Below are 144,179 nucleotides of genomic sequence, written 5' to 3'. Positions count from 1 at the left end.
TTATCATAGGTGTTTGCAGCAGAACAAGTACAGACAAAAGGTTGCTGCTTATTTAAGCCAGCAATAGCTCTTCGTGTTCTCATAACTGAAGCACTTCTGTCACTTCCCCCAAAACAATCTGATACAAAGAGAGCAAGGACCGATGCCCTTTGCAAGTTGTCAACCCCATCCTCCTCACTTACAGCAGTTAAACTTGACCATTTTAAACTAGACATTAGTACTTGTGCAGAAAAAGCAATGGCATCCAGCTCTTCATCTTTCTCCCTAAAAAAACAGAATAAGTCAGTCCCTGGATATTTCCATGTTGATCAAAATTTCAAAAAATATGATACAACTAGTCATTATAAAGTGCAATCAAAGTTTGCCACAAAGCATAGAGTCACCTGTCCAAAAGAATAACTTCACGTGAATCTAGGCACAGGCTCTGTTCATAATCTTGTAGTGACATGAAGGGCCGATCACGTCCTGCATCATAGAATCCATCTGGTAGATGGTCATCGATGCTGCAAAATGATTCGGTGCTATACTTGCAGGATAGATTTGAGCATTCATCAACTGGCCTGCGAAATTTGCTTGGTTTAGGATTATCGAGATCCTTATCAGAGTGCCTTTTTGATTTTAAAATGAATTTAGATGCCTCCGACGAGGAGTATTCATCAGGCACATTTAGATCAGTAAGAGGATAGACTGGAGAAACATTATCCTCTCTCTCATTTTCAAGATCACAATCCTTATTCAAGCCAGAAGACTCAGATGTAATGCATGAGTTGTTATCTCCATTATCTCTCTTATGCAATCCAACTTTTTCATTGTCAGCACAGTCATGTAAAATCAGAAAAGCACCATCTTTGGCAAGGCCACATCCATCACCGTCAGCAGTGCTTGATATATCTTCTGTTATAGCACCTGATTTTGCAGAACCATCTAACAATTTCTCTTCATCTACAGCAATATGCAACTCGGAGTGTCTATTTTCCATACATGAATCATTTTCTTCAGCCATCTTCTCTGTCATATTATCATTTTGATCTTCGCTTTTCCACTTTCTGCTGTAGTTCAAACGCTCCTGGCGAGCTCTTTGCTGCAGATAGTCACGACGCTTCCATCCCTTTTTCATCCTTTGTGTTGCATGACATTTATAACCTGATGAGGCCTCAGGATGTAAACATGAGGATGTAGAACAACCTGACTTAAGAAGAAGAAGCAAATCAACCCCACTAGCATGCACATGATCAAGAGAAGGGAAAAAGTGAAGGACATCAAGCATTACCGTTACATGAACGTTTACAATGGCTCCTATGGACTGCCACATCTTGTACATCCACCTCAGCTAAAGATTTAGTCATCTCATCCTTAGCAATGCCTTCCCCATTCCCCTTGAAATTGTAGCATATCCATGATGGAATTTGACAATCACTGGGGAGCTTATTGTACTTCGAAGAGAGAAAGAAAGAAAAAATGGAAGTTAAGGCAAAAGAACATATCAGGTCTCCATAATCAACAAATATAAAGGAAACTAGCTAGAAACTAACTATCCTCTTAGCACCAAGAGACACTTTTAATTCCAAAAAAATATACACAAGCCATGAGTGAAAGATAAGACAGCTAGAAAGCAGTTTATCCTTTATACAATGGTAGAAGTAATACGGAAACCAAATAATACAGATTAGTTTTTCTTGCACAAGATGTCTGCTTGTATTAATAAGACCAGAAACCAGAACTACTACGTCCAATAAACAAGATAGAAAAGAGTAGGCATGACTCGCTTATATCAAATTTATAAGGTGAAATCTCACTCCAAATTTATAAATGTTAAATTCTAAATGGATTAGCCAATAAATTTTTCACAATAGAATAAATCAAGGAAAGTAACTCATTTCTTCCATTAGAATCTCATGCGAAATTTGTAAAGTGAAATCCTAAATGAACTGCTAACAGATTTTTCCCAAGAAAATAAACAAGAAGTAAACTCATTCTACCATAAAAAGAAATAAAAAAGGGATTCAACAAATGATAACTGCAACATTCTCAAACAAATGAAGTCTAAATCAGTCTTTCGACTGCATAGGATTTTTAGTTCAGCCAAGAAAAAGGTAAAGAACACCAAAAAAATATAGAAATCTACTTTTTATTGATCTCGCTCTCCTATGCCCATCTACCTCATCCTTTTGTTTAAACTTATTAGTTTCTACTATTTTCTGCTCCTGTCGCTCATATAAATAAACAAAATGCATATATACAGAAGAGAATACATTACATCAAGATATCAAGGCTAGCTCAGAATTTTTAAATGAGAAATTAAAGTTGTGACCTTTTCTCAATTTTGCATAGGTACAACCACAACTAATGGAAAATTGACATAGACTACTTCCAATTAAATGATTAAAAGTTCAAAAGGCTTTGTAGCACAGAAATATGTGGATTTCAATCATTTCAAGTGATGTTTACTGAAAATGATGACTACCAAAATACACAGGAATAACCAAGTAACGAAGATAACAAGTACGATCTGAATGATGAGTAGTAGTATTATATAATACCTGAAGATTCAAATACTGGAGCGTAAGCATAGATGCTAGTTTAAGTGACGTCAATGAAGTCAGCCTATTATTTGACAAGTCCAAATTTTCAAGACTCCTCAAAGAAGATATTCCCAATGGAAGGTCCACCAACTTATTATTAGCAACTTTTAATGATCTAAGAGCACTCAACTCAGCAATATCATTAGGCAAGTTCTTCAGCTTATTGAATGAAAGATCAAGCTCCTCGAGTTTTTTAAGGCAGCCAATTTCAGGAGGAAGGTATCTGCAGATGGTAAAAATAGCATCATATTAAAGAAAGCCTTTCTTTGCTTCTGTATTGTATATTTCTTTAGCATATCGTTCTTTAGCACAAGTCAAAGAATGATTCCAGATATAGTATCTTGACAGGTTGCTCAATCACAATAACAAAATAGTATAGTTCAACTAGGAAAACTTGAACTTTGAGGGGAAATAAATTCAAAAGATTCAGCAAAAGTTTGATAGTACTAAATAAATAACTAAATTACAAAACAAATGAAAATATAGGAGCATTGTATAACTGAATATTGGTTTGTGCTGAAAAACAATCATGGACAACAAAACAACATATATTAACATGAATGATAACACCAATAACAATTAACATTACAAAAATGAGTTCTTGAATATTTTATGAACAGGACATGAACGATTCATGAACAATTTGTAGATTTTACAAACGACAATAATCCATAAATGATACATTCATTCCGGATTAGTTCAGAGAAATCATTTGGCCAGTTAAAATTGCAGGAACAGTTTGAAAACTTTCCAGCTGCTCTGAAAATAGTGTGACTATACCAAGGAATAGGACTACTGCTGTCATACAGCCAACTGCAAAGGTCTAGCATTGTTTGCTGTCAACATCCCAAGTGACAGCGTCTAAACATTTAAGGCTCAATGATGCTTAAGAAAGTGGAATTTATGCCTAGGCAAGTGGACTCTATGTGGTAACTTTAAAGAAAGGTGGGCACCATGGAAATTAAAGGACCAGAAACATGTCGTTTGGCTAACAGAACCATGTGACAAAATGCCTAAGCAAGATAAATTACTGTAGTCAATTTAAAAGGTGGGCACCATGGAAACAGGAAACTAAAGGACCATTAACATGTAGTTAGGCTAACAAAACTATGTTACAGAACAAGCAACTTTAGTATTTAGGTAAAAAAAAAATTCTAGAAGTGATAGGTTAGTATCATGATCAAATGCAACCAACTTTCATGGAGTTAGGCTGTGGTGCTGGCAGAGTTGCACAAAAAAATTAAGTTGGAATTAGACAATTGAAACACTTGAATTTGCATCTTCACTAAAATGAGCATGCATGCTATAATGATTGTTTAAGTAAAAAGAACTATTGGCAATATTTATTTATTCATATTTAACTTTTATAAATATTTTGAAGCATTTCTTAGTATTTTTAAAAAATTAGTCATGAAGCTTGAGACCTGGCTCGAAGCTCAACACCCGAGTAAGGGCCAAGCTTGGACCAAGAAGTTAGGCCATAAGGCCGAGCTAAGTCGGCCTTGAGCCTCAGTAAATTGTGTTGACCTTTGGTAAAAAAAGTTGGTCTGGCACATGAATAGGTCTACTATAGAGTCAGTTATAACAACTCATTATGATCCAAGTGGCCCAAACCGAAGATCATTGCAGCACCCTAACTAATATCAACCATCTGTTCTTGTGTTTCTCACTAGGTTCAAAATCACTATCAAATCTTCCACCATAATGCATGTGTCTAGCTAGTCTAAGAACTCAACATGATTTACAAGAACACAATGACCCCTACATAAGGATCCTCAAGCACCTTAACAAACCTCTTGCCAGAGTTGGCATAGGTTGAAACCTTATCCTTCTTTATGCACACATCAAAATTCTCCTAGAAACTAGCATAAAGTAAATCAAGCTAACCACTGGTAATAACCAAAGTAACTTATACAACCTTTTAGCAGTACTCTGTTGATCCGCCCTTACCGTTACTTCAGACAAAAAATATTTTGTTTGAATGTAAAACATGAAGATCACATAGCAAAGGCTTTATGGATTAGTTCCAAATTGACCAATATAGTGACCTAATTTCTACTTGCACAAGGCCTAAACTAGACGCCAAAAGATATAATTAAATCTATGGTCTACTATGCCGGTATTGGGCTCCGGACCAGTTGCCCAGCAGCATGGATCGGTACGGGCCCGTGTCGTGTCGTGCCGAGTCTGTACTGACATAGTAGAAGAGGTAGGAGAGAGAGCGGACGAGAAAGAGAGAAAAAGAGAGAGAGAAGAGGGAGAAGGAGGGAGAGAGAAGAAGGGTGGCAGAGGCCAACGACCCGGACAGGAGGCAGAGGAAGGCTCCGTTGCCGGGGGGTCTGGCCCTTTTTTAATTTTGCGATTTTTAAATGAAGTCGACAAGTCGATTTGTCGACTTCACTTAATAATCGCAAAATTAAAAAGGGGTTGGACCCCTATTTCGAACAAAACAGAAAACCCGGCCTGTTTTTCGGCCGTGGAGCCCGGAGAAGCGTCCTCCACGTGGCTCGCAGGCCGGTGCCGGCCCTCTGCCGGCTAGCCTCGACCTCCCTCTCTCTTCCTCTCTCACTCTCTCCCTCCCCCACTCGCTCTCTTTTCCTCTCTTTCCTTTCCCTTCTCCCTCTTCGACAATGGATTTCTTTTTCATTGCCAGAACCGTCCCGGTCCGCCGCCTGGACCGCTCCATACAACCGGAACCGCCCGATTCGGGAACGTTCCGGCAACCTTGATTAAATCAGAAACTTAAACTTCAAATTCTTGGTCTATGTTACTCCAATATCTGCAGTCTTTTATCATGATATTTTGTTTTCAATTGAACCAATCAACATCAAAATCATAAGCAGAATCTAAACCAATGAACCAGACACCAAACAATTTCAATGACATTAATCTAATATAGAAAAAGTAATTTTCTTTTTAAGACTATATCAGGACTAAGGAATACCTGATAGAAAAGTGGCATATGGAGAGCTTTGTTAGGCACTGGAGCGCAGAAACCTCGGACAGTATAGAAAACGCCGACGACCTCGGCGGCGCCTTACAGAGCTCGAGCTCCTTCAAAGACCTGAGCTTTCCGAACGGGATACCCGAAATCCCCGGCAACGTGACCTTCACCTGCAAACGCTCGAGTTCCACCAAATCCCCAGCCTCCGGCGGCAGCACCTCGATGTCATTCGCGAAGAACTTGAGCGTCTTGAGCCTCCCCAGCTGCCCTATCGCCCGCGGGACCAGGTGAAAAGTATTCCGGTACACGTACAGCCCCTCGGGGGCCCCGTCCGACGGCGGCCTCTCGAACAACGAAACCTCCCACGTCTGCCCGGAGACGTCAACCACCGGCTCCTCCCGGCCATCCGATGGGGCCTTATTCTCGGCGGTTTCCTTCTCTCCGAGCGTATCCTCGCCGACGGAGGCAGTATCCGGCGTTCCGGAGGAGTCCATAGGCCGCCGGGAGGGCAATGATCATGCGCAGAAGACCGCGATTGGATCTTGGACGGGGAAAGCTCGGTTCTTGGAGGCAGGAGGAGATTCGCGAGAGGGTTTTGGAGCCCAATTAGGGTTAGCGTTTCGGAGAAGGAGAAACCCTAGATGGGAATCGGTCAGAAGATAAAGTGAGACAAGGGAAGCGTCTTCCGGATATAAAAGCACAATTTTAGCCCCGAACTTTTAAATTTTACCAAAGCTACTTTCTGACCGTTGTAGGAGGGCATCTTGGTAATTTGGTAGAAGAAGCCAGTCAAACGGCGGAAGTACGACAGGTGGCAGGATGGAAAGGGGAGATGGATTTACGAATTTGCCATTATCTTTTTATTTTTAGATTTTGGATTAGATGAGGGGGTGTTTGAACAGCCGGGTAGCGGACAGTGCGGCGCACTGAGTCGCCTCTTGCGCAGCACACTACACAGGCATCCTCACATGGGGAGCATTGAAGCATGTACCATTGACACTATAGCGTATTTTGCACTGTGACTATTCAGGGCGTGCTTACAACCTTATGTAGTAAAACATATGGATTATGTATATCGTAATAGGATTATGGTTGTTAGTTTTTTTATTTAGTGCAATGGCATATATTTAATTTGGTGGATTCTATTTGTAATGTTTAGCTTTTAACTAAAAATTGTGAGGTTAGTAGAGTTACTAGGATCCCTTAAAGAAACTGTGTGATAATATCGAGGACTAGGGCTTTATTCTTTGAAGACTCGGCAGCAAGCATTTTAAACTTGCTGCCAGAGTAAAACTTGCTGATTGTGGGCTCAGGTGCTCAGGTTGTGGCTGCAAAATACTGATTTAATGGACGATGGGTCCATCACAATAGGCCGCAAAAAAACTTCTTCTGCTTCACATGTGTGTGCAATATAAATTCATTTGGGTTCTTGGAGATGGATCTCAGGCGAACCTATTTCGATACTTGGCCTACTTTTCTAAACATAGACTTTGAACTTAATGGAGATGCAGGTGTGGCTGAATTTAATTTTCAGCCAACCGGCCTTGGAACCTTGACGAATTGGCCACAGTCTTTCCGGCTGAAATGATGACCCAAATTGCTGCTATTTCTGTGGCACAGGGAGCATGGGCTGATCATTGTGTTGGGGCACTGCTCGGCTTGCTCGGGTTTCGGCTAACTTAGGTCTCAGCTAGGGATGTCCATCACCCATTGACTCAAGTCACTCTTTCTGGTGCACCACCTTCATTTGCATGTAGTCGGAAGCTTGATGTGCCTAAAAAGGTGAAATCTTTCTACTGGAAAGATCAACTTCGATGAGCCTGTATGTGGTGGTGATAAGTCTGCAGCTAGCTTTGTGACATGAGATGAGGAGGGGCATTATTATGGGCTGTTGGAAAGAGGTTGATGGCTTATGCCATGCCGTATACGGAGTTGGTGGCTGCTTGGGTAGGCCTCAGCACTGCAATCCTCCACTTCAAGGCGCAGCAGTTTTGGATTGAGGGGGCAATCTTCCACAGTGATAACTTGGATTCATTCCCCTTCTACATGCAGGAATCCTTTGTTTGATGGACATCATCCATGGGAAGCGGGCCATACTTGTGTTCTAGGCCATACTCGTGTTCTAGGCTATACATATATATCGCGAGGAAAATCGAGCTGCAGACTGAGTCGCTGGTCAAGTATTGGAAAGGGAATCGATTCCACCCATCCTAGGGTGGATTTTGGCTGTTGGTAGATGCATTCGGTGTATGCTTCCAGTGGGCTTAACTTATTCTCAGCATTGCCTCCTTTATGTACCAAAAAAAAAAAAGAGTGATAAGTAGATGCAATCATTTCTTTGTAGTCGTAGGATTGTGTATTTATTTTAAGAAAATTATTAAGAAAAATTGGAGGATTGTATGCTTAATTTGAGTTAGTATGCACTGATATTTGATCCATTTTCAACCCTAGATATAGCAATAAGATATCATTACAAAATCCGATCCCATGTTCTCATTGGCTGCATGATCAATTTGGGACCCAATTTGATTAGGCACAACCAAATATCAACTATTAGATCCATGAGCCAGAGCTAGGTTTGCCCATTCAACAAGTTGGGTCAATTCGAGATACGGGTAGAAATAGCATGGACTAAGGTTATTTTGAACCCAGCCCAGACCATTGGCTAATCAAGACAAATTAGGCTAGTTCGATGGAAAAATTCAGACCAAAAACCATTGAATCTAGGACTCCGCTCCAGCTAAAGGACCACATTGAGGCAGGTTTACAATTCCAATCAAGTATTCAACAATTCTTTTATAACTAAAATATTATAATTGATAATCAAATATAAAATTAATAAAATTTTCAAATAATATTGAAGAAATACCAACTTAAACATAAAATTTCATTCAAAAAATATATTTATATTTCATCCAAGAAAATGATGATTCTTAATAGATAGTGTTGCTGGGGGTCCAAACCGAGAACGATTGGCACAGCGGTATGAACGGGGTTCCCTTGGAATTACTTCGATTGCGCTCCACCTTCCGCCGGGAAACCTGCAAGCAAGCCTCGCACCACCACCGGGGTAGTGGGGGCCCTCCGACGATCAAGTTAGGAGAGATCGAAGGAGAAGAAGAGGTAGCAGGTAAGATAATACTCTGGAAAATCTTGCTTACCCTCCCCTTCCCCCCCAGCCGCATATATATCAGGCTGGGGGGTTTTTCTGGGGATTGGTCATCGTGTGGCACGATGGGGTTGCCACTGACATGGTCGTTACAGGGCGTCGTGGGGCAGCGCTGGGTACGGCCATGGCAGGGCGTAGTGGAGCTCCGCTTTGTACGGCTGTTACAGGGGATCGTGGGGCAGCGCCGGATACGGCCGTTGCAGGGAGTAGTGGAGCAGGGGGCCGCGGCGTGCCTCAGGGGAACAGTTTGTTGCTGTCAAGAGATTGCCGACTTGGGGTCGGATTGCTGGATCAAGGGGCACCCGACTCGGGGTCGGGCTGCGGAGCCGAAGATATCCGACCCGAGGTCGGATTGCTGGATCAAGGGGCAGCCGACTCGGGGTCGGGTTGCGGAGCCGAAGATATCCGACCCGAGGTCGGATTGCTGGATCAAGGGGCAGCCGTAGTCTTCCTGGGCGCGCGTGCCGGTCACGTGGGGCGTGGTGGCTAAGTTCCCCCGTAACAGTAGCCCCCCACTTCCGAGCCTGGAACCAGGAGGGGAACGGGTGAAGGGAGTGACGCTTCGAGATTGCCGCCATCCCTCGGAAAGGCGCGCGCGCTCCGAGCTCCCCGCCTTCTTTATGGCGTATGGCGGTTGTCGCTGATCTGGCAGTCTGCGGATTTCGGCGGACATCCTTCCTTAATGGCGTCGATTCGCCTTCGGGGCGCGAACGATCCTTCGGCAGCCGGGCGTCCTCTGGCGTCACCGAGGCGTCACCCGCCTTTCCGCCTATTTGACCGGGGGCCCACCCCCGTCCGCCTTTCTCTTCACAGGCATCCTCGAGTTTCTCCCTTGTGCTGCTGCCGTTGCCGTCTTGAGGGGGTTGGTTGCCGAGGGCCGGCTCCCCCCGGTGGCTAGCCTTATTTCCGAGGATGCCTTGGTGAACGTCGGTCTGAGCTCGGTCCCCGCCGACCGTGAGCCCGCCACCACTTCTTCTTTTTTAGCCCTTTTCTTCTCTTTCGTTTCTTCTTTTTTTGTATGTTGGCGTTTTGCCATGTTGTATGGGTCTCGGCCCTGATGCAACGAAAGTTAATGCAAACAAAGTGTTTCTTCATTTCACTTTCGTCCTTCCTCTTTTTAACTCTTAGTAGCGTCTCGCCGACTCCTGACTCTTGAAGTTCCTCCGGCGCTAGGCCAGGCATCCGAGGGTTAGGCCTCAGGAAATTCTTCCGGCGCTAGGCCAGGCATCCGAGGGTTTGGCCTCAGGAAATTCTTCCGGCGCTAGGCCAGGCATCCGAGGGTTAGGCCTCAGGAAATTCTTCCGGCGCTAAGCCAGGCATCCGAGGGTTAGGCCTCAGGAAATTCTTCCGGCGCCAGGCCAGGCATCCGAGGGTTAGGCCTTAGGAAATTCTTCCGGCGCCAGGCCAGGCATCCGAGGGTTAGGCCTCAGGAAATTCTTCCGGCGCCAGGCCAGGCATCCGAGGGTTAGGCCTCAGGAAATTCTTCCGGCGCCAGGCCAGGCATCCGAGGGTTTGGCCTCAGGAAATTCTTCCGGCGCTAGGCCAGGCATCCGAGGGTTAGGCCTCAGGAAATTCTTCCGCTGGTCGGCCAAGGCTGGCGCAAGCCGAGGCGACCGGTCGGGGCTTCAGGCTAGTCTGCTCCCGGGATGATCATCGAGTTAGCCTGGCATCCGAGGGCCGAGCCTCGGGGAATTCCGCTCGTTGGTCGGCCAAGGCTGGCGCAAGCCGAGGCGACCGGTCGGGGCTTCAGGCTAGTCTGCTTCCGGGATGATCATCGGGTTAGCCTGGCATCTGAGGGCCGAGCCTCGGAGAATTCCGCTCGTTGGTCGACCAAGGCTGGCGCAAGCCGAGGCGACCGGTCGGGGCTTCAGGCTAGTCTGCTCCCGGGATGATCATCGGGTTAGCCTGGCATCCGAGGGCCGAGCCTCGGGGAATTCCGCTCGTTGGTCGGCTAAGGCTGGCGCAAGCCGAGGCGACCGGTCGGGGCTTCAGGCTAGTCTGCTCCCGGGATGATCATCGGGTTAGCCTGGCATCCGAGGGCCGAGCCTCGGGGAATTCCGCTCGTTGGTCGGCCAAGGCTGGCGCAAGCCGAGGCGACCGGTCGGGGCTTCAGGCTAGTCTGCTCCCGAGATGATCATCGGGTTAGCCTGGCATCCGAGGGCCGAGCCTCGGGGAATTCCGCTCGTTGGTCGGCCAAGGCTGGCGCAAGCCGAGGCGACCGGTCGGGGCTTCAGGCTAGTCTGCTCCCGGGATGATCATCGGGTTAGCCTGGCATCCGAGGGCCGAGCCTCGGAGAATTCCGCTCGTTGGTCGGCCAAGGCTGGCGCAAGCCGAGGCGACCGGTCGGGGCTTCAAGCTAGTCTGCTCCCGGGATGATCATCGGGTTAGCCTGGCATCCGAGGGCCGAGCCTCGGGGAATTCCGCTCGTTGGTCGGCCAAGGTTGGCGCAAGCCGAGGCGACCGGTCGGGGCTTCAGGCTAGTCTGCTCCCGGGATGATCATCGGGTTAGCCTGGCATCCGAGGGCCGAGCCTCGGGGAATTCCGCTCGTTGGTCGGCCAAGGCTGGCGCAAGCCGAGGCGACCGGTCGGGGCTTCAGGCTAGTCTGCTCCCGGGATGATCATCGGGTTAGCCTGGCATCCGAGGGCCGAGCCTCGGGGAATTCCGCTCGTTGGTCGGCCAAGGCTGGCGCAAGCCGAGGCGACCGGTCGGGGCTTCAGGCTAGTCTGCTCCCGGGATGATCATCGGGTTAGCCTGGCATCCGAGGGCCGAGCCTCGGAGAATTCCGCTCGTTGGTCGGCCAAGGCTGGCGCAAGCCGAGGCGACCGGTCGGGGCTTCAGGCTAGTCTGCTCCCGGGATGATCATCGGGTTAGCCTGGCATCCGAGGGCCGAGCCTCGGGGAATTCCGCTCGTTGGTCGGCCAAGGCTGGCGCAAGCCGAGGCGACCGGTCGGGGCTTCAGGCTAGTCTGCTCCCGGGATGATCATCGGGTTAGCCTGGCATCCGAGGGCCGAGCCTCGGGGAATTCCGCTCGTTGGTCGGCCAAGGCTGGCGCAAGCCGAGGCGACCGGTCGGGGCTTCAGGCTAGTCTGCTCCCGGGATGATCATCGGGTTAGCCTGGCATCCGAGGGCCGAGCCTCGGGGAATTCCGCTCGTTGGTCGGCCAAGGCTGGCGCAAGCCGAGGCGACCGGTCGGGGCTTCAGGCTAGTCTTCTCCCGGGATGATCATCGGGTTAGCCTGGCATCCGAGGGCCGAGCCTCGGGAAATTCCGCTCGTTGGTCGGCCAAGGCTGGCGCAAGCCGAGGCGACCGGTCGGGGCTTCAGGCTAGTCTGCTCCCGGGATGATCATCGGGTTAGCCTGGCATCCGAGGGCCGAGTCTCGAAGAATTCCGCTCGTTGGTCGCGCGCCTATCACTTGCCGCTCGACGGGGTTTCTCCGTGGCCAGCTGCGATCGAAACATTTCTCCTCCTCTCGAAGTGTCACCTGGGGAACACCAGAAGGCCATTAAATGCTAATTGAGGCGTTACCTGGGAAATCAGACCGGCCCGTTGCTGCTTGCGAGGAGTGCCAGTTAAGCGGCCGCGATACGCGCGTTCTTCGAGGCGGATGCGGCCTGGGCGCGTGCGGAGATACGTGGGCCGCGAGATACACGCCGCCCGGAGTGTCCTGCACGAAGAATGCAATTAAGGAGAACGACGCTTAGGGCTTCTGCGGGCTTCTTCCCTTTGAGGGTCGCTAGGAAACATTGCCGTGCGGTCGGTTGGTCACCTCGGACCTCCCCGATCCCGGCCGTCGTGGGGAACCGCATGAGCAAGTGGTACGTGGAGACCACCGCGCGAAGGGCATTCAGCCCGGGTCGTCCGAGGATAGCGTTGTAGGCCGAGGGAACACGGACGACCAAGAACCCGAGTCGCACCGTGGCTTCTGCGGGTGCGACGCCCGCAGTCACAGGCAGCTCAACGACACCTTCCACCGGGACAGCGTCACCGGTGAATCCTATGAGGGGGGTGGATATTTTGTGCAACAATTGTCTGGACAAGCCCAGCTTTTGGAAGGCCTCGTAAAACAAGATATCAGCTGAGCTTCCACTATCCACAAGAACACGCCTTACATCATAGTTTGCCATAGTGAGGGAGATCACCATGGCGTCATCATGGGGGGTCTGAACCCCCTTTACGTCCTCATCACAAAAGGTGATTACATTGCCGACCCTCTGCCTCTTTGCGACGGCCGCACCTGACGCCTCCGTCGAGCCCCCTGCGTTCCTCACGGGCCGGGGGCAGCCCCCAGTGATAGTGTGGATCACGCCCGCAACGGGTCGATTCTGCTCCCGAGGCTCCGGAGGAGCCGGGTCGGCCGGACGCGGGTCTGCGGGGGACGTCGGTCGCTCACATATCGACCGAGACGCCCCCGGCGGATGAGAGCCTCGATCTCGTCCCGAAGCTGGAAGCAGTCTTCTGTGTCGTGGCCGTGGTCTCGGTGGTACTCACAGTACGCCCGGGAGGGCCTCTTCCCAGGGATCTTCCGCATCTGTCTCGGGGCCGGGAGGTCCTCCCGCCCCTTGATCTCCATAAGGATCTGGGCCCGGGGAGTCAGGAGAGGGGTGTACCGGTTGAAACGTCGGGGCGGAGAACGAGGGCGTGGGGCGCCGTGGTTCTTCGCCGGCGACGGGCTTCTGCGCCGACGCTGGGGCGTCGGGCTCCTCCTCTGGCGTGTCTCTTTCCGCCTTTTCTTCCCAAGCTTTGGAGGGATCTCGGCGGCCTCCTTGCTCCGGTGGGCGGCCGCCTCCTCGGCGTCCGCATACTGGTTCGCCCGGGACAACAGCTCTGGAAAACTCCGCGGCAGGCGTTTGTCCAGGGAGAAGGTGAGTCTGCCCTTCCGGAAGCCACGCTTCAGGGCTGAAAGAGCTACCTCCTGACTCAGGTTCCGGACCTCCAGCGTAACCCTGTTGAATCGGGTAAGATAATCCCACAGGCTTTCTCCCTCGTTTTGCCGGACATCAAAGAGGGAGTCGGAGACCAGTCGCCGCCGGCTACTGACGGCGAAATGAGTGACGAAGAGGCGAGTGAACTGGTCGAAGGACCGGATTGAGTCAGCCTCCAGCCCGGCGAACCACGCCCTCGCCGGGCCACGGAGGGTTGCCGGGAAAGCCTTGCAGAGAAGGGGATCTGATGCTCCGTGGAGGAGCATAAGGGTCCTGAAACTCTCGACGTGATCCCGCGGGTCCGCCGCCCCGTCATAGGGCTCGATCGCCGGCATTTTGAACCCCGGCGGATTCGGGGTCCGCAGGATCCTCGAGGCAAGCGCCGGCTGGGAGGAGATCTCTAAGTCGGCGAAGGGATCTTTGGAATGGCCCTTCAGGACCTGGAGTTGTCGGTGGAGATCGTCCACCCGCCGGTCCAGGGAGCGCGACCGGTGGGTGGGAGACAAGGGGCGGCGAGAGGGGGACCGACTGGAGCGCGGGTTCCTCGAGGACTGGGGGGTCTGGGAACGCGCCCGGGCCCGCCTCTCGGACCCCGCGCAGCTCCGGCGGGAAGGTCCCGGCAAAATGGAGCGTGCTCGAGAATCCTCCTCGCGCCGGCGCTCCTCCCCATGGGAGAGGAAGGAGCGCGGGTTGAGGAGGACAGGCGAATGCTCAGGCAGCGGCGGCTCCTGAACCCGCTGCGGCGCCCGGGACATCGCATCCTGCAGATTCTGCACTGCCTCCGCGAGGGTGCGAACCTGCTGGGTTAGCTGGTCGAACTGGGCGGCTTCGACCGTCTGAACGAGCGGTGGGGAGGTGGAGTGTTGCTGAGAGTGTGTTGGAGATGCAGCGGCCCTCCGGCCAGAGGCGCGAGAGGCCCCGCGACCGGAAGCATTGGAAGCTCCACGACCACCTCGCCGTGCCATTACGATCGCTCTGAGATCCGGGCCCTTCCTCTAGCGCCAACTGTTGCTGGGGGTCCAAACCGAGAACGATTGGCACAGCGGTATGAACGGGGTTCCCTTGGAATTACTTCGGTTGCGCTCCACCTTCCGCCGGGAAATCTGCAAGCAAGCCTCGCACCACCACCGGGGTAGTGGGGGCCCTCCGACGATCAAGTTAGGGGAGATCGAAGGAGAAGAAGAGGTAGCAGGTAAGATAATACTCTGGAAAATCTTGCTTACCCTCCCCTTCCCCCCCAGCCGCATATATATCAGGCTGGGGGGTTTTTCTGGGGATTGGTCATCGTGTGGCACGATGGGGTTGCCACTGACATGGTCGTTACAGGGCGTCGTGGGGCAGCGCTGGGTACGGCCATGGCAGGGCGTAGTGGAGCTCCGCTTTGTACGGCTGTTACAGGAGATCGTGGGGCAGCGCCGGATACGGCCGTTGCAGGGAGTAGTGGAGCAGGGGGCCGCGGCGTGCCTCAGGGGAACAGTCTGTTGCTGTCAAGAGATTGCCGACTTGGGGTCGGATTGCTGGATCAAGGGGCACCCGACTCAGGGTCGGGCTGCGGAGCCGAAGATATCCGACCCGAGGTCGGATTGCTGGATCAAGGGGCAGCCGACTCGGGGTCGGGCTGCGGAGCCGAAGATATCCGACCCGAGGTCGGATTGCTGGATCAAGGGGCAGCCGTAGTCTTCCTGGGCGCGCGTGCCGGTCACGTGGGGCATGGTGGCTAAGTTCCCCCGTAACATATAGGTTTACAAACTATAATTTCAAAGAACAAATAAATCAATACACTTGAAAATATCATAAATAGAAATTGTGAAAAAATAATGAACATTTAAATATAATTGAGTGAGAGTAGGTGAGGATCCATAAGGTCAAAATATATTTGACTTGCCTTCTATAGAATATAGTGAGAGTAGGTGGCACGTGCCTCTCCAGGTTCCTATCTACTGTCAAGTCTTTCGGCAAGGAGTGTACTACTCTTTCGGGATAGCCAACTTGGCAAACCAAAGGTATATTTTTATGTAACAATATTAGTAGCAAAAATTATGCTAGTATATATTGTAATTAATATGGGCTAAATCTAATATGTCTCTCATAGGTCGACACACAGTAAGCATTTTGAAAAACTTTAAATTTGACAATTTTTGAATTCCTAATAGGATCCAAACAAAAAAAGAGATTACAGCATATTTGAATTTAGATAAAAAAAAGAAAGCTACGACAATCTCTTGAATTTTCACCTCCAAATCATAATGGATCCAAGCTCCCTCCTCTATATAAATAAGGCCAAGGGATTTCAAGAAAGAGGAGGAGAGGGAGGAATAGCTAGAGGCTCCCGAGCATAGATGGCAAGAAGCTCCCAAGGAGAGCCTCTCAAGCTCTTATGGCGTCTGTCGATGAGAGCCAGTTCACGCAACCTCAAAGACTAGAATGTGAGTCCTTGGAGACCAGGACACGTGACCTCCAACTATAGCCATGTCGAGCTCCAAATCCATGTATCCTCGAAGACTAAGACGTGAGTTCCTGAAAACTAGGATGCACAACTACTAACTAGAGCCTTACAGAACTCCCAAGTTGAGCTCCCAAACCGAGCTCTCAATCCACGCATCATTGAGGACCAAGACGTGGGTCCCTAGAGACTGGGACACAAATCCACCAACCAAAGCCATGCCAAGCTCCCACACTGTGCATCCTTGGAGACTAGGATGCATGTCTCTAAAGACCAAGACACGCTTCGGCTGACTAGAGCCATGCCAAGCTCCTAGGCCGAGGTTCCAGTCCATGCATCCTCGGAGGCTAGAACGCACGACTGCCGACCAGAGCCATACCGAGCTCCAAGTCCGCACTCCCAGTCAGCACATCCTTGGAGGCTAGGACACCGATCGCTGAAGATTGAGAAGCATAATCGTCAACTAGGGCCATGCCAAGCTCCTAATCAGTGCATCCTTGAAGACCAAGATACTGGTCCTTAAAGATCAGGACACACAACTTTCGACCAAAGCCATGCCGAGCTCTCAATCTACGCATTCTTGAAGACCAAGACACGAGTTCTTGAAGACTGAGATACACGACCGCCAACTAGAGCTATGCCAAGCTCTCAGTCCATGCATCATCGGAGATCAGGAAGCAAGTCCCTAGAGATCGGGACACGTGACCATCAACCAAAGCCATGCTAAGCTCCCAGGCCAAGCTCCCAAGCCGGGCTCCTAGTCCACTTATCCTCGAGGACTAGGATGCGAGTCCTTAAAGACCGAGATGCGTGACCGCTAACCAAAGCCATGCCGAGCTCCTAGTCTGCACATCCCTAGAGACCAGGATGTGAATCTTTAGAGACCGGGATGCGTGACCGCTGATTAGAGCCATGCCGAGCTCCTAGTCCATGATCCCAGTCTGCACTCTTAGTCCGCACATTCTCAGGGAGCAGAATGTAAGTCTCTAGAGATAAGGATGCATGGCCATCAACTAGAGCTAGGCCAAGCTCCCAATCTGCACTCCCAATCCACACATCCTCGGAGACTAGGATGTGAGTCCCTGGAGACCGAGATGTGCGTTCTCCAACCATAGCCATGCTGAGCTCCTAAGCTAAGCTCCCATGCAGAGCACTACAGGACGAGCTCCCATGTCGAGCACTTCAAGCAAAGCTTCCATGTCGAGCACTCTATGCTAGGCGCTCAAGGCCTCACGATTCAAAAAGATTACTCTACTTTGATGCTTCTTATTTTCTTGCTATTTCACTCTATTATTCCAAAGCACTGCCTGACTTAGTCATTGGAGAAGTTCTGGTTGGAGCCACCCCGATGGGCCTTTCTTCCTTTTGTGTACAAATCTGCAACTCTCCATGATAGTTGGCACTCTGTCTTCCACCATCATGGACTGAGCACGTTGATCTACGCCCTCCCCACTTCTGAATAATCATAACATAACCAGGCAAGATTTAGGCATCGACAATAATAGTGTAATAGTTGTCTACTTAATTTGTTAAAATATTACTTCTATAACATATATAGAAGAGAGAGGGAGAGAGAGATGAAAGGGATAGCACCTGTGAAATAATTCAATAGCTTTTTATTCTTCTCTTTGAAACTCACCCGGCCATGCAATATACATACATTATAATATTTATTTATATTTAAATATTATATATATATATGTACATGTACATACATACATACATACATACATCTATAATCTTATGTTCAAAGGCCCAATGCACAACTACAGCTGCAAGTATAGCAACTTAGGTCAGGAGGAGAGCAAAACCAATCCCAAATTGACTAGGAAAATTTTCAACATAGATCCAACTCCATTTTAATGGAAAACGCAGTCATCCTTGACTCAAAAACTTTCAAACTCAATAAAATTAAGCTCCCTGCACATGCACGTTTCTCTGTGCCTGATTGACCCTTGAACTCTAATCTTATCTTGTAAACAAGCAATCTGTATATGCTCATGTTCAGCTCAAATAAATTAGTTTGACTCAAGCTCTGCTAGTCTTGGAGCTTGATTTGCGTATATAACCTATTGTCAAGCATTTCTTTTTGATAGATAACATGGTTGAAAAGTCCACAAGGAACAAATAGGCATTTTCTCATCGCCTAGACGACAACGGCCGAGCTAGAGAACAAGCCCAAAGACCCACATACTGCCCATACCATCCAACCTAGACCACCATATAAAATGAGCCCACCTTAGCACTTAGGCCCTGTTTGATTGCTGCTGCCTGCTGGTAGTAGAGCTTTGATCAATTGAACTTTCGGAAATAGAACTTTTATATAGTAGAGCTTTGATGTTTATTGTTTGCTAACTACAATCCTAAAATATTATAGAACTTCAACACCTGTCTGCTAACCAAATTGTGAAAGTCATCAAATAACAATAAAGAGCATACCATGGTCCTTTCAATTTTTTAACTCTTTGTATTATCAAAAGCTGTTATTAAGATGTACTCGCGCTTATCACGATGGTCGACGTCCTTTAATGTTCGTGCTGGACCTTTAACCAGATCGCTGAGAGCTCGCAGAGAGCCAGGTCCATATTCATATATATGTTGATATATATGTGCTTCCCTCTTTGGATTATAGCAATCGTGATCATAGTTTTTTTGATGCTCCCTACGGCATGGTTTACTGCTCTGGATAATTTCTTCTGCTTATGTTGCCTCTGATGTCCTACTGCACTGAACTGTTCAGTTTTAATATTTAGTGGCATTTCTTGGTGCTTGCCATCTCTGACCGTCAAACATCTTACGTGTACGGCCCCATGTCATGATGCTTGTTTTATAGACTTCGTAGCACTTTAAGAGGCGATTGGTATGGGATCATCATCCTAAAATTAACGAGAATGTGAATGGAGATGATGAGATCATCATAATTAGTTGCATCATGATAATCCTATATGGCAGTAATTGAAAATCACCCGCACTCCTTAAATCACCGTAATGAGATGCCTGTCCTTAAGATCGAAAACTCAAGATCACCCGAGAGCAGTAATTTTGGATTAAAAGTTGAGACCAAAAATACCCTACAATATAGAAAAAAAAAAATTGACATATCAATATATCGTTAATATACTATGTCAATATATTGTATTATATTATATTATATTATATTATATACCTATATTATATTATATTATAATCTATTATTATTTATTATTCAATGATAATTTTAAATTATAGCAAAAATATATTCTTATATTTTATATTTATATAATGAAAGTATTTAATATATTACTTCTATTTGCCAAATTTTTAATCAAAATAATCAGTATTTAAAAAATAATATATTATAAATATATATAAAAATATTAATTCTATACTAGTAATTAATATATCTTTATAGAATTAATAATTTATAGAACTAATAAATATATTGTCATAAAATATATTTATTAAAAATATTAATATTTATTATAATATATTTTATATAATTAATCAATATATTTTTATGAAACATAAGGTATTATATGGTGAGTGACCTTTGATTTTTATGGAATATCAAATAGATTACTCATGGATACCCGAAAATCTGCGATCACTGGACCATAGTATACCAAATGCGATGATTTTAAACTATTGAAGATCAGATTATCCTGAAATAAAGATCAATGATGATCTAAAATCACCTCGATAATTCTATTCGGGTCCCGGACATGTATGAAAGAAAGAAGGGGAAATGGCTTACCAGCTAACAATTGGCCGCATCATCGCCTTTCACGTGAAGCAATAAAACCAGTTCTCATTCTCCGCCAGCCTCAGGCTGAGATGGAGTTGTGTCTGAGGAGTAGGTGGGCATGTTACCGTAAATAACAGAACTGGTTTGACCAGCCTTACTGCTGGATTTTTACCATAACAATTCCTCCTTACCTGCAATCATGCTTTGATGCATGGAAAAGTACAATTGCAAGACTATCTGATAATTTCTGAGTAACGATCACTGCATTCTAGGCTACCTGCTTACCTTGAGAAACACACCAAATGGAAACACTGAACTTACTGATACCAACACAAAGGACAGATTATGGCGGTAATGCTGGAATTTTATTTCCCACATGGATCTCTACATACGCTCAAAGGGGTCCAGAAGTCCATGACAGTTTTCATGCAATAAGAAGTCTCTCTGAGTTCAGCACAAGCAATTTATAAAGGATACAGGGTCGGCAAGTCGAGATAGGAGATGAATGTCTAAAAACATGGATCAATACACCAAGGGCTGAAAAACAAGAGAGAAGGGCCTCCTGAATGATGTTTGCGGAATTAATACTGAGAAGACCAATTCGCAGAACTGCCAACCCTGGGCATTCCAGTCTCCTTCTTAGCTTCAACATCAACCTTGTAGGTAGCCCCACAGATTTGACCTTCACTGTCAACCCTTGGCATTGCCTTGACCTCATTCAAAGGGTGCTCAAAACTCTGCAATCCCCCTGAAGTTGTAAAGAAGCAACCTGGCCAAGGCATCGGAAAAGAATGAGGATACACTGGAAAAGCCAAAAAGGATGTGTTCATCGTGTAAGAATTAAGAGGACTAAGATGCCATGCTTTGCGCATTGCCTTTAGGAAATGGTGCATATGATTTCCCACAGCCTTTCTTGACAATCTCCACATCATCAGAAAGTACAAGATGATCTTCGGAATCAGTTCCCCAGAAGAATGGAACACTCCCATCAGCATCCTGAAATGGGGAGAATTATGAGATACAGGATAATTTTTTACAGGAGGATGAGAGTTCATAAAACCATTGTTTAGATGTTAATATATCCGGTCAGGTTGATACGTGCACCTCATCTCAGTGCATGCAAATGAAATTTCTATTAATTTCAAAAGTGTCTTTCCTAACATTCAAAATCCCAAGTGGATTCAAGAATTTAATGATTGGATTGGAAATGTTTCTGATGTCTCAAACTGCAAATTCCTAGATAAAAATATCTATACTAAAGTATATGACCATTTTATCAACTTTGGCCATGTGTCATGCATGGTAAACAGATTTCCAAAATACAGTCATAGTGACAGGGATATACATAATAAAACTTACATGGATATGCATGTATAATTTGGAAAGACACATATGTATGTATGTATGTATGTAGAGAGAGACGGGTAAACTAGGATACATTCGAGTGAATGTATATATATATATAGAGAGAGAGAGAGGCCTCAGATCCAGCTAGGTCTAGATTGGATGATAGAGGCTCCACATCGATGATCAAAGCCGTTGGATCATACACTTGAACCGTTGCATTTTTTTGACTACTTGATGCATAGGCTAAGAGTCTTCAAATCACATGATTTTTTGTGAAAGCAATTTAGAGGCAGTAAATCGCATCCAATGGCTTATATCATCAATGTGGAACACAATAGTCCAATCTAGACTTGACTGGATTGAGTGGAAATCCAGATGAGTGTATCCAAGTCCAGCTACATATCTACACACACATATGTATTTGGGTATCCAACTAATACTATGAGTTTATTCAGTATAAACAAGTTCTTCATATCACATTAGAAGAACTTACACAAAATGACAGAATTCAATTGCAAGGATTTTTAAGTAAGAAAATGACAAGACAATCATTTGATAATAATCCAGGAATTACTGACTCATGGATAAGATCATTGAAAGAGGTGTTCACTGGTTCCATTCAGAACTTTAAAGAAGCCTTTTCACCTGCATTATCTCAATGACTTGACCAATTGTTCGGCACTTGGCATATTCATTTCTCATAACAATAATGAGACTGCTTACATACATGTACAAGCGTAAGTTCCTAAAATGAAACGAAGTCACACAAGTCACCATGACCTGGACACACTAGTCCATCAATTCATAGTTTCTATACCTAACCTAGCCCTAAATTGTGATTTAGGATAAACCAAATTGCATGCATATCTCTGCAACATGAGGAACTATATGCTTTGTATTGATAACTGATGCAAGATTGATGCTTGCTTGAAGCTTACACATCTACAATGGAGGTCAATGTAAGAGTGTGAACTTCAAATTTAAGAATAAACAAGATATAAATCATAGATGTAACAAGAATCTTCCCCCCATGTTTAAAGGTTCAAAATTATGAATTCTTTGCCATCTAGTATTAGTAAGGGAAAACTTTTATTGACAGAAGCTTTTTTCCAATCAACACTTAACTTATAAGAACAGATCAAAAAGTAGGAAATAACAGCAGTGTCAGAATAGCATTAGACCATAGTGTTTATATATTACCGTGGCATAAGGAAACTAAAAAAGCAGGCGGCCAAAAAAGCAAAGAAGACAAAAGCATACAACTAAATCATGTATAACCATGCTAGAGAAGTAAAAGCGTTCCGATGTCAAATGTTGAAGATCATGGAATGAGCGAACTGCATTAATGAAAAGGAAAACTTTCGCTTTTCATTTTTTTCTAAAAATTGGTGAAGAATCCCTGAAATAATTCATGAGTGGGGGAGGATCTACACTTCCATTTAGGGCCCTAAAAATTACAGATAAAATGGATGCCCATTGGCCAAGGATTATGAAAATGGAATGCAACCAACCTTGCACTTATTATGCCCTCTATTAGCCTCCCTCAAAATTCTATGCAGTTCTTTTGAACCTAATACTTTGATATTGCCATCCCATTCAGTTATTTTGAACCTAATACTTTGATATTGCTATCCCATTGCACCCCATTGTTAACTGTTTTCGGACTCTTATGGTTCTATGAGATAATGATAAAAGGAGAGAAAGCCAATTGGGATTACTCACAGCAGCTATGAAGGTACATTTTGATGAGATGTCAAACAGAACAAATGCAAATTTCCCATTCAGATCTCTCACAACCTGGCTTGCAGGGAAAGGTCCTCTGTCTCTTAATGTTCTGTATGCTTCTATTACGATGATTGCTTCATTGGCAGTCTTTCCCAGTCCATACTGTTGCTTCAAAAGAGCAATGTTCTCAATATGTCCTTGGAACAAGCAAAATATGTCATTCATGACAGTAAACAATCTGCAAACATGTATTAAGTAACGAAATAAGACATTGAAGAGATCACTAAATTGCAGTCAATGATAATGGCCAAAAGCAGGAAATATAAGTCTTTCATGATAGAAGAACCTTCATAAATCAAATAAAGAAAAGCAAAGTAATACTGAACTTAATTTTTTTAAAAAAGAAAAGAAAACAAATCTTAATGAAGGATGAAACAGCAGATGAATTTTGGCTTTCATCAACAAATGCACCATTATCTGCAAAGAAGAGAGGAACTACTGTGGACAGACAACTTTTACATTAATACAAACTAGTGTGTGACATGTGCTTTGCATGTGATTTAGATGAGATAAAGGATGAAAGACTTGTTTGGGAGCCATGCAATAGAATAGACAAAAAAAGTTCTGTAGTTGGTGAGCACCTAGACTTGCTGTACAGGTACCAGGTACTGTCTCAGTACCTTATGACACAATATGGCATGCCTAGCACAGTAAGGTACACCTCTCATATAAGCACAGGTTCAGGAGATCCATGTATCACACCTCATACGCCTCGGAACCGGCCACAGCCAACATTGTCACGCCCCGGACCCGGATTTGTGACACGGCCGTGCTATTGCCGACCATCACCCACAATAGCACGCAGCCTCATACATGGGTAACAGGGTAGTCAAACCAGTCAAACTTTCATATATTAAAGCATTTTTAGTGCACATGCTCAGTGGTACAAAATACAGAGCTTCTACATATTTTATGTATACAAAAGTATATTTGTTTCACCCCAAAAAGGAGAAGCCCTAATACAAAAGAAAAAGTCTCTGGCAGCTATCAGTGGTGAGGATCTGAAAGAAAATACCAATAAAATAGTATGAGCTACACGGCTTAGTAAGTAATCCTGCATAATCTTAACGGATCAATTAATATGTTGTCTATCAATTTATCATGACAAAATATTCGTACTGAATCAATAATCATATTATGTATGCTATCAAAAATCTTCATGTAAATATACACTGTAGGATTGTATGCCGGCATGCCGTGGTTTACGTCCTCTGATGCTACGGCAGAGTCATTATCAGCCACTGGCGGGGCGAGCTCAGTTATTATACAACCACTGGCGGGGCGAGCTCAATTACATTCAGCCGTAGCATCTAAGAGTCCATACATAGTATTTCTTGCAAGTGGTACACTTAGCTAGAGGCAATTCAATTCATCATCTTATACTATAATTACTATATTAAGTGAAATTATGGTAACGAAATTCCAATCAACATATATGCATATTATTTTAAAATCTATATAAGCATGATGTATGCATAACCATAATTTCTATAACTAAAACATACCACTTGTATACATGATCCATGATAAGATCAAGACAAGTTACATACATGACCCATAGAAGGTTGGGACAGGTTACTTACCGTAATTCGCTTTCCCACGTTTGATCAGTCCAGATGACGGATCCTTAATCACCTTGCACAACATCATAGGGATCACATTATTCTCCGTTTGTTTAATACATAATTTCTCAGTTAAAATTATGAGTTTACTTGTTTGGATCCCATCTAAGGATTTGGCCCAAGTCCAATTTATCCACGTTGGAGCCTTCTAATTTGGTCAATAGGCTTAATCCCAAGTTAAATTTTGGGTTTAGAGTTAATGTGGCCCATTTGGGCTTGTGCTAGGGTCAGCCTGTAGCCGATTAGGCCTCTGGTTAATTGAATTGGGCTTGAATTGAGTCTTAGTTGGGTCTGCTGGGACTAACCCAGCCTAATTGGGTTCGGACCCAGTTCAAATTGGGCTAGATTTGGTTCAATTTTATAGTTTGAGCTCGTCCAGACTTAGCCCAATCTGTTTGGGCTCGGGTTTAGTCAAATTTGGCTAAACCCATTTTTTTTTCTTTTTCCTTCTTTTCTTTTTCTTTCTTTTTTCTTTTCTTCTCTGTTTCTTTTCTTCTCCTTCCCGAAGCTTCCTCTCCTCCCTTCTTCTCTTTGATCCCGATCTCCCCTTCCTCTTCTCCTCTCCTCTCCTACGAAGGGAGGACGACAGTCTCCTCCTCACAGGCAGGAGATCGGACCGTGATCGGCGGCGCTCGCGGCCGAGCTCTCGGCTTCCCCGGCCGAGCCCGCGGCACCCTCGGCCGCACCTGAGGCCGATGCCCGTGCCGACGATGCTCGCGGCCGAAGCCGATAGCCGCCGCACGCGACGACGAACCGGTGAGCCCCCTCTTCCTCTTTTTCTCTTTCTTTCTTTCTTTCCTTCTTCTTATCTTCGGTCTCCCTTCTCAAACCTCCCATATTCCCTCTCGCTCCCAAGCCCTCTCTCTATTCTTCTCTCATGAAGGAAGAAAGGCGAGCTTGGGAGGGCCGGGCCACGGCCGGCAACGCCTGAGGCCAAGCCTGCTGCCTGCGGCCGAGCCGAGGCCGGCGGCTCCTGCGACGTCTGAGGACATTCCCCACAACGCCGGCGACCGCACACAGGTGAGCCCATCTTCCCTCTCTTCTTTCTTTCTTTTCTTTCCTCCCTTCTCTTCACCGAGACCCTCTACCCCGTAGAAGGTAAAGAGGGAAAACGGAACTCCGGCCCGACTGCCGCCCCCGCCCGAGAGCCGGTAACGGCTGTAGAGCCGTGGAGTCCCTTCTCTATTCTATTTTGAAAACAGGGGAGGTGAAAACAGGAAAATGATATGATCAAGGCTTATCGGACTCCGAGAATGAACGGCAACAATCCTTGCTCTGGCTTCGCTGGTTCAAAAACTCCCTCAAGAAGAAGGAGAAGTATGGTAAGGGCTAGAAGAGGTCCTTAAGCGGGGGTAACCACTGTAGCTGGGGTGAGGCGTCACCCCCAATTTCCCCCATAGAGGGTCTAACAGCAGGGCCCTCCTCTTATTTCCACCTGGCCCTAGTCACTTCCATGCACATGCATGAGGTGGCAGCCATCAAATGGGCTGCCAACAATGGGCTCTAGTTAGCCCATTAGGCGTCCTGGCCCAATGCTCAAGTACGGGCCTACAAAAAATCAGGCCCAACACCCCTGACTGGGCCTCAAAAGTATTGGGCCCAGTTGGTTTTGGGCCCGGACATTACATCCTCCCCCCTTAAATAAATTTCGTCCTCGAAATTAAATATACCCCAGGTGGACCGATGTAGCGAGGACTCATTTTGCCGTGTTGCCCGAATCAGGCAACACTCTTCGAAAAGGACATTTTTAGATAGACAAAGTTTCCCTCCAAAAATTCCAGTTCCCATAACTTAGCAAGAATCGCCCGGTAGGGGCCTTGAAGATGGGTCCCTCTCCTAAAATCAATGGTGAATTCGATTTCTCAACCAGGGGGTAATCCCGATAATTCATCAGGATAAATATCCGAGTTCCCTGAGTACTGGAATACTTACCAGTTTGATCTCCTTTTGTGTATCTGTTGCACAGGCCGGATAAGCCGTACACCCCTTCCTTAGCGCCTTGGCGGCTCTCAAGGCAGAAATAAAATGCAGTGTAATTGTCTAGAAAACTAACTAATATGAAGGAATGCGTAGAACCAAAATTAAACAGAGTAGAGGCATCACTCGAGTTGACTGGTAGTGTACCTGTCACCACTCTTTCGCTCGCACTGGCATTTTGACGAGTCAGCGCGAATACTCTGGGATTGTTCCTCGGTCCTTGGTCTTCAGGCGCAGAAAATCTGGGCTCCTTCCTCACTCGGTTCGGGCAGTCACGCGCCATGTGTCCCACCTGCCCACAGTTAAAACATGCCCCAATTTTCTTTAAACAAGGCCCACCATGGAATCTGCGACAGTTAGGGCATGGCCCGTTCTACCTCTTCTGGGCCTGAGGATTTTTTGACCTATCATTTTGGCTTTCAGCTGGCCCGGGTCTCTTCATATCGCCTTTTTCTCTTTCCGACCTATCCAACTCGGCTTCCACCTTTAAAGCTCGATCCAGAGCATCCCGGTAGTTTATAAAGAGGTGTGAGGATAATCGGGATCTGATTTTGCATTTCAGCCCCTGCTCAAACCGATTCGCTTTACTCGTCTCATCTTCTATAAACTGGGGGCAAAATCGGCCCAGCTCATTAAACTTGTTGGCGTACTCCAGGACAGTCATGTACTTGGACTGAGCCAGTGATAGGAACTCGTTTTGTTTTGCCTGCCCGACTGCATCCGGAAAGTATTGAGTATAAAATAATTTCTTAAATTCTCCCCAGGTCATCCTATTGATATCATAGTCTCTACGACAGTCCACCAAAACTCCGTGTTTCCCTTCAACATAGGGATGGCTAGTCCAACTTTTACTTCCTCAGAAAATTGGAGTGCTCGATACATCTTTTCCATCTTCCGAATCCAGGTCTCGGCTGCCACAGGGTCCGATCCACCGTCAAACTGTGGTGGGTTCAGCCTGCGGAACCTCTCATAATGAGATTCCATCAGTTGTACAGGCCTGACAGTCCACTGCATTTATTGTTGCTGAAGCAGTTGTGCAATTATCTGGTATAACCCTGCCAGGTCTGCTTGCGTTGCCACAGGGTCTGGGGTGTGTGCCCATGATTGTATACTAGGGTTTGGAGAAAGTGCTCCCATATCTCCTTCGTTCTCCATGTTCCTTATAGCTACCTAGCAGTCACAAGTTTAGGATGAGACTGAAATAAATTCCTTTCTTCGACTAATGTATTATGACACTCTTAATATATTATGATAATCTTAACTACCCATTACCCCTGATTTTTACGGTTATAGTCTTGTTAAACCTAAAGCTCTGATACCACCGCATGGCACGCTCCGGACCCGGATCCGTGACACGGCCGTGTTATTGCCGACCACCACCCACAATAGCACACAGCCTCATACATGGGTAAAAGGATAGTCAAACCAATCAAACTTTCATATATTAAAGCATTTTTAGTACACATGCTCAGTGGTACAAAATACAGAGCTTCTACATATTTTATGTATACAAAAGTATATTTGTTTCACCTCAAAAGGGAGAAGCTCCGATACAAAAGAAAAAGTCTCTAGCAGCTATCAGTGGTGAGGATCTGAAAGAAAATACCAATAAAATGGTATGGGCTACACCGCTCAGTAAGTAATCCTGCATAATCTTAACGAATCAATTAATATGCCGAACATGTTTAAATAGGGTTTGAGAAGCTGACATGTATGCTGTCTATCAATTTATCATGATAAAATATTCATACTGAATCAATAATCATGTTATGTATGTTATCAAAAATCTTCATGTAAATATACACTGTAGGATCGTATACCGGCATGCCGTGGTTTACGCCCTCTGATGCTACGGCAGAGTCATTATCGGCCACTGGCGGGGCGAGCTCAGTTATTATGCGGCCACTGGCAGGGCGAGCTCAGTTACATTCAGCCGTAGCATCTAAGAGTCCATATATAGTATTTCTTGCAAGTGGCACACTTAGCTAGAGGCAATTCAATTCATCATCTTATACTATAATTACTATATTAAGTGCAATTATGGTAACGAAATTCCAATCATCATATATGCATAATATTTTAAAATCTGTATAAGCATGATGTATGCATAACCATAATTTCTATAACTAAAACATACCACTTGTATACATGATCCATGATAAGATCAAGACAAGTTACATACATGACCCATAGAAGCTTGGGACAGGTTATTTACCGTAATCCGCTTTCCCACGTTTGACCAGTTCAGATGACGGATCCTTAATCACCTTGCACAACATCATAAGGATCACATTATTCTCCGTTTGTTTAATACATAATTTCTCAGTTAAAATTATGAGTTTACTTGTTTGGATCCCATCCAAGAATTTGGCCCAAGTCCAATTTACCCACGTTGGAGCCTTCTAATTTCGTCAATAGGCTTAATCCCAAGTTAAATTTTGGGTTTAGAGTTAATGTGGCCCATTTGGGCCTGTGCCAGGGTCAGCCTGTAGCCGATTAGGCCTCTGGTTAATTGAATTGGGCTTGAATTGAGTCTTAGTTGGGTCTGCTGGGACTAACCCAGCCTAATTGAGTTCGGACCCAGTTCAAATTGGGCTAGATTTGGTTCAATTTTATAGTTTGGGCTCGTCCAGACTTAGCTCAATCTGTTTGAGCTCGAGTTTAGTCAAATTTGGCTAAACCCATTTTTTTTTCTTTTTCCTTCTTTTCTTTTTCTTTCCTTTTTCTTTTCTTCTCTGTTTCTTTTCTTCTCCTTCCCGAAGCTTCCTCTCCTCCCTTCTTCTCTTTCATCCCGATCTCCCCTTCCTCTTCTCCTCTCCTCTCCAGCGAAGGGAGGACGACGGTCTCCTCCTCACGGGGAGGTCGGACCGCGATCGGCGGCGCTCGCGGCCGAGCTCTCGGCTTCCCCGGCCGAGCCCGCGGCACCCTCGGCCACGCCTGAGGCCGATGCCCGTGCCGGCGACGCTCACAGCCGAAGCCAATGGCCACCGCACGCGACGACGAATCGATGAGTCCCCTTTTCCTCTTTTTCTCTCTTTCTTTCTTTCTTTCCTTCCTTCTTCTTATCTTTGGTCTCCCTTCTCAAACCTCCCATATCCCCTCTCGCTCCCAAGCCCTCCCCTTTCCTCTCTCTATTCTTCTCTCGTGAAGGAAGAAAGGCGAGCTTGGGAGGGCCGGGCCACGGCCGGCGACACCTGAGGCCGAGCCTGCTGCCTGCGGCCGAGCCGAGGCCGGCGGCTCCTGCGACGCCTGTGGCCGTTCCCCACGACGCCGGCGACCGCACACAGGTGAGCCCATCTTCCCTCTCTTCTTTCTTTCTCTCTTTCTTTCTTTTCTTTCCTCCCTTCTTCTCTTCACCGAGACACTCTGCCCCATAGAAGGTAAAGAGGGGAAACGGGACTCCGGCCCGACTGCCGCCCCCGCCTGAGAGCCGGTAATGGCTGTGGAGCTGTGGAGTCCCTTCTCTATTCTATTTGAAAACAGGAGAGGTGAAAGCAGGAAAATGATATGATCAAGGCTTACCGAACTCCGGCAATGAACGGCAACAGTCCTTGCTCCGGCTTCTCTGGTTCAAAAACTCCCTCAAGAAGAAGGAGAAGTACGGTAAGGGCTAGAAGAGGTCCTTAAGCGGGGGTAACCACTGCAGCCGGGGTGAGGTGTCACCCCCAGCTTCCCCCGTGGAGGGTCTAACAGCAGGGCCCTTCTCTTATTTCCACCTGGCCCTAGTCACTTCCATGCACATAGCATGAGGTGGCAGCCATCAAATTGGCTGCCAACAATGGGCTCTAGTTGGCCCATTAGGCGTCCTGGCCCAATGCTCAAGTACGGGCCTACAAAAAATCTGGCCCAACACCCCTGACTGGGCCTCAAAAGTATTGGGCCCAGTTGGTTTTGGGCCCGGACATTACAAACATGGCAGATCAACCAATCAGAGCTTGACATGAAACCTCCGACCAACCAGTCAAAACCCGCCATGTGGCCAACCCTAGAGGCACATGGAGAGAAATTTAAATTTTAAACTCTCCTCCCAGCTGACGACGTTTCGGCCATGATTGTGAATGATTTCCATAATTGGGCGATGAATGAGTATGATGTGCGGACGAAACGCCTGCTTATGCCCTTCGGGACATGCAATCAATTACCAAATATGACCGATTCACACTCCCAAACTCTCCAATGACGAGCACCGACCCCAATCTATATAAACCATGCATGGAGGGAAAAATAAGTACACAACAATGATCTGCATCTGTTTAAAACTTCTCAGTTTTTTAAGAGGGCTTTCTCAATTAAGTTATGCTCTGCAATGGAGCCCATTTTGATGGGGAAAGGTTTGGGTGATGATAATGAACATGATTAGCTACTTTATCATCCTGCTCAAAGCAACATCTTCCTTAAAATTCATTATTAACTCAGTCCTAGAGATAAGAATGCTCATATGAATTTCTGTAAATCCTAGAGATGAGTTAAACAATGAACAAAGTTTTAGCATGTCTTAAAACTCCTTCTGTCATTCTTATTCTTCTAAAAATTTCTCATATATTGCCCATTTTGGGCGAAACCACAACTGTTTCGGTTTTCCAAACAAGTCTCAAAGAAAAAAAAAAAACCAGTTGGAACACATAAGCACACAAAAATATGCAAGAGGCTTGCTTGCAAAAATTCCAAAAAAAAAATCAAGATCTTCGCTGAGTTTTCCCAGAAGCAAAACTGTCAACATTTGATCCCGTCTCCTTAACTCGCAGAGTAAGCCTCAACTATTTCTAAGTCAGAACAATTAAGAAACAAGAATTATAAACTGTCAAAACAGAATATCAATAGAAAGAAATAATGAACTCAGAATAATCCTTAGACAACGCACGCAAAAAGTGGATCTCAGTGGGGAAACAAAAACTAAGACTAAACAAGAAAATTACGCACTAAATCTACAAAGAAGTTAAAAAGCGCTGAAGAAAAAGAAGAGTGATCGGATTTCGACCTCGGGAGGAAGGGGTTCTGCTTCTCATCGGAGAAGGCCAAAGCGCCGGCAGAGGAACCGAGGTGTATGGTCACCGCTCCCTCATGCGCCGCCGCGAAGTGCTCCAGTAAAGGGCGCACCCCTCCCCCACCACCATCCTCCGCCGCCGGGCTCCGCAGACCCTCCGGGCTCTTCGCCACCGACCGATCGAATACCGCCAGCATCTCCACCGTCCGATGCCTCTGTCTCCGACTTTCTCTCTCCGATGCCACGCTATTCTCACCGGGAGAGGGAGGGGAACGAGAAGTTGGATTTAATGACTTACAATTTTGAAAATACCCTCGGTCGGTGAGAAAATTACTGATTTGGTACACCAGCTAAGGCGCAATAATGAAGATGGTAGGGGTTACCTTTGGAAGGATGCGAGGGATCCGTGGGCTCCGTTCTGTGTCAACTGAGACTGCTTTTTCCACCAAATATTGAGACATGAACCCGTGGCAATTCAAAAGTCCAAGGTACTTAACTCATAGGATCGTTGTGGGTTCCAAAGTGGGTGTAATCATTTCCATTTCGAGGCCTCGGAGTAATAGGAGGGTAGTTTAGAAAATTTGGCAAAGAGTAAAAAGTCGGTGCCTGATTGCTGTTATCCAGGTATTTTATCCCGGCCTCGTCGCTGGTGCAAGGTGGTGGCATGAGCATGGTCAAGATTTTAGTGTTCATACCATGTACTAACTGCAATTATTTTTTTTCTTAGAGGGGAGATCATCATTAATTTTTTAATCCAATTGGTGGTCGAATGCATCACGTAATCATGATTGCTGTTGCCACTAGGAACTGGTTTGACTTAGGCACCTAGTTAGTGAGGGTCACCGGAGATCTAGGCTCATTTGTCGTCTGAATTAGATGGATCGAATGGAATCGATGCACACTTCCACGGTGATACTCTAGTTAGCTACTACACTCGATCAATGATGATTCCAACAGACTGTATATCTTGTCCATATATCTCTTCGTATTTTTGGGAAAAGAGATTTGCTCGGGTACTGTAGTCATTAGGAAACAATTCGCGATACAGCTATGTTATTGCCACATGTAGAAGAAAGTTTGAGATTTAGAGAGCTTTGTGCACGTCTTTTGAGTTGGCCACCTCGAAAGCTTTGAACCCACTAGGTGGCAAGCTTTTATTACTCGATTGACCTTATTAGCATAGGTAAGTTCATAGTTGTATCACTTGCCCCCCATTTTCGAGGTCGAGATGGCCTAGTCATCTCGGGTGAAGCAAGTAGCTTTTCTCAGGCGAAATCGATCAACCAAGATGAAATGTAATCAATTGGGGCTGTCTTGTCATCTACAAGAGCCTTCAGGAGACTGCATTTATCACTTGCCCCCCATTTTCGAGGTCAAGATGGCCTAGTCATCTTGGGTGAAGCAAGTAGCTTTTCTCAGGCGAAATCGATCAACCAAGATGAAATGTGATCAACTGGGGCTGCTTGTCATCTACAAGAGCCTTCAGGGGACTGCATTTATAATGGCATGCTAGAGTTTGCCTTTCTTGGAGCAACATCAAGAAATGCAGGTGTTCGTCCTTTCCTGTCTAACTAAAAATATGCTAAACAGATCGTTGTTAGAACCGACAAACAAAGTTTAAATTTAATTTTACTCTTACCTTTCCTACTCGAAGAATAGCGGTTGTAAGAGATCGATCCACAGGGAGGCGATTGGAGTTGCATAAAAATTAGAACGTTCACTCGGTTTTGAAATCGTTTTTTGAATAATAAAAGAAAAACATTACTTCGGGGATGTGGAATGATTCTCTAGTCTATTAGAGAATATTTTCTATTCGAAAAATAAACAAAGAAAAGAAAAAGAACTTGCAATTGAAATTTGATGCAGAGTAGGGGTCGATTTCTAAAGACAGAATATAAATTAAAATCGTGAATCGAACTGCAAGGATTAATTCCAAGATTATCTTAAAATTAAGAATTCTAGAATGCATATAATAAATTGTAGAATATTAAATTAAAACTTAGACATGTATTGCATAAAAGAAAAATTAAAAGATTTCATAAAGAAAACAGAAATTTAACTAAACCTAGAACAAAGTTTGCATGACAGGGAAATGATAGATTTGATAAAAAGAAAATTCATTACAAATAAAAGTGGAGATTGGAAACCTAATGTTTCTTTTCTTTTGCAAATAACATAAAAAAAATAAAACAAAGAGCTTCTCCCTCCCGTTAGAACATAAAGTATTTTTTTTATATTCTTTTTTCCCCAAAAACAGAGCTCCCCTGTTTTTCTTCTCAGCCCAAGCAGTCGAGCTCTCTCCTTTCTTCTTCTTCTTCCTTGGACCAGCCGGCTCCTACCACTCCGAGCTCCCCTCCTCCTCCTCCTTCTTCTCCTCTTATAGCCGCAGAGTTTCTTGAAATGGAATCACGGAAGGGGGATTTCGAATCCGGCTCGGGCGCTGGGATTTCGGGATGCTTCACGGCCGGCTGCGAGATCTCGGGAGGAGCCGATCTTGGCCTCGGTGGATGGTGGACCAGTCGCGGAAGGAAGGAAGCGCGTGGGATGAGCTGGGATGCGTGGATCCGGGATGATGGCCGCTGACATGGATGCGGTGGAGACGCGGTGAAGACGCGGTGCGGGATCGCCGGAGATTGGATTCAGACGCTGGGATTCCGGGCGTTGCTGGCACGGTGGCTGGCACGGATGCGGGACTTCCTTCTTTGGTTGCTGGTTTGGGAGCGGGATCGACGGGGAGGAGTCGATCGTGGAAGGGATCCAGTGTGGATCGGCTGTAACACGGGATCTCGGCTTGCTGGCATGGTGGCTGGCACGGATGCGGGACCGCCGGGATCATGGAAGAGCTGAGAGCGTGATCGTCGGGAGGAAGGAGACGCGCGGGCGGCTTGGATCACGGAAGCGAATCGGGAGCTGGGATTTTCCTTGCTGGGATGCTTGCTTCAAGGGATTCCGGGAGGTGGGGACGCGGGCTGGTGAATTCTTTCTTCTCCCCTTCTTTCGCACGGGATCTGGCACGCGGTTGGGATGCTGAGGATTTTGCCGGGATCACGGATGAGAGGCGCGCTTGGATCTCGGGAGAAAGGAAAGGGCGGTGATGCACTGCAGGCGGCTGGAGTGGAAGATGAATCGGGAGCTGGAAGACACCAAGGTCCGTCTAATTAGTCATATATAAAAAAATAGTATGATATGAAATTTGGCTTGTAGACGGGTCATCTATTCTGGCTCGAGGTCAAGTGCAATTCTTTCAAGTCATGGGTCACCCAGCACCTTATAGTTATGATATAGCCAATTTAGATTTGCCCAAAATTATTTTCCAAAAGCACAAAAGAAATGGACTCGATTCGGACCCAAACCCGACTCGGATCCGAACCCGACTCGGACCCGATTTGAAGTCAAATTTGTACTCAATGTGCATTTTATCTCTAATTTATACTAATCTATGTTAAACCCAAATATAATATTAATCCAGTGAATTTATCATTATCGGTTAACAATAACACTAATTTTAGTAACATGTAGGTCGCACTTTTGTGCTCTCATCACAACCCCCAACTAGCTTATTGCTAGTCTCTAGCAATTCAGTGCGAAAATGATAAAATGAGAGAGCAAAAGTGTTATTTATTATATAAATATCCTAAGATAAATACTCACTTTCGTAGAGCATTACGATTGCACTTAGCATGTGCAACAAGCCGTTAAACCCCTAGGTTACCCTAGTGGACGAGTGTTGTCTCGTGAGGGTTTGCAGTGAAGTTACCCACAAACTTCAATCCCAAAATAAAATTTGGTTTATGAAATGAAAGTCTTATTTCAAGTACATAACTGATAAGAATTTCAAAATCACACAAGGTTTTAATTACTAAGTAGCCCAATTTCTAGGTTAGTATGCAATTTAAGTTGAAGTTATTAAGTTTTCCGTTAGGAAGTTGTAAGACTTATTTATACTTGAGTGCTCAGTGAAGTTTGGACCATGCACAAGCTAAGGTTTTGGATCTCCAAAATATCGCAAATATTAGTAGTTTCCAAGAATTGGTCGGACAAGACCTATTTGCTGATTCAAAATCATCTTTTCTGCAGGATTTCGAGAGTTGTGGATGTTTACTTTAATACCTCATGGGCTTTATCTGTAATATTCCAGTTTACTCGAATTTTTACAACGACGGCTTTCACACTATTGTCTTTCTTAAGGTCAATATACATTTTTTTTTTCATTTTTACACTAATTTTTTTGATTTTTTTTTGCATTAAAGAGAAATGATAATGTATATATTGTGCACTTTTACTCTTGTGATGATTCCTCCATGTAGCGAGCAATTAGTCGACAATTCTCACACCAGTTGGCATGAGGTGTCGGGCATCAAGACTCCCCTACGGACCTATGCTCGGGTTCCTCATCACAAGCCCGCTGACCTTTGACAATAGGTAGGCCTTTTCGATGTACCTGACTAAATCCACCATCTTTTTTTTTTTTTTTGGATCAGAAAAAGATGGTTCATCAGGATTCGAGGTTGCTACCATATTCTCAACACAATGTCGAACCTATACCTTAGAAAATGCAGGCCAGATGTGTTGTGAAATTCAAAGCACTAATTAGCTTACAACTCACTAAAATGAACTTAATAAAAAGAACTCACTTTGCACTACTTCCAACTAGTCATTGGGCTCTTAGATTTTATATACCTTGTGTGTTGTATATATATATATATATATTATTTTTTTTCAAAAATTTTAACTAAAAACTTTTTTTTTAATAAAATTTCAAATTGAAATGCGTAAAAATACCCCCAAACCTAAATCTAACATTGTCCTCAATGTTAAAGAAAATTTAATGCAGTAAGAGGACAGAGGAGAGGTTACCTGATATGGGTGGGTAAATTGAAAATTGGGGCAAAATCCCCCAAACCTGCATGTTAGTATTTTTTTTTTATAGAAAATATTTATATGTTGGGTTGCCTCCCAAGAGCGCTAAGTTTTATGTCTTCAGCCAGACAATTCTAATTCATTCATGATAAACAGGGTCGGTCAGAAGTGTCTCCTCAACTTCTGGACTCAGATACTCAAGGTATGGTTTTAAACGATGTCCATTGACTTGAAAGGACCTACCATCCTTGGTATTGCATATTACTACTGCACCATGCGGGTGCACTTTCTCTACTGTGTATGGGCCAGTCCAGCGAGATTTAAGTTTTTCAGGGAATAGATGTAATCGAGAATCATATAGAAGGACTTTTTGTCCTTGGTGAAATTCCTTACGAATGATCATTTTATCATGCATGATCTTCATGCGATCTTTGTACTTTTTGGCACACTCGTAAGCATCGTTTCTAATTTCTTCAAGCTCATCGAGTTGAAGCTTCCTATGTTCTCCTGCTTTGTCAAGATCGAAATTTAAATGTTTAATAGCCCAATAGGCCTTGTGCTCTAACTCAACAGGTAAATGGCAGGCCTTGCCATAGACAGTTCTATATGGAGACATTCCAATTGGTGTTTTGTAAGCCGTCCGATATGCCCACAGTGCATCTGTTAGCCTAAGAGACCAATCCTTCCGAGATGTATGAACAGTTTTTTCAAGGATGGTCTTGATCTCCCGATTAGAAATTTCGACTTGTCCACTTGTTTGTGGATGATATGGTGTACTGACCTTGTAATTAATGTTGTACTTTCTCATAAGGGCTTTAAAGATTTTATTACAAAAATGTTTCCCCCCATTACTAATGATAGCACGATGGGTGCCAAAACGAGCAAAGATAGATTCTTTAAGGAACTTGATCACCACTTTGTGATCATTGGTCTTACACGCGATAGCCTCAATCCATTTCGATACATAGTCAACTGCCACAAGAATGTACTGATGCCCAAACGACATAGGAAAAGGACCCATAAAATCAATACCCCAAACATCGAAAATTTCTATAATTAAGATAGGGTTCAGGGGCATCTCATTCTTTCTCGAAAGTTTTCCTAATCGTTGACATCGATCGCAAGATTTACAATAGTCATGCGCATCTCGAAAAAGTGTGGGCCAATAAAATCCGCACTGCAAAACTTTTGCAGCAGTTTTCTTCCCACTAAAATGACCACCACAAGCATGGTCATGACAAAAGAAAAGGACATTCCTTTGATCGTGTTTAGGGATGCATCGTCTGATGATTTGATCAGGACAGTATTTGTACAAGTATAGTTCATCCCAAAAATACCATTTTACACGAGCTAGGAAGCGAAATTTCTCTTGTTTGGTCCATGAACGGGGCATTCGTTCAGTAACTAGATAGTTGACTACATCAGCATACCATGGAACATTGGTATGGGAAATCATCATTAATTGTTCATCAGGGAAGGTCTCGGACACAGGTAATGATTCTGCAGATGACTCAACAATTAGTCTGGACAAGTGGTCAGCTACTACATTTTCAGATCCTTTTTTGTCTCGAATTTCGAGATCAAATTCCTGGAGCAATAGGATCCAACGAATGAGCCTTGCCTTAGCATCCTTCTTTGTGAGAAGGTACTTAAGGGCGGCATGATCAGAATAAATAAGAACTTTAGATCCTATCAGGTAGAGGCGGAATTTATCTAGAGCAAAAACAACTGCCAACTATTCTTTTTCAGTGGTGGAATAGTTGAGTTGGGCGTCATTTAGAGTTTTGCTTGCATAATGAATAACATGGGGAAGCTTCTCTACTCGCTGACCTAAGACAACACCTATGGCATAATCGGACGCATCACACATGATTTCAAAAGGACGACTCCAATCAGGACTCCTTATGATGGGTGCTGAAGTTAGTTCAGACTTTAGTCTTTCGAAAGCAGTTATACAAATTGGCGAAAAATTAAAAGTAGCATCTTTCGCCAACAAATCGCATAAGGGTTTCGACAATTTACTGAAATCCTTGATAAAGCGGCGGTAAAAACCCGCATGCCCTAAAAAGGATCTGACTTTCCTAACAGTTTTGGGAGGTGGCAATTTAGCAATTAATTCTACTTTGGCCTTATCCACCTCAATTCCCCTTTGTGACACAATGTGTCCTAAAACAATACCTGATTCTACCATGAAATGACACTTCTCCCAGTTAAGAACTAAGTTTTTCTGTTTACAGCGTTCTACAACAAGTGTCAAGTGGTGTAGACATTCCTCAAAATTGGATCCAAATACAGAAAAATCATCCATGAAAACTTCTAAAAATTTCTCCACCATGTCGGAGAAAATACTCATCATACACCGTTGGAATGTAGCTGGTGCATTGCATAGCCCAAAAGGCATGCGACGATAGGCAAAAGTGCCATAAGGACAGGTGAATGTGGTTTTCTCTTGATCCTCACGTGCGATAGGGACTTGGTTATATCCAGAATAACCATCGAGGAAACAGTAATGGGAGTGGCCAGCTAGCCGTTCTAGCATTTGATCGATGAAGGGTAGAGGAAAGTGGTCTTTCCTAGTCATGGCATTAAGCTTCCTATAGTCGATGCATACTCGCCATCCCGTTTGGACTCGAGTAGGGACTAACTCATTGTGATCATTTTTCACCACAGTGATGCCAGACTTTTTAGGTACGACTTGAACTGGGCTTACCCATTGACTATCAGAAATAGGGTATATAATCCCTGCATCTAAAAGCTTGATGACCTCGGCTCGAACTACGTCCTTCATGATTGGATTAAGTCGCCTTTGTGGTTCTCTAGAAATTTTTGCATCTTCTTCTAGATGGATTTTATGTTGGACCACAGAAGGACTAATCCCCTTAATATCAGCTATAGACCAACCGATAGCTTCCTGATTCTTCCTAAGGATACTTAACAGCTTCTCTTCCTGTTCTTTAGTTAGATTCGATGCAATTATAACAGGTAAGGTCTTGTTTTCTCCAAGAAATGCATACTTCAAGTTTTCAGGAAGGTCTTTGAGTTCTAGTTGTGGAGGTTTGACATTGGATGACACTAGCTGAGATTCCAAAATAGGCAATGATTCAAACTTGGTGGCCCATGTGCTAGTATCCATCACAGGAATGGAATCTAACAATGCATTAACCTCTTGACTTAACTCGCAATCTTGACCAAAATTAGCCAAACATCTTTCTAATGGGTTAGAATAACTCGACTCTTCAAAAGAACTGCTAATTATATTCTCAATCATGTGAATTTCTTCCAAATCGTCCATCTCAGTTGACTGACTACTACTATGAAAAACATTGAGCTGGACAGTCATGTTCCCAAAGGCTAGAGTCATTATTCCATTTCGGCAACTAATCACAGCATTTGAAGTGGCCAAAAATGGTCTACCTAGGATCATCGGGATGTGACTTTCTGGATTTTTTACTGGTTCAGTTTCAAGGACTACAAAATCCACAGAGTAGTAGAATTCATTAACTTTTACAATCACATCCTCCACAATTCCTTTGGGATACTTCACAGTCCTATCTGCTAATGACAAGGTAATATTTGTGGACTTTAATTCCCCCAAACCTAGTTCGGTGTAGACAGAATAGGGTAATAGGTTCACACTTGCTCCTAAGTCTAATAGGGCTCTCCGAATGATGGTTTCTCCTATTTTAATTTCAACAGTGGGGCAACCAGGGTCCTTGTATTTTGGGGCAATCTGTTGTTGAATAAGAGATGAGGCTTGTGCCGCCATCACAACTTGCCTAGGAATACTGGTTTTCCTTTTCACCGTGGTTAGGTCTTTTAAGAATTTTGTATAGGAGGGGATCTGTCTGATGGCATCTAGAAATGGTAAATTTATTTGAACATTTTTAAAGACTTCCATGATTTCATCGTACTGAGATTTTTTCTTTGAGTCTTGTAGTCTACTAGGAAAGGGAGCCTTAGGTGTGTAAGTTTCTATTGGTTTCTCCTCTATTCCTTGTGTTCCCTGTTCTTGTGCCTTTTTCTGGGTGGGGTTTGGTTCATGCTTTTCTTCTTTTTCTTGCACAGAAAGTTGGACTTTGTTGTCCACGTGCTTGCCAGACCGTAAAGTGGTAATTGCCTGGACTTCATGGGTAGGGTTTCCATTAGAATCAATCTGAAACTGGCCTCTCGACCCTTGATTCTGTTGCCTACCAGGGTTAGGTACTGGCTGACTTGGCAATTCACCTCTCTTCCTATCCCCTAGAGAGTTAGCTATTTGGCTCAGACTAACCTCAAGTTTTGCAATCGCTTGCGCATGGAATTGATTAGTCTGGGTTTGAGCTATGTTGGTCTGTTGTTGCTGTTGGATGAAGTCTTGTTGCTGCTTCATCATGTTAGCCATCATGGCTTCTAATGATGTAGTTTGCTGAGGGATAGGGGCACTATAAGTAGGAATAGGTGGAGCCAATGATTAGTTTATTTGTGATGGACCTATCCTGGGAAAATTCTTCTGAAAACCTGGTGGACCACCTTGATGCTGAATAGGTTCATTTTGCTTGTATGAAAAATTTGGGTGGAACCTATTATCAGGGTGGTAGACTGGGCTGAATGAATTGGGAGTGGGCTTCTTGAAGGCATTATATGAGTTAAGAGCATTTGCCTGTTCAGCCTTAATGTTGGGTAAACTAGGACAACACTCCACTAGATGCTCAGAACTATTACACAAGATACATAAACTATGTGACTCGTGATCCACTTTCATGATGGGATTTAACTCTTTATATGAACTCGGACTAGTGGAAACAGTGAAAGCATCAAACTTTTTGCTTAAGTTGTTCATTCCAGTCACCAGATTGGACATGACATTTTTTAGTTCTGGGTCAGCTTTCATTTCATAATTACCCGGTTTTCTAGACCCGAACTCATCTCTATTTACTTCCTCACCATAGCTACTCCAATTTTGGGCGTTCTCGGCTAAGTCAACAAGAAATTCATAGGCTTGATCCGGGGTTTGGTCCATGAACCTACCTTTGTGCATAGACTCGATCATGTTTCTATGTGCCGGAGGTAGTCCTTTGTAAAAGAAATGTACTAGATCAGCCTTGTCAAGCCCATGGTGGGGGCACTTGACCAAAAGATCATGGAATCTTTCCCATAGTTGGAAAAATTCCTCCTCAGATTTTTCTCTAAAAGTTCTGATTGCATCCTTTAATTTTTTCAGTTTTTACCATGGGATAGAACTTAGCCATGAACTTCCTAGATAGTTGTTCCCATGATGTGATGGAATTTGAAGCTAGGGAATACAGCCATGCAGCAGCACGATCCTCTAAAGTAATGGGAAATAACCTTAATTTAATACCCTCTTCATCTAAATTTTGATTTCTAAACGTTTGACAGATTGTCAAAAATTTGTTTAGATGAATGTAGGGTTGTTCACTCTCGAACCCATGAAACTTGGGTAACATATTTATTGTTGCAGCCCGAATCTCGAATTGGGTTGCATTATTAATTGGTAATACTATGCAAGTAGGGGGACTAGCGGATGCGGGTGCAAACAATTCATTTAGGGTTCTAATATGTTCACCCATTGTAGAGATCGACGGTTGGTTTACAGTTCGCAGGTTGTGATGAAAAGTTCTTTCAATCTCAGGATCAAATGGGGTTAACTTATCCCTTAATGACCTTCTACCATGCATACATTTTCCACAACTTAATTAGATTCGACTCCTACAATGAACGAAATCCTAAAAGAAGAGAAGGGCTAGACACAAATGACCACAACCGACACCACGCAATAATTTGACCCTATTAGTCTTAGAACTAAGTGAGGTTCAGTAGCTTCTTAAATCTAGTTGCACAGAGATGTATCAGGTTAAAAAAAATTCCTGAAATTCTCTCCTAGATTAGACAGCTCCTAATCTCCCTTTCAGATTAAGCTAGAGCTTACCATTTAAGCAATCCAGTAATCAGTGACCAGGAAAGTCCCGGGGTATGTGGTGGTGCCAGAAGGGATACACCGATACCACAATACCCGTAACAGTTCTCACTGTTGTAAAACTTTCCTAGACATCACCAATTACTAAATTCTCACTGGAGTGGCTTTCAGCCGCTTCTTTCCAAGAGCCTAATTGAGCTCGGGAAAACCCTAAGGCCAACGTCTAATTTGATTTTAAGTTAATTTGGCTTAGGATAAGTATGCAAGGTGGTGATTTTTGGGCTAAGGACAGGTAATGACTTCCCGACCTTATCTTTTTAATGGGTTTTGCCCTTAATTACTTTATGCAAATGCTTAATACTAAATGCAGCAAATAATCAATATTTTTTAAAATTTATGCAATGTCATTAGGTTGTATTGATTAAATGAGCAATCAATAATTTTTTTTTATTTATTTTTTTATAATTTTTTTATTTTTATTTTTATTTTTATTTTTTTTAGCAATAACTTGAATGTAAACTAAACACAATTCTTCTGCGTCAGTCAATCTCCGAATGCCCGTTGAATAAGCTCTGGAGATTACTCCGTAAGGAGTCCCAATAGAGGTATGATAACCTCGAGGGATTGCACCCTGTCAATTACTAGCAAAAATAATAATTTTTTTTATATATTTTTTTTTGATTTAAAATTTTTTTTTTCTTTTTAAACTTCAAATTTCGAATCTCAGAATTCAAATTTTGAATTTTAAAAATTTTTTGAATTTTTGAATTTTTTTATTTTAATTTTATTTCCTTAAGCGGGGGTAACCACTGCAGCCGGGGTGAGGTGTCACCCCCAGCTTCCCCCGTGGAGGGTCTAACAGCAGGGCCCTTCTCTTATTTCCACCTGGCTCTAGTCACTTCCATGCACATAGCATGAGGTGGCAGCCATCAAATGGGCTGCCAACAATGGGCTCTAGTTGGCCCATCAGGCGTCCTGGCCCAATGCTCAAGTACGGGCCTACAAAAAATATGGCCCAACACCCCTGACTGGGCCTCAAAAGTATTGGGCCCAGTTGGTTTTGGGCCCGGACATTACAAACATGGCAGATCAACCAATCAGAGCTTGACCTGAAACCTCCGACCAACCAGTCAAAACCCGCCATGTGGCCAACCCTAGAGGCACATGGAGAGAAATTTAAATTTTAAACTCTCCTCCCAGCTGACGACGTTTCGGCCATGATTGTGAATGATTTCCATAATTGGGCGATGAATGAGTATGATGTGCGGACGAAACGCCTGCTTATGCCCTTCGGGACATGCAATCAATTACCAAATATGACCGATTCACACTCCCAAACTCTCCAATGACGAGCACCGACCCCAATCTATATAAACCATGCATGGAGGGAAAAATAAGTACACAACAATGATCTGCATCTGTTTAAAACTTCTCAGTTTTTTAAGAGGGCTTTCTCAATTAAGTTATGCTCTGCAATGGAGCCCATTTTGATGGGGAAAGGTTTGGGTGATGATAATGAACATGATTAGCTACTTTATCATCCTGCTCAAAGCAACATCTTCCTTAAAATTCATTATTAACTCAGTCCTAGAGATAAGAATGCTCATATGAATTTCTGTAAATCCTAGAGATGAGTTAAACAATGAACAAAGTTTTAGCATGTCTTAAAACTCCTTCTGTCATTCTTATTCTTCTAAAAATTTCTCATATATTGCCCATTTTGGGCGAAACCACAACTGTTTCGGTTTTCCAAACAAGTCTCAAAGAAAAAAAAAAAAAACCAGTTGGAACACATAAGCACACAAAAATATGCAAGAGGCTTGCTTGCAAAAATTCCAAAAAAAAATCAAGATCTTCGCTGAGTTTTCCCAGAAGCAAAACTGTCAACATTTGATCCCGTCTCCTTAACTCGCAGAGTAAGCCTCAACTATTTCTAAGTCAGAACAATTAAGAAACAAGAATTATAAACTGTCAAAACAGAATATCAATAGAAAGAAATAATGAACTCAGAATAATCCTTAGACAACGCACGCAAAAAGTGGATCTCAGTGGGGAAACAAAAACTAAGACTAAACAAGAAAATTACGCACTAAATCTACAAAGAAGTTAAAAAGCGCTGAAGAAAAAGAAGAGTGATCGGATTTCGACCTCGGGAGGAAGGGGTTCTGCTTCTCATCGGAGAAGGCCAAAGCGCCGGCAGAGGAACCGAGGTGTATGGTCACCGCTCCCTCATGCGCCGCCGCGAAGTGCTCCAGTAAAGGGCGCACCCCTCCCCCACCACCATCCTCCGCCGCCGGGCTCCGCAGACCCTCCGGGCTCTTCGCCACCGACCGATCGAATACCGCCAGCATCTCCACCGTCCGATGCCTCTGTCTCCGACTTTCTCTCTCCGATGCCACGCTATTCTCACCGGGAGAGGGAGGCGAACGAGAAGTTGGATTTAATGACTTACAATTTTGAAAATACCCTCGGTCGGTGAGAAAATTACTGATTTGGTACACCAGCTAAGGCGCAATAATGAAGATGGTAGGGGTTACCTTTGGAAGGATGCGAGGGATCCGTGGGCTCCGTTCTGTGTCAACTGAGACTGCTTTTTCCACCAAATGTTGAGACATGAACCCGTGGCAATTCAAAAGTCCAAGGTACTTAACTCATAGGATCGTTGTGGGTTCCAAAGTGGGTGTAATCATTTCCATTTCGAGGCCTCGGAGTAATAGGAGGGTAGTTTAGAAAATTTGGCAAAGAGTAAAAAGTCGGTGCCTGATTGCTATCATCCAGGTATTTTATCCCGGCCTCGTCGCTGGTGCAAGGTGGTGGCATGAGCATGGTCAAGATTTTAGTGTTCATACCATGTACTAACTGCAATTATTTTTTTTCTTAGAGGGGAGATCATCATTAATTTTTTAATCCAATTGGCGGTCGAATGCATCACGTAATCATGATTGCTGTTGCCACTAGGAACTGGTTTGACTTAGGCACCTAGTTAGTGAGGGTCACCGGAGATCTAGGCTCATTTGTCGTCTGAATTAGATGGATCGAATGGAATCGATGCACACTTCCACGGTGATACTCTAGTTAGCTACTACACTCGATCAATGATGATTCCAACAGACTGTATATCTTGTCCATATATCTCTTCGTATTTTTGGGTAAAGAGATTTGCTTGGGTACTGTAGTCATTAGGAAACAATTCGCGATACAGCTATGTTATTGCCACATGTAGAAGAAAGTTTGAGATTTAGAGAGCTTTGTGCACGTCTTTTGAGTTGGCCACCTCGAAAGCTTTGAACCCACTAGGTGGCAAGCTTTTATTACTCGATTGACCTTATTAGCATAGGTAAGTTCATAGTTGTATCACTTGCCCCCCATTTTCGAGGTCGAGATGGCCTAGTCATCTCGGGTGAAGCAAGTAGCTTTTCTCAGGCGAAATCGATCAACCAAGATGAAATGTAATCAATTGGGGCTGTCTTGTCATCTACAAGAGCCTTCAGGAGACTGCATTTATCACTTGCCCCCCATTTTCGAGGTCAAGATGGCCTAGTCATCTTGGGTGAAGCAAGTAGCTTTTCTCAGGCGAAATCGATCAACCAAGATGAAATGTGATCAACTGGGGCTGCTTGTCATCTACAAGAGCCTTCAGGGGACTGCATTTATAATGGCATGCTAGAGTTTGCCTTTCTTGGAGCAACATCAAGAAATGCAGGTGTTCGTCCTTTCCTGTCTAACTAAAAATATGCTAAACAGATCATTGTTAGAACCAACAAACAAAGTTTAAATTTAATTTTACTCTTACCTTTCCTACTCGAAGAATAGCGGTTGTAAGAGATCGATCCACAGGGAGGCGATTGGAGTTGCATAAAAATTAGAACGTTCACTCGGTTTTGAAATCGATTTTTGAATAATAAAAGAAAAACATTACTTCGGGGATGTGGAATGATTCTCTAGTCTATTAGAGAATATTTTCTATTCGAAAAATAAACAAAGAAAAGAAAAAGAACTTGCAATTGAAATTTGATGCAGAGTAGGGGTCGATTTCTAAAGACAGAATATAAATTAAAATCGTCAATCGAACTGCAAGGATTAATTCCAAGGTTATCTTAAAATTAAGAATTCTAGAATGCATATAATAAATTGTAGAATATTAAATTAAAACTTAGACATGTATTGCATAAAAGAAAAATTAAAAGATTTCATAAAGAAAACAGAAATTTAACTAAACCTAGAACAAAGTTTGCATGACAGGGAAATGATAGATTTGAGAAAAAAAAATTCATTACAAATAAAAGTGGAGATTGGAAACCTAATGTTTCTTTTCTTTTGCAAATAACATAAAAAAAATAAAACAAAGAGCTTCTCCCTCCCGTTAGAACATAAAGTATTTTTTTATATTCTTTTTTCCCCAAAAACAGAGCTCCCCTGTTTTTCTTCTCAGCCCAAGCAGCTGAGCTCTCTCCTTTCTTCTTCTTCTTCCTTGGACCAGCCGGCTCCTACCACTCCGAGCTCCCCTCCTCCTCCTCCTTCTTCTCCTCTTATAGCCGCAGAGTTTCTTGAAATGGAATCACGGAAGGGGGATTTCGAATCCGGCTCGGGCGCTGGGATTTCGGGATGCTTCACGGCCGGCTGCGAGATCTCGGGAGGAGCCGATCTTGGCCTCGGTGGATGGTGGACCAGTCGCGGAAGGAAGGAAGCGCGTGGGATGAGCTGGGATGCGTGGATCCGGGATGATGGCCGCTGACATGGATGCGGTGGAGACGCGGTGAAGACGCGGTGCGGGATCGCCGGAGATTGGATTCAGACGCTGGGATTCCGGGCGTTGCTGGCATGGTGGCTGGCACGGATGCGGGACTTCCTTCTTTGGTTGCTGGTTTGGGAGCGGGATCGACGGGGAGGAGTCGATCGTGGAAGGGATCCAGTGTGGATCGGCTGGAACACGGGATCTCGGCTTGCTGGCATGGTGGCTGGCATGGATGCGGGACCGCCGGGATCATGGAAGAGCTGAGAGCGTGATCGTCGGGAGGAAGGAGACGCGCGGGCGGCTTGGATCACGGAAGCGAATCGAGAGCTGGGATTTTCCTTGCTGGGATGCTTGCTTCAAGGGATTCCGGGAGGTGGGGACGCGGGCTGGTGAATTCTTTCTTCTCCCCTTCTTTCGCACGGGATCTGGCACGCGGTTGGGATGCTGAGGATTTTGCCGGGATCACGGATGAGAGGCGCGCTTGGATCTCGGGAGAAAGGAAAGGGCGGTGATGCACTGCAGGCGGCTGGAGTGGAAGATGAATCGGGAGCTGGAAGACACCAAGTTCCGTCCAATTAGTCATATATAAAAAAATAGTATGATATGAAATTTGGCTTGTAGACGGGTCATCTATTCTGGCTCGAGGTCAAGTGCAATTCTTTCAAGTCATGGGTCACCCAGCACCTTATAGTTATGATATAGCCAATTTAGATTTGCCCAAAATTATTTTCCAAAAGCACAAAAGAAATGGACTCGATTCGGACCCAAACCCGACTCGGATCCGAACCCGACTCGGACCCGATTTGAAGTCAAATTTGTACTCAATGTGCATTTTATCTCTAATTTATACTAATCTATGTTAAACCCAAATATAATATTAATCCAGTGAATTTATCATTATCGGTTAACAATAACACTAATTTTAGTAACATGTAGGTCGCACTTTTGTGCTCTCATCAGCAGGAATTCCAGGGCGACAATTGGATGCTTTGCCAATAGGAATCGTAGCGATGGTTTGGAATCGAACTCCCAATCGACACATGGCAGAGATCGGACCAATGGATCAAATGGTCAAATTGATCTGAGCCTCTCGAGGCTCTATATAATGCTTGTAGTCTGCATTCTGTCTTTGCTTTGAAGCTTTTGCAACTAGTAGTCTTGAGAGCAGTCTTGGGTGAACCAACATTGCGAATCTTGCCTCCACTTCATCTTCGGCTAGGGTTTCCTTCATCGCCGCCATCAGCTTCTATTCCTTTATTTTTTTCATCGAAGTTTCTTCACTTAAAGTTTCGGTAGGGTTCTCTAGTTATTCGTCCTAATCCCTTCTCTTGATCCTGCCCCTTTCTCCTCCTTTCTTTTATTTCTTGTTCAAGAGAATTGTCGAAGCTGATGGCATGAGCCTACGGCTCAACGATCGTCTAGTCAAGCTTTCGAGGACTTGGAGGGATCTTCTTTGGCGGTTGATTTTGCCCTATATGTTGAGAAGAGCATATTGAGGGAGGCCAACTTGAAGAAGATTTGCTCCAAGTACCACTTCCCTTGGGGCTTCGTCCTGAAATTGTATGGCTCTTCTAGTCGGGTGATGTCGCCGGGAAAGAATCAACTCGTACTTTATAAGAAAACTCTAAAGGCCGGTCTGAGACTTTTCATTCCTAACCTTTTTGCTGAGTTTTTATACAAGTTTCAATTTGTCCCAGGCCAACTCATCCCCATTGCTTAGAAAATGATCGTTGGGTTCTTTTCATTTGTCATTATTCATGGTTTTCATTCTTCTTTGGGGTTGTTCTAAGCTTTCTTCCAGTTGAAGGAGCACCCCAGAAATAAGGGGTGGTGGTATCTTTCTAGCATGAAAGGTTGCTACCTTCTTCCGTCCAGCCCTTCTTCCATTCACAGTTGGAAGGGTCAAATTCTTTTTTGTATCCTCGAAGAAAGTTGAGCTTTTCCATCCCAACAATCCACACCGCGGAAAAAGGTGGTGAATTTGTTCCCAATTTTGTCTAGTGAGGAGCAGACAATAGTCGATACCCTTGGCGGTATGTAGGTGTCATCATTGACGTAACTGCTTTTCGATGCCGCCTTGGAAAATGCAGACCTTAGTTTGGCCTTTGCCGAGGGTAACTCCTTGGTCTAATTGGATTTGAATTCAAGTTCTTTCAAGTGTTAGCGCTCGATTTTTTTTACTCATTGCCTATTTTGCAGGGATGAAATTCAACCTGAAGGAGCTCATGTCCGAAGCTTCCAAAGGCACTTCTCGCAAGAGGAAGTTTGATGGGAGAGAGGTGAGCCCCTAGAGGAAGAGAAAGATGAAGGTAGCTACTACTCCCCTCATCGAGCTTCCCGCAATCCCAAGTTTGGCTAGTGCTTCTTGGGCTGAGGGTCGATCCAGTACAGAGGTCTCACCCGAGGTGGAGGGGATCACCTCAATCTCTGCCAATCCACCTGCTCAGAGGCTCCTCGAAGGACAACTCCTGAGGGGGCCTCCGAGGAGAAGAAGCACAACTTCAAGTCCGCTCTCGCTGAGGCATAGAGGTGGCTCAAGGAGGCAAAGCTAGAGATGGAGAGGATGGCAATCCAACTTGAGGAAGAGGTTGCCCGGCTCCAAGGGGCCATTTAAGTGGCAGAAAGCAAGGTTTCCGTAGTTAAGGAGAAGTTGGCCTGAACCAAAAGACGAGCAATCCAAACTGAGGAACAGGTCGCTAGGGCTGAGAAGAAGACTATTCAAACTAAGAAGCATGCTACTAAGGCTGAGTCAAAAGCTCGGTGGGCAATCGAGGACTTCAAGAGCTTGAAGGACTTCTAAAGCGAAATGGTGGAGGTGGCTATGAACTCCTTCAAGAAGGGGTTTGAGGCATGTCAAGCAATGGCCGGCAAGATGCACAATCAAGTCGACCTTAGATGAATTGTTCTCGGAGGACACACTGCTGCCGAAGAGGAGGAACCTTCTTCCGAAGGAAGAGGAGAGTGAGAGGAATAGAGTAGGTTTTTACTTTTGTAGCTCGACGATGAAGGGTGCTTTTTGTACCTTCTAATTTCTGTTCTCATAGTTTATGATGTCCCTAATACTTCTTAATATAAAGAACAACTTCTTTAAGATCTTGGCTATTGCTTTTATTTTACTAATGTATTGTAAGCACGGTCCAACATCAGTTACTCATCCATAGGCTTTTTAGAGCTCATCCGTCGAGATTTGGTCAAATTTTGTTGGTTGGCACTTGAACTAGTCGTACGCTATCCGACTGCTTACTGCTCAACTTTAATACAGTCGAGGTCAAAGATTACTATTTTTCGAAGCCACTTGGTAGCCTCATAAATATGCAATTAGTTGATGTCACTCCACCCATCTTTGATTATTGCGGAGGTTTTTTCTCAGTCTCAACATTCAGAGGATGAATAAGATCGAACCCTAGATGACCGTTATAAGGGTTGTAGATCCATAATAATGGCCTTCGAGGGTTGAGTGTCAGCAAACGTTTCCCAAAGGGAGTCTTTCCATCAAGGGTTTAAGCACCGGCCATATGGTTAGCGATTTCAAGACTTTAAAGAGAGCGCTACATCTCCAACAATCAGGCCAGCTGAGTCAATCCCTACTGTCAAGACTCTATATGAAAGGAAGGGGGTTCCCCTGTGGAAGGGGTAAGCTTCTGCTTTGGTTCCCCTGTGGAAGGGGTAAGCTTCTGCTTTCTTTCTCCTTCCTCCGTCAATCTCTTTCTTCAAGCGTATAGAGCCTGTACTGGCAGACTGGCTTCTAGAGCATCTTGAAGCCCACCAGTTTGCTTTATCGCGGGAAATAGAGAGAGTGGCCAAGATCGAGACAGAGCTGGAGATTCTATGGAGCTCGCTAGTTGCAGAAAAGCAGCTTCTGATGCCCATTGGAAGGTGGCAAAGATGGAGGCTGAGCTTAGAGGAGCCCTAGTCTAGGCAGAAGAGGTGGAGCTCCGAGCTTCTGAACTCGAAAGGGAGCTTCAAATCGCTTGCCATCATGCTGCAAAAGTGGAGAGGAAGGCCACCATAGTAATGGAGTGTTAACTTTCAGCTGGGTTCGAGTGGGACATCGTAGAATCCTAGTAGGGGACCACTCGAAGGAGGTTGCCTCCTTGTTGAAGGAGCATGATGTGAGGTGGAGTTTGGACTCTTTCTAGATGTTTTAATCGATGAGAAATCAAACATTCTCAAGCTATTCTTCGATGAGGGGAAAGCGCTACCCGAAGGAAACATGGCTTTTCGATCAACAACTACTTCACCCAATTTGTCTAGTTTGTAGAGTCGGTAACGTCTAAGTCTTGTACCCATTCTATTAATCCTTTGACTGCCAAAGTGACGCCATTTTGTAATTATATCAATGAATGAAAATGATTTTGGCTTATATTTTGTCACATCTTTTTTGTTTGCACTTGTGCATCAGAATGTTTGTAGATCCGCAAAGTAGCGTAAGCCGATTATGAATGCAATTGTCCCGATCAGTCCTTAGGTTGGTGCCTTCAGAGATCGAAGAATTGAACCATCTTCAGTAGATCATAGGGGCCTTGCCCTACACTCTCAATCACGCTCGGATGAAGCTGAAGACTTGCACTCATTTGGAACAACATCCATGAAGTGGATGAATTCATCAATGGGTTATGGGGGACTTGCCCCCATTCTTGGTCGCAACTGGCCAACGCCTGGGACTCAACACTCTCTTTGAAAGTTCCCACAAATTTGGTGAGCTTATTAGCGAGACGCATGGACCTTGCCCCTAAGCCGACAGAAGCTCATTGCGTTCACTTGATAGGAAAATTTAGTTAACTTCACAATGGTGTGAAAGTTGTCATCTTTATCTGGGCTATCCCAACCTCAGAGATCAGTTGGCTCGCGAGTTCTTCAGTGTGAGGGCCGATTCAGGATAGAGGTGCTGCATCTTCTGAGCTGTAGAATGGCTTGTCTAACCTATGCACCCAAGCCGTCCCAACCTTAAGAAGTTGGTTAGCTTGCAAATCTTCAACTCGAGGGCCTGTTCAAGATATAGATGTTGCCTCCTTAGGATTAGGACTGTGGAATGGCTCACCTGACCTATGCACTTGGATTATCTCGACATTGTGTTGGCAGCGACCCGCACCGGAACCCACTCACACCGGTACAACCACCAACGTCGGACAAGCAAAGAGAGAAGCAAACGGATAAGCACTCTCTCGCTCCCTCGACACCGGACTCAAGGATCACCGCTTCGCTTCCGCTACGAAGGGCAAAAGATTACCCCGTGGTATCAATAGGGTAAAACACTTGAGCACCGCAGCGGATTATCAAACCAAAAGAAGAAGAAATAGGAAGAAAATAGCAAAGCAAACACAAAGATGTAACGAGGTTCGGCTACAAGTAGCCTACGTCCTCCACCGCTCCAAATCTCAATTAGGATGAACAGATTACAGAGATAGCACACACCCGAACGATCACACGCGATCGCTCTACAAGAGATTCACACAGAATTCCCTTTGCACAAGAAGTAGGATCCCAATCCTCTTCTTCTCTAGAACCCTAGCCGCACAAAACAAGAGTCTCTCTCAAAAATATCCTTGAATATCTCACCTCCTAGGGCTCTCATGAGTCCTATATATAGTCTCAAGACCTTCAGATGATCATAGCCGTCGAAACGCCACCAAAAACACCAAAAGAAAATCGTCCGTACGATTTTTCGCGAGCCCGAGTCGACTCGGCTGTGGTTCGAGTCGACTCTGGCACGTCTGGACAAAACTGGCACGATCTAGAGTCGACTCGACTGTAGCTCGAGTCGACTCGACGATGCTTCGAGTCGACTCGACTGTATCTCGAGTCGACTCTGATAGTTGAGACAGAAACATGGTTTTCTCGGTCTTCTGGCCTTTCTCCTCCCGGGTCGACTCGACTGTTCCCGAGTCGACTCGACTGTAGCTCGAGTCGACTCCGACAGTCCGCCAGACAGAATTATGCAGAATTGATTCTCCTTCAATTCTCTTCATCACCAATGGCCTCCACATACCCCAACAATCTCCCACTTGGAGACCTTGGGTATATCCTCTTGTTACTTGGCTCTCCTCTGTGCTCCCACTGAAACTGAATCATCCTAGTGAGATAGGTACGATGCCTCCTCAACGTCTTCAAGCATGAAGACCAGCAGAAGCTGAACAACTCCTCAGCTTCTCCACCGTGACGACCTTCGTCAACATATCTGCAGGATTCTGACTTGTATGAATCTTCTCCAACTTGACGAGTCCCTGCTCGAGCAATGACCTTACAAAGTGGTACCGTATGTCAATATGCTTCGTCCTTGAATGGAAAGTTGAATTCTTTGCCAGATGAATTGCACTTTGACTATCTGAATATAACATGCAATCCTTCTGCTCCTTCCCAAGCTCCTTCATCAAGCCCTGAAGCCATATTAGTTCCTTGCACGCCTCTGTGGCTGCCACATACTCCGCCTCCGTAGTCGACAATGCAACAACTGGTTGCAACCTGGAAATCCAACTGACGGCTCCACTGCCCAGGGTGAACAAGTACCCTGTCGTGCTCCTCCTGCCGTCCAAGTCCCCTGCCATGTCTGAGTCCACAAAGCCCTGTAACCGGATCTCAGAACCTCCATAGCACATTGATATGTGCTCCGTGCCTCTCAGATACCTCAGTATCCATTTGACCGCACGCCAATGCTCCAAGCCTGGGCAGCTCATAAAGCGACTCACAACTCCCACTGCTTGAGCAATGTCAGGTCTCGTACAGACCATAGCGTACATCAAGCTCCCCACCGCCGATGCATACGGAATTTTTGACATATTGAGCTCCTCCACCCGCGTCTTCGGACTTTGTCCTTTTGAAAGCTTTAAGTGGGCACCTAGTGGTGTGCCAACAGGTTTGGCACCCTCCATGCAGAATCTCTTGAGTACTCGGCTGATGTACTCCGCCTGAGATAGTCTAAGGATATGTTTAGACCTATCTCTGCTGATCCGCATCCCAAGGATCTGTTTCGCTGCTCCTAGATCCTTCATTGCAAATTTTCTTGACAGCTTCAGCTTCAATTTTGCAATCTCATGCATGCTAGCTCCTGCAACTAACATGTCATCAACATATAATAGCAAGATAATATAAGATGTACCGAAGTCCCGGAAGTAGCAACAGTGATCCTCCTGACATCTCCTGTATCCTATCTCAAGCATGTAACTATCGAACTTGAGATACCATTGCCTGGGCGCCTGTTTCAAACCATAGAGGCTTTTCTTCAATTTGCAAACCAAGTCACCCGTGCCAGCTGCAATGTATCCCTCCGGCTGCTGCATATATATCTCCTCATCGAGATCTCCGTGAAGAAAAGCTGTCTTCACATCAAGCTGCTCTAAGTGAAGATTCTCTACTGCCACCATGCTCAGCACCGCCCGAATAGAACTCATCTTGACTACAGGAGAAAAGATCTCCGTGAAGTCGATACCTGCTCTCTGTTGAAATTCTTTTACAACCAGCCTGGCCTTGTACCGTTTCTTCCCATTCTGCTCTTCCTTCAGCCTGTAAACCCATTTGTTTGACAGTGCTTTCTTCCCCTTGGGCAGATCCACCAAATCCCACGTTTGATTCTGCTCCAATGACTCCATCTCATCATCCATTGCCAACTCCCACTCCTTTCTGGTATCAACCTCCAATGCCTCCGTGAAGCATTCAGGTTCGCCATTATCTGTGAGCAGCAAATAACTAAGAGTCTCATCATACCTTTGAGGAGGCTTCCCATGAGTACTACGAGTGGACCTTCTTAGTTGTGGAGAGGGTGCCAATACTTCAGGTTCTTGCTCTGACTGAGTCTTCTGACCAGAATTTGTAGACTCCTCTTCAGGATCCACAAAACACGGCTCAACAGGTTTTGTTTCTGATTCAGTGCTCTGCTGCATTTTCTCATTAAATACCACATCATTACTACGAATGATCTTCTTGTGTTCGGGATCCCAAAAACGATACCCAAGCTGTTGACCTCCGTATCCAACAAAAATGCACTTCTTTGATTTGGCATCTAATTTGCTTCTTTGATTGGAATCAACATGGACATAACTGGTACAACCGAATACTCGTAAGTGTGCCAAATCAATCTTCTTCGCTGTCCATGCTTCCTCAGGAATTCCAAATTCAAGTTTCTTTGATGGCCCTCTGTTGATCAAGTAGGCAGCAGTGTTAACTGCTTCTGCCCAAAACTGCTGTGGCAATCCAGCATGTATCCTCATACTCCTGGCACGCTCATTAATTGTTCTGTTCATCCTTTCAGCAACTCCATTTTGTTGTGGTGTCCCTGGAACTGTCCTCTGCCTGACGATCCCAGCTTCTGCACAGTAGTCCTCAAACTCTCTGCTACAATACTCACCACCGTTGTCTGATCTCAGGCATTTTAACCTCCTTCCTGTCTCGAGTTCTACCATTGCCTGCCATCTCCTGAAGACCCCAAATACCTCTGACTTGTGCTTCAAGAAGAACACCCAAAGCTTCCTGGTAGCATCATCAATAAAAGTAACATAGTACTGAGATCCACCAATGGAAGAAACCGGTGCAGGCCCCCACACATCCGTGTGCACGAGATCTAGCTTTTCTTGCTTCCGAGGTTTACCTTCTTTGTTGAATGAAACACGCTTCTGCTTTCCGAGAATACAATCCTCACAGAAGTCCATCTCAACACTCCTGAGACCCTGCAGCTTTTCCAACTAGTGCATCACCTCCAGTCCCTGATAACTCATGTGCCCAAGTCTGCAATGCCATAACTTGGCATCCACATCTGCTGCAGCAACTCCAATAGAGTTTTCCGTGCCGTTGGCGATATAAAGTGTCCCAACCTTCTTGCCACTAGCCACCATCAACGAACCCCTGGATATCTTCCACTGATCAGCTGTGAAAATAGTCTTGTACCCCTGGCTCGCCAACTGTCCAACAGAAATCAGATTCCTCTGCAGTTGAGGCACGTGCCGTACGTCCTCAAGCTCAAGTGAAGATCCAGAAATCAACTTCACTTCCGCGCTTCCCCTTCCTTGTATGGTGCAAGGCTCTCCATCCCCTAAGTAGACTTTGTCGAAGTCTTCCTTCTCATATCCTCCAAGAAGCTTCTGTTGGGATGTAGCATGGAAAGACGCGCCTGAGTCTATCACCCAAGACTCGTCACCGGTAGATAAAGATAGAACGAGGGCATCCATGTCACCGTTTTCAGCAAGATTTGCCAGATCCTTGCTGACTCCTTCGGTGTGGTCGCCTTGCTTCCCTTTAGGAGATTTGCAGTCCCTCCTAAAGTACCCCATCTTTCCGCAGTTCCAGCACTTCGCTCCCTTATTCTGAGGTGCTCGAGACCTGCTGGATCTCGACTTCGAGTCGCTTCAAAATCGACCGTCCTTCTTTTGTCTTTTCCGGTTAGAGATGTTTAGTGCACTTCCAGACGACTCCGTAGCTCCAGAAGATTTACTTCTTGCTTCTTCACTCAGAAGCACTCCCACAACGTCATCAAAGATCAACTTCCCCGTCGCCGAAGAGTTGCTCACCGCCATCACCAGGCCCTCCCAGCTATCAGGCAGTCCGGAGAGGATTAGCAATGCCCGAATCTCATCGTCAAAACTAATCTCCACTGACTCCAACTGGGCCGTGAGTCCGTTGAACTCGTTGAAGTATTCTGCTACGCTGCCGCCATTTTTCATACGAAGATTAAACAACCTCTTCATGAGAAATACCTTGTTTGATGCTGAGGGTTTCTCGTACATCCGCGACAATGTTGCCATCAACTCCATCGTCGTCTTCTCGTTTTTGATGTTGAATGCCACTTGGGATGCAAGTGACAATCTAATGGTGCCGAGCGTCTTCCGATCGAGGACCTCCCAGTCTTCATCGGACATCTTCTCTGGTTTCTTCGCTCTACCTCCAAGAGGTAAATAGAGATCCTTTTAGTAAAGATAATCCTCTATTTGCATCTTCCAAAAACCAAAGTTCGTGCCATTGAACTTCTCAATTCGCAACTTCCCTTCATCCGCCATTGCAGAATACCAATAGCTCTGATACCAGTTGTTGGCAGCGACCCGCACCGGAACCCACTCACACCGGTACAACCACCAACGTCGGACAAGCAAAGAGAGAAGCAAACGGATAAGCACTCTCTCGCTCCCTCGACACCGGACTCAAGGATCACCGCTTCGCTTCCGCTACGAAGGGCAAAAGATTACCCCGTGGTATCAATAGGGTAAAACACTTGAGCACCGCAGCGGATTATCAAACCAAAAGAAGAAGAAATAGGAAGAAAATAGCAAAGCAAACACAAAGATGTAACGAGGTTCGGCTACAAGTAGCCTACGTCCTCCACCGCTCCAAATCTCAATTAGGATGAACAGATTACAGAGATAGCACACACCCGAACGATCACACGCGATCGCTCTACAAGAGATTCACACAGAATTCCCTTTGCACAAGAAGTAGGATCCCAATCCTCTTCTTCTCTAGAACCCTAGCCGCACAAAACAAGAGTCTCTCTCAAAAATATCCTTGAATATCTCACCTCCTAGGGCTCTCATGAGTCCTATATATAGTCTCAAGACCTTCAGATGATCATAGCCGTCGAAACGCCACCAAAAACACCAAAAGAAAATCGTCCGTACGATTTTTCGCGAGCCCGAGTCGACTCGGCTGTGGTTCGAGTCGACTCTGGCACGTCTGGACAAAACTGGCACGATCTAGAGTCGACTCGACTGTAGCTCGAGTCGACTCGACGATGCTTCGAGTCGACTCGACTGTATCTCGAGTCGACTCTGACAGTCGAGACAGAAACATGGTTTTCTCGGTCTTCTGGCCTTTCTCCTTCCGGGTCGACTCGACTGTTTTCGAGTCGACTCGACTGTTTCCGAGTCGACTCGACTGTAGCTCGAGTCGACTCCGACAGTCCGCCAGACAGAATTATGCAGAATTGATTCTCCTTCAATTCTCTTCATCACCAATGGTCTCCACATACCCCAACACATTGATAGGCCGATTAGCTCACCACATATTCAACATGAGGGTCGATTTCAGATGGAGGTGTTGCCTCCTCGAGGTCATGAAATCACTCGTCCGACCTATGCACCTCAGCCATCTTGATCTTGAGAGGTCAGTTAGCTCGCTAGGTCTTTGGCACAAAAACCAATTCAGGATGCAGGTGTTGCCTCCTCGAGCTGTGGAATGGTTTGCTCGACATGTTATGTTCAAAAGAGCCATCATCGATGGTCAGTGAAGGGACTCACCTGACAATAAAATTTCTGATTGGCATTTATTGGAATAGACACCCAACAAGGATGACTTAGGTTCACGCTCTTGTTATAGGTATTGTGATTAGTGGTTTTTGAGAGACACACTTGATCACCTTCGGCTCATTAAAGAGCAAGTTGCTCATTAGAGAGTAACACCCCTTGAAACACTCTTGACAATTTTAGGAGGAAATAGTGTTTCATTCATTGAGGTTGTGTTTACATAAGATATCTCTTACAGATAATACACTTAGAGATCGGCTGAATTCGATGTCCCAAGTATATGTGACCCAATGAAATGTTGTAGGCAATAAGTTTTGGGGCGGATGACCTCCAATACTCGATATGGTCCTTCCCTATTTGGTGCAAACTTACTTTATTCTACTAGTTAGGTCACCTTAGTCTTTTTAAGCATCAAATCTCCAGGTTGGAAAAACTTAACGTTCACTCGAGCATCATAATATTGAGATACTCATTATTGATATGTGGCCATTCAGATCTAAACTCGTTTCTTTGTTTCTTCCAGTAGATCCAAGTTAGTTCGGAGGTCTTTTGAATTTCTTTACTCGTTGAAGTAGTCCACCTACTGGAGGGTAGACCAATCTCCAAAGGGATCACAACTTCAGTGCTGAAGGTGAGATTAAAGGATGTTTCTCCTATTGGAGTTCAATGAGTAGTTTGATAAGACCAGAGAATATTGTGGAGCTCGTCCATCTAGAGCCTCTTTGCTCAATCTAGTTGTGCCTTCAGGACCTGCAGAATAGTCCTATTGGTTACCTTGGCTTTCCCATTGGCCTGAGAATGTTCGCTCGAGATGAACCAATGATCTATATGAAAGTCGATGCAAAACTCTCTACAGTAGGCAATGTCGAACTACCTTCTATTTCAGTGATAATGGCCCGAGGAAGTCCACACCGGCATATAAGGAACTTCTATACGAAGTCTTGGGCGTTCTTCTCAGTGATCTAAGCTAGTAGCCAGCCTCAATCTACTTAGTAAAGTAGTCGATGGCCACTATTAAAAATTTTCTATGTCTAATGCCATGTAAGAATGGTCTGATAATGCCCATCCCCTATTGGGAAAAAGGCCGAGGAGCGTTGATTCGCATGAGAGAGGCTGTCAGCTGTCACTAGATGTTCACATTGTCACTGACATTAGTTGCACCTCTTTATCAAGTTAGATGCATCCTTCTAGATGGTCAGTTAGTAATCGCCTTGTTGGAGGACCATGTAAGCTAAGGCCCACACTACCCCCCAAGTGGTTTTGGCAAATTCCTTCATCGACTTTTTGGAGTGCATATTCGACTTCAGATGGTTAGAGACATCAAAGGAAGGTAGGATGAATGACCTCTTATGGAGCTTTCCCACCGGGAGGATGTAGCATGGGGATTGAATTTTAAGCCTCCGAGCTTTTTTCTTGTCCTCGTGAAGTCTTCTATCTTAAAGATAATTGATGAGGGGGTCAATCCAACTCAACTCAAGATTAGCTTGTAAAACTCAAGCTAGCTCATCCTCAATGCTCGACTTGTCGGGCACTTCAAGATATGACATTGTTGCCCAGAGATGGTCACCCAAGAGGGAGGGTGAATTGGGTGTTTTAAAACTTTTGTCTAATTAAAAAATAAAACACACAAATGTATGAGCTAAAGCTAAAATAAAGCTATGAAGACAAACAATCGCAAACACAAGCTTTTATAGTGGTTCGGAGCCTCCACTGCTCCTACATCCACTCCCCAAAGCACCTTTGGAAATTTTCACTATAATCCAAGATTACAGTACGGTAGTTTTGCGAGTTCACTACCCAACTCGTTGTTTTACACCGGGCTAACAACAAACCCTATAACCCCCAATTTCACTTAAGCTTCGGACGCCTTTCCCTTGTTCCAAGTCCCTTGACTGGAACAAGCACCACAATGAAAGGTTTTACAAAGGATTGAAAAACTCTAAATAAGCAAATATGACAATGATAAACAATAGAACCCGGAAGAATCCTTTTGCCGTTGGAAGCGTGGGAAATGATGATTCTTCCGATGTGGATCGCGTAGGCTTGAGTATGAGCTTTGAATCCCGAGCGGAAGAGAGTGGTTGAGCTTGAAATCACTTGGGAAGCTTGAAAGCACTTGATTTCTTCACTTGAATGCACTCACTCCCTTGAACTTCTCTCTCTTGCTTCTCTCTTAAATGATCTAGCTTTTGGTTGGTGAAGAGTTGTTGAGAAGCACTTAAGAGGTCCCTTTTATAGCCCAAAAAGCAAATATAGCCGTTAGAGATAAAGTAAAAGAGATTTGAAATTCAAACCAAACCTGCAAAAGTTGTCAGTCGCGTCCCAGGCGCTCCGGAGACGTCTCCGCTTCAACGCGAGACGTCTCGGCTGTATAAATTTACTTTTCACTTTGTTTGGGGTCGACTCGGCACTTTACGGGGACAACTCTGGAATTGTATCGTTTGAATCCTTGTTTTTCTGTTTTTCTGAGAGGGTCGTCTCTGTACTTTACGGGGACGTCTCGGCTTGTTTGCACTTTTTGCATGGGGACGACTCCGCTGCCTTGAGGACGACTCCGCTGTAATAACTCCGAAAAACATGTCTTCTGGAATTCTCTGAGAGAGTCGACTCCGCTCTTTCAGGGGACGTCTCCGCTGCCTTATCACCGAAAATGACATCCTCTGGAAAACCCTGAGAGAGCCGACTCCGCTACCTCGGGGACGACTCGGGAAGTCTGCTTTTTACTTGCGGGGACGACTCCGCGTACGGTGGGGACGTCTCGCGCATATCTCTTGAAAACTGCCTTTCTGCCGCCACTGAGAGAGTCGACTCCGCTACTGAGAGAGTCGACTCCGCTATCGCGGGGACGACTCGGCAGGTGCCGGGGACGTCTCCAGACGTGCCAGTTTTTCCTGTTTGTGCCAGAGACGTCTCTGAGACAACCCGGAGACGTCTCGGCTGTCCCTGAACTTTTTCTTTCATCTCAAAAATTCTTCAATAAGTCCTTAAAAAATCATGAAAACTTGCCTAGACATTTCTTAACAATATTCTTAATAAAATACATGAAATCCTCAATTAAATTGTTAAGATAAATGGAATTATACTCTAGTATTTTGTATTCATCAAAATTCATTAGGGGGTCAACAATCTCCCCCATTTTGATGATGACAAAACACTGAGTATATGCAAAATTCGAAATTTAAACATATACACAGTATTTGATCAGATGTACAAGCATAATGTTTTGATTAGAGCTAGATACAGTGTGCATAATTCAAAATAGTCAATTTTCAGTTCTATCATTATGCATAAGATTGATCTTTATAGCTCTTAAGCAATTTTGGCATATCAACTGAATTTGAATTAAGTTAAAATTTGAAAGCTAAGTTCTTTTTGACTCCCCCTTTCTTTTCCAGAAGGGCAATTATCTAAAAGCCAATATTTTTCAATTTTATCTTTTCTAATTCAACTTTGGAGTATGAATTTCGTATTTTGCATTCCAATGTATCCAATATCCATATTGGTTCTACTCTTGGTTCTACTCCCCCTTCTATATATCTACTCCCCCTTTTTGTCATCAACAATGAAGGGGACAAATTATCCTTCCATGAACTACTCAAGGAGATTCAAGTTGTGCTCCCCCTGTCCAAGTTATTTCTATTAAAGAATTTTAGTCATTCATATCACTCCCCCTTTGTTTTGGAATTCATTTCAGACTCCTCTTTTTGTTTAACATAGTTATCACAAGATGTGCTCCCCCTGTGTCATATGCATGGATAAGTTGTGTTGAATTTGAATACTTAAGGTATGTTATGAGATTTTTATGGCACATCACAAGAAACACATACACAGTCACAGAATCACATACACAGTAGCACATACACAAGGTTTCAAAAGAAATTGTATTCATGTATCATTGTAAACCTTTGAAGTCAGTACATAGTTAAAAGAAGAAATCATTACAAGTATTGATTTCTACTACAAAAAGTGTTTCAAAATAGCCTAGGGTATACAAAAAGAAGATCCCTAGATGTCTACAAAAAGTCCCTTATCGGCGACGTTGCTCATAAGCCCTACAAGCTGCATCTATAAATGCATTGATTGAATCCATTAGGGTCTTGAACTGATCTCCCTGTGACTTATGGAAGGCGGCCACGAGTGCTTCAAATTCTATGGTTGCCATTTCAATTCTTCCTCTAAGTTGGGCAACCAAGGTGCCCACATTTCCTTCTGGGCTTGTCAACTCTTTAAGACTCTTTGAAATGGTCTTCAAACTGTCCTTTAGCTCAATTGATCTAAATGTTTGGGTGGCACCCACACCAACTATTTCTTGCGTTGTAGCTTCAATTTGAGCTCTAATTTCCTTCAGCTCTTGTAGAAGCCCTTCATGTGAAGCTCTGATGGGGGCCAACTCAGTAGAGATCATGGATTTCATTTCCTCCCTCATCTGCTGGCAAATGACAGATGCTAAGGTACGCATCTGGTCTTCTGATAGGAAGGAGGGCCCACTGACTGGAGGAGGTGGTGGCATGGATGTGGAAGGTCCAGCTGAGCTGGAGGGTATATCAGGGAAATCCATGTGGCTGGGTGGAGGAGAGTGGTGGTCAGACTCCTGATGTGGGATCTCAGGCTCTAGGGTTTGAGCTTTTCTTTTTGGTACCTTGACCCAAGACCCATCTACCTTTTGAAACTCCATTCTTCGCATTGTGCCCTCATTATAGTAGTCGGTGTTTCTCAAGGGTTTTGCAGGTTCATTTTCGGGAATGTGAACCTTAAAGTGTTTAAATACTAGGGTAAATATCATGCCATAGGGTATACTAAACCTAGAATACCTATGACATAGAGCAATGTAGTTTAACATGAGTCTAGGGAGGTTTAGAGGAATCCCTAGTAGGATATGGTGCATGATAACTAAATCTCGCTCCGAAACAAAATCGAAGCGACCGGTTTTAGGAAACAAGACCCGGTTGACAATACTTAAAAGTAATCTCATCTCGGCATTTAGGTCTTGTGAGTTCACTACATCAAGAGGGCCGCAGTCCTCTCGTCCTAAAAGTAAGTTTAGGGCTATTTTTCTTTGGGGATGTGAGGTTGGAGCCTCACCGTCCTTAGGGATTTGCAAAACAGTGGATAAGATGTCCTCATTAATTTCTACTAATGTCCCCCGGACATATGCAGTGTACCCTAAGTCCCCTAAAGCCATATTACTAAACATTTCTCTAACAAGGCCGGGGTAGGTCGAGGTATTGAGGGTACAAAGGTGCTCCCACCGTTGGGCTCGGAGTCTCTCTCCAATAGAGAACCCCTCATTATCTAGAAAATGAAAATCTATGTACCTCCCGGTTGTTACTGTGCGATTTGCACAGGAAATGGTTGTGGTCGGCGGAGCAACCGGAGGAGACGGCGCGGAAGGTTCTTCCCTCCGTTCCTCACCGTCGGCCGCTGCCCTAGGACGCCTCCCACCAGTCCTCCTAGCTCTTTTGGGTGCCATTGAATGGAAATCCTAGGGAAATGAGGAGAAAGAGGCTAGGGTTTGTGTTGGAGAAAAATGGAGGCTAGGGTTTTTGTTTTTGTCGGGGATGAAAGGGGAAGCTCGGGTCGGCTCGAGCTGTTTCGACCTATTTTAAAAACCCTCGTTCGGTCCCCGAGACGTCTCCGCGACTAAGGCGAGACGTCTCGCCTGGGGGGACGTCTCTGCGATTTGCCAGAGACGTCTCCGGCACTGAAAAATTTCAGACTGAATTCTATCTTTTCCAAATTTTTTATTTAATCACCCTAATCAACATGATTTCTTTTGATAAACACAGAGTGAATTTGTTTGTGATCCTCCCCCTTAATAATACATCCTATAATAATTTGATAATGATTTTTGAATTATTAATATTGAAATGAGGAATGTTTGACCAAATTTCGAATACCTATGAAATAGGCTCTAAAAATATCTCCATGAAGAGTCCAAGGGAGGGTAACCATCCTCCGGAAAGTCAAACAGTTCGTCATTTAGCTTAGATGAATTCATGCTTTCACTTATGTTTACCTTGAGGTGGATTACTAGTTTGAGTAGCAAAGCAATGCAATACAAGTTCAATTTATTTGCTAGGATCATACAAGCTCAAAGCATTCCTTAAGAAGTTGAATCTATCTTTACAAAGAGGCTTTGTAAAGATATCGGCCAATTGATTTTTAGTACATACATATTCAATCATCACATCATTTTTCAGCACATGATCCCTAATAAAATGATGCCTAATCTCTATATGCTTTGACTTAGAGTGTTGGACAGGATTTTTTGTTAAATTAATTGCACTTGTATTATCACATTTAATTGGTATATTATCCATTTTGATACCGAAGTCTTCAAGTTGTTGCTTAATCCAAAGAACTTGGGCACAACAGCTTCCAGCTGCAATGTACTCAGCCTCAGCTGTGGACAAGGCAACTGAATTTTGTTTCTTGCTAAACCAGGAAATCAAATTTGCACCTAAGAATTGACATGTGCCACTTGTGCTTTTTCTGTCGAGTTTGCACCCGGCAAAATCAGCATCGGAATAAGCAATTAAATTTATGTCAGATTGTTTAGAATACCATAAGCCTACATTAGATGTCCCTACCAGATATCTAAAAATTCTTTTAACAGCTTGCAAGTGTGATTCCTTAGGACATGCTTGGTATCTAGCACACATACAAACACTGAATAATATATCTGGTTTACTAGCAGTAAGGTAAAGTAATGAGCCTATCATACCTCTGTACAATTTGCACTCTATACTTTTACCTTTTTCATCTTTGTCAAGCTTGCAACTTGAGCCCATGGGTGTGCTGATTTCCTTTGCATCCTTCATCTTGAATTTTTCCAACATTTCCTTGACATATTTGGACTGACTGATGAAGATGCCTTCCTCTGATTGTTTTATTTGTAGCCCAAGGAAGAAGTTGAGCTCACCCATCATGCTCATTTCAAATTCTCCCCGCATAAGCTTGGCAAACTCTTGACAAAGACTATCATTAGTAGCACCAAAAATTATATCATCCACATAAATTTGTACAAGCAGTAAGTCATTTCCTTTTCTTTTAATGAAGAGGGTTTTGTCTACATTTCTTCTCTTAAATTTATTTTCAATTAGGAAATTACTTAATCTTTCGTACCATGCCCTAGGGGCTTGCTTAAGTCCATACAATGCTTTATGCAATTTATACACATAATCTGGATGTAAGTGATTTTCAAAACCTGGAGGTTGTCCTACATAAACTTCCTCCATTATATAACCATTTAAAAACGCACTTTTTACATCCATTTGATAGAGTTTAAAATCCATGAAGCATGCATATGCCAAAAGTAGTCTAATAGCTTCTAACCTAGCAACAAGAGCAAAAGTTTCATCAAAATCTATTCCTTCCTCCTGATTATAGCTTTTGGCCACTAGCCTAGCTTTGTTTCTTATTACTATTCCATCTTCATCTAGTTTATTTCTATATACCCATTTGGTGCCTATAATTGAAACATTAGGGGGTCTTTTCATTAAAGTCCAAACTTCATTTCTTTCAAATTGGTTTAATTCCTCTTGCATAGCATTCATCCAATTATCATCTTTTTCAGCTTCTTCTAGTGATTTAGGCTCGATTTGTGAAATGAATGCAAGATAATTACTAGTATTTCTTAGAGAGGATCTTGTCCTTACCCCTTGTGAGGGATCACCAAGGATTAGATCCCTTGGATGACCATGTGCATACCTCCATTCCTTAGGAAGATCTTGATTTCTCAACGGAGGTTGGTCTTCTTCTTCATCTTGCTGAATTGTATCTTCTTTGATCTCATCCTCTTGTTGTTTGTCTTGTATGGAGAATTCCTTCATTCGGTCTTCAAGTATACCAACACCAATGATTTGACCTTTAGCATTGTCTCCAAATGTGACTACTCCTCCTTCTTTTGATTTCAAAGTGACGAAGAGACTCTTGTCACCGGTCATATGCCTTGAGCAACCACTATCAAGATACCACATTCTCCTTTTATTCCCGGCTGCAAGGCATACCTGCAAAATGATCATGTGAAGCTCTTAGGTACCCAAGTTTTCTTGGGTCCTTCGTGGTTAGTGTAGTTGGTTCCCTTAGGCACCCATACTTTAGTTATGTTTTTAGCTTTCACAAATGTACTCTTGTTAGTTTGGATCTTTCTTTGAATACAAGAGTAGGCTTTATGTCCATTCTTTCCGCAATGAAAGCATGTAGGTTTTTCAGTTTTTACATCTTTTGCTTTTACAAAGAAATTCTTTAGATACTTTTGTTGTTTGTTAGTTTTATATCCTAATCCGGCTTTATTAAAAACAGCTCTTTGATTTGAAAGAATAAGATTTAATTTTTCAGAGCTTTGTGTGAATTTTTCAACAATTGGTTTGTATTTATGTACCTCATTCTTAAGATTTAAATTTTCTTTAACTAGTTCTTCCTTATCCTTTTTAAGGGATTCAACATTTTGTGCAAGTGAGGTATTATTATCGAGTAGAGATTTTACTTTTAGATTTAATTCCTTAATTAGTGTTTTTCCTGTTTTATTTTCAATGCTAAGTTTTAAGTTTCTATTTTCTAGGTCAATGGTGTTAATATTTTTAACGCTCTCCTTCTCAATCAATAGGTTTTCAATATCTTCTTTCAGTTTTTGATTGGAGGCTTTTAACTCTTTATTCTTTGCTCCTAACATACTACAATCACCCATAAGTTCTTGAAAAGCTTCATACAATTCTTCTAAAGTAAAATTTATAGTTGAGTTTTGACATACCTCGTCGTCTTCGAATGCCATGAAGCACAAATTGGCGGTCTCTTCCTTCTCTTCCTCGGAGGATGATGTGTCACTATCATCCCATGTTGCTTTCAATGCCTTCTTCTTCTTCTTTCCAAAAAACTTCTTTTGTTGAGGGCATTCGGAACGAATGTGTCCCGATCTCTTGCAATCGTAGCATATGATTGGGTCTCTTTCTTTTTCTTTTTCTTTTTCCCAATCATTTCTCCCTCCAAACTTTTTCCTTGGAAAGGGTTTCTTTTTTCTCATGAATTTTTTAAACTTCCTAACTATCAAACCCAAGTCCTCGTCCTCACTCTCACTACTTTCTTCTTCACACACACTCGAAGTAGCCTTGAGTGCAATTGTCTTTTTCTTTGGCAAATCATCTTCATGTTGCTTCATCGTGAGCTCATGCGTCATCAATGAGCCCAAAAGTTGTTCTAGCCCCAAGGTGTTGTGGTCTTTGGCTTCTACGATCGCCGTGACCTTTGTTTTCCATGCTTTCGGCAAAGACCTGAGAATTTTACTTACAAGTTCCGGATTAGTATAAGATTTACCCAAACTCTTTAGACCATTAATTATATCGGTAAAGCGTGTAAACATGCATGTGATGGTTTCATTGGGTTCCATCTTAAACAACTCATATTTGTGAACTAGAATGTTCACTTTGGACTCTTTGACTTGATTTGTACCCTCATGGATAACTTCAAGCCTATCTCATATTTTCTTAGCGGAACTACATGTGGAGACTCTATTAAACTCATTTACATCTAGAGCACAAAATAATGAGTTCATGGCTCTTGAATTGAGTTGAGCCATCCTATCATCATTCTCATCCCAATCCTCCTCAGGTTTGGAAACTTGAATGCCATTAACCATGTGTGATGGTTCTTGTGGTCCCTTGACTATAACCCTCCACAAGGCATAGTCTTGTGCTTGAATGAAGATTCTCATTCTAGTCTTCCAATAGGTATAATTTGTCCCATTGAAGAGTGGAGGTCTATTGGTTGCTTGCCCCTCAGCAGGAACATTGTTAAAGGGTGTTGCCATCTAGATCTTTGGCTAAGACGGTTAGGTCTTTCAAGAAATACACAGAGCACCTGCTCTGATACCACTTGTTGCCCAGAGATGGTCACCCAAGAGGGGGGGTGAATTGGGTGTTTTAAAACTTTTGTCTAATTAAAAAATAAAACACACAAATGTATGAGCTAAAGCTAAAATAAAGCTATGAAGACAAACAATCGCAAACACAAGCTTTTATAGTGGTTCGGAGCCTCCACTGCTCCTACATCCACTCCCCAAAGCACCTTTGGGAATTTCCACTATAATCCACGATTACAGTACGGTAGTTTTGCGAGTTCACTACCCAACTCGTTGTTTTACACCGGGCTAACAACAAACCCTATAACCCCCAATTTCACTTAGGCTTGGGACGCCTTTCCCTTGTTCCAAGTCCCTTGACTGGAACAAGCACCACAATGAAAGGTTTTACAAAGGATTGAAAAGCTCTAAATAAGCAAATATGACAATGATAAACAATAGAACCCGGAAGAATCCTTTTGCCGTTGGAAGCGTGGAAAATGATGATTCTTCCGATGTGGATCGCGTAGGCTTGAGTATGAGCTTTGAATCCCGAGCGGAAGAGAGTGGTTGAGCTTGAAATCACTTGGGAAGCTTGAAAGCACTTGATTTCTTCACTTGAATGCACTCACTCCCTTGAACTTCTCTCTCTTGCTTCTCTCTTAAATGATCTAGCTTTTGGTTGGTGAAGAGTTGTTGAGAAGCACTTAAGAGGTCCCTTTTATAGCCCAAAAAGCAAATATAGCCGTTAGAGATAAAGTAAAAGAGATTTGAAATTCAAACCAAACCTGCAAAAGTTGTCAGTCGCGTCCCAGGCGCTCCGGAGACGTCTCCGCTTCAACGCGAGACGTCTCGGCTGTATAAATTTACTTTTCACTTTGTTTGGGGTCGACTCGGCACTTTACGGGGACGACTCTGGAATTGTATCGTTTGAATCCTTGTTTTTCTGTTTTTCTGAGAGGGTCGTCTCTGTACTTTACGGGGACGTCTCGGCTTGTTTGCACTTTTTGCATGGGGACGACTCCGCTGCCTTGGGGACGACTCTGCTGTTATAACTCCGAAAAATATGTCTTCTGGAATTCTCTGAGAGAGTCGACTCCGCTCTTTCAGGGGACGTCTCCGCTGCCTTATCACCGAAAATGACATCCTCTGAAAAACCCTGAGAGAGCCGACTCCGCTCCCTCGGGGACGACTCGGGAAGTCTGCTTTTTACTTGCGGGGACGACTCCGCGTACGGTGGGGACGTCTCGCGCATATCTCTTGAAAACTGCCTTTCTGCCGCCACTGAGAGAGTCGACTCCGCTACTGAGAGAGTCGACTCCGCTATCGCGGGGACGACTCGGCAGGTGCCGGGGACGTCTCCAGACGTGCTAGTTTTTCCTGTTTGTGCCAGAGACGTCTCTGAGACAACCCGGAGACGTCTCGGCTGTCCCTGAACTTTTTCTTTCATCTCAAAAATTCTTCAATAAGTCCTTAAAAAATCATGGGAACTTGCCTAGACATTTCTTAACAATATTCTTAATAAAATACATGAAATCCTCAATTAAATTGTTAAGATAAATGGAATTATACTCTAGTGTTTTGTATTCATCAAAATCCATTAGGGGGTCAACAGACATCTTCTATAGGTCAGTACATTCTGAGGTGGCGAACTTCAAAAGTAGATTGGCCCTAAAATTTTTTGGCCGAGGAATTTATATGACCTCAAACTATTCAAAGGTCGAGGTGATGTCCTTGACCTTTTGAAAGTATTTCATCGTCATAAGGAACCTTGCTTTGAAGTCTCCTCAAACTTATCCGACGACCAATTAGGATTTGCTGAGAGCCTTTAGGTGCCGAACTTCAAATTCTTGGGCAAGTTTAAGACCGGTGAGGAAGGCCTCACACTCATCTTTGTTCTTGGATGTCTTGAAGCCAAAATTCATGGTATACTCCACCACAACTCTGTCCGGCCGGTAAGAAATAGCTTGACTCCACTTCTATTCGAGTTGGAGGACCCGTCTACATGGAGCGTCCAATAGTCTCCCAGCTTGTGCTCTTCGTGGTGACCACCACATCTTTGGAAATTGTGCACTCCACGAGAAAGTCATTCAGTGCTTGAGCTTTGGTGGCTCTCAGGGTTGATATTAAATGTCGAACTCTTCAAGCTCAACTGCCCATTTAGTCACCTTCTTGATGCATTCAACTTCTACGAAACTTGCCTCAATAGTTGGTCGATCAGAACGGTGATGAAATGGGTCTCAAAGTAGGGCCGAAGTCTCCTAGCTGAGGTGATGAGAGCACAAGCTACATTTTTTAGCTTAGGATACCTTATCTTGGTACCTCGGAGAACTCGGCTCATGTAATAGATTGGCCTCTGTACCCCATATTCTTCGTGCATGAGAATTGAGCTTGCAATGAAAGGAGATACTACCGCGTAGAGATAAAGCATATTCCCTAGACTTGATTTGGTGAGGAGGGGTGGCAAACTGAGTTATTGCTTGAGTTAGTCAAATACAATCTAGCACCCCTTGAACCATTGGAAGTCTTTAATTTGCCTCAGTGCTTTAAAAAAGGTAAGCATTCCTCAGCTAATCTCGCCACAAACCTGTTCAATGCCACAATTCGACCTACCAAGCACTAGACCTCCTTCTTCATCTTCGATAACATCATTTCCATCACCGCACGGATCTTTTCTAGATTTGCTTCAATGTGATGTCGAGTGATCATGAACCCAAGAAACTTTTCTACATTGACTCCAAAGTGTACTTGATTGGATTGAGCTTCATAAGGTACTTTTTCAATGCAGTGAATGCCTCTTCTAGGTTGGTCACATGCTACTCGGTTTTCTTGCTCTTTGCCAGTGTGTCGTTAACGTATACTTCCATGTTGTGATCGATCTAATCCTTAAAGATCTTGTTGACCCCGCGCTGATAAGTAGCTCTAGCATTTTTTAGTCCAAATGGCATGACTTTATGGTGGTGTAGCCCTTAATCAGTGATGAAGAAGGTTTTTTCTTTATCGTCGAGTGCCATCCATATTCGATTGTAGCCTGACAACACATCTATGAAGCTTAGAAACCCATACCCCGAATATTACATCGATGAGATGGTCAATCCTCAACAATTGGAAGCTGTACTTAAAACAAGCTTTGTTGAGGTTGATGAAATTTATACACAAATGCCACTTCCCATTGGTCTTTTTCATGAGGAAAACATTTGCTAACTAGTCAAGGCAGGAGACTTCTTGAATGAAGCCGGTTGCAAGGAGCCTGTCCACCTCCTCATCAATGGCTTGTAGCCTCTCTGAAGCCAAGCTTCTTTTTTCTATCGAACTAGTCTAAATGCTAGGTCCATGCTCAACCTATGAATAGTCACATTAAGCTTGTACTAACATATTATAGGCTAAGCATGCAAAAAATATTAGTGTTGTTCTGGAGAAAATCCATCAGCTGGGCTTTGGTAGTTTCGTCGAGGTTGGCCTCAATCGAGGTTCCTCAGCTGGTTCCCCTCACTTCTGCATTTGCTCGTCACCAGTATGAAGCCTACAATTTGGAGTGCTTCCATAGACTCCTTTCTTTAGAAAGATGCCACATAGCACTGATAAGCTAGTGCCTACTCGTCATGGACTTCTTCTACGCCATATCTGGTTGGAAACCTCATGAGTAGGTGGTTGGTAGATACTATGGCATGAACCCAAGTCGGCCCAAAATGGTGTTGTATGCCGAGGGTACTTTTATTATCAAAAAGTTGAGCATCATAATTGCTTGCTTTGGAGCCCGGTCAGCTATGACCTAGAGGGAGATAACCCCCTCTACAGAGATCAAAGGAGAGTTTATCCTCTTTAATCAGTCAGTAGACAGATTCATCTTGCAAAAGCCTTATTAAATAATATATCTGTCGAGCTTCCATTATTCACTAAAATATATATTTTACATCATAATTAGCGATGGTAAGGAAACTACAATGGCATCATCATGCGGAGTCTGTACACTCTCAATGTCAGTAGCCGAGAAGAAAATCATCTTGCCCATCCTCTACCTCTTCGAATCAAAGCTTCCTATTTAGGCAGAGCATGCATAACTCCTACAAACGAGCTCATTCCACCTGTCGTTGGATCACCGGAGATAGTATTGATGATGGCCGCAATAAGTCGGTTGTCAATTTGCTGTTCGAGGCAAGCATCTCTTGCCCCATATTGTTTCGATCTTATGGGTGGTCAATGAAGCGCCCAAGGTACCCTCACTGTATGAGGGCTTCGATATTGTTCTTAAGCTGCTAACAGTCCTCGGTATCATGACCGAAGTCTCGATGGAATTTAAATAATTTGATTTTATCCTTGTTTGTAGCTTCCCTCATCTTTCGAGGCCATTTCACATAGCGTCAATTTTCGATCTTCATCAAGATTTGTGGGGTATTAAGAGAAGGTTGTCTCCTCAGGACCTCGATTGCTCATCCTTTGTGTTGCCCAGATAGACAACCCAAGAGGGAGGGGTGAATTGGGTTTTAAAATAATTTGAATAATTAAAACGATGTGGTTGATTAATTAAAAACTATTGCAAGTTATTTAATTAATGCTAAGTGCTGTGAGTAATGTGACGGGAAGAAGAAGAGAGACAATCCAACACAAACACAAGGTTTTATAGTGGTTCGGAGCTAACCCTTGCTCCTACGTCTACTCCCCAAGTCTCACTTGGGAATTCACTATAACCCCCTTGGATTACAGCCGGTTATTTTCCAAGCTCACAACCAAACTTGTTGTTTTACGAGCTCACAACGAACTCGGTCGGTTTTCCCAGGCTCACCGACTAGAACCGCCCCGATTGTTTTTCCGGGATCACAATCAAACCCTTACACACGTTGGTTTTAACTCGGCTCACCAACCAACCACAATCCCCTTGATTCAATTCCCGATTGAACCAAGTAAATACAAGTTGTAGAAAGAAAACAGAAAATGAGCTTCTCAAAAAGCAGATGAAAACAATATGAACAATAAATGAAGTTAAGAAGCCTCAAACGCTTTTAGATTGGAGATGAGGAATGGCTTCTTAAACTTCTGGTCTCCTCTAGAAAGAGTAGTCGACTTGAATGCAGGAGAAGGAGGCTTTAATTGCTGGGAAGATGTAGTTGGAAGCAGTAAATGCAGATCTTCCTCTTTTTCGTTGAAGAGCACGTTGCAGAGCTTGAATGCTTGATTAGTTGGAGTGGAATGGTTGTTCTCTGCCTAGCTACAGTCCTCTGTGGCTATTTAAGCCAACCCCCACGGAAACTAGCCGTTAGAGTGCTTTTTCTGCCCGTTCTGAACACTCTGCGCAGCCTGACAATATGACCGTTGGTGGGTTGGAGTCGACTCGCGCGATCAGGAGTCGACTCGGCTGTAGCGGGAGTCGACTCAAGCTTTTTCGGAGTCGACTCGGCAACTGTTCCAAATTTGAATTAAAGTTGCCTTCACGACTGGGAGTCGACTCGTCTTGACCTGGAGTCGACTCGTCAACTTCTGGAGCTGACTTGGCAATTTTGGAGTCGGCTCATCCACTGAAGTCCGTGGATCCAATTTTGAATTTTGTCCACTCGAGTCGACTCGACTGTCCTGGGAGTCGACTCGAATCTCAGAGCCCGAACTCCCGATCCTCTGTCTTTTGGCTCGTCCAGTCTTGGAGTCGACTCGAACTTCCTTGGAGTCGACTCGGCTCTCAGTTTCCGAAAGATGGTCTTCTGCCTTTTGACGTGAAGCTGTCTTGGAGTCGACTCGAGCTGTCTGGGAGTCGACTCGAATCTCAGAGGCAGTAACTTGGTTTTCTGTCTGTCTTGGGGTCGCGGTGTCTTGGAGTCGACTCGCGTATTGCGGGAGTCGACTCGAATCTCAGAGTCCATAAAATGCTCTCTGACTTTTTCTTTGTGTACCGCTGAGAGTCGACTCATGCTTTCTTTGGAGTCGACTTGCCACCTATCGGAGTCAACTCGCGTTCCACTGGAGTCGACTCGAATCTCAGACCCGAAAACTGTTCTCTGACTTTTCTGCCTGTGACTGCTTGGAGTCGACTCTTACTTCCTTGGAGTCGACTCGGTGAACATCGGAGTCGACTCGCGCACTTCGGGAGTCGACTCGCTGATAGGTTCTGAGTTGAAGCTTTCTATCCTTCTGTCTGTTCTCAGTCGGAGTCGACTCGTACTTATCTGGAGTCGACTCGAGCTCGTGCCAGTGAACTTGATACGCTTGGAGTCGACTCGTGATACTCGGGAGTCGACTCGAGTCTCAGACATTGGTTCAAACAGACTCCTTAACTTATCCAAAAATTATGAACCAAGTCTTGGGACACTTAGACAGGATTTTCACTGAAACACTCAATTGAATTCATTAGTAATCAAAAGATATACTCAAATGCTTTGAGCTCATCAAAATCAAATGGGGTTTTAATCAATCACTCCACACTTTGCTTTTTTTTAGACTTGTTTCTGTCCTCCCAATCCCGCTTATTCTTCTTCTATTTGGACTTGTTTCTATCCAACTCTTGTCGAGTTGTTATTGAAGGATGATTCTTTTCTGAAAACCAGGTTCCTTTCCCCGCAATGGAAGAAAATCAAGAAAAAAATTCCGCAAAATAATGAACAGGTTGATAGAAACATAGATCTCACCACTAACAACCCAAACGTGTTGCCTCCCAAGAGACCCATGCTCAGTGCCTCTCCTTGGGTTTTTGTGGCTCTTGCAACTTTTGCATAACTTATGGTTCTAATGGTCAACCCTGGCTATTTATAGCCACCACATAAGATCCTAGGTAATGATATGCGTGGGATCTTTAGGGATCTCTACTCTCGGTCGTAGGATCACTGAAAAACAGTTTTTTCACAAAACCCCTTATATTCTTTTAATTTTACATTTTGGGCTTCTACAAATTGTAAAAATGTTCATCAACACTTTGCAATTGACTCCCAAGAAAAGAAGATTAATTTAATGAAATTTCTTTTGCTTACAATTTTGTTTATTTATTCTTCCACCACACTATATTACACATAAGCCAATAGGATCGAAAAATATCACTGATTAAATCCTTGACATATATAATTCTTATTCTGTAATTCACTTGGACCCCAAAAATTATTTCTAAAACAATTTCACAAATAAATATTTTATTTATAATAATAATAAAATATAATAAAATTAAGTTTCATAAATCTCACTGGTTAGTTATTCTTTTGGTCCAACCTCATACAGATATACTGAATATACTACCTCAAATTGAGACCGGTGAATTTTTTATTGAGCATCTATACAAATTTATCTAGTGCACTCAAGATCCAACTTTTGTATATATATTTGATCTTAACAAGATCATCAACAATTGACTCAGTCAAAGCACAAGAACACACCAAATATATCTACATAGATCTCTCAAATCAAAGAAAATATAAGCTAATTGTGTTGAATACTCTTTCCAACATCAGTGATCACTTTCAAAAAGTATTAATATTTGAATTTCGTTCAGTACATGTACCCACTCATCTGCTTAAGGTTTCTACCTCAATGACAGAGCCTGGCATAACAAGTGTAGGCCTTAAATATGTAACTCGGTCTAGAATAAAATGAGCTAATAAAGAACCGAAAAACCACTACTCCGCGCCTATGATTCATTAATCGTCGGTGTGGTCCTTCTACAATGTTACTCAAGATATATACCATGTGAACATCTCATATCACAATCAAATACCCAATAAACAAATAAACATATATGTAAAAAGGAGAAACAAATAATTCAATAATTATTAAAATTGATTTACAAATTGGTTTTTGAGGACATATATCTAACAATCTCCCATTTGCACTCAAAACCACTCATACACATATCTGATTCTCACTGACTCAAGATGGTTCTCAAACATCTTTTGTATCAAGGTCTTTGTGAATGGATCTGTAATGTTCTCTTTTGATGTTATCTTTAATATCACCACATCGCCCCGGTTCGCGATGTCGCATACGACATAAAATCTCCTCTCTACGTGCTTTGTCCTCCTATGAGCCCTTGGTTCCACGGCTTGTGCAATTGCACCATTGTTGTTGTCACAATAAATGGCGATAAGAGACTCAATCGATAGGATGACCTCAAATTCCTGAATGAACTTGCGAATCCACACAACTTTCTTTGCAGCTTCAATTGTAGCAATATATTCTGCCACAATGGTAGAGTCTGCTGTGGTTTTTTGCTTAATGCTTCCCCAACTTATTGCCCCTTTATCCAGTGTAAACACATATCCAGATGTAGATTTTCTATCATCAATGTCTAATTAAAAATCTGAATCAGTATAACCTTTGACAGCTAGTGGATCCTCACCTCCAAACACTAGAAAATAGTGTTTAGTTCTTTTCAGATACTTGAGGATATGCTTTACTGTTGTCCAATGCTTAGGGCCTAGATTAGACTAATATCTACTCACCACACCGACTGCATAACTGATATCTGGTCTCGTACATAACATTACATACATGGGGCTCCCAACTGCTGAGGCATAGGGACACCTCCTCATCTTTTCTCTCTCCTCTTAAGTCTTAGGACTCATTTTTTTTGAGAGATGAATGTCATGCCTGGAGGGTAAGAACCCTTTCCTGGCATCTTACATGTTGAATTTGAAGAGTATCCTATCAATGTAGTTAAGCTGTGAAAGTCCTGAAAGCCTCTTCTTTCAGTCTCTAAACAATTTGATCCCAAGAATGTAAGATGCTTCCTCGTTATTGAAAAATAGTTCGACAACCATACTTTTCACAGATGACATCGCTCCGATGTCATTCCCTATGAGTAGAATATCATCTGCATAGAAGACTAGGAATATAACAGTACTTTATAAGCATAAGGCTTATCCATATTTTGTGAGAAACCAAACTCCTTGATTGACTCGTCAAATCAGATGTTCTAGCGAAGTAATGTTTGTTTTAGTTCATAGATGGACTTGATCAACTTGCACAGCTTAAATTCACTTTCAGGAGATATGAAGCCCTCATGTTGTTCCATATAAATCTCCTCTTGGATATACCCATTTAAAAATGTGATTTTAACATCCATCTGTCATAAAGAACAGAATACTTATAGACTTCAACATAGCCACTGGCGAGAAGGTTTCCTCACCAGACTTCTTAGTATAATCCTTTGCCACTAGTCTAGTCTTGCTCCTCATTGTTATTATTTTTAATAAAAAAATTTTTTTTTTTGCTATCCTTCTAAGGATAAAGGCGCAATCAAGCGCTCCCGTAGCATTCTCTAAAGGCACAAGCTCACATCAATTTTTTTTCTCTCCACACGACAAATGCTTTTATCATTTAAAGAATCTTGATATATGAACCTTTGATAAGCATGTCATGAAGGCAAATAATTTCCAAGATGAAAAAGCATTTGAAGATTTCACATGGTTGCTAACAAATTTCATTTAGTAAAGAAAGTTACTTATTTAGAGTTGAGACATTATCAATAAGTTGGGTGTATAGGCTGCCTGGGATATAATCTCGAGCTCAGCCACAACCCTTCTTGGCCTCAACAGACGGAGATTGAGGGTAGAGCTTCAGAGGGGTGCTCAAAGGCTGTCACATTACATAAACAAGTTAATTGTTCAGAGATTCACTCATACGTTCGATGAGTTACGCCAAACTAATGGACTCACCAACTGCTAGACTCCACCCAATCCATCTAGCACTCAGCCTGGAGTAGGGCATGAGATGATCCAGTCCAATCTTCCTCTCTTCCCGTGACATGAATGAGACTTGTTTACTAATCTGCATCATAATCTCACTCCAAAAGGAGGAGAGGAATAAACATTGTGGCTCAACTCATAGTCAAACCCTAGTCAGTGCTTTCTGTCCAAACAAGTGTAAGGTTTTCTGTCAAGCTGTTTTCTTTATGTGAGAAAAAAAATACAGGGAGCATATACTTGCATCTGAGAGTGATGAGAAAGACAGCAACCTTTTACCTACATCATCCACAAAATAAGCTGAATAAGGGGTGCCAAATTACACCCTCGCAAAGAATGAAGACAACAAAAAGCTGAAGTTAATCAATCAATGTTCATCACTCCCACCCCACCTTTCATCATACTTAATCCCTCACAAGACATCACAGTCCCAATACATTCTATACCCATCCTATACAATTTTACACGCATGCACTGGTTACCACCTATTTACAGCAAAACAGGTAAATCCAGCAAATAGCGCACAGCATAAAATTAAACCAACTCCCTCACCTTGATATATTAAAAATCGAGTGCCTCCCTTCAATCTGTTAGCAGTCATGGACATGCCATATTGGTGTTATTGTTTCTGTTGCATGAGCTTATTAGAACTCTTCTGCGGCCCTTCAGCAAAGCCCCTTGTTTTATGTGTCACGTCTAGCCCAGCTCTTGACGATGCTCTTCACTCAAACAGGCATCAGAGTCGAGAAAACCGAGTCCTAATCAAAGGATCCAGATTGCTGAGGTATCTAGCAGCTGAACTTGTTCGAGTATCATCAACCTTGACCACGGGATGCTCTCAAGCTGTCTTCTGGTATGGTCCAAGACAGCAGGTGCCCACCAACATCCCCACTCAGCAACTGCTTAAGGTCAGATGCAAGGTGAAGCGCTGTAACTGGATGCTTGTGGGACTTGAGTACCTTGTGTAGAACCAACCTATACTCTGGTGCCCTGGTTAAGCCCAACCCACCCACGCCATTGGTTGGAGATGAGCTCCTTCCACTTGCCTCAGAAGAAGAACAATGCACCATCTTCCAGATCTTCACCGCCCCACTCTGATGACCTGTTACATACCAATTCGTATCCAGCCAATCAGAGTGCATTGGGCTTGTCACTGACAAAATAAGATCAGAAGGGAGTTGTGAGGTGTTCACAACTGCTAGACAGTCTCCATTGACGCTCCACACTGCAAGGAGAATTCCAGCAGCAGTCAGAATCTCCCCTGTGAGATCGTTTACATGGACAGCCGACACTCGTGCCGAGAACTCAGGGAGCTGCTTCACAAAGACCAAGTTAGTCAGATCCCAAAAGATGACAGTGCAGTCTTCAGAGCCGGTCACAATCAGCGAGTAAGGCTGGCTAACATAGAGGCATGTTATCTTGGCGGTGTGGGCACAAAGGGCGCGCTCCAATCTCAGGCGGAGTTGACCACGGATCCCATCTTTAACAAATCTCCAGACTGCAACTACTCCATCATCAGCCCCAGTGATCAGAATCTGACCATCATGACTTACTCCAGCGCACTGGATCTGGTTCCCTCCATGAAGGTTCTCATGAGTGGAAAGGAGTCGATCCTGGTCATAGCTCATTATTCTCAAGCTTCGATCAGGAAACCCCCATGAGATGTACTTGCTGTATGTTACCGGCTTAAGAAAGCTATTTGTCCCAGCAATAAGGACCTTTTCATGGAAAGTGACAATCTGAGAGATAGATGAAGAGAGCTTTCGAATCTGCTGGGAGACCAAATGGGCACAGTATCGGAGGGGATGAGGGAGGGATTTTCTGTCAGTTCTCCTCTTCGCATGGGGCTTGAGAAATAGCTGCTTCGGGGTCTGACCAAAATGATTGATTTGGGCTAGAATAGATGCCTTCATGGTAGGGTCTGTAACTGAATCTATGTCAACACTTCCTTCATAAGTGTAGTGATAGAAAACATTAACAGCTTCTTCAGCTGCCTGCATAAATAGTAAAACAACACTAGTTATGAACCACTATGAAATCAACATGTAAATGTAATATGTAGCAGATATCAGGCTTGAAATCAAAAGTTTGCCAAAGAAAATGTATATGAATTAGAGACCGAAAGTTTTAATTATTGTACTGGGTGGACCTATTTCTATGACACTCTTCTACACTTCTCCAGAATTATTACCAATATTTCCGAAGAACACAATGCAACTGACAGTTAAGTTCAGTTCTAACAGCCTTATTTGTTTCAACAGTTAAAAGAAAAGCCATCTCTTTTTCACTAATAGTTATTTGACAGGGCCAGGCCTAGCTTTAACTATCATTAAGAATCCATTGTCTAATTCCTAAAGCCATTTTTCCTGCCACCACAGTTTCAGAAATCCAAAGAAGACCACCTAAGCCAGCTATGGAGTTGATTCCCATAATGAAAAAGCTAGATGGAAGGTTGATATAGCTATTATTTGCCTCATTACCATAACGTCATTTGCACTCTGTTCAGGCAAACATATGCAATTGCATGAATATATAGAAGCTATAAGCAGTGTTTAGAAAGGCATTGGTGTAATGCAGACTTTCAATGAGATGAGGCATACACCTAGTGGTGTAAGGAGTGAGCTTCATAGATGTTTCATTTTCACACAAGATATAAGAAAACATTCATATACATAAAGGAATATAAAAATTGCATTTGGACTTGCAGAACATATTGAGCCCAACTAAGTCTGTGCACCTCAATTGTGCAATATTTTGAAGCAGATCTATCAGAAGTTAGTTATTTTGTTTGATATAACCAACATTTTGTAAAGCTCAATGTAAAATAACATGTCCTACCATATTGATGTACAACATATGAGTCCATAGAAACAAAAATTTTAGGTGAGGTGTGCGTCAGGGGTGCAGCTTATCTCTTCCCATAAAATGATGTTAATGGATGTACGTATTTAAATGTCCTGTGTCAGTTTTTTTTTTAATGTGTAAAATGGTTGTGAAAGTTAGAATCACAAATTACTCAAAATTATGCAACACACATGTATCATTGCACTTAGCTTGGATATCTAAAATAATCTATAACTCTTTTTTAATAGGGGAACTTGCTCAGCGGTCCATTTATTGACCGAACTTTAACATTAAATCCCTGTTGACCGGTTGTTTAACAACCGGTCCATATATATTTCAACATTGCTTTATGGGACCAAAATGCCCCCGCCTCTCCCATTCCCACCGAAGAAGGAGAAGAAAAAGGCAGCCGCCAGCCACGGCCCACCCCCTCCCGCGCCTGCCGCCGGCCACAGCCCGCCCCCTCCCGCACCCGCTGCCCCCTTCCGCGCCGCCGGAAATACCTCCGCCCCCACGGTGGGGAGGTGCCAAAGAAGAGGAGCCGCTGCCCCCCCGGTGGCCCCATCCTGTGGCCGCCACCGTCCGACCCCCTTCCGTAGCTGCCGGCCTCGCGAGAGGAGAAGGAAGAAGAAAGAAGGAGAAGGGAAGAAGAGAAGAAAAAAAAAAAAGAAAAAGAAAAGAAAATAAAAGAAAATGAAAGAAAAAAAAGAAAAGAAAATAAAATAAAAATAAAAATAAAGTTAACTGTGTTCCTAGACAAGTTAATTGTGTTCACAGACAACTTAACTGTGTTCACAGACCTGGAGTCGACCTCTGCTCATCTGGAGTCGACCCCTTAACAGCACGAGTCGACCCCTGCTCACCTGGAGTCGACTCTCAGGCTTTCCTAGACAAGTTAATTGTGTTCACAAACAAGTTAACTGTGTTCCTAGATAACTTAACTATGTACCTAGACAACTGTGTTCCTAGACAAGTTAACTGTGTTCCCAGACAACTGAACTGTGTTCCTAGACAACTGTGTTCCTAGACAAATTAACTGTGTTCACAGACAACTTAACTGTGTTCCTAGACAACTGTGTTCCTAGACAAATTAACTGTGTTTCTAGACAAGTTAACTGTGTTCACAAACAAGTTAACTGTGTTCCTAGATAACTTAACTATGTACCTAGATAACTGTGTTCCTAGACAAGTTAACTGTGTTCCCAAACAACTGTGTTCCTAGACAAGTTAACTGTGTTCATAGACAACTTAACTGTGTTCCTAGACAACTGTGTTCCTACACAAATTAACTGTGTTCCTAGACAAGTTAACTGTGTTCCTAGACAAGTTAACTGTGTTCCTAGACAAGTTAACTGTGTTCCCAAACAACTTAACTGTGTTCCAAGACAACTGTGTTCCTAGACAAGTTAACTGTGTTCACAGACAACTTAACTGTGTTCCTAGACAAATTAACTGTGTTCCTAGACAAGTTAACTGTGTTCACAAACAAGTTAATTGTGTTCCTAGATAACTTAACTATGTACCTAGACAACTGTGTTCCTAGACAAGTTAACTGTGTTCCCAAACAACTGAACTGTGTTCCTAGACAACTGTGTTCCTAGACAAGTTAACTGTGTTCACAGACAACTTAACTGTGTTCCTAGACAACTGTGTTCCTAGACAAGTTAACTGTGTTCCTAGACAAGTTAACTGTGTTCCCAAACAACTTAACTGTGTTCCAAGACAACTGTGTTCTTAGACAAATTAACTGTGTTCCTAGACAAGTTAACTGTGTTCCTAGACAAGTTAACTGTGTTCCTAGACAAGTTAACTGTGTTCCCAAACAACTTAACTGTGTTCCAAGACAACTGTGTTCCTAGACAAGTTAACTGTGTTCACAGACAACTTAACTGTGTTCCTAGACAACTGTGTTCCTAGACAAGTTAACTGTGTTCCTAGACAAGTTAACTGTGTTCCTAGACAAATTAACTGTGTTCCTAGACAACTTAACTGTGTTCCCAGACAAGTTAACTGTGTTCCCAAACAACTTAACTGTGTTCCTAAACAACTGTGTTCCTAGACAAGTTAACTGTGTTCACAGACAACTTAACTGTGTTCCTAGACAACTTAACTGTATTCTTAGATAACTGTGTTCCTAAACAACTTAACTGTGTTCACAGACAACTTAACTGTGTTCTTAGACAACTGTGTTCCTAGACAAGTTAACTGTATTCCTAGACAAGTTAACTGTGTTCCCAAACAATTTAACTGTGTTCCTAAATAACTGTGTTCCTAGACAAGTTAACTGTGTTCCTAGACAAATTAACTGTGTTCCTAGACAACTTAACTGTGTTCCCAGACAAGTTAACTGTGTTCCCAAACAACTTAACTGTGTTCCTAAACAACTGTGTTCCTAGACAAGTTAACTGTGTTCACAGACAACTTAACTGTGTTCCTAGACAAATTAACTGTATTCTTAGATAACTGTGTTCCCAAACAACTTAACTGTGTTCACAGACAACTTAACTGTGTTCACAGACAACTTAACTGTGTTCCTAGACAAGTTAACTGTGTTCCTAGACAAGTTAACTGTGTTCCCAAACAATTTAACTGTGTTCCTAAACAACTGTGTTCCTAGACAAGTTAACTGTGTTCCTAGACAAATTAACTGTGTTCCTAGACAACTTAACTGTGTTCCCAGACAAGTTAACTGTGTTCCCAAACAACTTAACTGTGTTCCTAAACAACTGTGTTCCTAGACAAGTTAACTGTGTTCCCAAACAACTTAACTGTGTTCCCAAACAACTTAACTGTGTTCCTAAACAACTGTGTTCCTAGACAAGTTAACTGTGTTCCTAGACAAGTTAACTGTGTTCACAGACAACTTAACTGTGTTCCTAGACAACTGTGTTCCTAGACAAGTTAACTGTGTTCCTAGACAAGTTAACTGTGTTCCCAAACAACTTAACTGTGTTCCTAGACAACTGTGTTCCTAGACAAGTTAACTGTGTTTACAGACAACTTAACTGTGTTCTTAGACAACTGTATTCCTAGACAAATTAATTGTGTTCCTAGACAAGTTAACTGTGTTCCTAGATAAATTAACTGTGTTCCTAGACAACTTAACTGTGTTCCCAAACAAGTTAACTGTGTTCCCAAACAACTTAACTGTGTTCCTAAACAACTGTGTTCCTAGACAAGTTAACTGTGTTCACAGACAATTTAACTGTGTTCCTAGACAAGTTAACTGTATTCTTAGATAACTGTGTTCCTAAACAACTTAACTGTGTTCAAAGACAACTTAACTGTGTTCCTAGACAACTGTGTTCCTAGACAAGTTAACTGTGTTCCTAGACAAGTTAACTGTGTTCCTAAACAACTGTGTTCCTAGACAAGTTAACTGTGTTCCTAGACAAATTAACTGTGTTCCTAGACAACTTAACTGTGTTCCCAGACAAGTTAACTGTGTTCCCAAACAACTTAACTGTGTTCCTAAACAACTGTGTTCCTAGACAAGTTAACTGTGTTCACAGACAACTTAACTGTGTTCCTAGACAAGTTAACTGTGTTCACATACAACTTAACTGTGTTCACAGACCTGGGGTCGACCCCTGCTCACGTGGAGTCGACCCCTTAATAGCACGAGTCGACCCCTGCTCACCTGGAGTCGACTCTCTCAGGCTTTCCAGAGAGCTGTTTTTCTACCTGATTTCAGGGGTCGACCCCAGCTCTTCAGGGGTCGACCCCAGCTTGACCCCAGCTCAGCATAAGTCTACAATAATTTTCTAATAACACTTAACTGTGTGCACAGTCGAAATAACTGTGTTCTGGGGTAGAATAAGTATGTTCCGGGATGATTTAAATATGTTCCAAGCTTATTTAACTGTGTGTCATGTTAGATTAAGTGTATTCCAAACTTATTTAATTGTTCCAAGCTTATTTAACTTTATTTTTATTTTTTCCTTTTTTTCTTCTTTTTTTTTCTTTTTTTTTCTTCTCTTCTTCCCTTCTTCTTCTTTCTTCTTTTTTCTCCTTCCGCGAGCTGGCGGCACACAGTTAAGTTGTCTGCGAACACAGTTAACAGGACTATGCACACAGTTAAGTGTTCTTAGAAAATTGTTGTAGAAGTGAGCGAGTCGACCCAAGATTCTCACGAGTCGACCCCAGCAGAGCAGGAGTCGACCCCAGTTCAAACTTTTTCTTTTCTTTTTCTTTTTTTCCTTCTCTTCTTCCCTTCTTCTTCTTTCTTCTCTTTCTGCGAGGCCGGCGGTGCCGGAAAGGGGCTGGGCCACGGCGGACGCTGGAGGAGGGCGGGCCGTGGCCGGCGACAGCCGCAGGATGCGGGACGGCGCCCTTCTTCCTCTTCTTCGGCACCTTCCCACCATGGGGGCGGGGGCGGAGGCATTCCCGGCGGCGCGGCCGCGGGAGGGGGCTCGGGAGGAGGCGAGCCGGGCCGGCGGCGGCCGCGGGAGGGGGCAGGCCGCGGTCGGCAGCAGCCGCGGCTCGGAGATTACAGTTCGGAAAGTCTCTGAAATTTTTCTTCTTCGGAAGGATGGGAGATCATGAGGGAAGGGGCATTTTCGGTATCTTATTTCAAAATAAAAGGGGCTCAGGGACCGGGAATTACAGTTTGGAAAGTTTCTGGACCGGTTGTTTTAGATTTAACTAACAAGGACTTTTTGTTACAGTGGAGTCTTTAGAGGGATGGGAAAGTAAATTCCCCTTTTTAATAAAACTTCAACTATGCTCATATGTTTAAAATGTGTTTTATATCAGTGCACATGTTAATATATCAGTGGTGAAATTAAAACCATAAATTATTTCAACGTCTGCAGGTTTCAAGTCTTCGCATGACACAGCATGATAAGCATGGGCACACTGCCAGCCCAGTCCCTATCATGCAACGCGTTAGTCCTTTCATAATAAGGATACCTAGATGGAGGTCATGACAAGACTTAAAAATGCTTAAGGTGATGGGATAGGAATGGATGGGAAAGGATTCAAATATCTAATTCTTAATAATTTAAACAATATTTGGTAGTCTTATGGTTATTATGTAATTGCCAAAACCCTAAAGGTCACAGTCATAACGTGTGAAAGAAAAGGAGGGGAAAACATAGCCATCTTTTGAAGTATAGCTGTTGTTATGACAGACTAAATACAAAAGAAACAGCATTTTTGCGTTTAGTCCACTTTAGTTATAGGTGGTGGGGTGGATCACTAAAAAAAGGTTTTGTTAGCTTCAAGTTACATGCCCAGGTAATGGCTTTCGCTACAAGATGGAAAAGGAAGTGGCCAACTTGTATGCCATATTAAATGATTCAGAATTTTAGGATATTGTAATTGTAGATCATGGATTACAAATAAGGAGTTACTACTCACCTTTCCCCTTTGTTTATATCCAAAAATGAGGTCTATCCAGTGATGCAGATTCTCAGAAACATAATCACATTCCAAGGCCTCCCGGTGTTTCCTTATAAACTCTCTGGCACTGCCTTTGGCCCAAGGGGGCAAAACAACATCACCAACCTGAAAGACAGTACCTTGTGACTTTATGTAAAGTAGTCAAGCACTTACACTAACAACTGCAAAAAATTTACATAGTACATTTAAACTAATCCGTTGAAAAGTTCAAACGACGGAATCCTGGTGGCTTTTATAAAATATACCTTTTCTCCTGACTGTTTTTCTCCCAAGTCGAGGTTAAATCGATTCTCCAAAAACTCAGGCATGTAAAAAAATTCTGGAATTAGTTCCTTCACATCTGATGTGTTACTCTTTCCAGCTGCACTGGACCACGTATCTTTCACACTATTGAATAAGCGATCAGCATGATCAAACTGACCACCTTGCAATTTTTGGTTTTCAGCACTCAGTGGCGGCAGCCTTACAAGATAGAAAAGAACAATCCCAGCACTAGAATAATGAGAACCATAGTGAAACTTTGGAACATCAGGGTCATCCCAGCTTTCATATCTGAGAATAGATAAGAAACAGTCAGACTAGTTGGTGATGAAAGTAACTTAAACTTAAATGGCTATCATAAACTAACCTCTTCTTGAATTCATCCTCTCCCTCTGCTGTTTGGCATCCCATTGGTTTGTCAAGTTTACGGAAAGTTCGAGGGTTCGTCAAATCCAGAGTTTCACTCTCATAATCTGCAAGAACCCATGGAAAAACTGGATATTGTGTGAGATCACTATACCCCCTTCCTGCAAGAGTGTTAAGATGCATTAGGTACTGGAAGTTGCTTATCTCTCCATTTTGCCACCTCTTTGAAAATGACTTGGCCAATATTTTAAAAAGACGGCTTCCCTCATTGCTTTCTTGTTTTGATGAGCCTGAAATTGTTGTATCTAACCTGTTGAATATATGCTTGTTAGTATTCTATACAATTAGTTGATTCAGAGTTTCAAGTCATGAGCATATATTGAAGACAATTGACAGAATTGCTAGCCAAAATATAGCTTCAAGAATTTGACAAGTGCCATTTGTTTAAATTCTTCATTGATACACAAGTCACATGAAAGTGAACAGTGAGAAAGCATCGGCCAAATATATATAGGGGTACAGGAAATTTAGGTCACAAATAACTGATAATTCAGACCATATGTTGCAAACTACACCAAGAAAAAAGTCAAGAAAGGCTACACCATCCAACATAAAAACTATTTCAAATATCCATGCCTTTGTACAGGTTCTCTTAGGTCTTCTCTTCCTCTTTTCTGTCACTTCCACATAGATCTGAGACCCTTTAAATCAAAAATCCTCCTCTTTCACATGATCATAATATCCCAAGAAGTTCTCCATAGCATGTAGCTCTAATTAAGGGACTGGCCTTAATCGTAAGCACCTTGGTTACTAACTAAATTTTTAACTGAAATAAAAAGGACATGTATTTCTTATATATCTCCTTATAGTTTGCAGCTTTAGACTACATGTGGATCTTAGGAGATAGTTTACTAGGAAAGAACAACAAACAAGGTACTATATGTGGAAGGAATAAGATTGACAGCATGTTCTCGTCACAAGAAAAGTATCATTAGAATTCATGAGCTGCAAATGAAGTACCATTTGATGTGGCAAAAAGTCATGAGCAAAATGGCAGGCTGCCCATAAATCATAGCGAAATAAGAGAAAATAGCCTTCTTTAGAGGTAGCCAATGGCTAAAGCCTTGCATGTAAAGTAAGCGCCTGAATTCTTTAGGATTGCATGCACAGGAATTTTGTATGATAAAATTAATAGATATGAGGCAGCAGTAGTTCCTTGATTTGATTTTTGGATGGATTTATTCAGGTTTTTTAGGTATCAAGTTTTGCTTTCTCAATGAGTCAGCACCTAAGCAGCAAAGCCTGAAGTTAGAGCCAACTATATTGATCCCATTTTACCTACCAAATAGCAAGTTTTAGGCATGAGAATTTTGTATTGTATTATAGTCATACAAAATTCAAACTAATTAGTTGCGAAGTTGGGTGCTGAAAGAGACGATGATTTATAGAATTGATCATTGTTAACTCTATTTTCTACTTCTCTTGTCAAGATCCCTCCATCAGCAAAGCTCGGGTTTGAACTTTAGTTTGGAATTACTCAAATAAAATGAGATAAAGAGCATCCTAGTGTGTACGGCTTCTGCTACCAGGAGGTCTAAGGAGGGTCAGATGTACGCAGCCTTATCCCTGCATGCAGAGAGGCTTATTTCTATGTTTAAGACCCGTAATGTCAAGGTCGCAATGAAGCAACCTTCCCGTTGCTCCAAGGCCCTCCCTCTATTGGCAAATAATAAGAGATAAAAAAAAAAGAATAAAAAGACTTCAATTGTAAATGTCAACTTTGGTTTATAGTCTTTGAGATGATTATAATTCTTCTACTTGCTGTTTGAACACATTAATATCAATTATGCGGCATTTATGGGACCACTTGGGGAATTATTTCTCCCTTTCTCAAAACATTATGGTTATTTTAGCTATAAAAACACCAATAAGGCAAGAAAATATATGATGCATTGCATACACAGACAGATAGTCCATAATACCAAAGATATTGATTTACAAATTCAAGATTAATGCAACATATTGAGCTTTGTCTACAAAAAAAAAAAAAAAAACTTGTAATGATCATATGAGATTGTGCGCCAAATTATTTCTAAGAATTATGATAGTAGATTATGACAAAACTATTATAGATCTTGAAGATCAACCGCATAGTGCTTCAGATGCTAGTACTCCTCTAATGACAACCACAGCAATAGTGACAAAATTAGTAGTAGTAATAGTAATTAACAATAATACTAATAATAACAATGATTATAATACAACTTAAAAATGAGGTGTGTGGTTCGACAATTCTATAGTTCTAGAGAGCACATTTTGACAAAAAGCTTCCATCAAAGTATACCACTTCAACAAATTGTTTGTAACAGTTCTATGGAGTCTCAAACAATAAAGGTGTTGGTTTCAAGACCACCAGCAAATGGAAGAAAGAGGAATAATTGATAGCCATTAAAGATAATTATCTATACTGCAGAGAATCATGATCAATTTTGTATTTTGTAAGCATCACAAGACAATCTAGCAAAAGCTATCCATAGCTGTTTGTTTGTCGTGGATAAGAGTTAGAGAGATGTGCCACAATGATAGCATTCTATAATGGCACAAGAGTACAAGCATGCAAAGATTCTTAGAGAACCAAACAAATATGCTAATCAGGGAGAGGAAAATTAACTTTTCATGTAGAATGTGAAAAAGCCAGGCATGAGCTAATATAATAGAGTTCTATTCTCTTAGTTTCTAGAAGGAAGACAAAAAAATAACACACACATGTACAGAAAAGACAACTGAATTGATGAGAGATAAGGTGTTCAGTAGCAGCATATGTTTCATTTAGCCAACTCCATGTAAACAAAACTTATGGCTTAAAAAATAAAAAATATTATGTGATCAAAAAACATGTGTAACACTTAAATAAATGCATCTGCAGACAGACAAATGAAACTAGATTCATCAATCTATATCTACCGCATAATTTGCATCAAACTCAAACACTATATAACCATCAGCCTTGTCCCAACCATTCGAGAAACTTGAGTAATATGTCTGCAAGGAAAATAGAGCAAAGGGTAAATTAGTGAAAGAAAAGGCCTGTGCAAGAAACATACATGCTATTCCGTGGGAGATTCATAGCAATCAAGTTTTTGAACACTTCCTCCCGCTCCTTTTTGTGGAAAACCAGAAGATCATTACATCCATCCATGCTAAATATCTCAATAGCCACAGGACGCAGCTGGTAATCACGTTTAAGGAGTTCATGAACACTATCAAGTTTCCACATATGCCATGGGTGTGGCAGATTTCCACTACTGCACACCTTCTCCTTGCCCCAAGCACCCCCATTGTATGCCCATGCTCTTCCACCAACCAATGTCTTTGCCATCATGCCCCATGATGAGGGTGATTTTGACTGGAATTCACTGCTTCCTGAGACATCCTTCTTCACACCCAGAGCTTGGTCAATCACAGAGAGATCATCTTCACTACCCTTTTCACATATGCACCCAGAATCATCAATATAGAAGTTTTCGATAACATATAAACAGAGATCTCCTATAAGAAATATACCATCATGCTTGTCGAGACCTACAACACGTTCACAATTATACCTGAACCTAATCTTTTCAGAAGGTTCAAGATAGGGCCTGATAAGATATTCACCATTATCATGTAACTCCTTCTCTGACTTCTCTTCAGAAGTTTTTACATCATCAACCCTAACAGAGGATGATTGCCTTGGAGAACCTAGATCAGATTTCAAATTGAAGCTCTCTGTAATTTGTTCAGAATAGGCACTTGACTTAACACCAAACTCCAGAGCAGAGTGAAGACTTTGTTCATTTATACTGCTAGAACAATCATCATTCCACCCCATCTGAGCAGAGACTGGGATTTCAGCTGTGAACCCTTCTTCTTTGAATGATTCCTCATAGTCACCACCATCTAAATACTTCTGATTAGCACCATCTGACAAAATATTAAAATTTGAATTTTCATCAGATCCAGATGTACCCACACCACTTTGATGCTTTTCCATAACAAGCTTTGCATCTTCCAGTTCAAAACCTCTGCAAAGAACATTTTGAATTGTATCAACTTTTAGTTTGCAGCGCTCAAGCTTCTTACGCATTCGATATGGTCCTTCAATAGGACAGAGCTGCCATTCTGGATCTTGTCGAATAGGAAAAATTCCTCTTTCATGTATCAGTTGCTGGAGTTGAGTTTGCCATTCACTCTCAGCATGAAGAACCCATCCATATTTATCTTGACGAATGACTCTAAGTTCAGTGGACATTAGATCTCGAACCAATTCAAGAGCATATCTTCGTTCACTAATCTGCTCCCAATGTTTTAAGTCTAACTTTGCAGCATCCCGTGATTTTCTTCCCATTTCTCTCTTCCGCCGGACTTCCATGCCCTTTATTCTCACCCCAGGAAACTTTGCTGACCCAGCAACATACTGTACCCACATAATAGAAGCACACTGCTCCAAGACCTTATTGATAGTCTGCTCGGAGCTCTGAAGCCATTCAAAAAACATGGAGCGATTTCCAGTCAATAATTTGTCAAATCCCCCATGCAGAACATCCAATGTTTGTCCTTGGTTTGGTTTAGAAACAAGTAAGTCCTCAAGTGCGGGCCGACGATGCAAAAGCAGATACTTAATGACATCCACTGCCAGGTTTTTGACTGTTGGTCTCTTGTCATGGAGAAGAGCAATTAGATTTATACAAAGACAGCAAATCAAATCAGTATCAAGATTGCTTGGACACAATATGAGTCGCTTGTTAGCAATTAATAGCCGCAAAACTGTGCATATATTGATAGAAGAGTCATCTTCCGATGCTTTGATATGTAAGCCTTTCCCACTCTCTGTCTGAAAGCCCAAACCTAAAAGCAGATCATCCTCTCCAATAGACTTCAGAAATAAAGGCAGAAAACAGTACATGATCATGCGGTTAGTGTTTTTCAGAATGGCAAGAATATATGCCTCAAGGTGCCTGGTTCCCCTTGCAATGGACAATATACCTTTCCCTACAGGTGCTGCTTCTTCAATACGGCCATCTTTATTTGCAAGCTGTAACATGGACAATAAGAATTCCAGCATTCTTAATACCCCAACTGGCTCAGGAAAACAGCCCATATATATACGATCCACAACCAGCCAGCAAAGCGAGTCCAAATTTACAGACCAGCGATTCTTATCAAGTCTCTTCCCATCTTTTTCATCATCACGCAAAAGATGCCTTTCCAGGAAGTTCATCAATCTACTTAGACACAATCCTTGGAAAACTAAAGCAGATTCCACATCCACATATAGAGGAACAGCCTCTAAAATGCCCTCTACAAACTGGGTTGCTTTCAATTGTTCCGAGACAATATCAGCAAGAACTTCTGCCACAAAATCTAAAACAGCAGCAGCTCCAGCAGAACAAGGGCCGCCTCCATAGCCTGAATCGTCAATTTCAAGTAGCAGCTTTGGATTTATTGGGAAGAATGTTTTTGCAGCAGATGATTCTTGTGAATGCAATCTTAAATCAGGAGATGCATCATATTCATTCACAGAGATAGAAGATCCTATGGACGGAGTAGCCGTTCGTACTTTTGCATCATTGTTACTGCTTGTGCTGCCAAGCCAAGATGTTAATGCTACCATAGGAGATGCAGTTGGTGTCACTACTGCTTTGGAATTTGATTTCTCTGAAAGAACAGGAGAATCAGGCACATTCATAGATGCAGAGCTAAGGGAATCTGTTTGTTGTTTGGGATCTGAAGTCCTAATGGAATCCTGATATTTAGATTCAGGAGAAGGAGCATCGGGAGCAACCGGGATTTGCCTGAGGCTCTGCTCATCAAAACTTTGAAGAGTTTGATAATCTTCTCCTGTGAAAGGTTTGCCAGATTCCACAAGTGACAAATGATCTCCTTTGACTTCATTGCTACTTGATAGATAATTCTGCAACCTGAGCATATCTTCAGAGCTGGTACTTTTCTGCTCATGAGGAAAGCTTCCTATGCTCATAGAAGCTTTGGTAGACTGCTCCTGATCCAAAGGCAAGCTAGAGAATGTATTATGAGAACTTTCATTATCATCAACATCATTAAAATTCTTCTCATCTGGTGCTCCAGTTGTGAGATTTTTTGCCATCTTTAATGCGCAATCAGCCCTGAAAAGCAAAATACCATTTGTCATACAAAAATGATGGGTTGAGCTGGTTAGATACAAAACACAGGATAATGACTTCAATGTAAAAGCAATATGGAGCCTACATTCATAATGAAATAGTATTTGCAGTCAGGAGGAATAAACACATAGCTAAGAGCATCTGGCAACAAACCTTATGCAAGAAAAGTATAGATCAACACAGCTTTCAAGAAATTCTGTTCGCCTGCATACAGAAGAGAAAGGGGTACACATTTTTGCCAAGTCAACCATAAACCGTAATATTGAAGTAGCAGCAGCAGGGGCTGCTGCTTCCCCACCCATTAAGCGTGCTGCATATGTCTTATGCATTAGAGCTTCACCTTGCAGTTCACCTGTCATGTCTGTTGTCGCTTCTACAAGCTCTGCGACTAAGGTGCCATTGAGATGTGAAAGATTACCATTTTGATGGGCAAGCATTGATTGCATGCTCAACCTATCAAATGTAGCTTTCGCCATAGCTATTATTGTTTCCAGCAGCTCAACAAACTTCAACTCCCCATAGTTTCCATCACTAGGTATAAGGGCATGGAAGTCAAGCATGCGAACTTCTGGCACCCTTGGATAGACAGCCTTCCCAAATATCAAACAGAAAAGGATGTAGTATATTTCAGGAGAATCATAAAAGCTCGGAAGCACACGTGTCAAGCCTTGGTAACCTCCACTAGTTCGAAATTTGAGAGCAAACGTAGGAGAAGAAGCAAGGCACACTCCAAGAAGAGTCATGATCCATCTCATACTAGTTGGATGTACAGCTTCATCAAGAAAATAAGTAATCAACTTGGATGAAACAATTTTATGCCATTGCTCAAGCAACTCTTCACCATTAATGGTGACTTGTAAATCAATAAGCATCTCCAATAACATATTCCTCACAATAACATGCTTTCCCATAGTCTCTCGAACAATCTCATTGTGTGGAGCCAGTTGCGGAGGATCAAATGTCATGATTACAAACCTCACAACGAGTTCCAACTCAGAAGCTAAAAACCCATCCTCCAAAATAACACCAAGCAACACTACCAGTTTCTCCAGAACAGGAACTTCCACATCACCACGCTGCAGAGTTACAAGTAAATGCTGGACAAGGTTAATTCGACGTAAGATTGTCAGGTTATGATTCCTGTACCAGTGCATAGATACCAGGCGTTCAAGAAACCCAAGCAGTGCAATTTGAAGTGAAACAGGAGCAGTAACCCACAATGTCCAGTCTAATAAAACATGCTCTACCATATCAGCATTTGATAGAACGATGCAGTTTGAATTTTCTTCTGACAAATCAGTATTCTCAAGCTCTGAAAGATGACTAAAGGAATCCTTTTGTGCAGAGAAATCATCCAGATCTCCATGAGATCCAACTGAAGATATTTCATCAGAAAATTTTGGCAATGATAAATCCTCAAAGCTGGACTCAGGGTAAGTTCCAACAGGGAAACTTATAGCTCGGTTTACTTGGGATTTTTGAGGTTCAGAAAACGAGGCTTCACATGCAGCAATCTGGAAGAAAATCTCAAGTGATTGCATGTCAAACAATGACATCCTGCGGTGCAAGAAGAGCGCAAGCAGATGGTATCCTCTCAAGGCTTGCATGTCCTTCACATTCTGAGGACTCTGGTTAAGTGAACATGCGAGTAACTCCAGTGCCATGTGCAGCATGTCCCTAGTTTCAGCAGCTTCAACAAGAGCAAGCACAACAGCCATTCCGCCAACTGTGCCAATACAATCTCCAATTGTGCATTGATTGCAGATGTAGATATCACCATTAAAACGACCATAACGTGGTATACCTGTAAATCAAGGAAAGAGGCATTGATTTCTGCATATTCCAGACAAGGAAATATGATGCTATAAGATAAAATAAACTAAAGGGTCTATATACCACCAATAGGGGAAGCAGCAGCTGACGTTGGATCGACAAGATTGAGCAAGGACAATGTCCCAGATGCCCGAAAAGCTTCTGAAGATGTTCCATCAAATGCAAATATGAGTTTCTTTCCAGAGAGCTGTAAAGAAAGACTTGTCAATCTTTCCAAATCCCAAACAATCCCACTGCCATCTGCTTTAGTTATCGCTTGTTTACTAGAACCATCAACCCGCTGCACATTTGAAGCCAAGGGCAATTCAGCTTCCAATGAATCTAGGATTGCCATACTACCCCCACCACAAGCCTTGTTTGGGACAAATCTTAAAAGATCAGTGTCCTGGAAGAGCCCCCTATATCCTCGACCAAGAATATACATGAAACATATGCTGCTTGATGTGAGCACCTCCTCGAAGAGATAACAAGAACGAAGCCTCCATGATAGTTCGGTAACTTTTGCACGAGCAACGGGTGTACCAACAGTAACTTGCAGTGATTTACCAAACGGAGACGGTGAGTACCCAAGCTTTCCCGTGTGTATTAGCTTTCCATTAAGATAAAGATACGCTACACTGGCTTGGAAGAGTCCGGCTAATGCATTAGGCTTGCTATGGACAACTGCAAGGTGATGCCACCGTCCTTCATGCATTTCTATGGCAGGAAATGACAGTGAGCAGGAGTTGCTTGTTGCAAGAGTTAAGACACCATTGTCTTGGAGGTAGAGTTCTGCATAAATCGTGTTGGCATCATCCACAGCACCAACAGAAAATATACACAATACTTGTCCACTAGAAGTGCTCCTCCTCCCCGAACCAGCCTTAGATACCTGTTCTGATTCTTTAACTTGACTTTTCAAGAAATTTTGATACTGAAACCAACAGACGAAAGAATAGCCAGCAGCAGGAGGCCATGTTCTTTCTCCCAAGGACACCTGAATAGATGCATGACCAAATTTGCCCATGTCCATCTCAACAAAAGGAGCTAGAGAAACATTCTCCAACCTCATATCTTCCAATTGAATTAACTTCTTCATCATATCAACAAGGAGATGGCCTGAATTTTTCACTTTTAGTTGAAGAATGCATCTTACAAGCACTCGAAGCTCTGAAGAAGACAGCCTGTTATAAAAGCATGACATGTTATTATAAGCAGAAATAAATATCTAGTAAATAGACATGATTAACTAATGGCATGGATATATCTTCTTTAGATATAAGATCTAGACATATTAAGCACGGAACCGACTTGTATGCTCCGAGGACCTCCACAATCCGCAAGGCATGTGTAAGTAATGGAGATGAGCCTTCAAGAAATGGGGCAATTGTCTCCAGTAGAAGGCCAATGCATCCTAAATGGTGAAAAGACAAATGAGAGATGGATTGTGATTATCATGCATAAAAAAATAACTCATAAGATGGAAGCATTTGCTGCTCACCGGCAGAAGTCAAATTTTCCTGATTGAAGGGGCCAGAATGGGCTAGCTTCTCGATGAACTTTAGTATATCCAGCTGCACTTTTGGAGTAAAGAGTAACAATGAACGAATCAGCACACCCACAGCACTTGCATTATATATCCGCTCTCTATCAAGCCTAGAGGAACCAAGTAAGGCACTTGAAATAAAACTTGACTCGTCCTCAAATGAATCAGATGAAGAAGCTCTCTCAGTTGGTAGAACAGTTGGTGGAAGAACAATCTCAAGTGCAAGTTCCAAGAGCAACTGGATAACTTGTTTTTCACAATCCACAGAAAGCAAACCAGACTCACACAGAAGATCATAAAAAGTTTGCGATGACATGATCGTGTGCAGCCTCAATCGATTAATGGCATTGTTGTACACTCCAGCTGTTACAGCTCGCATGAGAAAACTGAAAACCTTCATATGAGCCACTAAAGACAATTCAGTGTCTACCTGGTCACCACTTTGAAAACTATGCAATGTTGTCAACAAAAGGGAAAATCCAGTGGCTTCTCCAAAAACCCGCTGTGCTGAATTATTCGACCCTAGGGTACGCCATAATGCACCCAAAATATCACATTTTGCATCATTCTGAAGCTTGTATTGAGATCCCAAAATGCTCGAGACCATCCCACTCTTAAGAATCTCAATCAGTGCCCCTAGTTCTTCTGGATGAGCCTGGGAGGAACATAAAGGATATTATCTATAGGAGGAAGAGAATTGGCATCATCTAGTTCAACTGAAATACTTCTATAGAATTGAAATTAAGGTCATATATTATGAAACAATAAATTTCCAGTTAGGAAAGTTAAATAGAAAAAATCCCAGTTGAAAAATCATTTATTTCTATACAGAAAAATCAGAGATGCATACAAACCTGAAAAGCATCTTCAATTATTAGACATGATAACAACCGAAGAACCCCAGAACGATGGTTATCGGATACCAAGAAAGGAAGAACGATGCTGACCCCGTTAGATGATCGGAATGACAGTTGGTTAGCTTCAGCTCTCTTTAGCAAAGAGAAAAGACAATCCCATGCTATAGCAATTGTGCCCTCATCTTCGAATATAGGAAACTTCCCAGAACCAGAACCCACTAATTTGGATGAAGAAAGAATTGTATCTTTGTTATCCATGTGTTTCTTGAAGCTATTTGAACTGAACTTTCTCTCTAAACTTCTAGGAGTCTTATTTTGCTGCTCTACTCCAGAGAAAAACTTGTGCTGCTTCAGATCATCCAATAGAACTTCCAGAATGCCTACTTCCCTCAGAACTTTCTTATACTGCTGATCAAAAGATAGAAGCTTTACAAAGAAAGCAAGAATTGTATGCTTCAGGCTAGTAGTAATTGGTTGCTGTAATAAACAGCAAAGTGAAAGCAATTCTTGTTCAGGAATACAGTTCACAACAGTCACAGCATACTCTAATATTTTCAGAATGTTTTCCTGCAGTGATGGAGGAAACCCTGCCATATTTAGGATGAAAAGAGGCATTGTCCGAAGTTGTTGACACAACTTGTAATTCTCAAGATGGCTCGAAAATATTTTAAACATTCTATTCAACACCTCCGCCTGCAGTTCTACATTGTCTGCCTTCAGAAAGATATCCTGCAGCATCTGAATAGCTTCAAGATCTTTAATCTTAGTATTACTATTTTCCCAGTTCTCGTCATTGAACTTATCGGCTGAAGGTGTACGGCTTCTGTTATGGCCTGCAGCCTTGCTATAACTAGATTTTGAGGGCTTCCCACCAACAGGTTCAACAGGACCTGTTTGTGCTAGATTGACAAGAACATCAAGTAGCCTGGACAGTGCTGGTGAAAGACCGAATAGTGAGCTGTCCCCTCTGCCTTCTTGTTTGAAAGATGGTTCCAGACCATCCAGTTCAGAAGTCTCTTGAGCTGCTGATTTTGAACTAGTAGATTGAACAACCTGATTCTTCTGCAAGCTGGATAGCTTTAATGCAAACTGAACAAGAAAGTGATAGCCATGGGCATTATGAATATCTTCCCTGAGCCTGACAAGACCAGACTCTACAAGCAAAACATAAAGAATACTACATCAAGATAAACCCTTCCTAACAATTGGTGCAAAGGACAAAGCTTTTACACTTTAAAGAACCTAAATCTAAATCATACTGCTTCCAAAGTCCATGAACTGTAGAATGAAGCTAAATGTAGAAACTTATATATCAGAAGAGGAAACATCAGCAGATATTTACCAGGTCTGTATGACAGTTCGACGCATTCAAGTAGTAAATCTACTATGCCCATGGTGTAAGCAGAATCACCTTTCTCAGAATCGAAATCTTTCACAGCCATTAGAAGGACTTTTATCTAAACAAAAGATCAGTAAACCACCTGATAAGATGGGAAAAATAGAAAAGAAGGCAGCATAGATGATTGATAAAAAACAGGAGGAGATGTATAGAAGCAAATAGGTTATTTAAAAAAAAATCAGTGTACAGGGTAATCTACTTCTTCCCCATTCATACAACCCTCATCAGAAAATACTAAAAAAAACCATCAGATGAAAGGATGATCCACAACAACAATTATTTTTAAGTCCTAGGTACCTGAGAACAGTGCCCGTTGTTTTGGTAACACATCTACAATCACAACAAATAGCTCCTATCCCAATTATTTGGTCAGTTTTTATGAATCATTCTTCATGACTATATCCATAGACAGAATTAGCTTTTTCCAAACCCATAAAAGTTCCGCCCTTGTTAATTTAAGCCACTGTCATATTGACCAACCCCTAGATACAATGCTCTTTTGTCAGTATCACTTCTAATTTTTATACCACGACAACACCTTCAACTTAATTTTTTGCCTCCTCATGCATTCTCCAATATTATAAGTAATAACCCAGGACCTCACCTAAAAAGACTTAGACAAATGTAGTATTTCAGTTCCTCGGACTTGTATAAATACCCAAGATCTTCCTAGTGCACAATCAATGCGAGACTAAACCTGCATGGGTCCTCGCATACTTCCCCACTTTAAGCCTTGGAATCCTTGCCATGCTAAGGGTCCAATCTCAAACACAATCACAAACAAATCGCAGATACCATGATTAGTTAGTGGTCGGCCCCAAAAGGGCCCATGTAGTTGTCCCCTTGTCAACATGGGACACGGGACAAGTTCGCTATCATACCACTTGTAACAGCCTAGGATCTCACCCAAAAAGACTAGATAAAAGGTATTATTTGAAGTTGTCTTATTTAAGTATCCACGATCTTCTTACTGCACAACTAATGTGAGATTAAACACATGCATGTACGGTTCATTACATCTCATGGTACTATTTTTAAGTCAACCAGATTAAGGGTGGGAATAGAACAAGTAACCAAGTGTTTGAGGGTCATAGTTCAATGTGATGAAAGTCCTAGGGATCAACATAAGCTTGAATCAGGTTCCCAAAAGAAAATTCAAATTACAGGTCTTCTGGTATTTTTCTCAGACCAATAACCACATTTTTAAGGCAATTAATTTAATGGCAGGTCAGATAGGGGAATAGAATTCGATTAAGGAATTGTTAGTCTAAACTTAGCCAATCATGTTAGTTTAGCATTGCACAGACTTTAGTCAGATGCTCCTCTCGAACGAACCACATGGATTTCACATGTCCAACACTGCTACGCTGATCTAAAATTTGATATGCATAGGCTTGATCGAATAATTAATCAATCATCAGTCCAGCACTACAAATTGATATTTGAAGTTCCCACTACAATGGCTGTTAGCTTCCACATAAGACACACATATAACTTATAGGCATTATGAAAGGGTTATTTTCAAACAACCATTGGTAAAGTATGTTATGAAAGTGTTTGATATACAATTATACATAAGATTGACAGAAAAATTAATCAATCATTAGTCCGGCACTATAAATTGATATTTTAAATTCCCACTGCAGTGGCATTTAGCTTCCCCATGAGACACATAAATAAGCGTTATGAAAGGGTAATTTTCAAACAACCATAGGTAAATCATATTATGCTTCAGTTTCTTAATCTGGATTTGGAAAAGTTTATAATTGTATGGGAAATTGTACAATTGACAAATTGATAATATACATGTGTCCTTGTTTATACAATTGATTAATCACTGTCCTGTCCTTGCAAGTTAACATTGTATGGTTTCCATCTGTTTCATGTTGATTCCACGGATCTGACTGATGCAGAAAAGAAAACCCTTCTCCCTGATTAATGCAGAAAGCAAAACACTAACGCCACTGTTTCATTAGTTAAAATTATGTGACCATTTGGCTCTTTGGCTTGTAATCTGCGCTCAACAATGAAATAAGTACCCCCCCCCCCCCCCAATTTCCTACCTTGCCTTCTAACTTCTAAATTATTCATATAAACCTTATTTAGATAAGTGAAATCTTGGAGGAAAGCTGTCAAATCACATAAGCAATAGCTTTCTAGATAACAAAGCAGATTTCTTTTCTCCCAATTGATCAGCACCAATTTACAAAGGATTGGCACCAAATAGTATTGGAAAGTTATCAAACCTTCATGGATTATGCTTTGATCCATAACATGGGCATCCATCCATCTAGAATCCAGCTTACCAGTTAAAGATATGGCTCAATCACCTTTTCTCAAGCAGCTGATTTTTTGAAACAATTGATAGAAATTCGATAACTGATCAGATAGTTTAATTGTATCTACACCTCAAAAGTGTCAAAGATGCTAAATTATGTAATTGAGAAAAAACCAAAAAGAGTTATTACAGCACCAGCAAAAAAAAAAATTGCATACATGACCTTGTATGCATGAATTGTGGATTTTACATGATACAACTTAGGTATATATGTAATATTAAAATTTCTTTATGTTTACTGGTTACTGAAAATCATCAGTGCTGTCAAAATGACTTGGTGGTCCTAGGATGTGGCCCTGCTTAAATGCCTAGGTGGAATACCTAGGCAATCATGTGGGCCGCTGGAGTTAAAAATCCCTCAAAATTAGTATACCAGACTTGTATAATCAAATTATGCCAAATACAATAGTCCTAATCTCTGGCCTCCCCACTTTCTCTTGTTCACTGCCCTAGATCCGCCACTCATGTTGGAGAGGAGGGTCTAGATTAAGAGAGGCCTGCATAATGGAAGCCTGTCATTTTATTAGATGTGGGAAGACACAAGTTGGAAGTTGCAATCTTAAGCATGGAAGTCTTAAAGTGGTTTGATATTCACCCTCCAAGACTTACTAAATGTACCACAAATTACTAGACAATAGATATGCTTCATAAAATATGCAGGAAGATGGCTGAAATTTGAAGTGTTCAATTGATTTAGAAAAAGGTGTCTGCCTAGTAATAAAGCATCTGATAGGCAGCCAGACGCCACACCCCCTAGCAGCCTAGAAAGTGCCAGGTGCCTAGGCAGTTTCCTGGCACCTAGGCAGGACCAACTTGGTGTTTATGTGGCAGCTTATGACAATCTTGAAAGTCATGAGCTCAGCTTGCATAGGATGTTTAGAGCAAACAAAATGTTGTATAAGTGTAGTCCTAAAGTTATGTTACCATCCATACAACATAATAATACTTACTATTTAAAGCCACTCATTTAGCATATAATGCAATGATTGAGAAGTCAAAGGAAGAAAACATACCAAATGATGTTTGTGTATATATTTTGCTGTGCTTCCATTGTCATTGACAAGAAGGAGACTAAGTATCTGTATTACAATCAAAGGAAATTATGCATTAGAAAGTTGAGATGTGATTCAAGCAAGGAATGTTGAACCAGCCCGTACTGGCCGGTTCAGCCCGTACCGAACCGGTACCGGCTCTGACCGGTCCAGTTCGCTGTTAAAAACCGGTACCAGCCCGTACCGGCCCGTACTGGTTCCAATTTTTTTTTAGAACTTTTGGATGCGTGAACTAAGCCGAACCAGTAATACTGGTTCAGTATCGGTCCGCACCAGTTCGAACCGGTACCGGTGCCCACGGTACATCGGTACGGCAAACCTTAGTATCATTCAAGTTTCTTGTTAAATTCAAAGAAGTTGCTGTTAAATATGCATGAAACAAAAACCTGCATAGCGTGTCGATGAAGTTGAATGGTATGCAAAGGAATAAGGCCCTCTTTAAACTGAGCAAATACATTCAAAGAACCATTTGCAACCATATGAAACAGAAGCTGAAGTGAGTCATCCTCTATCAAACTTGGTGCAGCTGAAAGATGGCTTGCTAGTGCCTTCATAATATGCACTATGCTTCCCTCAATCTGTATGGAAAGAAAATATCAAAAGGTAGTCAAACCCACATAATATCTTTGTGTATACAAAGATTACATGTACATGCAGATCTATGTTAGTGAATGTGAGAAGAAATGGAGGCTAACATACATGATTCCAGCAGAACCAAATCAGGGTGAAATTGCAAACATAAAGATAAATTTGCAGAGAATTTTCATGTTAGTAATATTTGAAAATATAGCAATAGGACACTAATTGTGTGAAGGCAGTTAGTACAGTGTTCTGTGACTGTCAAATGCCAGGAACTTAGAGCAGGACAAACAGTCATCTTGCTAAATGGATAGGATAAATCAGGTTATTTGAACCTACAGGAGCAAGATTACATCTTTGAAGAAACAGGCAGAATGGAGAAAAGGTGCTGAATTATAGTGTCCTCGATGTACTGAAATATAAGTCTTTGGAAAAATAAATAGTTCCGGCCCATTTTCAAGCTTTCCTTTTGCAAATTCTCTCAAAAGTATCCCATTTGATATCTTCGTATCCTAGAATCAACAAATTCCACCCCGCATTGTTCACAAAATTTCGGGTCTTCTTTTTCAGCTCTGATCACTCGATAATTTCCATATAGCATTTGTCCAGGCAATCTCACATGTTTTTTCCCTCAATCCAGGTTGTACATGAAAAGTGTATGTGAACATATCCATTGCACTCAATTTCATGGTACCATAAAATGCTACATATGTACATATTTCACTACCCATTTAAGAGTTCTTATGATCTTTCTTTCCCAAGAAGGTTAATCACATCATGACAGCACTTAGCTTGTTGTCGCTGCCCCTTGTATATTTACTAAGACAATCTTCACGCAAGTGTTCACACATTGGATAATAATAGAAACTCAAACCCTCCACTAGTTGCTAAAGAAACATTGAAATTCAAGGACACTGACTGAAATCCAGTTCTCAAAATATCAGCAGTTCTGAGATGCCTGAAAATGTCATCTCTCTGCTTGATATGCTAGGCCCTACATAATAAGCAATGTCACCATATGTAAACAGAAGCATGAAGAACACCTAAGAGTGACACCACAACATATAATTTGAGCAGTTGTTTGCACTAAATCACCAAGATCATACTATTGTTGATGTTGTGAAACTAACAAATATATGTACCCAACAATGCAGTTTCATCTAAGGGACTAAGCATATCACGATATATTTTATCTATGACCAGAAAACTACTATCATGAACATTTGTAATATTTAAATCAACCGACCAAGCACAACTCCCTGAAGTGGGAAGGCCAACAAATTCACTAGCAAGAAGAAAAAGATTTCCTTCTCATGTCCATGAGATAAACATTAAAATAGTAACAATACCAGTTATTATTCCACTAACAAAAGGCATGTCCCACTGCAATTTAAATTGATATTGTCTAGATAGTGGGTGACGTTATAATCGATTAGGATACATATGCTTTGCATTTTGCAGTGTTAACTATTGAACTCAACCATATCTACATCCCTATGGTGACAACTTTATACACGTACATGTTATTTGTTTAAAAGAGGTGGCAACTACAAAAATGTCACTCCGAGTTAAATTTCATTAAAGAGACATTTTGGACTTTTTGATCGAACTAGATTATGTTCTATCAACACTATGGCTTGAGTCAATCACATTAATATCCTATAGTGTGCAAAATGCAAAATGATAATATTTAGTTTGATGAGAACTCATATGGAAATCTGATTGACTGATCACTTATAGAACATTATACATTATTGATCATTATTGATCATCATAACAACATTTCAAGATATTCCTACTGAAGAAAAGATACTTATTGGAGGAGATTTAGAAAGGCATTTGGGAAACTACAATACAGGTTTTGAAAGGGTGTATAAAGGTCACAGTTTTGACAATAGAAATATGGAAGGAGATGCCAGATTAGACTTCACAATGGTATATGATTTAGGCCCTGTTTGGGGGAGCTTTTGGAGGGCCAGAAAGCACTTTCTGGCCCTCCAAAAGTACTCTTAGATGAAAAACTGTGTTTGGTAAATTTTTTAAAAAGCTGTTTCAGCTTTTGCGGGAAGCTGAAAACAGCTTTTGGGAGGAAGCTCCAATTTGGAGCTTTTGGGAGGAAGCTATTTCAGCTTTTTCGGAAAGCTATATTTTTGACCAAAATACCCCCATTTTAAAAAAAAAATTACTCTCCCAAAACCGTCTCACCGCCTGTTCCTCTCCCCTCCTGTTCCTCTCCCAACCCACCTCCCAACCCACCCGCACCCCCCCCGCCCGCCTGTTCCTCTCCCAACCCACCTCCCAACCCACCCGCAACCCCCCCCGCACCGCCGCCGCCGCCGCCGCCGCTGCTCCTCCCTCTCCCCCGCCGCCGCACCCCCTCCCTCTCCCACGCCGCCGCTGCAGTGCCTCCCTCTCCCCCGCCACCGCATCCCCTCCCTCTCCCCCGCCGCTGCAGTGCCGCACCCCCTCCCTCTCCCCCGCCACCGCACCCCCTCTCTCTCCCCCGCCACCGTAGTGCCGCACCCCCTCCGGCGTCGTCGGCCACCGAGACTGCTGCCGGCCACGGCCCAGCCCCCTCCCGCGGCCTGGCCCCCTTCCGGTGCTGCCGGCCGCGCGGGAGGAGAAGAACGGAGAAGGGGGCAGAGGAAAGAATGAGAAGAAGAGAAGAAAAAAAGAAAAGGAAAAAAAAGAAGAAAATAAAATAAAATAAATGAAAAGAAAAGAAAAGAAAAGAAAAGAATAAATAAATAAATATTTATATAAATGAATGAATGAATGAATAAATAAATAAGATAATAAATAAATACATTTCAATGGATAAAATAATAAATAAATAAATGCATAAATAAAAATATATATACGAATGAACGTATAAATAAATAAATAAAAAGAAAAATAATGAGTGAGTGGCAAATAATCTGATCCTTATGATATTGATAAGTATAGTGAATTTGTCGCCATTGCAAATAGTTAAATAAAGAGATAATCTATTAAACAGATAAATGGTTATTTATTGTTGTATTATACTATAATATATTATTATATTACATTATATCATAATACATTAATATGTAATGTTAAATAATTTAATATTATGTTATATTATGAGAAATTAATTTATACTAATAATATATTATTTTATACCTTTATTATTGTATTATACTATACATATTATATTATATTACCTTATATCATAATACATTAATATGTTATTTTAAATAATTTAATATTATGTTATATTATGAGAAATTAATTAATACTAATAATTATAATATTTTATATCTTTATTATTGTATTATACTATAAATATAATATATATTACATTATATCATAATACATTAATATGTTATGTTAAATAATTTAATATTATGTTACATTATGAGAAATTAATTTATACTAATAATATATTATTTTATACCTTTATTATTGTATTATACTTTACATATTATATTATATTACCTTATATCATAATACATTAATATGTTATTTTAAATAATTTAATATTATGTTATATTATCAGAAATTAATTAATACTAATAATTATAATATTTTATATCTTTATTATTGTATTATACTATAAATATAATATATATTACATTATATCATAATACATTAATATGTTATGTTAAATAATTTAATATTATGTTATATAATAGAAAATTAATTTACTCTAATAATTATATTACCATTATGCTATGCTATGCAATATCATATTACTATATTATAATAATAATATTTTATATTACAGTAATATTATACTATATCGTATATTATGTATTAATATATATTATCTTTTATCATGCTCTATTGTATAATACTATGCAATGTCCTTTATGGTAATTTTGTCATATAAAAGTACTTTCTCAGTTTGTTTACCAAACATATGTTAAAGTGCCACAGCACTTTAAAAATATAGTTACCAAACAACAAACAGCTTTTTATAACAGCTCTACTTCCAACAGCTCTACTTCCAACAGCTCTACTGCCAATAGCTCCCCCAAACAGGGCCTTAGTACCAGGTAACACCTATTGTAAGGACTTTCACTTTATAACTTTTAAAAATGGGCATAATACTAGTCAATTAGATTTCTCACTTGATCATTTTTAAAAGTGGGCAAAATACTAGTCAATTAGATTTCTTCCTTTCTAGAAAGACTGATCAAGTTTTGTGCAAAGATTATAAGGTTATACCGAGTAAAAGTTTAACCATCCAACATAGATTGGTGGTTTTGGATGCACATATTAGGAAATAGAAGAGACTGACTACAGAAAATAGGAACCTGAGGATTAGGTGGTGGAATTTGTAAGTATAGAAACAAATAGCATTTTAGAATAGAATGTTAAGGGAAGGAAAATAGGGTCTAGATAGAAAAATCAACATTATATGGGAAAGATAGCTAACAGTATTAAGAAAGCGGCTACAATGGCATAATGAGAATCAAACAAAAGAGCTATCTAGTAAGAAAACTTGGTGGTTAAATGAGAAAGTTCGGTTGGCGATTAAGACTAAAAGAGAGTGGCATAAAAAACTACCCAAATGTAAATAGAGAAGCGTATGAAAGCTATAAGATGGCTAAGAAGGAAGTTAAGGTGGTGGTATAAGAGGCTAGATTCAAAGCACATATATATAGCAAATTAGAAACTAAGGGTGAGGAGAAAGAAATATAGAAGATTGCAAGTCTAAAAGAAAGGAAAACTAAAAAAGGACAAAAGAATCAAAGATGAAAATCACAAAATTTTTGTTAAGGAGGACAAGATCAAAGAAAGATTGAAAAGTTATTTGAATAAGTTATTCAATAAAAATCATGTAAACAATTTAGAATGCCTTACTAGTTCCATTGAGATTGAGGATAGAAATGTTAAGTATAGGGGTAGAAATAAAGTATCTGAGATAAAGAAACATATGAAAAAGATGAAAATAGGAAAAACAGTTCGACCTGATGGAATTTCTATGACGACTTGGAAGTATTTAGATGACGTGGGAGAAACTTGGTTGACAAATTTGTTTAACAAAAGTTTAAAGACCAATAAGATGCCTAATAAATGGAGGAAGAGTATTATAGTACCAATTTACAAAAATAGAAACGATATTCAAAATTGTTCTGACTATTGTGGTATTAAATTCATAAGCCACACAATGAAACTTTGAGAGAGGGTGATTGAGCACAGATTAAGATATGATATAAAAATACCAGAGAACCAAATTGATTTTATTCAAGGAAGGTCAACCATGGAAGCTATTTTCTCCTTTAGAAGTTAATGGAGAAATATAGAGAAAAAAGAAAAGATCTTCATATAACTTTTATTGGCTTAGATAAAGCATATGATAGATCCCTGAAGAAGTCTTATAGTGAGTGTTAGAAAAGAAATGAGTTTTCAATAGATATATTAATATGATTAAGGACATGCAAAATTGAGCAGTTACTATGTGAGAACTACTAGTAATAATACTAGTGAGTAGTGAGTTTCCAATCATAACAATTTTACATCAAGGAATTGCTTTAAGTTCTTACTTTTTTGCACTAGTTATGGATGAGCATACTAGCAATATTCGAGACAATATTCGTTGGTATATACTATTTGCTGAGTCTTGGTGGATGAAACTAAAGTCGGAATTAATCATAAATTAGAATTATGAAGAAGTGTATTAGGATCTAAGAGTGCATACTATTTGTTGATGATATAGTCTTGATGGATGAAACTAAAGTCGGAGTTAATTGTAAATTAGATTTATGAAGAAGTGTATTAAAATCTAAGAATATTAGGGTAAGCAGGACCAAGATGGAATACATGGAATGTAGTTTTAGTAAAAATAGAAATAGAGATGAAGGTGGAGTGAAAATTGAGGATCATGAAGCTCCTAAAAGTGATCATTTTCAGTATTTAGGAAAGAGAAGAAAATTATCCAAGGAAAGTGGAACCATTCCGAACCATCCAATTCAGGAAATACCAAGCTGTCTGGCAACCAAGCGGGATGATTCCGACAATAAAATCGAGAAACAGACAAAGAGGTAGAAGGAAAGAGAAAGAGAGAGAGGTGGGAGAGAAAGGGAGAGGAAGAGTGAGGGAGGGTAGAAGAAGGCTCGAAGGTCGGCGGAGGGCCACAAAGGACGGGGAGCCGTGCGGAGGGGCGGAAGAAAGGCTCCACCTCCAATTTTCCTATTTCATTCGAAACAGCGGTCCCGAAGGGGTGTCCTTTTTAATTTCGAAAATTTTAAGTGAAGTCGGCAAGGGTTGAAAAATTAAAGGTTTGGAAATAAAAAAAGCTTTTTATTTTGAAAAAATTAAGTGAAGTTGGTACCAACTTCACTTAAATTTTTCAAAATTAAAAAAAAAGGCTCCTCTCCAGGATCTTTGTTTCGAACGAAACAGAGGAACTGGAGGTGGAGCCCCTCCACTCCTCCATGCAGCTCCCCAACCACCTGCAGCCCGCCATCGGACATTTGCCACCCTCCTCTCTCCCTCCCTCCCCCTCACTCTCCCTTCCTCCCTCTCTCTTTTTTTCTCTCTACCGTTCTCCCTCTCCCCCTCCCTCTCTATCATATCAAGATGTGCTTCGCCGGTCTCCTCCCTCCCTCCACCCTCTCTCTCCCTCTCCCTCGCCCTCTCTGTTGTGTCAGTATGGGCCTGGCATAGAACAGCACAAGAACACACCCAACCATGCTACCAGGCAGCCGGTCTAGGCCTTGGTACCGACACAACGATCCTTAATCTTATCCATAAGATTAAAGCAAGTTGTATAAAATGAAGAAGTGCAACTAGAATATATGCGATCATAGGATGCTTGCCAAGTTGAAGGGAGAAATTTTACAGACAGCCATACGACCAGCTACACCTTATGGTATAGAATATTAGATAGTTTAAAATAAAATGTGCACAAGATAAGTTTGACTGAAATAAGAACGTTGAGATGGATGCATGGTAATACAAAAAAAAGTAGAATAAATTAAGAGAAGCACAACTTAGAAAGTTCGGATATGTAGAACATAGGCCAAGAAATGCATTAGCAAGAAGGAAAGATTTAATACATGTAGAAAAAAAGAGGGATAAAAGTAGACTGAAAATCATATGAGATGAGGTAGTAATGAAGGACTTGATATCTCTGCATCTTTTAGAAAGTGCAAAAATTTAATACATGTAGAAAAAATGAGGGGTAAAAGTAGACTAAAAATCATATGAGATGAGGTAGTAATGAAGGACCTGATATCTCTGCATCTTTTAGAAAATGCAAAGCCAACTAGAGGAAAAGGATTCATGTAGCCAAACCCAACTGATTTGGGAATGCTTAAAATATCTAAAGAAAAGGGGAAAAAAACATATTTTTGGGATTTCATACCATAGAAAGTACTAGAAATGCCAAATGGCAGGTCCAAAGCTAGACCAATGCAAGGCAAATACATGCTAGAAAGACCTACTAGCCAGTAGTGACCTATGCTAATACCTCTAGGTATCCATGGCAACTGGCAGAGACCGATACAACTAAGCATTGCTTAGTTTAAGCCCAAAAGGTTTTCTTCTCCATCATTTCACTGCCTTGGAGGAGTGTGTAATCTATGACTCAACAAAGCTACAATTAATTCAAAAAAGGCTGGTATGCAGGAATATAATTTAGATAACTTTCTTAACAGAGTTACTACATGTAAATAAGAAACTAACCCCATTTGAATTCAACAAAAATAGTCAAGATCTTGGACTCCATTAAAAAATAAGGTCAATTTTTCAATTCAAGAATAAAATCAAGGCTTTTTAGGGTTTGAATTTTCAGGATTGGATCAAAAATAATGACTTTTAAATGCTACATAATTTCCCATATCATAAGATCATAAATTTTGTAATATCCAAATGTTGTCAATATCCAGAGCTCCAACAAAAAGTCATATCCTAGTCCCAAATTTCTTTCATCCAAAATTTTATGAATGATTACGATAAACTTTTATCAAGAGATGTCATGAAATTAATATTAGTACATTGTTTAGACGTCACGTTAGCTTAAAGCCACATTGCATCAACATCCATATATATAAATATCTTTGATTTAAGAAATTTTCTTCATGTATGAAGTTATGCTTGACTAGAAAGAAGTTTAAAACATCAATTTAAAAAAAAAAAAATCCCAAACCAAAAGTAAACGCCAGCACCATGCATATTGCTGTTCCAACACAAGTTATATGTCAGCACAGCACATTTCACATGTCATGCTGGCCATAGGCCAGGGCACCACATGCCACTAGCACTTAAAAATCCTTGTTTCTAACATATGCATCAAATTGAAACTAAACAGATAGTACCATTAGTGCTAAATTGACAAAATGCAACGTTTGCCACATAAAGTGAAAATCCAAATAGCTGATCAAGATCTAATATTTTAAATCATATGTCAACCAAATTTCTGATACAGAGTTCTTAACCATAAATTGAATAAATTATGTATCTCACCATTATACTATCCATAGGTGAGGAACAGCTCAAAATTTGAACATTTAGTTTTTCAAAATTTTAGATGATGTAAATCATGACTGATGCTTCAAATTTTGATGAAAAACCCACCACATGTGCAATAGGAGGGGAGCGTCCCAAATATTGAACTTCTAGTTTGTTGGAATTTTAGATGATGTAGATCATGACCGATGCTTCAAATTTTGAGAAAAGACACACCACATATTTTGCACCAATCAGATTTGGGAATACAGGCTTGTATCTCTCTCACTATGTGCGTGCTTGTGCATGCATATGAATGCCTAACAACTATACTCATGTCACCATGTAAGACCTATTTCTGAGATGTCATATCTTAAGTAGAACCCAACTGACTAATTAATGAGACAAGTGCATATAAATCAACTTTCACTAGGTTAACATTTGTAAGCATCCTAGAAAGGGAAAAACTTTTAAATCCAAATGAAATGCCCAGAAAACAAACATGACAAAAGAAAATAATGAAACAACAAAAATGAAACAGCTACAAGTCCCAGCATAGTAGTAATTTTCTATTGGATAACATACACAAAACCCCCAACTTCATTTAATAAGAAATGATTATTTGTATGCAAAAGGATAACAACCAACAATTTAGGCTTTGACAAATATCAAAGCACATACAGGCCGACGAAGTGGACAACTTTCAAATACCAATATCAATCACCTCAAAATGGACCTTAACACCTCTGCAATGGGGTAAACCTCTATTTCCAAAAATGTGATAGGAGTGATGAAGAAAAGGATATAGCTGTAGGATTGACCTTCGTTGGAGAGAAAAGAAAAGCAAAGTCCTGGACCAAAGAGCATCAGCAGTAATTCTCATTCAATGCACCAGAGAGCAACTTCAACTAGTAGGTCAAATCAGTAGACAATTACTCAATAACTAAAAATGGAATCAAATTTGCAGTACATAAAATTTCAAAAAATATTTATCAACAACCACCTAACGTACTCAAGCAACACAACGCAATCAGGTTAATTTAATAACTAAGAGGGATATTAAGCTTTTCAGTAAAACAAGTTCCATGATAAGGTGAACAAGGTGATATATCAGACCACATTGTCAAAAAATTCGCCCAAACATTTACCACTACCTTACAAATCCTAAGCATCATAACACTTCAGAATTCAGATATGCTCATAAAACAAGATGGTCCAGAAAAGTTCAAAAAACATGCACTAGGAAGGTATGCCATACCGTACCAAACCGGGAGGTACGACGTATACCATACCACACTGGTTCGGGACTGGTATGTGGTACGAGAGGTGTACCGACACTCAGTACACTGAAGCAATCCCTATATTAAGCATACCAACATAGTAATAAGGTGGCACCGGTATGGGATCCGGTACCAAGATGGCGTACCTTGTGCACTAGTATTCAAGAGCCCAATAATATTATTTCAACAGAGCGCTAAGTTTTTCTCCTAAATAGTTGAGACAAAATAATCATCTACCATACATAATGTAAAAGGCTTTGAAGTCCACTGCATTAGAGCCTGACACCACAAAAGCCTCTTTCGCATCTTGCTTTCCTGATGCTGTGACATTTTGTGTAGGGAAAGAGTTTCAAGCCATGAACGCTTCATTTCCTTCTCATCTCAGTTTCAGTTTGACAAAAGAAAAAAAAGAATGGCGTCTCCTACCACCAGAATATACCGCTCGCCTATCTTGGACTGGTTGAGAAAAATGAATCAAGTGGATTTTGTATGGGCCCAGGCCTCTCATATTTTTTAATTATCTTATCTCAGAAATCAAATCAGAACCCTTTTATCTTATAAAAACTATTGTCAATATCCTTTTAGCATATAAAAAAATATACTACCCAAAAAAAAAGATTGGTTTATCAAATTGTAAATGATGAATAAAATCTCCACTTTGTATAACCTGATTCTACAGAACCATGGAGAACCAAAAAAATTGCTTGCTCGATTTTTTCAAAAGCACTTTCTGATAGAATCCCAACCATGGATGTGTGTGCATGCATCCACATGTTAAATTCTAGTCAGTATAACTTTAAAGCAAATCAGAAGAATTTGAGTTCAAATGATCACAAAGATAACGCTACCTCAAGCCGCCGCACTCGTACAGGATCACCATCCATACTCTTTTCACTTGAATTTGATTCTTCTAGGCTAACCCCAGATTGTCTTTGATCCAACTGATCAGGGTTCAGAAGTGCATTGAGGATATGAATAAGACAGCATAGAATGCCAGAATCCAACAGAGGCTGCTTATCAATTGGCTGTAGATCAAAGACGAATGTAATATTAATTTATAATTCCTTCTTCCTCATTAGGGTGCTTGTCCATGTGAGGTAGTGCTCGTGCAACTAATGGGTTGTCTGTGACTGTGTTTTAATTGTAACTTGTGCCAAAAGGGAAGTCAATTTTTAATACATCAACCAACTGGATAATATTTTTTTCTCCTTGAAATTTTCACCAGTCAAACCACAAATACAAGTCACTCGGCCCAAACAGAAAAATAGAGAATCAAAAATGGCAAGGAGATCCATTCAGATTTATGCTCCATATTTCTAATATAGTGCAGAAAGAAAATAAAACAGGAAGCAAATTAACATTGCATTTACACTCATCACTTTTCAGACAAAAATAAAACAAGAAGTAAATTAATGTTACATTTACACTCATCACTTTTCAGACAACTATCAGGATATAACTTGAGACTACATTGGAGCTGCCACAAGTCAAACAGCAACAACAGTTAACAAACACCTAAAGATATTTCCCAAAATTGTTGATTAACCAGCTCACGTCATTCATATTTAAAGTTTTATTTGGTAAACTAATAACTCTTGAATAGTACTCAGAATATTTGCTCTACATATGAGAGAAGTCAAAGGCACCAATACAACCTGGACTGTGGTTTGACATGACCCTGCTCATGTGACATTCATGCAGCTGTGTTTAGACATGCAGAATGAAAGGTTGCAGATCGCTGCATGTATCATTTGACTAAAGCATTCTAAAGAAAAATTGAAAGCAAACATCAAGAATATCAGAGCACTAACTGCACATCCGATCACAATAATGAAGCCTCATATGAACTGCAGTGCAGTTGCACCTACAGAAACCCATGCCACTCAAGTCAATTATCACTTAAGTCAAAGTATCTGTTTAAATGCAACAGAAATCAGGATGTATTTCTCCTTTTACTATAAGGAAGCTGCTGCATGTTCAAAAAACCTAATTTACACTCCCAAGAGACTTAATATGGTACTCTCATGCCCAAAACAAACACCTGAAGGATACTAGGAGAACATTATTTTTATTTTCTTTGCTTTTTCAAAATTTGGAAAAGCAGCTATGGTGAGCAGCAGTTGAAATACAGCATAGTATAAACGCATTATGTGGGTGTATATGTAGATACCTTGGTATTTTAAAGATTTTTAAAATTAATTAAATTCAAAAATATAAATGAAAATAACTGAAAAATCAAAAACCAAAAAAATAAAATTAGAAAAAATAAAATTGAAATATACACTCCAAATTTTTTTGAGAGTCAGATTTTAACGTAGTATGGCATGTTAAGCTTGAAAAAAATAACAAAATTGCCCTACAAACTATGCCCAAATTTCAGGTATAACACCACAAACAAATCTATGATTTGTCAAATAATAGACAATCAAAAAACAAGCAACAACTATTCATGACTTAAAACTAGGTCTGAAGTACTCACTTCAATTAAAAAAAGACATAATATTTAAGCTATTAATCTTCAAAAAGGCACTCAAAAGTCAAAATTTTTCTATAAGAAGTGAATTATCAGAAAACAAGGGACTGTCATCAAATTTTTTGTGTGCCTAGGTTGCATATGCAAGCAACTTGGGCCTTTATAGGTTCCTAGTGTCTCACTATACAGCACAACCCCTACTGCGCCATCACCAAGCTGCATGTGCATATGCAAGACCATATGTGAAGGCATAGACTGCTTCTTAAAACACTGGTTAATTTGAAAGTAGCCAAGATGATCAAATAAGCAATGTGATGAAGCAGATCTTAAGCCCAACATTGTCTAATAAATAAACCAATAAAAAAATTACAAAAAAACTTCAAATTAATTAAAAACATAAGGACATACCCCTGTCACCAAAATTTCTACTGCAAACAATAAATTTGAACCAGGGCTGACACCATCCTGCAGATAGGCAAAAACTTATGAGCACAGACCCTTTATCATTATAAAAAGTTCAAGAAGGTTTGGAAAATGCACTAGAGCAGAAGTTGGCAGGAGGGAAGACCTTTGTTTCTGAAAAAAAGCTGATAACATCTTTGACATGCAAAGATCTTCCTTTGCTATAGATTCTCAACTTCTCCACATCTGTTACAAAGGCCCTTCCAACAACAAAAGAAAAAATGTGTGCTTCAACTAACCTGTCATCAAAATTATGAGTTTAGAGAGCTTCATATCATTGCAAACTTGATGGTTACTGAATGACAAGAAAATAAATTTCATTGGAAGCTGGCATCCCGCACCAAATTTTATATAATGGAAATTTTCTTGTCAATTTTCAAACTAAGCACAATGTTGGTGCCGGCTTTTGGAATTTGTATAAAGAGCTGAGTTTGTTAACCTTATTCAAGTTGCAAACTGGCTTTAAATAAGTAAAAATAATTACTTTCTTCATTATAAGTTTGCTTTTAAGAACTGATTCATTATTTCAAAAATTTAGGCATGGATTGCTTATGCAATTATGCCTATTTAGGTCTGGATTGCTTATGTAATTATGCCTAATTTAATAAAAGCCTCTCTTAAATCTGGTAATCATCTCTGTCAGCGTACCAAAATCCCATGGCTGTGTTCAAAATATGTGAACAAGATTTTGAGGATGAAAATTCACCCAACTAACAAACATAATTAAGGTAATTATGGTAATGATAATATGGTCCAGGCAACAAAGGATTTTGAAGTAAACATGATCTCCAGAAGAAATGAGAAGAGAGATATATTAACTTGAATAGGATCCTTCTCAAAAAAAAAAGCTCAAAGAGCATATTTGTAGTTGATAGCCAAACAAACATTGAGGTTAACTTACTTTTGGCACACATATAATGGTTCAGAATATCAGAACATCCAACAATGTTAAAATGAGGTCTTCTTCATATCATATATAAAGCAAGAAGTAGTGGTTTATTGGTAGCTAATTTTTACCTGTATCATGGCATTAGATTAATAAGCTACTATAGTAGAAATATTTTAACTTTTAGGCAATATCAATACACTTGATGGTCACTAGACATTAAAATATGCAAACATAGTTTTCTTTCATAGTTTTTTATCTAATTATGTTGTTGTTGGTTCAAAGTTTGGAGTTCTCAGAGCTTGCATCCTTTGATCATGCCTATCAGAAAAAGCAATGTATATTCTAAAGTGTGCATGATGTGTGATGTGTTTATAAGAATTCAATGTGCATTTTAGAGGACCAAAAAATCATTTGACTACAAAAAAAAGGAAGAAGAAGAAGTTTTGTTTACATGGATTTATGTTTATTAAATTACGTAACGGTTTTTTTTTCAACAAAACAGGCTAAGCAAGGTTGGAAAACTCGGTTTTGGTTTTGGCAGATTCATCCCAAAAATATGAAAAAAAATATTGAAACCAGGAAAGCTAGGGAGGGCAAAGCACAATAAGTGAGAACATTGCAGTAGAGTACATTATACCATCAATAATCTTTGGAATTATGATTTTACTGTTTACAAACTGAAAGTCTGTGAGTACAAATGATCATAAAAATCTATCAAAAACTCATAAAATGTTTGAGATTAATGTTACATTTGATTGGTTGATGGCAATTTAGTTATCAAACATCTAGACAAATAAATATCTATAGAAACATATGCAATTATATAAAGTTGCAAGTAAATATGAAGTAAAAATAAGGATCACCATTATATCAAGCACCAAGCAACAACAATCAAGGTTGCCACAGGCAGCCACCAAGGCACCTGCATGATCCTGCCTAGGCACCTGGGCAACCCTACCACATAGGCTCCCGGTTCTTTCCAGGCCTTCAAGAGAGGCAGGCCTTCAAGAGAGGCAATCACTCAAATGCCTAGGTTGGCAACTAGGTGAGAACCTAGACGCCTTGGGACTGATTTTGCCTTGAGTATGCACCTTATTCACTGATTTATGTAAGGCATCGAATCTTTTAACTAACTCAATTTTTAATTGTTGAAAAATATTAACTTTAAGAGAGAAAAATTGACTTGTTTATAAGGTATTCTCCTAGAAGCTAACTGATGCTTGAACATATTACGTTTCTAAGAAGCTTTAAATACTGTAAAATCATTTAATAGAAAAACTACTAAATAATAATTAAATCAAATTATTCATTATTGTGTAACTAAAGTAGTTGACAGCCTTCAATTGTTGTTCTGTACTGCATTATGAACAGCTTTCAGAAAGACAAGCGATTGCTAGTCAGTATGTGCTGAGGCTCTGAACGCTTCCCAACTTGCTTCAATAACGGAATAGCTTGATTGATCAATCAAGAAGTCCTGCAGCATCTTCCAACTCGCTGTCCACTACCCTTTGCTTTCTTTGCCAGACAGGAAGATGCAAATTGCGAAGGCCATGTGCTTTCTATGAACTATATATGACATATACAAAAGGATAGGCACCCACTTTGCCACCTATGTGTTTTGCATAGGCCTTTAAAGAGGTCAATGCCTAGGACCATCTATGCAGTTTAACAACTATGCAATGTATGTTTTGCGATTTGCACGGTTTGAAGAATAAATTAACACCTAGATGTATCCAAATGCCCGCAAATTTAAACTAACATCTAGCAAATCCGAGATTAAAAATTTCGAGTCTACTAATTGATACATAAACCCTTTTCTCCTCTTATCCCCTTAAAAATCTCTCAGAAAGCCTAAAAAGTCTTTTACATCTAGGAATAACCATATTGCTCTTGAAGTTTGTAATTCCAAATGCTTCCTTCTAAAGGTGGCAAAAATTCATGTTCAATTCCAAGGTAACATTTCTCTGAGCCTTTACTTAACATCCAAGAGTAAGTAGCCCCATTTAAACTCAAAAAAAAAGGACCCAAAATGAACACTACCTAGCCTACGTACTAAGAAATGAAGAGATGGCCCAAACATAATAGTATTACCAAAATAATGCTTTAAAAAGAACATCTAATGCCAATTCCATTCACCTTCAACTGGAACAGGCTGAAATCACCAAAGCTGATCCAAAACCAACCGAAACTAATGGAAACTGAATTTGGGGCTAGTTTTTCAGTGATTCAGCCAAAACTTCATCTTGAGGCTAGATGTCAGTTAGGTGTGTCTACTATGATGGCTACTTGGTTTTGGAAAGGCATTACAGTATGTCTTTGCATCAAGTCAACTTGTTTGTGTATATTCCACAAGGCAATCATCTCAAGCTACTTTCAAGTCAATGAAATTATACATCAATAGTAAAAAATATGCATGCACAAGAGCATTGCCTATTCTAGTTTTATAGCATAAGCATAGCCTTGCATAATGAAAATAACGAATGAGATGTTTTAGAGGCATCCAATTAACCACTTAGCCATAATAATGTCAAGATCGTAGTCATCTAAATTGGGTCATCTTATTGAGTGGTCCTGTCAATCCAATCATGGCACAGAAAATGGATTCATTATATTTCTAGCTCACATTTTGAAGGAGATCCAAAAATCCATTTGGAAGATTAAGAACTAGTTTAAAGGGATAACAAGAATTATTAAGAAGGATAGGAAAAATTCGAAAAGCTTGTCCTAATCCTTCCTTCCATTCAAAAGGATGCAAGTAATATGATTTTGCAACATCAGGTTCCCCTCCAATAAGAGCCAAATTGGCAACTGAGCTAAAAAGTATGCAACAGCACAAGTAGGCATAATTAGATCCATGAGATCATGCCTCTGTGCCAACTGCTCAAATGAAGATCTAGTTACAAGTCACTAATGGTCACAAAATCTTAATGGATTCTCAAGCACCTAACCATTTCAACAGTCAGTACCTCAAAAGGATTGCACGGAATCATGGAATTAAATAAATTTTCCTTAATGAGAGGGAATTGTAAAGGATTTTAGTAGCTAATGAAAATTTTTGAAATACGCTCTTTCCGTGGATTCTGTATAAGGGCAGTACATTTAAAATATATCCTTATTAGTACATCCTCCATCCTTGTAGGAGAACCGGGGAGATGCAACCTTTTGCGAGGTGCATAGAAAAGGTCAAAATCAAGAAGGTTTTGTTCAAACTTAATGACCAAATCTGCTATTGCATTAGCACCATGCATTTTGCAGATAGATACGAAACCACGAATTCACCAAATAAGGATAGAAGCCAACAAGGTGGTTTTCCTTCCAATGCTCATTTGATGAAAGATTTCAAGGTCATTGTCCTTGTCCGATACAGACCTCCATCCTTATCAAGGTTTTAAATCCTATAAGATAGGAAAGTCCCGGTTTTTCCATGGAACAGGACGTGCCGCCGTCCCACCCGATCCTGATACTTGGGACAGGAGATGTCCCAAGACGTGCCAATGAGGGATGGCAGCCCAGCGGGTTTTCTCGAGTATCCGACCCATCCCGAACCCTAATAGGATCCGTTTAGCAAAACCCTTTATGGTTTGGAAAGGGTTTAGGATTTAAAATTAAAATCTGTTAAGGTTTGGGACAGGTTTGAAATTTGCCCCTCAGGTAGATTATTTATAACATATATCTTTTTTATAAAATTTTACAAAAATATACATACAACAGAGGAGTGAGGGAATTTTGAACTTAATGTTGGTATAATGGATTATGGTTGTTTGTTCAAGTTTGAATTCGAAGTTTGATGTATTATCGATTTTTACTTGATATTAGTTATATTCAGGTCATTATGCAAAGGTCTTTCCCTCTGTCCCCCCTCTTCTTTTTTTTATAATTCCAGGTCAAGTACCCGACCCGAATAACCCAATCCAATTAAAGATTAATCGGATAGATTCGGGTACCCAACAGATTTACCATTTTTTGATGGTGGACGGGTTTGGAATTTTGGGTAAATTTTTAATCAAATTAGCGATGGGTTCAGATAGTAGGATTTAAAACAGGTTCGAATATGAGTAGGGCAAATTTTGTAGGTGCCCTATCCGTTGCCATTCCTAGCGTCGATCAGGATGCTGGAACAATGGCAGGACACTGGGACAACGACAGGCCAGTTCTATCCCGACACTTGGGATCGTACCCCATCCTTGTGTCCTACAAAATGCAAGTGCAATCAAAAGCAATAGTTTTATGTTCAACACTGTGGATCTCACTGTTATGGGACAGCATTGTACGGAGCACAACCATATGTATACATCGTAAAGGAGGTAAATCAGCATAGTATCCATATCATGTGCTGATTGGGTATTGTGCCAAGCCTTTGTGCCATACCAGTTCCCTACTAGTATGGTATTGTACTATAATATTTCCAGTATGGACCGGTACGGTCCGTTACGTAAATATTTGATCAAAACCTCTAAGATAATTGGCATTTGTTTAGAATTAGGTCCCTAGTATCCATTGTTGATAACGGTTTCCTTGGCATTAACATGAATAGGAGAACCAAAAATCTACCTTCAGATCTGCTTGCAGCATAGAAAACAAATTGTTATTTCCTAAATGCCTCAACATTTTACCCAATCACATAAATATTGATTAATTCAAATTATGTTTTCCAACACATAGGAAGGTTCAATAGGAGGTACAGATGTTTCGAGAAAAATAATATATGTGGAAAGAGATAAATGTCTTCATAAAAACTTCCACAAAGTTATATGCATCCACCATGATTAGTTCATACCAGCATACAAAGCAATATGGAAATTTAAGACTCAGCAACTAAGGGAAGAAGTGAGTTCATACTTAGCGACTAACTGAGCTACATTAGACTGCTGCTTAACTAGTCTACAAAAGATGTCTACTGCCATATTTAAGGCCATTTCTTTCTCCTGCACAAAAACAAAATTGCAGCATAAGAATCTGCATTGTAGTAAATATCAAGTACTACAACTACTATTAAAGTAATAATACTGACAGAACATGACCAAGTACTAAAAGACCTTTTCAGAGCTGGAAGAGCGGAATTCTTCCCAGAACTTCTTAAAGTCCAGCTCCAATTCATGTTTGCCTCTGCATTCATTAAAAGACGAAAGAAGTCTCTATAAATAATGTGATGCCATGCACATAGAAGTTCAACAACTAACCCATGGACAAGAAATAATGTTTTAAGCTATTATCTTCCAAGTACAGAGTAAAGGTTGATAAAAAATGGAGAAACAAAAGAATAGAAATGAGACACACCTAAGACGTGATATGGTGAAAAAAATCCCAACATCAAGCCACTCTTTTCAAATTTTAAGCGAGTCTTTGTGGCTTCATAACCAGAAAACACTAGAAAGTTGGTCAAAAATTACAGTGGCCTGATTCCCATTGCACATCTATGAAGTATGTTGATGGATGTTAATGAAGCTTTGATAATTTGTGAGTATAATCTAGTGAATATTCTACCTTAAACCCTGACAACCATATCCTATCTACAATGTCAGCTATATGAATCGCCGAATAATCAGTTTGATAACATTTTATAACTACAATCAACTAAGCAACTATTAAGTTGGTCAAAATTACATTGGCCTTAATGCCATTGCACATCTACAAAGCATGTTGATTGATGTTAATGAATCTTTGATAATTTGGGACATCTAGTGAATATTGTACCTTGAAACGTGACAACCTTCTCCTATAGACAATGTCAGCTATATCAAGCCTGACTTCTCTATATTTGCTGCAAACTTCTAGCTAATGCTACATTGGGTTAAAAAGGGGCTTTAGAAAAATCTTAACATAATAGATGATGCTATTATGGGATGAAAAACTTTCCTTGCTGGTCACATGGTTTCAGCACACACAAGGAGCAAACCACCGTAGAATTTCGATATTCTCTTTTAAAAGGGGAACGCTTAAGGTGGGCGACATCAAGACCAACTTCATAAATCATTTCCTAGATGAGAAAGGGTCCAAAGGTTATGAAAGGAATGTTCAAGACCAAAAATGTCTACCATTATCCTCAATTAACTAGGCTTGAACTGAACCAAGAATATCATCTTGCCAATATTCTAAGTAGTTGTATAAGGATGATGGTAGCCCATAGGCACTCACAAATGGTAAAAGCCTTCAAGAGGGGGTGACTGTGCAAGAACCAAATCAATAGATCGAGAGGCTAGGAGGCATATCTATGAGGGGCAATAAAGATTAAGAATGGAGAATATAAGTAGAATGTACTCAAACCGTAATTTGATTGTTTTATGGTCTTGTTTTGTAAGACACCAATGTCGGACCATTCAATCATCAATTACACAATAAATAGTATAAAATACACTCAGCACATCTTAAAGTCCTCGGGCTTCCATGATCTTCTAAAACCTCAATAGCTCTGATGTTGACTTAAACAAGTTCTACTTAACGAAGCTCAATAATGGCTATGACCCTGCAGGACTTGGATCAGAGTCGGGATGTAGATAGATCGAGTCAATCTCAAGGCAACCCAATAATTGCTTGAGTTGACTTGGTCAAACTCAGCTTAATATGTCAGGTGGCCCAATCAGTGACTTGATTAGTTTTAAAAAAGTAACTATGTAAGAGTGCCAAAAGTTTACAGGTTATAAGTGTGTAGGTTTGGGGTTAGATAAAGATTGTTCATTTTATTATTCGATCAACAATTACAGGTCATGGAGAAAAGAGTGGGGACCTTGGAGTCATTGTTGCAAGAAGAGGAAAGGACCGCCGGATGCCATTGTCATTAGGAGTGAAGAATAGTACACCACTAATGTTAAAAATTGCATGGGAGCAAGTGCCAAAAAAATGAGGTAGAATCAACCTTTTGAGCACCTATCAACTTGATAACACTCATCCCCACATTGTTGTATTAAGAGTCGTGTCCTGGATCTCCACATAAGTTAGGAGATCTACTAAAATGAAAGAATTTCTCATAATTAAAGAAAGCATAGTAGTAATTTATAAAAACCTTACTAAAAATAACCAATTGCACTTGTTTATGATGTCTTAATATAGAAGCCTATTTAAAATAAGGGCATTCCAATGCACAAGCCTCTTGCCTCTACAAGGTCTGAGAAGGGTCAAATGTACGCAGCCTTACCCTTGCATATAGAAAGAATGATTTTGTGTTTTCAAAACTGTGACACCTAGGTCACAATGGAGCAATTTTACCATTACACCAAGGCCCGTCCTCTCATGAACCATAGTTTACAAATTAGAAATTATGTTTTTTGCTAAAGTACAAGAGGACGGCAATATTTAGAAGTTGCATATAGTATGTGGGTAGCCAAGGGATCAAATAGCACTTCCTTCAAAAAATATAATTTGCTAAAAATAAAAGAGTAAAGATTGTGAAAAGGTTAGTAGGAACAAAATGGAAAAGACAATGTTTTAATAAGCGGCCACAATATAAGGGCGGTCAAGGAACTGCATAGCACAAATGCAATATGCAGGCCGCATAGGCAGATGCATACACGGTTGATATTTTAAATGTTAACAAATACATAAAATGTATTAATATGATAATAATCATAGCAATATTTTTTTTTAAATAATAGCAATATTTTTTATAAATAATAGCAATATTAATAACAATAACATCTAGCAATTAATGCTTAATACTTAGTACCTAATTCTTAATAGCAATAATTATAGCATAATAAACATATTGACATTATTAATATACATCTGCTTGGATGGCTTGAAACCCACATCCAATCCAACTATTAGCTTGAGTATGCATGATTTACATAGGTCTCAATAAAAGTGCCGATATATGTGAGCGCACAATCCTAAAAGGTCCACATATACGGTCAGTCAATGATAAATAGGTTGCATATGTAGCTAAGCGATTCTCATCAAACTGCATGTGTCCGTAAAGTACTAAAGTAACCATCTTTTTGGCCCATCTGTGGCCTGACTGCAAATAGCAATTGCATGTAGGGCATGTGGTGTGGTCAGGGGACAACATATGCATATCCTCCCACATAAGAAGCTTTATGCACCGCATTTTAAAACAGTGTGAAAAGGCACCTATCGATTTGATTAGACGCAAAGTAAAAGAAGATCCAGAAGAAGGGTTGATCAGTAAGCCAATTTGGGATGGAAGAAGAACCAAACCAAAGCAATTATGATCCAATGCTGGCATATCAATAATTTATTTAACTCTAGCATCCCACAATCATCAAAAAATTTAAAGGTGTGTGCAAGCTGAAAAATGTACAAAGAACCTCTTTTTATCTAAGTTCTCCTCTCTTCCATAAACAAAAATCTCATGGACTCATCATTAATCCAATAGAAATGGCCAAATCTCCATGCTCTAGTGATTTCTCAGCAAACACATGGCTCAAGGAAGCAATCTGATGCATATTCCATAATAAATATGGGCAATTAATAAGCTAGTCACATATTTTCTCTCCCGAACCATTATAAAAGGCCAAAGGACCTCTAATAACATGTCACTTCGTGAAAAAGAGATGAACAAATTATGAAATAAACTAATAAAGCATTAGCTAATGAGGGAAATGGTTCAATATATATACATGTATAATAGTGGTGACATCATACATGTAAGCCTACCAAGATACATGATATAAAAAATGAAGTATCTACATCCCATGCATGGTACTATGGCATATGCTCCCTCATTTATACCCTAACCCGGTACTAATGGCATATTCTCCCTAAATCATTGATACCCTTATCCCTAAATGTTTATAGACTTTATAGCACATTCCTTCCCAAATAGATTTTCTAATTAAGGAAGTACATTAGGGAAGCCAAACAAACTGGTGAATTTCTACAAGAAATTACCCTTTTGTCTTCTTTTCCTAGCTCGATTTTCCAAAATCTTCAAAGATTATTTTGCTGCTAATGTAATAATTTCCTAGTTCTGACAATTTAAACCGTTCTTTTTTTTCAAATTTTTCATGAAATTACACACTCAGATGTAACATTCCCAACCAAATTTAAATCCAAACCAAGGCACTTCGCCAGCTGAGCCATGCATATTGGTAAAAGCACGACCAAAAACCAGTCATACATCCGCACATGTAATATTGTCACTTTCCTAGTTGATTTCTTTTCCTTTTTTTATTCAAAAAAAAAAAAGGATTGGTCGCTTCATTGATTATAAATTAGACGTCCCAGCAACACTATGCACAATTATTGGTATTCAAATATATGCAACAAATCCAACAATGGAGAATCCACTCTGCTTCTGATACACCTTGCAGAATTGACCAGAAATTTGAAATTTAATTGCTTGAGTTAATAAGTACTCGAGGATCTATTCTATGCTGCCAGCCGTCACATGTCTTATAGTGTGTCCAATATGATTGGAAGTAGCTGCCTTGAAATTCCCCAAAAAAAGAAGGGATAACCATTGTTCACAATTTAATCTGTCAGCAGAAAAATTAAATAAATCTATAAAATGCCCATAATTTTTTGATCGAGCATTGCATCCCTGACCTGTTGAAAATATTCTTGTTGCATAATATAGAAGTTTTTTAGCTGTAAATCTTTGAAATTTTGAAATGCAGATTCTAGTATTTCCTATCTAATTTTCTCCTCAAAAACAAAACAAAAAAAGGTCCGCTTTTGCCGGTAGTTCATAGTCGCTGGATCAGAAAGAGTCGATCTTTCTTCTTCTTTCGTGATGACAAGGCATTGTACGTTTCCTTGGGGCCATCAACAGGCTAACAATCGGAGGCAGCTAAAGGAAGACGCACATATCAGTCGAGACAAGTCGGAACTTGAAGCGAGAGAGAGAGAGAGAGAGGGAGGAAGGGAGGGAGGGAGAGAGAGCGCAGACCTGGAAGGGGATGAGCCCAGGAAGCCATATCGTGGCGGCGACGCTTCCGGCGTTCCAAATTCATAAGTCCCGTCAGCGGCAACGGCGGCAGGCCCAGAAGCAAACGACCCGGAGGACTGGGATTGGGACTGGGAGAGGCCAACCTTCTCTTTGATGTCCTTAAGCAATGAGGCCCATTTCATCGTTTTCCGCGATGACTGGAACATGTGGTCCTCATCCGACGAATCCCCACCACCTCCCGATCAAACCCTAGATCCGATCCCCGGATCCAGAGACCCCGATCCCCTCCTCCTTCTCCTCGACCTCCACACCCAGCACCTCTAATCAAGAAACAACCAGATCAAAACGCGAAAGAAACGATGGCGGCACGGCTGGGATCGATCGAGACGCCAGATCTCGTCCTCCGCCGCGGTGTTCCGATCGGAATCGATCAAAAATCGGGTTTTTATAGAGATTTAAAGGGATTTCTTTTGGGGGTAGGGGAATGAGGTGATTTCTTGGGGGAGGGAAGGGAGAAAAATGAGAGAAACAAAGAGAAAGCTGAGAGAGACGCGATTTCGGTTGGGGAGGGAGGGGTCGAGATGGAGAGGTTTTCTTTTTCTTTTTTCTTTCTTTTTTTGCCCTTTCTCGTCTCGCCGTCCGAGACGCAGAATACAATGAGCTTCGGCCAGGACGCGCTCTCTGCTTGCCTCTCGATTTATTTCTCCCTCTTCTCCCTCTCTCTCTCTCTCTCTCTCTCTCATCAGCGGGCTATATCGCCGCCCGCGCCGGTGCCACGTCGGACGTGCTTATACTGCCACGTGGCAACGCGGAACAAACGTGCGAGCCTCTCATGGTGGCCCACCTTGCCAAATACGGTCAATGTGTCATCGCAATAAAATACAAATTCCACGTTAGATCCGTGCCAGGTGGAAATTATGATTCACGCATTTATTTGCACGACTTGTAAAGTCAAGATGGAATAGATTGAAGAGGAGTGCAAGAGCTGTTTGGGCCTGTGGCGGAGGGGAGCTGGGCCGATGGTGGCGTGGTGGAGACTTCAAAAGAAAAATCTTTTTTGATGACGGTGTTGGGGCGGTGGTGATGGAGGAAACGAAAGACTTTATCCTGCTGCAGTGACCTACGGTGAGAATACTTGCCCAGGATTGCCTTGATAAGTGCATGTAATTTGGTAAGTTTATTCCTGACACCAAAGCAAGCTAGGTCATGACAGTAATAGATCAAGGGTGAAATTGGGTGCACTGGTTGTTTGTTGGATGTGTTGATTGAGCTTGGGTTGATTTTAGATTGACATTTGGTGTTGATTTTGGCCCTCGTCCGGCAAGTGTAGAATAATTGTGCTTGGATCTAGGGTGGGACTCGAATCTAGATTTTGTAGGTAATATGTATTATTTATTTCATGGCTTGAGTTTAATAGAATCCCAGGCTAAATGGTATTCAGGACTTGATGGAATTGAGTTGGATGGGGCCTACTTCATTTGTTTTATTAGATTTGGTTCAAATCACGTAATAATTGAATGCCATTGAAAATGGAGATACCCCAAGAATAAAAGGGGAAAAAATGAAGTTTGGAAGTGTAAGAAGGAAAGTAAATTGCTTTAATTATATAAGATATGGAAAAATGCTCCTCATTATATAACACTCAAGTATATGCATGCATGTGCTATGAAATGGATTTCCAAATTAAGCTTAGTGCGCAAATTAACACTTCCCACATTTTTTTTCTTATTTTCTCTAATTAAGACTAGTTAAAATTGATTTTAACCATGGTTAATTATTCTTGTAATTGAGTCTAGATGATTTAGATATTCCACTGTTTAGGGTTTATCTTACTTGGGTTTTTCCATATTTCCTACACATTACATATATAAAATAGTTATACTTGAGAAAACCAAAAGAATCTCCAGCAATACATAATTGAAAAATGATCTTTTAACATAGATTGACATGGAGACCATCCTTGGAAATATCTAGCTCGAGTCATAATATTGATTACATTTTTACCCAATTAACCAATGCAAGTGGGACATTACATAAGGGGATATATAAATGTATTGCGAATATATTTGCTAAGAAAGGGCCTTCCATGCCAACAAGCTTTTTTGCACACCATTGCCTGCTGACATCAAGATTCAATGCTCCAATGATTACTTATGGCCATGTCAATAATTGGAAAACTTTTTCGCCAAAATAATTGGTAAATATTCTTTGGTCTCTTTGCATTAAAGGATTCTCTATAAAGTTGTTGCTTCGTGATGGACTCCGCATTATTGATTTTTTGATCATAAAAAAACTCAACATTATGCATGATAAACTTGATAAGAATTCTCATGAAAAGCATAGGAATTTTCCTCCTACATTGGAGTAGAAGTTGAATTTAATTATGAAAATAAAAAATAAATGTTAGTGGGGGAGAGAGCGAGAGGGATAATCTAGACATGGAGACAACCTCAATAGGCAAGATTCTCTATCAAAATGTGAAGGATTCAAAACCTACGGCACTTGCATCGAATAACTATACAAATAGGCTTGCTACGCAAAGGACCTAGTCTTCTGATGTAACCAATAGAGAAGAAAGACCCGCAACTGATCATCAATGGATAGTTGACAATTTAATACCTATTCTTAACATTCAACCTGTGTAATCAGTTCTCAACAGTTGTGCTTAATTGTCTTTTTTAAAAAAAATATGTTCACCAATTTGATGGTGGCACTAGCAAAGGGGTGTGGGAGGTGGCTTTAGACACCAGGTGCTTTAGTTGAGGGTTCAAGAGTCAAAGGCCAAGAAGCTTCCAAAGAACAACAACCCAAGCTTTACCTTAGCCGCAACTCTTCCTCCCTTTGTTGTTCCGAATAAAAAAAAGAAAAAGTAAAAACTCCATCTTACTTTCTCCTTTGGTCTACATCAAAGTTAAATATATATTTTGCTACCTTACCCACCTACCCCTCAACATTGAATCACTCAATGGCAAATTTAGAATTGGGTAAGCTTTCATCATCCCACTCTGTTGGATTTTGAAGACTAGAAATTTGTCACACCGTAAAGCAATGGATCTGTACCGGCTCCATTTGATGACCTCTCAAGCCTCGTGGCCAAGACCGGATCGGGTCACCCCCGCCAGGTCAAAAAAAATCCCACCGCAAACGTGCCAAACTCCAGATCTTTAAGCTGATCTTTTGCGCAAAATAAAAGCAAGGGATCCATCTGTGATTTTTGGAGAATAAATGGGCTTAATTTGTGCTTTTACTTTTTAGGCTAACTTTTCCTCCTTTTTAAAAGCCTTACTAGTTATGCGCAGGCGTCAAGTCTGTATACGTCTCCGCCAATCTCGTTTCAAAACTGATCTGGTGCTTTGCCGGGATCATTTAAATGCCAGCACGCAGACACCATAAAGAAACTCAAGCAGAAAAACGCAACAAATAATAATAATAATAATAATAATAATAATAATAAATGCCCACTTGACATCATTTTTATTTTTTTATTTTTTAAAATAAAAAATAAAAATGATGTCAAGTGGGCATTTATTATTATTATTAAAAATTAGTTATATCATTTTTATTTTTAAAAAATATTAATATATTTGGATACAGTCAATTATTTTCTAAAAATAAATATGGGAATGATGATGGAGAAGATGGTAGGATAATAATATTGGTGGTAGGTTTGACGAAGGTATAGCAGAGATAACGATGAAGAGTACGATAGTATGGTGAAGGCGAGAATGGTGACAGTAGTGAGAGTATCGCCAATGTGATAGAAATGATAATAACAGTAATAATGGTATGGTAGAGGAAGTGACAATCGTGATAGTGGTGGCAATGGTGATAATAGCAGCAATGATAATATTGGAAGAAGCAGTAAAGATGGATGTGGCGGCAGCAACAGTAAGGATGGCAATGGCAGCGATAGTTTTAATGGTGGTGGTGATGAAGGAGGCGATGTTGATGGTGCTAATAAAAAGATATAAATTTTTTATTTTTGAAAATATTGAAAATAGGAATTTATAAAGATTTTTTTCCTCAAAAAGATTATTGTTTTATTTGGATTGCAATCAAGACAGAATGATAATTTGCTAAAACCGTGCTTGTTGTATGACAAGGGGTGATTAGATTTGAGTCAAACTCGACAATGAACAATTAAGCACATTTAATTTGTGATCTGAATTGAGTTTGAATTTGCGATTAACATGGCAATTTATCAAATTTCATAAAAAAAACATCCATTATAGCTAATAAATTTTTTTCTTAGAAAAGAAATATTTTCCCCAAGGAATACTATTTTGGTAAGTCCACACCCACCCCCCTACTAAAATAGGTGCTCTAAATACTAGTTATATCTTAAATGACTTTGTCTATTCCACAACAATGAAAATACTAAATGAAGGTCAAGATTCTACATTGGATAGCAGTTGACATTACAGCGTAACAATTAAAACGGCCTTTTGTTTAAAAAGTCCGGCCTGCATTGCACTCGCCCGACTCACCAATGGAAGGCCTGCAGAGACCTCCGGCAGCAGCCACCGACTGCCACCAACCTTGGTACGAACGAGTTCACGAGTACCGGGCCGGAACCCAGTCGTCTCCAAATAAGACAGCCTCGAGATTCGTGCAAGAGATGTGCCGTACGGCAGCCGAGCAGAGATTAGAGATAGATACATCTGTGGTGGGCCCCATGGAGCAAGACTATGTGGGCCCCAGAGAGGTAGGGAGCAGGTGTGGTGGTGGTGGTGGGCTCCACGTGGCGTGGGTTCGGAAGGGAAAAGTGCGGGATCGGAAGCGCGGCCGAGGACGCGGAGATGCGGAATAACGGGCGGCATTGGCGGACCCTTTTGAACGCGTAGAGATCGGCTATGGGGCATCGAACGCCAAACAGCAGATTTGTTTCAAACTCATCTGGGATCCGTGAATTGCATTGAGATCAGTGTGTCATATATATATCACACGGAATTAATAATAAAATAATAATCTAATCATCTACAATCAAATTAGTTTTGTGTCACGCCCCGAGCCCGAGGCGTGGCAGACGCCGCACGCCCGTGCGGCGGGCCGCCCAGGCGTGCAAGGCAGCTGATCATATCAAAGCAATCACATATATTTAAAGATGACATAATTATTCAAAAAGCAGTCTTACAAAATTTCAGAATAGCATATTTGCCAACATAATTCAAATGTCCAAACTAATCTAACTAAAATGCCAATAACTGAAGAAATCATCAGGAATCTAACGCACTCCCCAATCCCGTGCGATCAAGCCTCTGGATCTGAAAAACAGAGAAAATAAAATAATGAGCTACACTAGCCCAGTAAGCAACAAAATACCCCAAAGTGGGGTCAGAGCATATCAGATCAAAATACAGGATAGTAACTGGAATAATTCATAAATAACATTGTTTTACTGTTCTCAAAACTTATTATCATTTTTCCAAAAACTCTGATATCATAATCTCAACACAAACAGGCTACGGCCACGTACCCCAGTGGCATGGGTTGCACAAAGTGCCAAATCCACTATTATTACCACCGATGGCAGCCGGTGTTGCACAAAAGTGCCAAATCCACTATATTTACCCACCGATGGCAGCCGGTGTTGCACAAAAGTGCCAAATCCACTATATTTACCCACCGATGGCAGCCGGTGTCCAGAAACCATTATTCTAATCACCGGTTGCGCGGTGTCGAAACTGGTTCCTCACAGATTACAAGTCGACAGGTCCAACGTATAATCCCCATTGGCGGGGCCAGAACAGAACAGAACAGATCATAGCCATGCTGAGAATGCATATATATATATATAAACAGATTTCATAAATTGCCCAGTCATAATTTATGGATTTCAGAGCATAATTTTCAAATAAAATTTAACATGCTAGACCCATTTTACTAAATACAAAACATATGTCGAAACTTAATCAGTTTATCAAACAATTTGGAAATCACACTTGAAGTATTAAGTTACTTACCTCTTCTCGCTTAATCCCTACTTCAGATAGGCGGATCAGGTTCACCTGTTTAAATTTAATTAATTTCTTTGTTAATTTCAGAGCTAAACAAAAGTTCAAAAATAATACTACTGGGCACGGCCCAACAGGGCCCAGAGTTGGTCCATAATGAACATGGCCCGATAGGGCCCACATCAGATGCGGCCCAATGGGCCCACATAGACTCGGCCCAATAGGGCCCTCCCAAGGTTGGCCTCTAATTTGTTCATTTATGCAATAAAAATTCGTTTCAGGGACCAATGTCTAATTACATAGCACCGTTCTGTAATAAAACTTGGGTAAAAGGACCAAACAAATATAGTTGAGGGACTTTATGTAATAAATCTTTCCTACAGGGATCAATATACTGCCAAGGGCTGAACTGAAAAATTTCATTTATTGGCCAAATGGGTTCGGATTTTGGGTTCCGGGTTCCGGGTTCGGGTTCGGGTTCCGGGTTCGGGTTCGGGTTCGGGTTCGGGTTCCGGGTTCGGATCTGAACTGGGCCCAAGTTGGGCCCACAAAGGTACTGCCCAACTGGGCCCAACCGGACTGGACTGGGCCCAAGTTGGGCCTGCAGTGGACTGGGCCCAACGGCCCATCAAAGTGCTCACGGCCCACAATGGGCCTTCTTCCTTCCCGATCTCCCCATGGACAGGGGAGATGGGAAAACGAGGGAGGAAGGAGGGCAGCAGGGTGGCCGGCCTAGGTGGCCGGACAGTGGCCCGGCCAGCGGCTCGCGGGGGACGCGGCTGTCGGTAGGGCGGTCGTGGCCGGCGGCAGATTGCTGCGGCGACCGGCGTCGAGGAAGAACCGAGAAGGATCTCGGTTTGGGGCAAAAACAGGGGAAAATATCACGTTATTTGGCAAAAAACGAAGGCAAGGAGAAGGAGGCTCACCGGCGGTCGATGGAGGTGGCAGATTCCGGCAGCAGGTGGCTCGGTCCGGCAGCTAGCAGCGGCGACGGCAGCGGTGCTTTCCGGAGAGGAAGGAGAGCTCAAAACAGAGGAGGCTCAAGTGGTGATGGTGGTTGGCCGAGGCGGCTCGCCGGCCACTTGGGAAGCGGGAGTAGAGGAAGGAGAGGGAGAGGAGAGGGAGGAGAGGAAGAAGAGGGAGCTCGGCGGTGATCTGGAGGAGGGGGGGAAAAGGCTTTATAGCCCTAGGGCAACGGCTCTCCGCCGTGTGAATCGCGGCGGTCGAGCGAAATCCGTGGCCGGATTGGCCGCGGATTAGCTGGAGGGGGGGTGCCGCGGATGCCCACGACGCCCTCGCCCCGATCGCCCCCGGAGGGGCCGGAGAGGATCGCGTTCGCGATCCTCTATTCCGGCTCTTCCCCAAAAAGAACGGGGCTGAAGTCGGCTGGGGCTGCCGACTTCAGCCCGTATCTCACATTCTCTCCTCCTTATAAAAATTTCGTCCTCGAAATTTAACATACCTTAGTTTACAAAAAAAAGGTCCGGATATTTTTTTTTTTTTCATCATCTTGTCCTCCAGTTCCTGCGTAGCCTCATGTTCTGAGTGATTGCTCTACTGGATCTTAACATAAGGAATCGTGCGCCTCCTCAACGCTTGTTCTTTTCTATCAACCACACATACAGGCTGCTTAATGTGCATAGCAGAGAACTCGAGGGAAAGTATAAGCACCACTACCTATGGAGCCAAATTCAGTGTCTCCACGGATCTGCTTTTCATGGCAGTTAATGGCAACAAAGTGTGATGCTAACCAATCCATATCGAGAATTGTGTCAAAGTCATACATATCTATAACTATCAAATCAGCATGCAAGTCTCTACCTACTATCTAAACTGGACAAGTCTTGCAGACCTGATTACCAATCATCTCACTTCCGGCAGGGGTGCTAACATGCAAATCATACTCTAACGGCACACAAGGTAGGTCATATTTTCGCACAAATATCGATGACACAAGGAATGTGTAGCACCATAATTAAATAGTATATAAGCATAAACAGAAGCAACCGGTAGTGTACCTGACACCACAGTATTGGATGCCTGAGCATCCTGATGAGTCAGTACGTAAATACGACCCTGTGTGCGCGGTCTCCCCCTTGTCTGCTGCTCAGGAGAAGAAGGCTGAGCCGACCGAACCGGAGCAGGAGAAGCTTGTACTTGTTGGATCCCTGTAGCTTGGAGCCTCTGATCTGATTGTGATACTTGCCGATTACGACGGCACTCTGCTATCTTATGACCCTGTTGACCACATCTGAAGCATGCGCCAGATAATCGTCTGCAGAGTTCTGTCTTATGGGCACCTCCACATGCTTCACATTTAGACTGGTCTTGTTGAATAGTCTCTCCATAAGATCCCTGCTTTTCTGATTGCCCAGACCTATTACGAGATTTTGTTGTCCTACTAGAATTCTGTCCACTATGAGTATCATCATCTCTGCTCCTCTTCTTTTGTATTCTATCTTTTGAATCTTGTGTTTCCTTCCAGACAATTTCCATATTCTTGGCCCTGTCTACCAGGTCATCATAGTTGGTTGAGTGCACTACGGCCAAACCCCGACGTAATTGAGGCTTCAATCCTTCTTCAAATCTCCTCATCCGGGACTCTGCATCTATGACGAGGGTGGGAGCAAACCGAGCTAACCTGTCAAACTCTGCCTCATACTCATCCACGGTCATAGTTCCTTGAGACAGATTTAGAAATTCTCTCTCTAGCTCCCTAAGGCGACTTGAAGGGAAATACTTGGAGTAGAAGGCTGTGCGAAACCTCTGCCAGGTAAGTGCCTCCTGCTCGGGTGCCAATGTGCACTCCACAGACATCCACCAATGATGAGCTCGGTCCTGAAGCATATAGGTGGCAAATCTGACCTTCTCTTCATCGGTGCACTCCATTGCTCTGAAGGCTTTCTCCATTTCATCTATCCAGGCTTCGGCCTCTTGAGGACTAGTAGTGCCTTTAAAAGCCGAAGGAGCCATTCTCTTGAATTCAGCTATACTCCTTCTTTGCTCCGGAGGATCAATGACTTGCTGGATTGGTTGCTGAGGTTGTTGCCTCTGTTGGCGTACTAACCCAACGACCTCCTCAATCAGTTCGAGCACCCGAGTTTGATTTCCGGCGGCAGTTTCTAGAGTTGATTGACCCTGGGGTCCTGAGCTATGCGATGCCTCGCCAGCTTGGTTAGTAGGGGCTCTTCCCCGAGAGCCCCTGACCATCCGATTCAGGCTACGGACACGACGAGGCGGCATTCTGATTCAGTAAAAATATATAGATGTTATAAAATCATCCAAACAGAATAATATGAGATAATTAGCAAAAACAAATAAACATTATCCCCTTGTTTAGTTCCTACCCATCTCTCAACCTTTCCGACGAATCCTAGGAATTCTAAAACTTAGGCTCAAATATAACTGTTTCTCTTATGATCCCTAGTGATCTTAAACCTGAGCTCCGATACCACCAAATCTGTCACGCCCCGAGCCCGAGGCGTGGCAGACGCCGCACGCCCGTGCGGCGGGCCGCCCAGGCGTGCAAGGCAGCTGATCATATCAAAGCAATCACATATATTTAAAGATGACATAATTATTCAAAAAGCAGTCTTACAAAATTTCAGAATAGCATATTTGCCAACATAATTCAAATGTCCAAACTAATCTAACTAAAATGCCAATAACTGAAGAAATCATCAGGAATCTAACGCACTCCCCAATCCTGTGCGATCAAGCCTCTGGATCTGAAAAACAGAGAAAATAAAATAATGAGCTACACTAGCCCAGTAAGCAACAAAATACCTCAAAGTGGGGTCAGAGCATATCAGATCAAAATACAGGATAGTAACTGGAATAATTCATAAATAACATTGTTTTACTGTTCTCAAAACTTATTATCATTTTTCCAAAAACTCTGATATCATAATCTCAACACAAACAGGCTACGGCCACGTACCCCAGTGGCATGGGTTGCACAAAGTGCCAAATCCACTATTATTATCCACCGATGGCAGCCGGTGTTGCACAAAAGTGCCAAATCCACTATATTTACCCACCGATGGCAGCCGGTGTTGCACAAAAGTGCCAAATCCACTATATTTACCCACCGATGGCAGCCGGTGTCCAGAAACCACTATTCTAATCACCGGTGGCGCGGTGTCGAAACCGGTTCCTCACAGATTACAAGTCGATAGGTCCAACGTATAATCCCCATTGGCGGGGCCAGAACAGAACAGAACAGATCATAGCCATGCTGAGAATGCATATATATATATATAAACAGATTTCATAAATTGCCCAGTCATAATTTATGGATTTCAGAGCATAATTTTCAAATAAAATTTAACATGCTAGACCCATTTTACTAAATACAAAACATATGTCGAAACTTAATCAGTTTATCAAACAATTTGGAAATCACACTTGAAGTATTAAGTTACTTACCTCTTCTCGCTTAATCCCTACTTCAGATAGGCGGATCAGGTTCACCTGTTTAAATTTAATTAATTTCTTTGTTAATTTCAGAGCTAAGCAAAAGTTCAAAAATAATACTACTGGGCACGGCCCAACAGGGCCCAGAGTTGGTCCATAATGAACATGGCCCGATAGGGCCCACATCAGATACGGCCCAATGGGCCCACATAGACTCGGCCCAATAGGGCCCTCCCAAGGTTGGCCTCTAATTTGTTCATTTATGCAATAAAAATTCGTTTTAGGGACCAATGTCTAATTACATAGCACCGTTCTGTAATAAAACTTGGGTACAAGGACCAAACAAATATAGTTGAGGGACTTTATGTAATAAATCTTTCCTACAGGGATCAAATACAAATTACAGAATACCTTTTTGTGAAATAATATACTGCCAAGGGCTGAACTGAAAAATTTCATTTATTGGCCAAATGGGTTCGGATTTTGGGTTCCGGGTTCCGGGTTCCGGGTTCGGGTTCCGGGTTCGGATCTGAACTGGGCCCAAGTTGGGCCCACAAAGGTACTGCCCAACTGGGCCCAACCGGACTGGACTGGGCCCAAGTTGGGCCTGCAGTGGACTGGGCCCAACGGCCCATCAAAGTGCTCACGGCCCACAATGGGCCTTCTTCCTTCCCGATCTCCCCATGGACAGGGGAGATGGAAAAACGAGGGAGGAAGGAGGGCAGCAGGGTGGCCGGCCTAGGTGGCCGGACGGTGGCCCGGCCGGCGGCTCGCGGGGGACGCGGCTGTCGGTAGGGCGGTCGTGGCCGGCGGCAGATTGCTGCGGCGACCGGCGTCGAGGAAGAACCGAGAAGGATCTCGGTTTGGGGCAAAAACAGGGGAAAATATCACGTTATTTGGCAAAAAACGAAGGCAAGGAGAAGGAGGCTCACCGACGGTCGATGGAGGTGGCAGATTCCGGCAGCAGGTGGCTCGGTCTGGCAGCTAGCAGCGGTGACGGCAGCGGTGCTTTCCGGAGAGGAAGGAGAGCTCAAAACAGAGGAGGCTCAAGTAATGATGGTGGTTGGCCGAGGCGGCTCGCCGGCCACTTGGGAAGCGGGAGTAGAGGAAGGAGAGGGAGAGGAGAGGGAGGAGAGGAAGAAGAGGGAGCTCGGCGGTGATCTGGAGGAGGGGGGAAAAAGGCTTTATAGCCCTAGGGCAACGGCTCTCCGCCGCGTGAATCGCGGCGGTCGAGCGAAATCCGTGGCCGGATTGGCCGCGGATTAGCTGGAGGGGGGGGGTGCCGCGGATGCCCACGACGCCCTCGCCCCGATCGCCCCCGGAGGGGCCGGAGAGGATCGCGTTCGCGATCCTCTATTCCGGCTCTTCCCCAAAAAGAACGGGGCTGAAGTCGGTTGGGGCTGCCGACTTCAGCCCGTATCTCACATTTTGTCCACCAAATATTCTTATGCGGCCCAATTAGAGTTCGGAGTTGGAGGTCACATTACCTCTATGTCGTAGATTCCAAGCATGGTTAGGATTCTGATGAAGATTCTGATTTGGTAGATTTCTAGCCAAATCAAACTCTACTTGGTCCACTTATACACCTAAAATCAGATACCCTGTCACGAGAAGACTGCTATATCAAATGAGATAGTCTAGATTCCAGAACTATTATTGTTTTGTTCTACAATTCCACTAATAAGCAAATTGGGACACTACTTTTGTTTCATTAGTTATTTTCTCAAAATATGCACGCGCATAGAGAGAGAGAGAGAGAGAGAGAGCGCGTCATCTAAATTCCAACTCAAAAAAGATTATATTTGGTATTTCAAAGAATCGGAGAAAAATGGCTAGTAGTTTGAAAAAAATTTGAGATAATTAATTAATAAAAATGTCAATAAAAATAAGTTGACTGACATACTTATTTACTTGTTCATATGAATATAGGTGTAACATAAAAATAATAAAGAATATATAAAAAAAACAACACCACCACCATCGACGACAACAATTAATATTAGGATTTTTTTTTGTACATATAATTCTTTATCCTGTTTTACCTTATATTCTCTTTTATGGCAACTGTTGCGCTAGACTTTGGATTGAGGTCGGACTCCACCTACAAAGTGTTGAGATCAGTCGAAATCGATGTGTGTTAAGATTGGATGGGACCGAGATACTCTGAGGTCGGTTGAAACCAAGGTAGAAGGCGTGATCAACTTGCGAAGAAGTTCACTTATCGGAAGGTTTCTGGCAGAGGACTCTCTGATGCTTAAGTCAGAGATTTAGTGCAACAAGAGTAGTAGATTGCTTACTTGAGGGTCCCTCTATTGTCTCTATGTATAGGACAAGAATGATGTCCTTTATTTGATTCATCGAGTAGTGCTATAACTGCACGGTAACGGATTATCGTGCATTCAACCGCATAGTAACAGCTCCCCACAATTACTATTTGGTGATAACTGTGTCGATCATATATTAATTGTCATATTAGTGCAATCGTCGCTAAAGCCATTATTGCTATTGATGTAAAGATCCTCAGTGTTATTCTTGACTTATTTATCTCGGCTAAGACCGCAATCAAGGAGGTCGGATCAACCCGATATTAGGATGGCTAATATTCTTCTCACCAACAACAATATATTTTCTATAAAGATAGAAAAGTAATTTTATCTTATTTACCTTTTTAATCTCTATTTTGAAATAAAGATAGATAAGTAATTTTATTTTAAAAAAAAATAGCGGCATTTTGATAGTTGTCTGTGCAATAGTAGGGAGGGGAGAGAGAGGCCATGAAAAGATGTTAAAATTGACTTTTTGAACCAGTGGGTTGCTACAAGATCATATGGTATTCGTGTGGAAGTTAGCACAACTTGTCGACTTCCCAAAGCATATTGAAAAACTTTTCAAGATAGGTGGGAAACCATGGCGGTACCATACACGTATATAAACTTTTGAAAAATCCAAATTAGTGTATAAAGAAAGATCTAACCTCTAACTTTTCATGCTTCTAGCACCTCTCTCACCACCAAGACAAATAAACAATAATAAAATATTTCATTACTATTTTGATATATATCCTATTAAATGGACTTATGTACAATAATTCTATTTTTTCCTTTGATAAAAGATGAGGAAAATCAACTTTACTAAATAAATTTTATTTTATTATTTATTCTGACCAATTAAGCTTGACCAGACATATCACTTTTCATCAAATGTTTTTCTACAGCTTTAGATGATAAGTAAAAAATAAATTATTTCCATCCAAAAAAGTAAAGAGTTACTTATAGGTCCCCTAGCAAATAGTACTTTACTTTAAAATGGATCCTCACCAAAGAAAAACTATTTATGCACTCCTTCATATCAAATTATATATATTTGCAACTTATGTTTTAAGACTAATTCATGAATGATCAATTCATTCCTTGATATGTTTTTTTGTAATTGGATAATTGAAGATCCATTTGCAAGATTACATTTATTGCAAACTTTTTGTCGTTTTGATGAGAAAGTATTTGGAGGTTCCTCTTCAATTGTTAAATTGTTTGTAGTTCTTGCCGGTATAATTTCTCAATGTGAAACCTTCCAGTGTGTAGTTGGACTTTGAATAACAATATGTTACCTCTTTCTAATTAATAAATATATATTTGATACCAAAATATATGTAATGAACTTTTAAAATCTCAAATGATCATTTTTTGAATGTTTTGTAAAATGCATTGCTTACTATTTTTGTCGACGAAAAAATAATTTATCGTCATCATCATGGTAGATAACATTTTCATGTGCTTTGGTCCAATCTTAAGCCAATTTAATTTAGCTATACTCGAGGTGAAATCCAATTGGTCATTAAAATCATATATATTGTGGTAGTTCAAAATTATATTTGCTTCCTGCTTAATGACAATGGATTTGTTTCTTGTTATACTTGAAATCAATGTGGAACCTATTAATGTAGTTCCAACCTAGCTTATTTATATTTGTGATATGCCTAATGCGACATTTGTTTTAGCTATGATCAAGCTTAAGCTGGCTATATCAAGAAAAGCAGAGTTATTACAAAATCTTATGAAATTTTCTTAGGTCCAAACTTTATACTCCATGTAGACTCTTCATCTTCTAAATGTACTCCATAAAAAATAATATTTTGCACCACCTTATTATTCCAATTATGTTTGGTTCAATATAATCTTAACCCAACCTATCTCACCATTTTGTGAATCCATGCTGTTTGCACATGTAGTCATGACCAATAGTCACAAGTTAATTTGGTTGGAAATCTCTCACCCGATTCAAATAACAATTGAATATTAACCAAGGCACCTAAGGGACTAATTGCGATGCTAGACTAGATTCAAGTTCAAATTAGAGCTAGTTTGAGAAAGACACTATACTAGGGCTATAGAGGGTATAGGTTGAACGCTGCCAGGTTTCATCTTAATCCAACAAATTTTGGACCCATAACCAACCATTAGTTAATCAGAGTAGGTTAGACTAATGAAAAATATTTTAGATCCATTTACTTTTTTAGGTCCGAGTAAATTAGAATGCCAGAATTATTTTTATCTCGGAAGGATCATTATTATGACCTAGATTAAATCTGAAATATTCATGTTTGAGCCAGAATCCAGTTGGGTTCAGTTTGTAGTCCTGGTAAACATTAGAGCTTATCAAGTCAATCTATAATTTGAGGGAGAGGCTTGATAGGAAGCTTGAATTTCATGGTTCATGCAAATAGTGGTTCTCAAACTTTCCATACTCACCTATCACTCATGTTTAATTAATTTCCATCACAGCCAGCTACCATGCGTAATTACCAATCACATAATCTTTTAAAAAATTGAAACATCAACAAGTCTCTCTTGTTAGACATGGACCCACTTAACCCATAAATGCACAATCTTTGCTCGTAGACCCCATTGTAAAACTTTTAAAAATCCCACCTAGCGAAAACTCCCCATTTATTGGTAGATTTAAATTTCTTACAATACAAATCTTATTGGGAAAAAATAAAAAAGAGAGAATCATTTGGTTTCAGAATTTACATTTTTTCCCCACATGTGATAAAGTACAATTAGGATTTAGATTTCTTTTCTAAAATATAAATTTCACCCAAAAAAAAAAGAAAAGAGAAATGATTGGGATTTAGAATTTACATTTTTTATTCCCACTTTGTGATAAAGTATGGTTTGAATTTAGATTTTCTTTTAGAAATACAAAAATCATCAAAAAAGAAAAGGGATAGAGTTAATGAGAATTCAGAATTTTTTTCTTCTCTCTTCAAAGCTAACCCTATTTGTTCTTCAAATTTCATAATTGTCACTTAATTTGAGCCTTTTCTCTTATAAGTTAAAAAGGGAATGAAAAAAATCCAACTATTTAAGATACAATTAGAGGCTGATATAAACTAGTTTTTGCTTGAAGGGGGTGGGAGGGTTACAAAATAGAAGATGATGTAAAGGTAAAATATATCATGAAATGGGAGTGTGATCCTTATTATTATTGTTTTGTCATTCACAAGGACTTCTTGAATTAGGCTCTAATAATTTATAAATAATTGAAGTAACCAAAGAATAACTAAATAGTTTTATATCAATTTATTTATTGAGAATGGTTTGAAGAATCATTTGATTAAAGAAAAGTTGAGAAGAACTTACAATTTTTTTTGATAATTTGAAGAATATTATCATCATGTATGGAATGCCAATTGCATATCGTCATATTTTTGATCTTCTAGTGGAACTAAAACTATAAAGTACTTTAATATAATATGATGTTGAATTAATGATAAAATGCTAGTGAAAATAAATAAGAGTAGGATTAATAGGGAATCCAACAATTTCTAATTAATACACAAAAATATTTACGGACTGAAATGTTGAAAATATCATTACACTTTTGTTACATCAGCTATCTATCCCTACTATACTAATCATAGTGCTATGCACGGTTGGACCTTTTGCTCTATAGCTAGATTGCTCTTCTATAATAGAAATCTTTTGGTAATATAGAAAATATGAAATTTTTTAATTTGAATGTGCATGTGCACATAAGAAAAGTAAAATCATATTTGACTGCCCAACTAAAGTCTAGTAGAATTTAATCTGATTTACTAATATATGCAATGCAAACTTCAGATATTCAACCATCTTAAGTTTTCTATGTGATTACATGAAAAGAAAAAGGAAGTAAGAATGAATTTGCCATGAGATTAATGTTTGACCAAGACTCTCAAGAAAAAAGAAAAAACAAGTGAAGGAATACTGTTGTGACTGCGAGTCCAAAATATATAAAAAAAGGATGTAGATAAAAATGAAAATATATATACCTAGTTCGCATCCACCAATATTTGTCTCTTTGTTTTTTTTTTCCTTTTGTTTGGCAAAGCAACTCCTCATAAATCAAACTTTCATGGGTGCTTAAGGGTGAAACTTTTCTTGCATATGCATAGCAAGATAGCAAGACTTGGATCATTAATCTTGCCTAAAACATATCTGACTACTATAAGTAAGAAGAAATAGTAGCAATCCATTTCATTTTCATGTGCAATGCATGAGTGTTACAAATTACAATATTTATTTATTAGTATTAGGCATGCAACATATGTGCTTGTGCAAGAAAAAAATAAGAAAACATATTTAGCATCATTATTTGATTTATTTGTTGTAATGGGTTGTATATATTTAGACTATTTATTATTGCAAAGGTAGAGCTAGAAGAAGGGTGGCGTTCTACCTCTAAGAGTTTCAATTATAATAGTATAGGTGAGATAAGATTACAAACATTGCTAAAAAACAATAAAATTGTAATCGTTTGTCATACTCTCTAATATAATATAGAGGTGCTCTAATATTTATTTATTATCATTGAACATTAAATGAGAATGTGTGCTTTTATCTATTGCAAAGAGTTGCATATTATATTAGTAATTGCCTCCAAGGTGGAGTTAAAAGAAGGGTGGAGTCCTATCTCTAGAAGTTTTTATTATAATAATAGAGATGGGATTGCAACCATCCATTATACTCTCATGTTCAATATAAGGATATGCTCTAGCTATTGTAGATAGTTGCATATTAGATTAGTGATTATTGCAAAGATGGAGTTAAAAGGATAGTAGACTCCCACCTATAGAAGCTCCTATTATAATATTAGAGATGAAATTAAAATCATATATCATACTCTCATGTAAACAATGGATGGATCAGAGAGCTATAATGTAAGATTATAGAATATCTATCTTGGCAAGAAATTATTCATATATTAATATATCTACGACAAAAGCTATAGTTTAGTTACATAGAGCATCTCGTTTACATATGCGCCAATACTTTTCAAAGGAGCCCATCATATAATAAACATAATTGATCTTATTGACAAGTCGATGTCTTACTCTATATTTTCAAAGGAACAAAAGGATAATAGTCTAACAAATATAGATTCAGTCTAATTTAGGTGTAAAGTTAGATGCCAAAGCAAATAGAATTCGCTATTGATTTGATAGTTGAGTGTTTTAGCTATTGTAGAGAGTTGCATAGTAAATTAGTAGTTGTTGCAAAAATGGAGTCAAAAGGATGGCCGAGGCCTGCCTGCAGGAGTTTCCTTTAAAATATAATAGATAAGATGGGATTGCAATCATCCATCATACTCTCATGTATGGATTCTTTAGTCTTTAATTACTAGCATTGGGTATTAAATAAACATATATGTGAAGAAGAGAAAAATGAAAATGTTGAGTATAAGTAGCTATTTTAGAGAGATATATGTCAGATTAAAAGGTGTAATTAAAAGGATGGTGGAATCTTGAGGTGTAACTAAGAGGAGGGTGGAATTCTACTCGTATGAGTGCCTAATAGGAAAGTATAGATCTGGCTCTATGTTTTCTCTTTTTTTTCTTAGATTCAGAAAGAAAATCAAACCCTCACTGATATTCAAGATAGAACTCCATTGCATATTTATAGAAACATCACAAAATTTGAATTTCTAATGTTATTTAAAAAAATATCCAACTACTAGGAATTAAATGAGATCACAATAATCCATTGTATTCTGGTGTGCAATATGTAGTTGCTCTAGTATTTATTTCATGGATGTGAAATGTA

At 41.3% G+C, this 144,179-nt stretch overlaps 4 protein-coding genes across 11 annotated transcripts in view; all 4 read right to left on the bottom strand.

Annotated features, from left to right (window-relative positions):
* Window positions 1–6,192, bottom strand: part of LOC103697568 (Leucine-rich repeat protein kinase family protein) — a 10,314-nt gene extending 4,122 nt beyond the window's left edge. For 2 of the 4 annotated variants that reach the window (XM_008779455.5, XM_088721614.1), the window contains exons 1-5: window positions 5,527–6,192; window positions 2,541–2,805; window positions 1,271–1,433; window positions 384–1,185; window positions 1–264 (exon numbers count right to left, since the gene is read on the bottom strand). The exon at window positions 1–264 is cut by the window's left edge and continues 166 nt beyond it. In XM_008779455.5, coding sequence (XP_008777677.3) covers window positions 1–264; window positions 384–1,185; window positions 1,271–1,433; window positions 2,541–2,805; window positions 5,527–6,020 — 1,988 coding nt within the window. In that variant the 5' untranslated portion in view covers window positions 6,021–6,192. The remainder of the gene's footprint in view (window positions 265–383; window positions 1,186–1,270; window positions 1,434–2,540; window positions 2,806–5,526) is intronic. The other 2 variants (XM_008779456.5, XM_088721615.1) reach the window with 2 other exon arrangements.
* Window positions 6,193–20,129: 13,937 nt separating this feature from the next.
* Window positions 20,130–31,776, bottom strand: LOC103697569 (stem-specific protein TSJT1-like). 2 transcript variants are annotated; one of them, XM_039128939.2, is made up of 4 exons: window positions 31,496–31,776; window positions 22,931–23,096; window positions 20,662–20,782; window positions 20,130–20,555 (listed from the first exon to the last, which is right to left on the bottom strand). In XM_039128939.2, exons 1-4 carry the CDS (start codon window positions 31,696–31,698, stop codon window positions 20,368–20,370), a joined length of 678 nt encoding a protein of 225 aa, XP_038984867.1. In that variant the 5' UTR covers window positions 31,699–31,776; the 3' UTR covers window positions 20,130–20,367. The 2 variants fall into 2 exon arrangements, with proteins under 2 accessions (XP_038984867.1, XP_038984866.1); XM_039128938.2 differs by having other exon boundaries at window positions 22,856–23,096; window positions 31,496–31,774.
* Window positions 31,777–58,958: 27,182 nt separating this feature from the next.
* Window positions 58,959–67,294, bottom strand: LOC149753452 (uncharacterized). The gene is made up of 3 exons (XM_089923492.1): window positions 66,985–67,294; window positions 65,344–66,241; window positions 58,959–59,056 (listed from the first exon to the last, which is right to left on the bottom strand). Exons 1-3 carry the CDS (start codon window positions 67,252–67,254, stop codon window positions 58,959–58,961), a joined length of 1,266 nt encoding a protein of 421 aa, XP_089779618.1. The 5' UTR covers window positions 67,255–67,294.
* A 10,612-nt stretch (window positions 67,295–77,906) lies between these two features.
* On the bottom strand, window positions 77,907–126,458 carry SPI (BEACH-DOMAIN HOMOLOG A1). 4 transcript variants are annotated; one of them, XM_088721610.1, is made up of 20 exons: window positions 125,726–126,458; window positions 120,918–120,987; window positions 120,721–120,806; window positions 115,099–115,231; window positions 114,939–114,995; window positions 112,906–113,082; window positions 111,599–111,628; window positions 102,167–102,358; window positions 101,742–101,807; window positions 98,334–98,448; window positions 96,989–98,145; window positions 96,090–96,789; window positions 95,900–96,002; window positions 94,673–95,772; window positions 92,930–94,580; window positions 89,699–92,758; window positions 86,596–86,904; window positions 86,213–86,519; window positions 85,926–86,072; window positions 77,907–79,714 (listed from the first exon to the last, which is right to left on the bottom strand). In XM_088721610.1, exons 1-20 carry the CDS (start codon window positions 125,929–125,931, stop codon window positions 78,536–78,538), a joined length of 10,845 nt encoding a protein of 3,614 aa, XP_088577736.1. In that variant the 5' UTR covers window positions 125,932–126,458; the 3' UTR covers window positions 77,907–78,535. The 4 variants fall into 4 exon arrangements, with proteins under 4 accessions (XP_088577736.1, XP_088577737.1, XP_038984864.2 ...); XM_088721611.1 differs by having other exon boundaries at window positions 94,676–95,772; XM_039128936.3 differs by lacking the exon at window positions 111,599–111,628.
* Window positions 126,459–144,179: the final 17,721 nt, after the last annotated feature.

The sequence above is a fragment of the Phoenix dactylifera genome, chromosome 5 (genome assembly GCF_051530095.1).
Source record: "Phoenix dactylifera cultivar Ajwa chromosome 5, Ajwa_hap1_PhDact_Kaust_v1.1, whole genome shotgun sequence".
Classification (NCBI taxonomy): domain Eukaryota; kingdom Viridiplantae; phylum Streptophyta; class Magnoliopsida; order Arecales; family Arecaceae; genus Phoenix; species Phoenix dactylifera.
The sequence above is the reverse complement of the archived record's forward strand: the minus strand, read 5'-3'. Positions and strand labels throughout refer to the sequence as shown.

Excerpts from the sequence above, each read along its gene's own strand:
- LOC103697569 (XM_039128938.2), bottom strand. The coding sequence starts at position 31,698 with ATGCTGGCGGTATTCGATCGGTCGGTGGCGAAGAGCCCGGAGGGTCTG. Across the intron at positions 20,783-22,855 it reads AATGTACCTTCATAGCTGCT|GATGCTGATGGGAGTGTTCC; the intron begins GTGAGTAATCCC and ends TCCCCATTTCAG. Across the intron at positions 20,556-20,661 it reads ATATGCACCATTTCCTAAAG|GTTGCTTCTTTACAACTTCA; the intron begins GCAATGCGCAAA and ends TGCCTTGGCCAG.
- LOC149753452 (XM_089923492.1), bottom strand. The coding sequence starts at position 67,254 with ATGAGAAAAAAGAAACCCTTTCCAAGGAAAAAGTTTGGAGGGAGAAAT. Across the intron at positions 66,242-66,984 it reads TGGCATTCGAAGACGACGAG|GTATGCCTTGCAGCCGGGAA; the intron begins GTATGTCAAAAC and ends ATCATTTTGCAG. Across the intron at positions 59,057-65,343 it reads GGCATGGTACGAAAGATTAA|ATCATTGGTTCATCTCGAGC; the intron begins GTAATTTCCTAA and ends ACTTTCATATAG.
- SPI (XM_088721610.1), bottom strand. The coding sequence starts at position 125,931 with ATGTTCCAGTCATCGCGGAAAACGATGAAATGGGCCTCATTGCTTAAG. Across the intron at positions 113,083-114,938 it reads TAGAAATTTTGGTGACAGGG|CCAATTGATAAGCAGCCTCT; the intron begins GTATGTCCTTAT and ends TTTGATCTACAG. Across the intron at positions 101,808-102,166 it reads TTCATCGACACGCTATGCAG|ATACTTAGTCTCCTTCTTGT; the intron begins GTTTTTGTTTCA and ends ATTGTAATACAG.